This window comes from Brassica napus, chromosome A9 (assembly GCF_020379485.1).
Source record: "Brassica napus cultivar Da-Ae chromosome A9, Da-Ae, whole genome shotgun sequence".
Lineage (NCBI taxonomy): Eukaryota > Viridiplantae > Streptophyta > Magnoliopsida > Brassicales > Brassicaceae > Brassica > Brassica napus.
The window spans coordinates 39,086,312-39,225,669 of NC_063442.1; the positions used below are offsets into that span (position 1 = coordinate 39,086,312).

General features: G+C 33.6%; 23 protein-coding genes and 1 long non-coding RNA gene across 29 annotated transcripts; 11 read left to right on the forward strand and 13 right to left on the reverse strand.

Moving 5' to 3' along the window:
* Positions 1-3,029: 3,029 nt before the first annotated feature.
* On the forward strand, positions 3,030-5,116 carry LOC106363696 (methylesterase 2-like). The gene is made up of 3 exons (XM_048741490.1): positions 3,030-3,567; positions 4,500-4,634; positions 4,709-5,116. Exons 1-3 carry the CDS (start codon positions 3,193-3,195, stop codon positions 4,988-4,990), a joined length of 792 nt encoding a protein of 263 aa, XP_048597447.1. The 5' UTR covers positions 3,030-3,192; the 3' UTR covers positions 4,991-5,116.
* Positions 5,117-5,871: 755 nt separating this feature from the next.
* On the reverse strand, positions 5,872-7,733 carry LOC106365164 (GDSL esterase/lipase At2g23540). Its single transcript, XM_013804613.3, has 5 exons — positions 7,312-7,733; positions 7,027-7,157; positions 6,687-6,935; positions 6,348-6,603; positions 5,872-6,275 (listed from the first exon to the last, which is right to left on the reverse strand). The coding sequence occupies exons 1-5, from the start codon at positions 7,613-7,615 to the stop codon at positions 6,052-6,054; spliced, it is 1,164 nt and encodes a 387-aa protein (XP_013660067.1). The 5' UTR covers positions 7,616-7,733; the 3' UTR covers positions 5,872-6,051.
* A 7,212-nt stretch (positions 7,734-14,945) lies between these two features.
* Positions 14,946-15,410, forward strand: LOC106363697 (spermidine sinapoyl-CoA acyltransferase-like). The gene has a single exon (XM_013803398.1). It carries the CDS (start codon positions 14,946-14,948, stop codon positions 15,408-15,410), a length of 465 nt encoding a protein of 154 aa, XP_013658852.1.
* Positions 15,411-17,834: 2,424 nt separating this feature from the next.
* On the forward strand, positions 17,835-22,104 carry LOC106368642 (spermidine sinapoyl-CoA acyltransferase). The gene is made up of 3 exons (XM_022691334.2): positions 17,835-18,361; positions 18,702-18,947; positions 21,348-22,104. Exons 1-3 carry the CDS (start codon positions 17,906-17,908, stop codon positions 21,990-21,992), a joined length of 1,347 nt encoding a protein of 448 aa, XP_022547055.2. The 5' UTR covers positions 17,835-17,905; the 3' UTR covers positions 21,993-22,104.
* A 2,254-nt stretch (positions 22,105-24,358) lies between these two features.
* On the forward strand, positions 24,359-27,500 carry LOC106368643 (wall-associated receptor kinase-like 14). The gene is made up of 4 exons (XM_013808649.3): positions 24,359-24,827; positions 25,029-25,817; positions 25,926-25,997; positions 26,074-27,500. The coding sequence occupies exons 2-4, from the start codon at positions 25,058-25,060 to the stop codon at positions 27,339-27,341; spliced, it is 2,100 nt and encodes a 699-aa protein (XP_013664103.2). The 5' UTR covers positions 24,359-24,827; positions 25,029-25,057; the 3' UTR covers positions 27,342-27,500.
* An 8,069-nt stretch (positions 27,501-35,569) lies between these two features.
* On the reverse strand, positions 35,570-36,074 carry BNAA09G41980D (precursor of CEP3). Its single transcript, XM_013804902.3, has one exon. It carries the CDS (start codon positions 36,072-36,074, stop codon positions 35,823-35,825), a length of 252 nt encoding a protein of 83 aa, XP_013660356.2. The 3' UTR covers positions 35,570-35,822.
* Positions 36,075-43,657: 7,583 nt separating this feature from the next.
* Positions 43,658-45,050, forward strand: LOC106368644 (cyclin-dependent kinase inhibitor 1-like). Of its 2 annotated transcripts, none has more exons than XM_013808650.3 (4): positions 43,658-43,911; positions 44,108-44,148; positions 44,255-44,500; positions 44,657-45,050. In XM_013808650.3, the coding sequence occupies exons 1-4, from the start codon at positions 43,756-43,758 to the stop codon at positions 44,724-44,726; spliced, it is 513 nt and encodes a 170-aa protein (XP_013664104.2). In that variant the 5' UTR covers positions 43,658-43,755; the 3' UTR covers positions 44,727-45,050. The 2 variants fall into 2 exon arrangements, with proteins under 2 accessions (XP_013664104.2, XP_048597448.1); XM_048741491.1 differs by having other exon boundaries at positions 43,669-43,911; positions 44,099-44,148.
* Positions 45,051-48,010: 2,960 nt separating this feature from the next.
* On the reverse strand, positions 48,011-51,361 carry LOC106368645 (nicotinate phosphoribosyltransferase 2). The gene is made up of 15 exons (XM_013808651.3): positions 51,095-51,361; positions 50,870-51,014; positions 50,672-50,791; positions 50,435-50,569; positions 50,308-50,369; positions 50,130-50,205; positions 49,816-49,917; positions 49,613-49,729; positions 49,484-49,542; positions 49,234-49,408; positions 49,020-49,154; positions 48,836-48,934; positions 48,647-48,755; positions 48,453-48,565; positions 48,011-48,364 (listed from the first exon to the last, which is right to left on the reverse strand). The coding sequence occupies exons 1-15, from the start codon at positions 51,238-51,240 to the stop codon at positions 48,287-48,289; spliced, it is 1,671 nt and encodes a 556-aa protein (XP_013664105.1). The 5' UTR covers positions 51,241-51,361; the 3' UTR covers positions 48,011-48,286.
* A 4,798-nt stretch (positions 51,362-56,159) lies between these two features.
* LOC106368647 (protein IN CHLOROPLAST ATPASE BIOGENESIS, chloroplastic-like) lies at positions 56,160-58,381 on the forward strand. Its single transcript, XM_013808654.2, has 11 exons — positions 56,160-56,319; positions 56,509-56,592; positions 56,684-56,758; positions 56,835-56,877; positions 56,946-57,003; positions 57,093-57,260; positions 57,343-57,405; positions 57,486-57,580; positions 57,672-57,753; positions 57,839-57,949; positions 58,032-58,381. Exons 1-11 carry the CDS (start codon positions 56,208-56,210, stop codon positions 58,170-58,172), a joined length of 1,032 nt encoding a protein of 343 aa, XP_013664108.2. The 5' UTR covers positions 56,160-56,207; the 3' UTR covers positions 58,173-58,381.
* Positions 58,382-62,128, reverse strand: LOC106368646 (filament-like plant protein 7). Of its 2 annotated transcripts, none has more exons than XM_013808652.3 (6): positions 61,883-62,128; positions 61,405-61,503; positions 60,955-61,078; positions 59,240-60,866; positions 59,114-59,162; positions 58,382-59,031 (listed from the first exon to the last, which is right to left on the reverse strand). In XM_013808652.3, the coding sequence occupies exons 2-6, from the start codon at positions 61,474-61,476 to the stop codon at positions 58,519-58,521; spliced, it is 2,385 nt and encodes a 794-aa protein (XP_013664106.2). In that variant the 5' UTR covers positions 61,477-61,503; positions 61,883-62,128; the 3' UTR covers positions 58,382-58,518. The 2 variants fall into 2 exon arrangements, with proteins under 2 accessions (XP_013664106.2, XP_013664107.2); XM_013808653.3 differs by having other exon boundaries at positions 61,405-61,517.
* Positions 62,129-63,754: 1,626 nt separating this feature from the next.
* LOC106368650 (polyadenylate-binding protein 4-like) lies at positions 63,755-67,303 on the reverse strand. Of its 2 annotated transcripts, none has more exons than XM_048741493.1 (8): positions 66,880-67,303; positions 65,270-66,051; positions 65,111-65,188; positions 64,944-65,033; positions 64,730-64,867; positions 64,507-64,647; positions 64,251-64,442; positions 63,755-64,164 (listed from the first exon to the last, which is right to left on the reverse strand). In XM_048741493.1, exons 1-8 carry the CDS (start codon positions 67,127-67,129, stop codon positions 63,946-63,948), a joined length of 1,890 nt encoding a protein of 629 aa, XP_048597450.1. In that variant the 5' UTR covers positions 67,130-67,303; the 3' UTR covers positions 63,755-63,945. The 2 variants fall into 2 exon arrangements, with proteins under 2 accessions (XP_048597450.1, XP_048597451.1); XM_048741494.1 differs by having other exon boundaries at positions 64,507-64,623; positions 66,880-67,268.
* Positions 67,304-68,595: 1,292 nt separating this feature from the next.
* On the reverse strand, positions 68,596-73,095 carry LOC106368649 (probable cadmium/zinc-transporting ATPase HMA1, chloroplastic). Of its 2 annotated transcripts, XM_013808655.3 has the most exons (13): positions 72,408-73,092; positions 72,166-72,316; positions 71,550-71,734; positions 71,306-71,452; positions 71,040-71,235; positions 70,836-70,948; positions 70,430-70,668; positions 70,166-70,271; positions 69,921-70,088; positions 69,640-69,856; positions 69,058-69,245; positions 68,893-68,979; positions 68,596-68,816 (listed from the first exon to the last, which is right to left on the reverse strand). In XM_013808655.3, the coding sequence occupies exons 1-13, from the start codon at positions 72,867-72,869 to the stop codon at positions 68,745-68,747; spliced, it is 2,331 nt and encodes a 776-aa protein (XP_013664109.2). In that variant the 5' UTR covers positions 72,870-73,092; the 3' UTR covers positions 68,596-68,744. The 2 variants fall into 2 exon arrangements, with proteins under 2 accessions (XP_013664109.2, XP_048597449.1); XM_048741492.1 differs by lacking the exons at positions 68,596-68,816; positions 68,893-68,979 and having other exon boundaries at positions 69,070-69,265; positions 72,408-73,095.
* Positions 73,096-74,449: 1,354 nt separating this feature from the next.
* On the reverse strand, positions 74,450-75,848 carry LOC106365168 (PAMP-induced secreted peptide 2-like). The gene has a single exon (XM_013804614.3). The coding sequence runs from the start codon at positions 74,997-74,999 to the stop codon at positions 74,742-74,744; it is 258 nt and encodes an 85-aa protein (XP_013660068.1). The 5' UTR covers positions 75,000-75,848; the 3' UTR covers positions 74,450-74,741.
* Positions 75,849-79,183: 3,335 nt separating this feature from the next.
* LOC125578540 lies at positions 79,184-80,468 on the reverse strand. Its single transcript, XR_007316647.1, has 2 exons — positions 79,541-80,468; positions 79,184-79,445 (listed from the first exon to the last, which is right to left on the reverse strand). It is a non-coding gene; the product is annotated as an uncharacterized LOC125578540 (long non-coding RNA).
* Positions 80,469-82,846: 2,378 nt separating this feature from the next.
* On the forward strand, positions 82,847-84,628 carry LOC106365169 (UDP-glycosyltransferase 84B1-like). Its single transcript, XM_013804615.3, has one exon. The coding sequence runs from the start codon at positions 83,134-83,136 to the stop codon at positions 84,517-84,519; it is 1,386 nt and encodes a 461-aa protein (XP_013660069.2). The 5' UTR covers positions 82,847-83,133; the 3' UTR covers positions 84,520-84,628.
* A 1,230-nt stretch (positions 84,629-85,858) lies between these two features.
* On the forward strand, positions 85,859-87,555 carry LOC106365170 (UDP-glycosyltransferase 84B2-like). The gene has a single exon (XM_013804616.3). It carries the CDS (start codon positions 85,953-85,955, stop codon positions 87,306-87,308), a length of 1,356 nt encoding a protein of 451 aa, XP_013660070.2. The 5' UTR covers positions 85,859-85,952; the 3' UTR covers positions 87,309-87,555.
* A 185-nt stretch (positions 87,556-87,740) lies between these two features.
* On the reverse strand, positions 87,741-90,695 carry LOC106368651 (probable receptor-like protein kinase At2g23200). Its single transcript, XM_013808658.3, has one exon. The coding sequence runs from the start codon at positions 90,461-90,463 to the stop codon at positions 87,962-87,964; it is 2,502 nt and encodes an 833-aa protein (XP_013664112.2). The 5' UTR covers positions 90,464-90,695; the 3' UTR covers positions 87,741-87,961.
* Positions 90,696-90,983: 288 nt separating this feature from the next.
* LOC106365171 (cytochrome P450 81D11-like) lies at positions 90,984-93,542 on the reverse strand. Its single transcript, XM_013804618.3, has 3 exons — positions 92,932-93,542; positions 91,828-92,211; positions 90,984-91,663 (listed from the first exon to the last, which is right to left on the reverse strand). Exons 1-3 carry the CDS (start codon positions 93,430-93,432, stop codon positions 91,055-91,057), a joined length of 1,494 nt encoding a protein of 497 aa, XP_013660072.2. The 5' UTR covers positions 93,433-93,542; the 3' UTR covers positions 90,984-91,054.
* A 228-nt stretch (positions 93,543-93,770) lies between these two features.
* LOC106373964 (cytochrome P450 81D11) lies at positions 93,771-96,279 on the reverse strand. The gene is made up of 2 exons (XM_013814074.3): positions 94,908-96,279; positions 93,771-94,817 (listed from the first exon to the last, which is right to left on the reverse strand). The coding sequence occupies exons 1-2, from the start codon at positions 95,376-95,378 to the stop codon at positions 94,245-94,247; spliced, it is 1,044 nt and encodes a 347-aa protein (XP_013669528.2). The 5' UTR covers positions 95,379-96,279; the 3' UTR covers positions 93,771-94,244.
* Positions 96,280-96,287: 8 nt separating this feature from the next.
* LOC106365172 (alkane hydroxylase MAH1-like) lies at positions 96,288-98,248 on the reverse strand. Its single transcript, XM_013804619.3, has one exon. The coding sequence runs from the start codon at positions 98,008-98,010 to the stop codon at positions 96,406-96,408; it is 1,605 nt and encodes a 534-aa protein (XP_013660073.2). The 5' UTR covers positions 98,011-98,248; the 3' UTR covers positions 96,288-96,405.
* Positions 98,249-117,160: 18,912 nt separating this feature from the next.
* On the forward strand, positions 117,161-119,625 carry LOC106377184 (indole-3-acetic acid-amido synthetase GH3.3). Its single transcript, XM_048741496.1, has 3 exons — positions 117,161-117,550; positions 117,667-117,768; positions 118,120-119,625. Exons 1-3 carry the CDS (start codon positions 117,228-117,230, stop codon positions 119,483-119,485), a joined length of 1,791 nt encoding a protein of 596 aa, XP_048597453.1. The 5' UTR covers positions 117,161-117,227; the 3' UTR covers positions 119,486-119,625.
* Positions 119,626-125,291: 5,666 nt separating this feature from the next.
* On the forward strand, positions 125,292-127,546 carry LOC106377183 (metal transporter Nramp3-like). Its single transcript, XM_013817363.3, has 3 exons — positions 125,292-125,954; positions 126,304-126,440; positions 126,517-127,546. Exons 1-3 carry the CDS (start codon positions 125,398-125,400, stop codon positions 127,368-127,370), a joined length of 1,548 nt encoding a protein of 515 aa, XP_013672817.2. The 5' UTR covers positions 125,292-125,397; the 3' UTR covers positions 127,371-127,546.
* A 540-nt stretch (positions 127,547-128,086) lies between these two features.
* On the forward strand, positions 128,087-131,579 carry LOC106368654 (U-box domain-containing protein 4). 2 transcript variants are annotated; one of them, XM_013808662.3, is made up of 5 exons: positions 128,087-128,278; positions 128,479-128,759; positions 129,005-129,121; positions 129,202-131,172; positions 131,250-131,579. In XM_013808662.3, the coding sequence occupies exons 2-5, from the start codon at positions 128,490-128,492 to the stop codon at positions 131,307-131,309; spliced, it is 2,418 nt and encodes an 805-aa protein (XP_013664116.2). In that variant the 5' UTR covers positions 128,087-128,278; positions 128,479-128,489; the 3' UTR covers positions 131,310-131,579. The 2 variants fall into 2 exon arrangements, with proteins under 2 accessions (XP_013664116.2, XP_048597454.1); XM_048741497.1 differs by having other exon boundaries at positions 128,117-128,393.
* Positions 131,580-132,072: 493 nt separating this feature from the next.
* Positions 132,073-133,617, reverse strand: LOC106374964 (lysine-rich arabinogalactan protein 18-like). The gene is made up of 2 exons (XM_013814875.3): positions 132,474-133,617; positions 132,073-132,308 (listed from the first exon to the last, which is right to left on the reverse strand). Exons 1-2 carry the CDS (start codon positions 133,425-133,427, stop codon positions 132,219-132,221), a joined length of 1,044 nt encoding a protein of 347 aa, XP_013670329.2. The 5' UTR covers positions 133,428-133,617; the 3' UTR covers positions 132,073-132,218.
* Positions 133,618-139,358: the final 5,741 nt, after the last annotated feature.

Here is a 139,358-nt window from a genome sequence, read left to right on the forward strand (position 1 = left end):
AAATACCCGAAAATCCGAAATACCCGATCCGAACCCGAACGGGTACCCGAACGCCCACCCCTAGATAATAGATACAAAAGGCAACTCTTGCTACAAGATGGAAAAGGGCACAACGATAAAAATAATGTAGATACCCTACCACATACATTGATGTTTTCTACTTGTTTAGTATTGATGATATCACTGCCACAACCCGAGTTTAAGCAAGTTAATGCGTGTATATGAGCTGTTACAGAAAAGAAATAAGAGCAGCCAGACACCAAACTATTATATTGAAAAATTGGATTAATTATAGAACAAAATAAATTGAAATTATGTCTAACGAAACCAGTTAGATTTAAAATATGATTTTTAATCAACACTTACTATTCGTCGTGCATGATACAACACACCTATATTTATATCTATATCAAATCTAGTATAAATGGTTCTAAAATCTTCTGGAATGTGAGGTCACAAATATGGTCAAGAAGATATTTAGGACAAGAACTCCATGTTCGTATTCGGAACAACTTGAGATCTCTCTACACTGAGGCCAAGCTTAGCCACCTCTTAACGCTCTGTTTTGCGGAAAGGCCAAAGGTCCCGTTAGACTCATTTATCGCTAATTTTATTATTAATTAGACCACGAGCGTGTCGTTTATAGCATAAAGCCACTTCCGTGATTTTCAGGGATGCGTTTCAAATCACAATGGTAACGACTTGCAACCCAATCAATAAGAGTATAATCTTTTTTATCACGAGTTAGTGCAGCCAGTCATGAAAATAGCCGTTTTGTCTATATATTTAGGAGACAAAATCAGTGACGGTTTCGCAGGGCTGCGCTGAAAAATACTGACCCACAAGCAAAAAATATTTTTGGCTATTTTGTTTATAGAAAACAATGAAAATATTAAAATATACAGTCGGAGTGATTTAAAACCGAGTCCAATTTCACACTCAGAACAATGTTACCAGTAAAACCACAAGCTCTTTATTTTTATTATTAACTCTAAAACATATATATTTTTTGTCGGGCTTCAAACACATAGCACATGCTTGATAAGTTTCTATTCAGGTCCGGCCATGCGGTTTCGTTAGCAAAACTTAGCTGTACGTGGGTTCCATTACACAAAATATGTTATGATCTCATACTTTTTGTGTTATTATTATATGAGTTACGTTGGATATAGTGTGACTTAGTGATAATCCAATCCATTAGAAAATCATTATCGTCGTTGGTTTTCAAAAACAATTTTCTTTATTATCGTTTGATATCTAACATTTCAGTATCAAAATAATAAAAATAAAAAAATAGAGGAGAAAGAAAATTTTATTTTGATAAACTTTACATGTGCAAAATACTTTCAATAATATTTGAGGGATTCTCTATGTGCGCCATTTTAATTAATTTAATAATTTAATTAATTTAAAATTTTAATAATACATTTTTAAATAATAATATTTTATTGGCAAAAAAATGTTTTACTAGTAATGTTGTTCTTAGGACTGCGAAAACTAACCCCACAGAACTTCCAAAACTGAACCACAATATTTAGTTTTCAGTTAAACTTTAATTAATAATTCAATTCACACATTTTAAAAAAAATTGGTTATCGATTCAGATCAGTGATCAGTTATTTTGATTTTATTTTTAATTTTCTTAGAATTTTATTAATTAAATAATTTGAACTTATACCATACTAAACCAAAATCATATCCAAATATTGAACCAATTTAATCGAAATATCTGAACTAACCAAAGTACCAAACCTGATAAAAATGACCCAAAATTTTAACTAAAACCTAAAATCTGACCAAAATAAAAAAACTTCAGTTTAGTTTGGTAGAAAAATTGAAAACAAAACTAAATAATTACCAAATTGAATTAATCTTTTATTCAGTTTGGCAAGATTTTGTAAGGACCGAACTAACCAAAAAACGAATTATCCAAACTGAACTAACTATACAAACCAAATTTGCAAGCTCAGAGCATATCTTGATCAGCATATTTGATTGTGACAATTTTAATGCAGATTGGACGATCAACTTGGGGATTTATCGGTGTTAGAGTTTATAAGGTTTTGATATTATTTCCAACTTAAGTAAAAAAATATAAACAAAAATAAAAATTCAATCGTCATGTAAAAAGTTCATATTTTTGTACTTATTCTTTCGTATTTTGATATATTCACCATAAGTTGAATATTTGTTATTTAGTCTATAGTTTGGTTTTCATATGTAATCATATCTATCAAACATTTAAATTCACTAAATTTATAATCTATTAGGTGTTTTTCTACATCACGTGCAGTAATAAAAATTATAAATTTAAATTACATTTAAAATATTTTATTATTATTTTAGATTTTATTATTTTGGTAATATTTTAATATAAATTTGATTGAATTGAACATAAAATTAAGATGAAATAAAAAAATTGTTTATTATAAATCATATTTAAGAATAGATATGTATATATTTAAGATTATAATCTTAGACAGATATTTTATCTATTTTTTGGATAAAATATATTAAATCAACTTGTATAAAATTAATTATGATATAAAAGTTATATAATTATCAAAAAATACAACTAAAAAGTATTTCTAAAATTTGTGGATATATAAAAAAGCTAATGATATTACGATCAAAATTTATGCTTTTAAAATAATAATAAAAATTTTGCAAAAATTTTAGTAATAAAATTATATAATTATTAAAAAAATATTTTAAAATTTGAAAATATTATTATATGATTTAATATCATATTTGAATAGATTTAATTTAATTTTGATGCATACTTTACTACCATAATCTAAAATGTTTAACAAAAATACAAATAAACATTAAATGTAATTGTTCTTGTTACATTTAACCATGAACCATGTCATCATTTTAGCATGTCATATCAGATTTATTTAGTGGAATTGATGGTAGAGAGTACATGTGTTAGAATCAATTTGTAAATAATGTCTAGAGGATTCTCATATGTAGTTACAAAATCACAAACTATTTATATTTAGAAAAAGCTGCTTTAAAATTGTGCTGATGTGGATTGTGATTTTGGAAAATAAACTGAAGTGAACTAGTAACAGAAGGCTGACGTATCGGCATTTAGAGAGAGAGAAAATCTCTTTATATATGTTGTGTGGTGTCGGTCTGTGACGAGTAGAAAATAATATACAAAATCAAAGGTTTAGAAGAAAAAAAATGGGTGAGGAAAAGAAGCAGCAGCACTTCGTGCTAGTACATGGTGCATGCCACGGCGCGTGGTGCTGGTACAAGGTTAAGCCGCTTCTCGAGGCCTCCGGCCACCGCGTAACCGCCTTAGACCTAGCTGCTTCGGGTATAGACACAACCAGGTCTATCACTGAGATCTCCACATGCGAACAATACTCTGAGCCATTGATACAGCTCATCGCCTCATTACCAAGTGATGAGAAGGTTGTGCTCGTTGGTCATAGCTTTGGAGGGTTCAGCTTAACCATGGCCATGGATAAGTTTCCAGACAAAATCTCTGTCTCAGTCTTCGTGACTGCTTTCATGCCCGATACCAAACACTCACCATCGTTCGTCGTGGATAAGGTTCGATCTTGTTTTTAACGACAACTACTTTTTTCCTGTTTAGAGCCAAATCTCTAAGATTTGAAAATTTAAACAGAAGTAATTACGAGCTTAAATAAAAGTAATTATAACGTAGGAGCTTAAACTATCTAGACATTAATTATTTTCATCCGCAATACTTACTTCTATATAATTATTAGTTCTATATGTTATCTTGTGCTTATCTAAGAAATATCACTACAAGATGGGCCAGTATGACGTGGGAAATCGTCCATATGATCCATAGCTCTGATCCTAATTTTTGAACTATGAATTTTCATCCTAAAACAAAAGTAGCTTTAAATGAATTTGTCATTCTTATATATATGATGTTAGATATATCTTTAGTTTGATGTGATACATGTTGGCACTTACAATTTACAATTTTATTACCTTTGCTCTTCTAAAACAATCAATTTACCACTATGATTTTTCTTTTTGCTAAGATTAGGAAAAATATATATTAGTTTATTTACAAAATGACAAACACGTTGCAAACCCAAAATTCAACATCGTAAATTGTACGGACATTATTCAATACCTATAATAGTCCTAACCAATCACCCAAGATAAAACTGATAAGGATGTGATACATATAGATTTTCCCTTTCTGGAGTCTTCATAACTCGTGGGGTAGATCTCCATTTTTGGAGTCTTTATGATATGTGGTGTGTATATGCAGTAACCATTTATATTTAAAATATATAACGTATATGTCACATATCTCACATATTCTATTTCGCCCCCATTGAACGTGTATGTGGGTACAATGAGTTTAATTTCACCTATATTACTAAAAGTCCAAGTAGTGTACTTTCATAGTGGTTAAAATTTTACCGTAATATCATTCTATAATTTAGTTGTCTTTAACCAGAAAGATAAATCTAAATTTTAACTCTATGATCACGTACAAGTTTAAACGGGAGACGCCACCAGAAGCATGGTTGGGCTCGGAGTTAAAACCATATGGCTCAGACAATTCCGGTGTGTCAATGTCTTTCAGCACTGAGTTCATGAAGCACGCTCTCTATCAACTTTCTCCTGTTGAGGTAATTTGATGTATCATCATCAACATATCATGATAAAATGATAAATACTCATGTATATGGTAATCTTGATTTAGGATATTGAGCTTGGATTGCTTTTAAAGAGGCCCGGATCATTGTTCATCAACGATTTATCCAAGGTGGAGAACTTTTCGGACAAAGGGTATGGATCTGTTCCTCGAGCTTACATTGTGTGCAAAGAGGACAAAACACTTACAAAAGAAATTCAATGGTGGATGATCGATAATTTTCCGACGAAACTAGTGAAGGAGATGGAGGACACAGATCATATGCCAATGTTCTGCAAGCCTCAGTTACTAAGTGACTATCTCTCGGAAATCGCGGAAAAATTAGCTTAAATTATCTTGTTATGAAAATGTATTTGGATACAAATAAGTGTTGTCCTGCAAATGGGTCTTTCTAAAGATCAAGACTTTTATCGCGTTTAAATGTTTGACATAATTTAAAATAAACTTAACAGTCAATGTAGTGTTGGTTTGGCATTCTCTAGATCTAAGAGAACGACCAAAAACTAACAATCAGTACTATACAGAAAGTATATGTGAGAAAGTCGTCTATATAAGTGTTGAGCCAAGATGCAGAAGTATCACATAAAATAATAGGTAAGGAGTACAAGAAGCGGTTTGTCTTCGCCCATGGGCTCTGCCACGGCACATGGACTTCTTCTTCGGTCAGAAATGAAGTACCTGGGGTAAAAAGTGATACATTATCACTGGTAGTTACTTCATCAATAATAATTCGTAAGTAATTAAAGAGATAGACAAATAAGTAATTAAAAGCATAAATGTCCTTACAGAAATATGTCACTCTGCCCGAGCATATTGTGGGACATTCAGTTGCTCAAAATAATCATTTTAATGCTCTGTATTCTTTTAAGCATATTCTTAGAAAACTAATGCTCCGTCACTCTGTCTGAGGCTCTGAGCATATCCTAAAAAATAAGGAACACTGTAGATTAGATGCGATAAAGTGTGTGTTCAATAATGGAAATTTCTAAAATTCAAGACGTTTATTGCTTTCTATGCTTTAAGAGAGAAAAAAAAAACTAACAGTTAATGTAGTGTTGGTTTGGCATTCTCTGGATCTCAGAGAACTAATAGTCAATGTACAAAGAGTATACGTGGGAAACTAACCGTCTAAGATTAAACCAAGATGCAGAAAGTAAAGAAGGCAATGTAGAAGGAGAACCAGAAATTTGTTCACATTTTTGACAAATACATTTTCGAATTTTCTATCATATATCTTGACAAAAAAAAAAGAATTCTCACTAAAAGTAAACACAACACAAACACATACAATGATACAAAGATGGATCTTAGCTTTGCGTATAACAAACGTAAATGCAAGAAAAATATTTATAGAATCTCCAAGGAGACGCTTTGTTCAGCAGACAATCAAATCACATATCTCTAAGTTTGCTGAGATTAACCGGAGATATAACTTTAGTATCACCATACAACAATTGCTTCGCGATGATAACATTTGCTGCTTCACTCGGATGATAGGGATCCCAAAACACATACTTATCCCTTTCTTCGCACAAACTCGAAGTCGGTCCGCACGGTACTATACCCGCATACTGTCCTCCATTACCGCAACAAGCCTTTGTGGCAGTTTTGAACCCTTCAAGGTATAAAACGTGCGTATGTTAGTAATGTGTGTGTGAGTTATAGAAGAATAAACCCAGAATATTACCGTATTTTTTGTAGTTAGTAATGAGTTCCATGACCAGATCGTAGACATTTGCATGCACGAACATTGCTCCGGGAAGCTTCTTGTTTAGGTCCTCCAATAAACTCTTTAGTCGAACGTTGTATTGATTTGCTAGCTTATTAGCCAAGTCCACACACTCGTCTTCGTTTAATTGATTAATGGTTTTCTGGTACGGTATGCATCCGATCGGTCCAACGTTCCCGATCACAAACTTTCTCGCATCCAATTGATACAACCTCTGCATTGTAACCATAAAGATCCATTAACTGTAAGCTTGTAACGATACAAAAGGTAACACAACTATGTGTTGGTTTTGCTTACGGTTAGTTGGTCGCGTAGATGATCAAGCATGTCGTCAATAAAGATATCAGGAGTTTCCGTGAGCCGTGTTCCGACGGAGAGAAGTGGGAATAGATAGTTGTTGAGGAAGTCGTTGGCTCCAATAGTGATTGAGAATATTGATTTCTTGCTTATATACTCTTTTGCTTTGTCCTTTCCAAGTAGGTCATCGAATTGTTTACGTGTGGTGTTGAAGAAATCGACTTGTACATCCATACCTAACCTATTCACCTACCAAATATTTACATTTTTACACAAAAATTAGAAGTCTAATTAAAATACATTTTTAACATATTATCAAATCCAGATGACTAAAACTTACAAAGATTCTTCCGGTTGCATTCATGATTCCTCCTCCTCCAGACGCGTAATTAACACCGGCTAATAAAGCTTTTCCGGTAGCGTTTGGTGCTAAGAATGGGATCGCATAGTTCGCTGACCCTAGCTCTTCCCCTGAAATATCATAAATCAAACCGTTCATATATAGTAAAAGTAACATGTGTAGACCAAATAAACATCAACATCATATATACTTATGATTTATGCAACATATCATTTACTATATATATATGCGTTACAAAATATAGATACTTGTAGTTGTACGTACCAACGATGTCACCAATGGTCCGGCCATTAGTAAACCGACCGGTAGGGTTTCCTCCGGAGGCTTTGAAATCGATACCATTAGGCTTCATATTGGCCCTAGACAAGGTCGGTAGATAATTATTGTTTCCGGCATCGACTAGAGAATCTCCAAATATAAACGAAGCTCCTAATCCGCCATTTTTGTTATTATTATTGGAAACTCCACGACCAGCAGCTTCCACTAGAGCAGTGAGAGTTAAGAGGAAGGAGAACAAGAAGATAGTCACGTCCATATCTCTTCTTGAACGAGAAGCTTGTGTGGCCATTCCTCACGATTTTGAGAAGTTTAGGTGCTTCTGTTTGAAATTTATATTATAAAAGATGGGGTTGGGATCGAAAGGAAACTTGTGAAATTGTGCTTCAAGATTTTTCAAGTGGTGGTTCATCAACGTGGACTAATTTTTCCTTTTGCTTGTGAGCCTTTTGATTCGTTGGACGCTTGAGATCTCCGGATATATAGTCACATCTAATCCAAGTAGTTCACATTTGTTGGACAAATAAATATCAATTTCCAAGAAGAAAAGTAACTACAGATGCACATCATTCCAAAAAATTATTTATTACCACTTTTTAATTTTTACAGCCAAAATTATACTACAAAGTAGTATTTTTTTGTCAGCAGTAGATTATTTTATTACTACTTTTTAATTCATATATATATATGTAAACCGTAACAAAATTGAGGTAGAGGTGGAGGAAAAGTTACAAACAAAATTGTAGAGAAAGAGACCGTGTGTCAAAGTATATAATTTTAAACAGAGTTATGTTTTAGTTTTTATCGTATACTATTTCTATATTTTGCAGTAAATGAGAGAATGTTCCTCTAAAAGAGATTAGGTGTTAATTTGGTCAAGAAGGTGAGACTCATTTTTGGGAAATTTTCTCAAAAAGTTGAAACTTTATCACTCATTTGTAATTTGCAGAAAGTAGTTATAGTAAGTTTGTTTTACAAGGTTCCATATTCCAGCTGATATTGCAGTTAGAAAGAAAAAATGTGTTAACTTCTACTTAAGAGACTCGAGTGGGAAAGCTATTTTCCATAGCAGGAGATCCTTCAGTGGCATTGCATCCTCATTACAGGATGACCTTTTGGCTTTGTTGTGGTCAGCAAAAGCCCTGGTTGATTTGAAAATTAAAAACGTGATGTCTGAATTCTCTTCTGAAAGAGCTGCTAGCGCCATCAGTAACTATCTCCAGCAATTCTCTTCTGGAAGCAGCCTGCAATTTGTGCCGGGCACATGTAACAAGGCGGCCTCTGAAATAGCCATTAGTGTGACAAGGGATCACCGCCATCAATCGTATGTGGCAAGGTCCGGTCATGCCTGGCTATGTTCGCTCCTTGCTAGAGAAGCAACAAATTAGCGACCTCCATCACTTTCCTGGTGCATCATGAGTATTTTTTTTTATCAAAAGCAATTATAAATTACTAAAACTGTTAAAAATTACACATTAGAAATTTTGTGATACAATATTTTAATTTTTTTTGTCATAGCAAAGATACAAATATCATAGTACTATATGAATACTAAGTCTCATTTAATAAATATTCATATTAAAAATGCAATATATGTTTATGTTGATATCATTAATTTAAATTTAATCATATTAACATATAAAATTAATAAAATTATTGTTTTAATTTATTTATCATAAAATAATTGTAAGAGAACAAGAATTATTATTTTGATTTATGACTTGCTCCAATTAAACTATATACGCAATGATTTAATATATATATATATATATATTTATGATTTTATTATTTCATAATATGTAAATGGACACAAAATAAATAATAGTATATAAAAGTGATTTTTACACACAATGATCATTCCAACAAATATACATTTATACAATTATAAATATATTGATAACCATTTACAAACAATTATTTATAAATTTTAAAAGTTTTTGTGGTTCACCTTGTTTACAACTCTTTGATTATATGACCTGATAATACAATCCGTCATTCAAAAAGATTTTTTTAATCTTATTAAGGTACGCCAATCTAAAAGTTGAAATAGTTGATTTTAGAATTACCTTTTATTTTAAATTGATAAAAATAAATAAAATCTAAATTCTCATCAAAATTATAACAATATTTAACGATTTTACTATAAGCATAGTAACCGAAATTCACTTAAATGACTTATGTTTTTATATATATAACATAACAAAATCTAGTTTGCGAAATCAATATTTGGTGTATTAAAAATGTTATTATATTATTTATTATTATATTAAATATGAAATAATGTAAGATATTACTTAAATTATTTATTTTATTATTTCAATCTTTTCCGCTATAAATTTTTAATAAAAATTTGTAATTTATATGATTGATTGTGTGATAAATAATTTTTTTGACAAATTACCAATTATAAAATATAAATGCTTAGTTTAATATGAAAGTTTATATAGGTTTAAACAAATATTTTATGAAAATATAAATTAAATATTCAATTAATTTAATTGATTTTATATTAAATGAAATTATTTTTAGTATCTAACCTTAAAAATACATCTACTAATCAAATAATATAAAAACCTTAATATTAAAAAAGTGGATATAGTGTTTTAAATTAGCTGGACACAAGTTTAATTATTGTTATTTTGCTTGAAAGCATAGATAGTAGTATAATGTTGTTTCCATAATTACTTTAATTTAATTATATTGTTTTCATTAATCATTAGTGATACACCAAAGGTTTAGTCCAACATAAGCTCTAATTGGTGACCAAGTTGAAGGAAATTTTTTTATGGTAAATATTTTGTTCCTCAAAATTTATATCAGTTTAAATTTTTGGTGAAATTATTGATAAGTGGGTTCCACTATTTTCTTCTAAATTTTTCATGGATGAATGGATTTATAAAGAAATGTTTTCATCTGCAATTATTATGAGGAACAAAATAAACAAAAGTTCATATTATTCTAGTTTTTCAGTTCTTTAAATGAAAATTTATTTTTCAATTTGTTCATTTTTTTCCGTTGTGGCCGCCAATCAAAGCCATAATGTTTCTGTTTTAATAAGATAGAAAATAGATTAAAAAGTTTGAAATAATTTTATATGGTATATAAATCATAATAAATATAAGTAATAGATTTAGAAGCATTTATAAACGAGTTTATAAATTTTATGTTTGAATTTATAAACATTTATAAGTGATTTAATAAAAGTCATAAATTATTTATAACTCTAGTTATCTTTATTGTGTTAGAGTCTTATGTTTATAGTAATACCAAGATAATAAAATCTTAAAACTCTAATATTTATTATTTATAGGATAAAATCTTTATTGTGTTTGGGTTTTATAGTTTTATTATATATAGTCTTTTAAACTATAATTTTATTTATTTTATGATTGATTAATAAAAAGGAAACTGGTTTTCGAAAGAGTTTTTAATTAAGAACTGAAAAGAATATTTTCAAGCTCTAGTTGCTTTTTCCTAGAATCTTTTGCTACATCACTAACTTACTAAGCATAGAGGCTGAGAGGTCAAGGCCAATCCATTGGTGCCCATTCTCAGAGATTGTTTCCCTGCTCTCCGCTTTTGCAGGAAGGTTAAAGAGATAACCTTTCACAGTGTCAAAACCAGATACTAAATCTTAAAACAATAGACGAACGGTCCTAAAAAAGGAAGTCTTGTGATAAGAACATCCATTGAACATCTAGAAGCCAGCTAATCGAATAAAGATACAAACTGTCAACAAAAACATGTGAATGCAACATTTCTCATCGTCAGTAGATAAAAAGATAAACCTTACCAATGTCAAGCAAGAAGCGAGGAGCCGAGGAACATCATCTTCAGGCAAAGCAAGCAGCTCCAGAACTCTCTCTCTGACAAGTGACGACCTCGCCTATAGTCGTCTTGGTCAGCCTTACGATTGGGTAGAAGGCAACATCGTCACTGACCTTGTTTGTGTCCGCAATCACCACTCGTTTTCAGATAAATGAGAGAAGAAAAGAAAGAATTAATGACGAGGCGCCGTTGTACATGAGAAGAAATAATAATTTTAGGTTTTCAATTTTAAGCTAATAAAAATTATTTGTTATATTTCTAAATTAATGGTTACCGGAAAACCACAAATTTTACTAAAATTTGACTGGGTAATAGTAGACTTCACTGTAAGGTCTTCTACAGAAATCTTAAGTGATAAAAGGGAAATCTTCCAAACCCTAATAAACATCATATATAAATTATTAGTTAAGTACAGTTATATTAAATCTTAAAGTAAAAATTAAGACTTGATTAAATATTTTCGGTTTCGGAAGTTTTTTTGGAAAATATTCTAAAATAAAATGCACTAGAAGACATTTAAAAAGTGTAGAACTATTGCGGAACTTTTCTAGTGCACTATATGTAAGAGCATCTCCAAAAGACACTATATAATTTCAAATATGAAGTTTTTTGCTTCTCAAAAAGAAATTTCAAAAACTTCAAATTTGATATTTTGAGGAGTGAAACTCTATATTTGAGTTTCACTACTCAAAACTTCAAATTTAAAGTTTCATATTTTTTATTTGCATTTTGCTCTTTACAATCACACATCACATTTATATTCCATAAATATTTTCTTGTTTATTATTTTAATCCTTACAAAAATTATATCTCATAAATATTTTAAATTATGTTTACAAAATTTTATTTTACACATAAAATTAAATAAAACTTCAAAATAAGATTTAAAATATTTTAACTAGGAAAACAATAATATACAAAAGAAACTTAACAAAAAAATATTTTTAAAAATTACATGATGACATAACTATTACACAAATTTAAATATTACAACAACACTAGTAGTAGGTAAGTTTGATCCGGAACCTCAAAATTTTCAAATATTGTCCAATGTTTTTTGTTAACTGAAGATGGTTGTTGTTGTTGTTGTTTTTTTTTTGTCTTTTTCGTACAATTCTTTCTTATTCATATCCAATATATTCATGAGTATTAATATCATTGAAAATAAATTAGTCTTTTAGCAATATTTTATGTTTCTCTTTTACTTTCTTGTTTTGATCTGATATATTTACAAGTATCAATATCACCCGATTTCAACAAAGTAAAAATGAGGAGAGCCATTTTTACTTCAAAATGCACTAATAGATCACATATGCATTACGAAAATCATTTATGGAATAATATGGTATTTTGCGAAGTTTAATATTAATTAAGTTATTTTTATCTAAAATTTTAAATTATAATAGAATATTTCTTTAATTAATATTGTTGTGATATGTTTATATATGTGCTAGTTACTTACAAAAGTTTTATGAATTCAAATTAGTTATGACAAATATAATGACCATATTATAAAATACAAATAATTTTGAAGTTGAGTCTGAAGTTTTGCCTTTGGAGAAGAACATTTTAAACTTCAAATATAGAGTTTTGGAAACTTCAAAATGGAGTTTCTCTTTGGAGATGCTCTAAGAATACCTTAAACCATAAAATCAAATAACTAATTAAACAACAACAAACCTTTCATTAAACATAAATCGTGCTAGCTACGACTTTGGAATTTGACGCTTTTATGTTCTAAACGTTTTTCTGAAAAGGTTTATCTGTTCAAAACGTTTTTTGCAAAGCACTCTGTCTGTTGCTTACTCACAACGGTTCTTGTAGATTAGGAGGTAGGAGCTAAGAAGAATGCAGTAGCTTGGGTTCAAGATGCTGTAGTGACCGGTTTTTCCCAGTTCAAGAAACCAAGCTTACATGGGTGTCAAACAGCCTTCAACAAAACATAGTTCTGTTTCTGAAATAAGTAATTCTGAAGGTAAGAAGAACAGGTTAAAAGAGTCACTGAGTTCAGCGGAGGAGTTACTTCGAGTTTCAAGCCAATGGTTCTTTAAATATTTGGAGAACTCACTGAAGAAAGGGTCCTTCTTTGTGAAGAAGGAAAAAGCAAATGGAAAAGAGTCTATTCTTGTCAGCCTTAAAGCAGTAAACTGTTGGCTCGATGATCTGATAAAAAACAGATGTGAAGCCAGTGAAAAAGTCGAAGAATTAAGAAAGAAGCTACATCAGTTTCTACTTAAACATATCGAATCTGCCATTGGAGAAACAATGTAACATAATAATCACATTATATGGAATTTTTATTTCAGTGACTAATCTGACAACGGTTTTGATGTGAAAGATTTGAATGAAGTATGGTATAAAATAAAAAATCTTGTCATTTCCGCATCCACATTTGATATTGTTCTTCTTCATTGTTCCATGAGCGGTCTTGACTCCCCTTTAAGAGATCAGTACACAGAGGTAGGGCGCATGTAACCATGCTCAGCACAACAACTCTTAATCATAACTCATTGCTGCTAGTAAGGTACAACTTTCAAGCTACAATTTACACTCTGAACCGCGCCTCATGGTCTGGTGGTAAAGGAACCTCGGCTGAGGTGCCCGTCATCACGAGTTCGAACTCCGGCCACAGCGGATTTAACATGGTTTCCGTATGGCCTCCAGGACCTTCCTCGCTAGTTCCGGTTGGACGCGGTGAAATAGTCGGACTAAGTGAGAGGTCCGGATTCCTGTAAAAAAAATACACTCTGTGGAAAGAAACGAACAATTGGAGGCATGGGAAAATATTTCCCCACAAGAAACTCGGAAAGATTATGACATATTTATCTCAACACACATAGTTATCTTAAACATAAATTATTTTAATGATATTATTTTTATTAGTTTTGAATTTATATATCTTGGGTAAAAACGTCAATTCATATCAAGGAAGTGTATATTTCAAAAAGTAAAATAAAAATTGCAATTATCAAATTTCAAATCCTAAATAGGGTATTTTGCAAATTATCCCATGGTTTAAATTTATTTTCCATCAAAATATTTTTTTATAAATTTTATAAATTCACTTTAAAATTAAATACATGAGAATATTTCATTATACAGAGAATATTTTACAAGAATATATTTGTAAAATGTTTACAAGTATTTTTTGGTCATAAGGGATAAACTGTAATTTTATTAATCTCTTAAGTTATTTTTGCATTTGATGAATTTGCAGTATAAATTTGCACTGAAATTTAAATTTGAAGTCATTTTTAGCAAATCTCCCCCCCCCCCCCCCCCCCCCCCCCCAAAAAAAATATATATTCATCGAAAGACATAATATATATATGCAATCAATTCTTTCAAAATTAACATTAAATAAAATATTTGGTAAACACAAAATCTTTCTGTAAACCGCGGACCAAACTAATATTTTTTGTTAATGGGAAATACAATATATTGCGGACCAAACTATAATATATATAAAAAAAATATATCCATACGTACAACGTTGGGCAATACGTTAACAAACATAATAGATGACAGTTGTTAAAATGTTAGGTTAACGTGGCCAGTACTTTAACAATAAAATAACGTGGCCAAGAGATTCTTATAATCTCCGACGTTAACTTGCCAACCATTTTATCGTAAGGAAACAAAATACTAATTAACATCTGAATAAATGATTTCAAATTGACTAAATTTATCTGGCTAATCCAGTATATATATATAGTATACATATGCCTTTCTCTTTAAAAGAAGAAAGCGTCTTCGAGTTTTATTCGTCAAACAACTAGAAATAAATAAAAAACATGTCGATTCAAAAAAGCTCATCGATCCCTTTAGTGGTCGAGAAAAAACTCATCGAAATGGTGAAACCCCCAAAACACATACCTTCACATACTCTTTCCCTTTCAACACTTGACAATGATCCATACAACGAAGTTATCTACAAGGCCTGTTACGTTTTCAAAGCCAGGAACGTCGTTGATGATGATAACCAGCCGGGATATTTGGTTAGGGAGGCTTTGTCTCTTCTTCTTGGCTACTACTACCCACTTTCGGGGACTTTGAAGCGGCGCGAGACTGATCGGAAGATTCAGCTGAGCTGTGGCAGCGACGGAGGCGGTGTGGCGTTCACGGTTGCCACTGCAAACGTGAAGCTTTCTTCTTTGAAGTATCTAGAGAACATTGACTCAAATACAGCCCTGAAGTTCTTGCCAGAGCTTCGAGTGGATAAGGATGGTTATCCACCTTTTGCCTTGCAGGATACATAAACCATTTATGTTTCATATGATAAGGACGAACATTTCATAGTCATTTGGGATTAAATTGACACTTTTATAGTACTTTAATTTGATAAGGACTATTGCTAATTCTATGTCAAAGTAGTATAAAAGTGTTAATCCAATAATAAATGACTAGGTGATAATCCGCGCCCTGCGGGGAGCGAGAAGATTTTTTTATAACTTTTAATATGTAGACATAATAAAAGTTAAAGTCATAGTAAAAAATATATATGTAAGAAAGTACGGATTATAACTAAGAATTTTAGTATGTCAATAAAAATTTATATGCGATGAACTTTAAAATTAAATTGTATATTTGTTTGCATGTAGGTAAATTATAAATATAATATTAAATGAAACATAAGCAATAGTCTAATAAAATATAAAGGTCAATTTATAAATAAAAGAAAATGAAAAATAGAGACAAAATAACTGCTGTCAATAATGCCTTCAGAAGTCTTCGTTTGCAATCATATTATGAGCAATAGCAAAGAGATCATCTAGAGAAATTAAAAACATTATTTAACAAAATAAGTGAATGCATGTATTACCTCAATCGTAAAGCATCAATTTCTGGAACACCAATGGGGTCGAAGACAATTTTGGAAAACCCATCAATGTTAGTAACCCTCTAAGTCGGCCTTATTATGAAATATTAAAAATATTAGCATAATATACATATAATATCAGCTCCTATTAATCTATTGTATATACAATAAATACAATAGATTACCTTGGCCTCAATTAATTTGCCAACACTGTAAAACACATAATACTATGTCTGCATCTATAGATCCATCAAGAATCACAAGAACAGAACTGGAAAAATTCAAGAACAGTTCAAGAACAGAGGAGAGAGACTGGTGTGAATGATAAGAGATTTTAAAGAGAAAAAGAGAAATAAAACCAGAGTAATTTACGGAAGAGATTTAGGTTTCAAGAGATTGTTGCTCTGATACCATGAAAATTTATGAGAATTAGTGAAAGTTTATGAGAATTATTTGAGAGATTTTGGTGAAGAACTAAGAGAGGTATGTGAGAAAATCCAAGAGAGAAACAAGAATATTTGAGGAACATTTTTTCTTAGATTGATTTAGTGTCTACAATAGTTACATAAATAGATCTAGCAAGGAGAATAAGACAATGAGAATGAATAAACAAATGGAGATGAATAAACTAATGAAGACCAGATTTGGGAAAGTCACTTTCGGAAAGTGACAACTCTCTTCTCTCTTCCTTCCTTAGCATATCATGTGACTTTGGCTTGTTTCCACACTCCAACAGCTCTATCCAGTTGCCTCCACTTGTTTAAATTCGTCTAAGACTTCAGGCAAGATATTTAAATCAGTCTCACACATTTCCTTGCTTCAGTTTTCCTGTCCATGATTTCATGTCCATGATTTTCTGTCCATGATTTTCTGTCCATGATCTCCTGTCCATGATCTCCTGTTTATAATCTCCTGTCCATGATCAATCATGTTCTTCATGTCTTTACTCTTGTTCTTTATTCTCTTCATGTCAAAAAGACTCGTCTTGCAGTCGATGTTCAGGAGAAACTGAACATAGGTAACTCAATGAATACTCGAGAAACTGAAGTAAGAGGAAACCGACTCAAGAATCTAATCTAGATAGCATTGGTGCAAGACTAATGCAGCGTAGAAGGACCAAAATGGCCTTCAAAAGAAGTTTGGGACGAAAAACCTAAACTATCTCTCAGTCTTTCTCTCCCTCACTCTGCCATTTCCCTCTGTTATGTTTCTTTTGTTGTTTGTTCAAGCTCCTTGATAAATCTAACCTCTTTTGTTTCCCTCTCTTTTATGTATATGTAACATTACTCTCTCTATTGTCGACCAAATCAAAGACCAAAATATCGCCATCATGGACAACGCTAGCAACAGCAAAATTGTTACTGAGATGCAAATGTTGCAACAAATACTATAAACGCAGCAGACAATGCAATATCGACAATATGAGCAGCGTGAGCAACAATAGGAGCAGCATGTGATTAGGCAAATAAATTTCCTGTAGAACTTTTCATAGACACTCAGCTATTGCTCCACCAGCCTATTAGATGCAAGACACTGAAATCAAATCTGATAGTCTTATATGCAAAGATTAACAGTTGTTGAAATGTTAAAAACTTAAAAGTTGACGTGGCCAAGACTAACGTGCGCTATTATAATGTCCACCGTCAACGTTGCGGACCATTTTAACGTTGCGGGCCATTTTATGATAAGAAAACAAAAGTGAATTATAATCCTGATAAGTGGCCAGATTTGGTGCGTGTCAGGGAGATGCTATACTTACCAGATCTGGACAACCTATAGTCTTCTGATGTCCTTTTCCGGTAACCTAACTTTGCTCCACCACTCAATTCACTAAGAAAACAAACGTGAATTAACATCTTGACAGATGCCCTTCTCTCTATAAAAGACGAAAGAGTTCTTAAGAGTTTTATTCATCAAACAAGTAGAAAAAATAACATGTCGATTCAAAAAAGCTCATCGATCCCTTTAATGGTCGAGAAAAAACTCACCGAAATGGTGAAACCACTAAAGCGCATACCTTCACATACTCTTTCTCTTTCAACACTTGACAATGCTCCTTACAACGAAGTTATTTACAAGCTATGTTACGTTTTCAAAGCCAGGAACGTCGTTGGTGATGATAACCAGCCGGGATATTTGGTTAGGGAGGCTTTGTCTCTACTTCTTGGCTACTACTACCCACTTTCGGGGACTATGAAGCGGCGGGAGACTGATCGGAAGATTCAGTTGAGCTGCGGCGGCGAGGGAGGCGGTGTGCCGTTCACGGTGGCTACTGCAAACGTGGAGCTTTCTTCTTTGAGGTATCTAGAGAACATTGACTCAGATACAGCCTTGAAGTTCTTGCCAGAGCTTCGAGTGGATAAGGATGGTTATCCACCTTTTGCCTTGCAGGTACATAAACCATTTATGTTTCATATGATAAGGACGAACATTTCATGCATGCAAATAGCTAGACCTATTACTTATCTTGCATATATTTGATCACGTTTAATTAAGAAATATAAATTAGGTTATTTTTTCGTAAGAAGAGTGGATTTGTAATTTGAAACCTTTAGATTTTACCATATTAATGAATAATGAGTACCGACAGTGTGAGGAAAAATAAAATAAAATAAAATAAAATCGGTCTGGTCTTCCCAAATCCCCTAAAACTTGTCTTCTTGTCCATTTTCTCCGAAAAAAAAAACAAAACAAAAAAACACCTTCAGTGAAATACCAATCATGATGACAGGTGACCAACTTTGAATGTGGAGGCTTCATCTTAGGGATTGCTCTGTCCCATTCAATGTGCGATGGATATGGAGAGGGACATATCATGTGTGCCTTAACGGAGTTGGCCCGGGGGAAAAAGAAGCCACTGGCGACGCCGGTTTGGGAAAGAGAGAGGCTCGTGGGAAAGACTAAAGAAAACGATAAACATTCTTTTATTCCCGGGGGCGACACGGCTGCTTCACCCTACTTACCTACTGATGATTGGGTATGTGTACAATCAAGATCACATAGTTTTGAAATTTTCATTAGATTTGGTAAAGGCAGAGGAAATAGAAACTACAGATAAATGAGGTAACTAACAAAATTTGAAATTCCCTAGAGAAAAACTAACAAAAAACTGAAATTCCCAACATAAATCTTTTAGTAAAAGAAAAAAACAAAAGATTGAAATTCCCTAAAGAAACTAAGATAGGCTTATTGGAAATAGAATTTCTGTGGACTCAGAAAATTAAATAAGTTAAAAGAATTTTATAAGCCAAGTAGATTTAACAAATAATGAATTTATTTTGTAATTATATATATTAATTTTTCGCCCACCAAAGTTTTCAAATTACCGGTGCCAGTTGGTCTGGGCGCCGGTGCCAGTGGGTCAGGACGCCGGCGACTTGATGATTTCCACACATCGAAGAAAAGAAAGTGATGTCACTGATTATTTCGGTTATCATGGATTTCATATTTTTTTCTCAAAACTTATTTTGTAGAATAATGTGTATACATGTTTTCTAAGAACTTATGAACTTTTCACATAAAATGATTGTTTTCTAATTATTTAATATTAAAATATTTTTTGTTGCATTTTAATAATAATTGTTTTGACATTTTGTATTGTCTTGTTGTGATTTTGTTTCAAGTTTTGTGTGATCTTTGTTCATATTCTTATTCAAGATCAACCTATAATTTTTTCATGATTCTAGATAATATTTTCTCAAATTGTTCTTACATCACTTTTTGATGATTTTGTTATCTATAATTCTCTTTTTTCATAATTTTTCACTTAGAATAAAAAGTAATAAAAAAGTGTGTTTGTGTATCTGTTTTTTGTTAAATAATTTTAAAGAATCTTAAGAATATATATAATATTTCTAAAACTGAGTCTTATGAGTAAAATTTGAAAGAATTTATGTCTTGATAACCAGAGAATTGAATATATATAATTACAAAATTAATGAAATCTTTTGAATAAACGAGGATTTTATTGAAATTTATAAGTTTCTAAGCCAATAACAAATAATTCTACTAAGATTTTGAAACCCTAAACCACAATGGAATCTCTAAACTTTTTAATTCCTTTAAAATTAATCTATCAATAACCCCTTCTAAAAATATTAAAAGACTATTTTCTCTACGAAGGTTTTAGGAAACTTTCCTGCAAATGATTTCGGACCCTTTCACACGAGTTTATGAACCCTTATGATAAAACCAAGAAAATAATATGTGATATTATCCAGTTTTAACATATTTGGAGTTGCGAAATATTTCAAAATTAGCTAAGGATTGGTTTAGTGGTTCCCACTTGAATAATTTTCCTACAAGTATAGGCTAGGAACGGTTCTCCTTACATGAAGAATTATCCAGGAGCATTATCCATGCGATTCTTATTTTTTTCAAAAAAAAATATTGCTATTTTATTATAAATTATTAATACAGTTTTTTGAAAAAAAAACTAATTGACAATTCATAAAAAGACAAATATTTTATAGATATCTCAAAAGTTTTTAGATAAAACTTTTTCAAATCTCTTTCTTACCTTTTTGGGTTGCACTATTCAACGAAAGATATCTTCAACTGAAATTCCCTAACCATTTTTATTTGGCAAATCAAAATGGTGTCACGCTATAAATCTATTAGAAAACTCAGTGAATAGGCTACTCGACAACTACAATCACTTAAAGACGTTAGTCTAGTGTTAAAAGCTAGCAAAATTGAATTGTTTGAAATGATTCAGTAATTAATGCAATATACAAAAATAGTTCTTGCGTGCTGACAAACTTTGGCTAAAAATGAAACAAAACTTGTTTCAAAAAATCAGATGTCAAATTACTGATGTTTTTCTTTGAATTATAAAATTACTAATGGTATTAAGATGTGTATGTTATAACAATGTGTATAAATGATACATATATCTATATTTTGTTGGAAAATATCTAAGATATATATATATATATATAATTAGTAGTGAAATTTTGGATTTCTGATTCTCTGTATATTCCGGGTTACTTCACGATTATATCTATAAATCAAATATGCGATTCTTGTTTTGGAGGAAAAAATGTAATTCTCTAATTTGAAACCATAATTCAACATTTTCCATGAATCATTTGGTATATTCATTAAAAAAGAACAACAAACTTTTAAATGGGATGTTATTTTTCTGGTCAACACTTTGGACTGCAAGTATAATAGAATTAAGATGTTTAGGTTAAAGAAATCTCAAAATATTTTTGTTCCTCTCGAAAAACTATTATGATTATTACTCTTTTTACAGAAACATTTATCAAAACTCATTTTATAACAACTAAAAGAAATAGATGGGCTAAATTATTTATTCTTATTTTATAATCTAAAAAATATTTCTAACTCTACCATTTTTGATATATGTAATCAGGTAACTGAGAAAATAAATATTAGAGCTGAGAGCATAAGAAAACTGAAAGAAGCTACATCAAAAGAGTGTGACTTCTCTAATGAGACACTCACTACTTTCGAAGTCGTAGGGGCTTATTTGTGGAAGTCAAGAGTTAAAGCTCTGAGTTTGGATGGAGATGGAGTCACATCTTTGGGTGTAGCTGTAGGAATCCGAAATGCAGTGAATCCACCTTTGCCCGATGAATACTACGGTAATGCATACATAGACGTGTACTTGCCATTAACTGTTAAGGAAGTGGAAGAACATACCATCTCAGACATCGTGAAGCTCATAAAACAAGCAAAGAGAAAGGCATACGATAAAGATTATCTCCAAGAAGAGCTTGCGAACATTGAAAGTATCATCAATATGAACTTAACGATCAAAGGTAGATTTTGTTTGACGGACTGGAGGAACATAGGGATTTTTGGATCGATGGATTTTGGGTGGGGTGAGCCGGTGAATATTGTCCCGGTGGTTCCAGCAGAGATAGCTAGAATTGTTAGTATGTTCATGCCAGCGTCGAGGTTAGAACCTTCAATGGTCGGAGGGGTTCAAGTCATGATTACGTTGCCAAGAGCTGCAATGGTTAAGTTTAAAGAAGAGATGAATGCTCTAAACTGAAACTTTTTTCTTTGATGTGGGAATCTTAATAAATAAACATCAATAAGTGTAATAATTTACACCAAAAAAATAAGTGTAATAATCTATTCACAAAAAGTTATTACCATTTACATTTAGACTGTTTTCACAAAAAGTAAAATTTATGGAACACTATTCAAAATATTTTTTTTACAAATTAATTTGACGATGTTATGAACAAAACTTTTCTTTTTAAGAAACTATAGTATTTCATAAATTAGTTTTACTTTAACTATGAGAAAATAATATTCATCCAATTCTTAATTATTTCTATAAACAGTTTTAAAAAATGATCATATATCTTGTTCTTTACACAACATATTTTACACTAATATATATATATATATATATATATTTGTTTTTAGAAATGGGGGCTATTAAAATGTTTTATTTCAATGTGTAGAGATGCGATTCTAGATAGATGAGAGATATTTATGGAATACCAAACCACCGGATGTAAAATCTCTTCTTTTTTTTTTTATTATACAAGAGTATAATAGTTTCCATCGTATTGGGTCCAGACTAGCCACACGTTAAAAGCTTACGTTTTCGGCCCACAAGTATAAAATCTCAGGAGACAAAGTCCTAAGAAACAGAGAGACAAAGCTTCAACCATGATGAGTCAGTGCTAATAAAAATTAGGAAAAGCTTAAGGACTACCCACACACAAACACCACATTATAAAAAAACCAAGCACAAAAGTAAAAGACAGTGAGAGCCTTGGCCAAGAACCAACTATAAAACAAATACACATGCGCTTAACTTCTTGAATGCTCAATGTTATAAGTGATTATTGTATTGTACAACTTGTATCTCAAAGACTGATAATTTGTTATGTTTTGGTGTTGCAGCTAAAACTTACAGAGAAAATATTATCATAAAAACTTATTATTGATCGCATATATATTTTGTCAAAGGACCCCTATACAAGCGTTTATTATAATGGCGGAATTGCTACCGGATATTACGTCCCCATGTCTTCTGCCATAACAATGATGAGTTGGAGTGTTCATGAGTATATCTCAAGTACCAAGTTGCTGGTGAACTCAGCCATGTTGAAAGACTCACTAATTCTTGTTTTGTTATCAATTGAAAAAGTTTTTCTTGTTAAATCGATTTTTGGTTACCTACCACCGGATCTTGGAAGCTTACTAAAGAAAAGAATCAAAGATTATGAGAAACTAGAATCTTGCGACGACTGAACATTAGAAATAAAAATTTGAAGCTGCTACCTTTATTGGTAAAACTTTATGGCTTACGGGTGGAAACGCCAAGTACGAATCCTAGCAACAGCGGAGAAAGAATTTAGCAACCGGTTCTTATTCATGGCTCAAGAAAATATGAGAATTTTGGCGCGAAACTTCTTGCAATCAATCAAACAAACAAAAAAATAAAGATAAAAACTAATAATTTAAAGTTTTTTCTCCTTTTATTTTAAGGCTTAATTAATCCTCCTAGGTTCAGAGACAAACACTAGTAATTTAACCCTCTCTTTAGGTTATTAAGTATACACGAACCGGAAACCTATAGCTTAAGTGCTTCAAGTCCTTTCAAATGAATCAATTCGTCTAGGGTTTAAAACCAAATCAAACCAAACCATTTGGGTTGATGAAAACGTGAACCAAATAGTTTAGATATATAATTTGGTTTGGTTTGGGTTTGGTTGGATTGATTTGGCTTGATTTGGTATGGGATTTTTACACATTCCTAAAAATATATAGATATTTCAAGTATTTTTGGTGTTTTGAATATTTTTAGTTGTTTTAAATATTTAGTTTTAACTATTTATATATATTTTCAGATATTTTGAACAACTTTAAAACATTTTGTGTATTTGATTTTTTTTTGGATATAAAATCTAAAACAATTAATATATTTAAGTATGTAAATATATTTAGATATATATGAAATATTTCAGTTCGAGTCAGATGCGGTTCCGGTATTCTATCTTTATATACCAAAATTTCGAACCTGCTTTGATTCATGTTCATAACTATTTTTTCGGATTAGTTTCGATTTAGATTTTTTGTCCACTCCTGCTTTCAGTGGTTCAACAGCTACTTAACATGCCGAGATGGTTATGGTCCAGTGACCATGCCTTGTGACAAAGTTCACCTTGGCATCAAGGATTCAATCCCTCCTCTGCTCCAAAGGAAGGAGCCTCCCCTTCATAGAGTTAATGGGCTAATGGGCCGGTCCGTTGTGGTCCGAAGTCGACAAAAAAAAAAAACAGCTACTTAACATCCATGCGTAACGTAACCATTTTGTTTGCTAGTTATGCTGTCTTAAATATATTAAAAGAAAAATAAGAACGAAAGTTACTCCTAGATTCAATCAAAAATCTGTTTTGAAAAGTATTTCTCTTATAATTAAAATAAAAATTTTACTTTGAAAAAATAGTATGCTGTCCACCCACTCACAAACGCATCAATTAAATAAAAATAAAGAAATGTCTCAATGCCAAGTCAAAGATAAACAAGTTGGTAGTTGACCTTGACCAAAAAGGGTATATCCGTCACTTCACAACCGTTCCCAGACTTTTCCTAAGGACTCATCCGTCTTTATAGAAAAAATAGACACCCACTCGTTACGCTTCTCCTCCCTTCCGGTCTCTAATCAAAATTCAATTTTCACTCTCCCGATTAGGAAGCAGATCACCGGAAAACCCCAAAACGGAGATTTCGATTCTCCGATCAGTATCAACCGAAATCTCCACCGAAGAGCAGACGATTTTAAAAGTTTCTCGAAGTGGAACACTCTTAAAAATGGATGCGAAGAAGATGAAGAGAAGAAGCTCGTCGTAGAGGAAGAACAGAGGTACTTTATTTCGATCAATATTTCAGCTCTATGGTATCCGCCATTAATGGAGAGGACTCAGTTTCTCTCTCTTTCTTTCGTCTCTATGTGTGTATTTATTTATTACGGTTGAGGAGCTGAGAGAGCTTTAATAGCTCAACTAAATCTCCTACTAGCTCTTAAGGGTTTTAGCTTCATCACATGATTCTTATATTGTTGCAGGAAGGTGATTTATCATTAACATCGATAAGATGATGATGGCGATTTCTCATAACTTGAATTTATTTTTGATCTTAACGGTCATCATCGGAGGATCCGTCTCTTCTTACTCATCTCCTTGTAACGGAACATGCCGTGGAATTATTATGCCTTACCCTTTCGGATTCTCACACGGTTGCCCGATCAAATTCACCTGCTCCGCGACGGAGGGAGCGCAGATCGGAGGCTTCTCCGTGCGAAACGTGAACGCGACGGAAGGGAACATATTCGTCGGCGTCCCGCACGACTGCAACCGTAGTATCGAAGCCATGACGCCGCTCTTCGGGGAGGTTTACGCGCCGACGTCGGAGAACAGCTTCCTGATGGAGGAATGCACGAACGCGACGGACGGGTGTTCGATCAAGCAGAAGTTCTTGGAGACTAAGCTGAATCTGCAGAGCTGTGATCCCTTAGGGAAGGATAACGTGAGTTGTTTCTCTACTGAGACGAACTCGAGTTCCAATGGTACAGCTAGGTTTTTTAGTATGAGGGATTTGAGGAGGAGCTCGTGCAAGAAGCTGTTCTCGTCGGTTGCGTTCGAGTCTGTAAGTGGGAATGAAGGAATAGCGCTGGAGTTTGAACGGGTTAGGTTGGGTTGGTGGGTGAAGGGGGAGTGTGAGACGAGAGACTCTACTTGCGGGGCTAATGCCATGTGTACGCCAGTTCAAACTCCTGATGGAAGTGCAGGACACCGGTGCTCATGTATGGAGGGATACCGCGGCGACGGGTACATCAAGTCTCCTTGCCGGAAAGGTTAGTCAGTGGGAATGGTTTTCAAAAGTTGGAGTAACTTGTTAAAAGATGATTCAAGTATAGATTATTTATTACTTCTTTTAATGATGTTGTTGACTGCCTTTGCAGCAATACCAAACTGCCATGGTTCAAGGCTGGTCCGGGGACATTGTAGATCTAACCTTGCTATTGTTGTAGGAGGTAACTCTTTGATTCTGTAACTTTTGTTCGTTTTTAATGGATCTTTGGCTTTGTTTACTCATTTGCTACCATATAGGAACTGTTGGTGGAGCATTTTTGCTAGCTGGATTGGCTCTTTTGTGCGTTTGTAAGCGGAGACGGTCTGCTTCTTTGAGAAGCCATTTAAGCGCAAAGCGTCTTTTGACTGAAGCCACAGGGAACACAAGCGTCGCATTCTTCCCTTACAAGGACGTCGAGAAAGCAACGAATTGTTTCTCCGAAAAGCAGAGGCTAGGAACAGGCGCCTACGGTACAGTATATAAAGGAAAGCTCCAAAACGATGAATGGGTTGCTATCAAAAGACTCAAACACAGAGACTCGGAGAGTGTTGAGCAAGTCATGAATGAGATCAAGCTTCTTTCCTCTGTGAGTCACCCGAACCTTGTCCGTCTCTTGGGTTGCTGTATAGACCAAGGTGACCCGGTTCTTGTTTACGAGTTCATGCCACATGGTACTTTGTCAGAACATCTACAGAGAGAGATAGGGGACGGTCTTCCATGGACTGTGCGTCTCACTGTTGCAACTCAAACAGCTAAAGCTATCGCGTATCTCCACTCTGCAATGAACCCACCTATCTATCACCGTGACATCAAGTCCAGCAACATTCTTCTCGATTATGATTTCAACTCCAAAGTTGCGGACTTCGGTCTCTCTAGGCTCGGAATGACTGAAACCTCACACATTTCAACGGCTCCACAAGGCACCCCTGGCTATCTCGACCCGCAGTACCATCAATGCTTCCATCTTTCTGACAAGAGCGACGTCTACAGCTTCGGTGTCGTTCTTGCTGAGATTATTACAGGACTGAAAGTTGTCGATTTCACTCGACCGCATACTGAAATCAACTTGGCAGCTCTTGCTGTCGACAAAATCGGGTCAGGTTGTCTGGACGAGATTATAGACCCGGTTCTTGACCTGAATCTTGACGCATGGACTCTCTCGTCTATCCACAGGGTGGCTGAGCTCGCGTTCCGATGCTTAGCCTTTCACAGTGACATGAGACCTACGATGACTGAAGTAGCGGACGAGCTTGAACAGATACGGCTCAGCGGCTGGATCCCAAACATGAGCTTGGATTCACCAACCGGTTCTCTCAGGTCATCTGATCAGGGAAGCGAAAGATCGGCATCAGTTAAAAAAGCATTAGCAGGAAGCAGAAGACTTGTTGTCCCTCCCAAGCAACCTGATATCCTCGCTTCTGTCGAAGAGATGAATGATAACTCACCAGTCTCGGTTCAAGATCCTTGGTTAAGTGCACAGAGCTCACCGTCTGCAAATACATTACTCGGTAACATGCCCAGGTGATGATAATGATCTCAAAACGCTTTGTACCACTTTATTGTTTGTAAGTTCATCTTTGTGTAGCTTTTGTAACATCATTCAGTTTTCATAATGATAAGTAGAGAGATTAACGATGGAGGCTACAGTTTTATACATGAGTAAATGTAAACAATATTTCAATCATTACCACATAAAGTCTAGTAAGAATGTTCTAATCGTCGTACGTATCAGATTAGAAGTTAAAATATTCAGGCTGGCTTAACATTTATACAGACCCTAACCAGGAAAAATATTTAAAACCCTTAAAAATTTCATATTTTTTTTAAAAAAAAATGAAATTATTTTAAATGCAAAGAAAATATATACATTAAAAATATTTTTGGGTATTTTTAGTATTTACAAAATTTAATAGAAAACACATGATAATATATATAAATTTGTTAAGATTTTTATTTGGTAAGGTACGGAAAACAGACTTCGGTCGCATTGTCCCCATCTAAGAGCCGCCGGAACTGATAATATATATAAATGACTTCTTTAGTTGAGAAAAGAAACAGATCAATTTAATGTCAAATCTTCATGATTAGATTTGAAATAGGATTTGAACGCGTTTTCAGCTATGATTATTGCTAACGAACTCGGAGTTCTTTACTAAATAAATTTATTGTTTTCATAGTTATCATATTTTAATTCAATTATAAACGAATTGGTTGACCAACCAACATTAGTTTACAAGTACATCTGTGGAGCAGGAACAAACTACAATGATCTTATCGTAACTTGTCTTATTCTGTTTCATAACACTATAAAATTAGATGTCAATTAGGCAATAATTTTCAACAATTTCGACCAAAAACTATTTTTTTTAATGAATGTTAAATTTATTCATCCGAAAAACCGTTATTACAATGAATGCATCTAATATTATAATGAAACTAAATACAATGGAAGCTATTAGAAAAAAACTGATTTGAAACAAACGATTGAATGAGGAAAGTGGAAGCTGAGTCAACGAGTTCCAAACCACACGCTCATTGCGTTTTCATGCCATTTCCCCCGAGTTCTTTGAATAGCAGTTATTTTGTTTCTGACTTGCTCGTCTATAGAGCTAAGCAGTCGAGACCAAATCATGGGATGCTCTCCCATTCTTCTGATATTTCTGTCATGCCATACTGCATGGATCATCGTTTGGAAAGCATAGCGAACTAGAAACGTGACGGTTTGATTTCGAACACCATTCGACAACACTTGAAGAATCTGATTCCATTGGTTAGAATAATACCCCTGAAATAGTTTGAACACCAGCCCCTTCCAAACCTTCTCAGTGTATGAGCAGAGGAAGAACCGTACATTATTAAGGAAACCTTTTATCATCAAACGGACTTAGGAATTGGAGTGGCCTCTTGATTAAATTTATGATAATGAAATCTCAGATCTAATTGGTAGTTTGAACACGTTTTTTCCCCTTTACACACTTGCGCATACACATTTTCTGGAATACCTCATTTTCTAATCAACTTAACAAATATTGTTCAAATCAATGAACTTCAACCGAATCTTGTAATATCCTAAACCCAATAAATCTCTTAACTACTTATCATAAATCTCAAATCTCACAAACCATATTTTAACTCTAATATTCCCACTAGGCATGGGCGTTCGGGTACCCGTGGTTCGGATCGGATTTTTCAGATTTTTGGGTTTTTGGGTTTATGCTCCTAGGTCCCATACAAAAATTTTATTAGTACGGGTCGGATTCGGATAATAACACTTCGGGTTCGGTTCAAAATTGTATTGCATCTTAAAACCCATAAAGTAACCATTTATCATTCGGATTTGGGTTATATAGGTTTGGTTCGGATATAACCGAAGTAAAAAAAAAAATTTTTAAAGCAAAACATAAAGAAAAACACCTAAATTAAATAAAAAATAATCTATCACACTTAAAATTAATAAAATAATAAAAAGTTAAATCAAGTGTGAAAACAAACATCATTTGTAAACAATATATATTACCTTATAGAGAATAAACTTGTTATTTCAGTGAGTAGATTATAAAGTACTTATTTATAACTAATTGTGTACTTAAAGCATTTATTAAAAAAATTATATTTATATTTTATATATCATATTACCACAAATATTGAATTTAATAATTGAAATACTTATATATATTTCAAAATATTTATATTGACTATTAATTTCAGATTTTCCTTGACCCATCATCCTTGGGGACACAGTGGATCGTCAGATTTATTTTAATAGTTGGATTCCGATTCGGGCTTGGGAGGGTTAAAGTTTCAAAAATTCGATTTGACCCCAAGGAGTTTTCAGTAGATCTAATTAGACCATGCATGCTTAATTATATACATTTCAAAGAGTTTATGTTGCTGGAGACACATTTTAATACTTCAGATGGTTTTAGATACATTAACCAATAGTTCGTGTAGCTACAAATCCTTTTTCCTTTACATTTCTCTCCTCTTAACCAGTCCTTAATCATGCCACCAAGCTTTTGTTAGTGCAAATTGATTAAGATTTTAAAATTTGTGAACTAAATTGTCTACTTTCTAATAAAAATAAGTATTTAGATAACAAAAACCCGAATTATCTCTTCGGGACAGAGTGGAAGAAGGGAGAGATTCGCGAACAACGAAAGGGACCCAAACCAAACCTGGATTTAAAACGGTTTTAACCAGGTTTGTATTATTATATCCAAGCTGAACTCGAGAAAACTCAAGAAAACTCAAACCTAATCTGAACCAAACTTTAAGAATATCCAGATGAGACTAAATTTTATGCGCTCTAAGAAGCAAAATCGGATTGAATCTAAATAAAACCTCGATTGGACACCCAAACACCCAATATAATTTATTTGTATTTGTTGTTTTTGATTTTAGTTTATCAAACTATATATAGTGTATACTCTAGGTAACATCTCAAAATAACAGATAAATGTAATTTAACATATAATTTTGTTATGGCCCTTCATTGATCTCTTATTTTGTTACCTCACATAGATGACTCATAATTGATATGTGGCATTTTGGCGCATTTAACAGTAATTTTTGTTTTTGAAGTATTTTCAAGTCATTCTCGACTCATTAGGTCCTTGTTGAGTAATTATACGTCCAAGAGAGGTTTTAGGGTTCAAAAAACCTGCTGAATCGTTGAATCAGATTGTTTATAATGATGATCTATCTTCGAGGTCTTCATCTATTGGTGATATTTATGCTAAAACTTGATTAGCTAAGTTTCGGATCTTAGATTGTTTAACACAGCAAGAGTGATTGATTAATTGCTTGAAATAACGTAGATGATTAAACTGTCTTTAGCCAATGACAATTGATTCTATTACGATTTGTGAACATATCTTGCATGTATAACTCCTTGAATCCAAACAATATTTTAGGATCTTAGGTTTTAAAACATAATATGATTAACACTACAACAAGAGGAAACTTTTATATATATATATATATATGTGTGTGTGTGTGTGTGTGTCTGATTTGAGTTGTACAGCGTTTAAAATGATTTCCATGTTTAATTCACTGATTAACGACCTCTAATTTCTTGTGGCTCATCCTAACACCTAACTATTTATCTCTCAAAATTTTACATTATCTAATTAATTATTCTATTTATTTATTTTTGCTTGATTAAAAAAACACTTACAACCGCTTTTTGTTACTTATACTTCAATATGAAAGAACCATAGTGAAAAGCTCTTTGGATTCAATCTTCAAAAATGTTAGATATATATATATATATATATATATTCAATTGTTAGTGTGTATTGCGCTGAGTAAAACTTAATATCAATAGTCTTCCATCAAAAAGTTTAGGGTTTAGTGATTATTGTTTACGGTTTAGTATTTACGAGGAAGTTGGGGTTTATAAACATTTATAAATATTTGATAAACTATTTTAAAATCATTATGATTTAAAAGAGTTAATTTAATTTTTATCACAAATTTAAAATAGTTATGAAAATATTAAAGATGAATGTTCTAGGATTTTCACACTTATTAAAGATGAATGTTCTAGGGTTTTCACACTTATTAAGAAACCATATTAAAACTTAGTTATTAATGCATAGTTTTTTGTAACTTTATATTTCTTATATTTTTAAACCAATAGGATTAAAAGAAATGTAATTAATATTTTTGAAACACACAATTTTTCATTATTTGTTAACAAAATATGCTTTGAAAACATAAAAAATCCATCTTTTAGAAACAAAATATTTTCCTAGAATATCCATCTTTAAAAAACAGAGGGAGTATTATTTAAGGATAAATTTGAAAATTGATATCACACATGTGATTAAATTGAAATTCTCATTAATTACAATTAACATCATTAATAATTAAAAGGTGGGGTAAGAAGCTTTCATAGTTTCATCTAATTTTTTTCAACCGTGCACCTTCCTTAATTACACCCCTTATGTCTTGTGGAGCACCAATGGAATCTAAACTTTTACTAGTACTTTTTAGAACTTTGACTTTATTCTTCTTGGCTCCTGCCTTTTCGGAAGCCCCTTGAATAGACCCCGCTTAACGTTTAGTTCAATAGACAATAGATTAAAGTATTTCTCTCTATATGTATATATGGCAAATCCTAGTGATCATAAGAAAAGAAGAATAAAGAGTGGAAATAATTTGAGTTGGCTACTGGAAGTTAAGAGGAGCCATATAGGATGTGTGGCTTTAAACAAGCTCATGCGCCACGAAACAAATTCATATTTATATATTAAATTGATTTGCAATGCTGTCGTGCATCTATCACCGCTGATTTCTTAATCAAAAGCAATTTTAGTTCTAATTTAGAATTTCATAAATTAGTACTAGAGTGTGTATGTGGAATGTATTTGACCTTTTTAATAAATTAATGTGTACAACTTACACCACGACAATGATATTGTATTGTGAAAAACAAATTATCAGTAATCATAAAAATGTGGTACATGTTGTATGGATGATGTTGAAGATGACTTGGTTTAAATCGTTTAGGCTCAAATCGATCGTTGATAACATTTAAATTTTCAATACTGTTGCAACTAAAAAAACAACGTTCTTCAGTGTTTTTTTTGCTAGTAATATCCAAAATATAAAGTCACTATATATCAATCGTGTGATCTTTGTTTTCAGCAATGAAGATATATAGTCACTATATAGTTGTGACTTGGGACTATGTAGTCAGTTAAACAAGATATCAGTGAAGAAGTACTAAACACATGTGTTATTGACATGATTATGTCTCTTTTTTTTACCCGCCGACATAATTATGTCTAATATTTTAGTTAAGACTACTACTGCTATTGCCAAATATTGAACACAAAAGAAGTACTACGATCTACTAAATTAATAATCCCACTGGTTGTTGCAGCCTACGAAATATTTTAGCGGCTCACAGGACACCTTTTAAACATTATTCGAATCTCACTCACGATCTTAGTCACTTTTTTTGTCTATCTTATGTTTATTTATCATTGAACTTACATTTTTGGTCCAATGTAACGTGAGGCCAACTTAATAAATCCTAGGATTGAAAAAAAGAAATCCTAGGAAACTTGGTTTCTTTTTGTACGATTTGCTTTTTTCCAAACATATACTCCATAAGATATCATATATATATCTTACCAAACATTTTAAACTCAAGTTGAGCATTTCTATAATCAATAAAAGAAGACAAGAACTGAAATTTCACGTATGTTAATTTAAAAAAAAAAAAACAGTTAACCTTGTAATCAACACAAACAGTACTTTTCGAAAAACTGTCAACTGTGCGTTTAGTCACCACATAATCACATCAACTATTGATTTAGTTATTTTGATTAAAAGTCAACTATATTGCTTTTTACAGCTAAAATTTTAGAATATCTGGCATTACTATATTTTCGGTACATATAAGTAAATAATATTAACTAATGTTAGTTGTTTAGTTTAATCTCATAACAAATCACCAATCACCTTTTATTGTGAAATGTAAAACTAGTTTTGTGAATTTTGCAGGGTTGAAAAAAAAAAGTATCTACGTGTTTGCGAAATTGTGTTATTTTATAAAAGCATGACATCTGCTAAAATAGTAACAGATTATTTATGAATAGCGCGATCATGAGTCATAAATAAATGTGCACGATGTTGCCTTTTCTGCTAAAGTAGTGTACTATTAGACAAAATAACATGTCGATCGCTTTTTTCAAACCAAACATATACTAATTAAAGGGTCAAATGGTAATCAATTCGAATTGTTGTTTACTTGATAAAAAATCCCAACGATATTTACTTATGTATGAAAAATGTATGATTTATGTAGTGTAGATTCCTAAGAGATTGCTAAAAATAGTATCCTTTTGTCTGTTTCACTGAAAATGGATCTAATATTTGGAACAAAAATAGAAAGCTCAAAAAAGAAGAAAAATGTACATTTGTTCTTCGGTTAAAAATGTTGGCTATTTCTTTTGCCACTAATAACTATACTAGTTACACTGAATCAAAAAAATCAAACCAATGAAACATAGTCAACCTAAACTATAGCTGAAAAAAAATTTAACACCGTAAACTCATCTGTTATCGTATTAGTTTTGGAATACTCCGGATTATAAAATTAGGGAAATTTTCTTACATCACTGAAATTCATCCAAATGAAAAGTGTAAGCCATTTATTCTGTAGTGTAAAAATTATCTTTACCAGTTGAGAATACTTTATTACAACATCACCTCTAAAAACTGTAGAAATTTCATGCACTCCATAATTCATATCAAACATTTTGTATGTAAAGGAGATATGCTTCGTCACATATTCATGGCTTAATGTTGTTGGTTGAGCTTGATGTGCTGCAGAACCATCTTTGTGCCATAAAAATATCTTGTTCTCTTCAGATTACATCCACATAATACCATATAACATTTCCCATTTGTTGGTTCGGTTTCTCTTCTGAAATTGTTGCATCGCTAAGTTGTGTCTCAGCCCATAAACCACTCTTAATTTCTGCTATACAGAAGATCTCTTGTCGGTTTCATTTTTATTCTTATAAACCTTATTATTTATGGTTGTTTCGTTGTTTCTAGGAATAGAAAATCAAACTAGAAAATTATAAGAAAACCAAATTCTCATCATCATATATACGTTTCACCAGTATTCTTTAACACATTCTTCCGCTTGTTATAATTAAAATATATTTTTAAACAATTTTAACTTAGTCCAGATTTCATTTTAACATGTAAACTGTATGTATATATTGGCTACGGATTTTTCAACAGACTGAAAAGAAAAGCTGTGGAAAAATTAACAGAAACCACAGTTTTGATGTGGCTTTCCTTATTATGTACATTTATGGTTCTTAAAATGGGCAAGTTCGTGCTTGCGGCCCTTTTTAAACTACAGTTAGTTCTTAAACTGTATACAATCTTTTTAGGTTACTGCCAAAACTAAAAAAAACTTTTGCAACGGGCATCAATTCGAAACTTCATATTGTAAATCCGTATAATTTTTTTTCTAACTTACAATCTTCTAAAACTCAGAGCCGATTCTCTATTTGAAAAGTCCGTTGTCTTTTTAAAGCTCATATACATATGTTTTCTATTAAAACATATCTTTGTATAGTAGCTATAATTATCTAATATTGTTAAAAGGTCACGATTTGCCATTTATTATGTTTCTTATAAGTTACAGTTTTCTATCTTATGTATCTTTTTCTTTGAATTACGTAGACACCCATCTTTTACTATATAAATACATAAAATATTTCTTAAATATTTACTTCCGTATAAATCTTCTCCAAAGTTTAAAGTTGACCATGAAAAATATTCGTAGCAAAGTAACTTTGGTGAATTTCAATGAAATTAGCGTTTGACACCCCACAAAAAGACATGCAAGATACAAGTAAATGTCTTGGTTAAATTCAGAAACAAAGAGACGTTTTTCTATAATGTGGGAATTATTTGAAGAATGAAATTATAGCGAGCTATCTTAGATATTTTTTTGTACGTACCGATTTCGAAGATAAACAAGAAATCTAATTTCTGTAAATCGGTTTGCGGATAGAGTTTTTTTTTCTCTCTCTCTCTCTCTCTCTCTCTCTCTCTCTTTTTCCTTATTTGGTTAACATGGTCTACTGGAAGGACCAATACTAAGGTTATCTGATCCATGCACCGGTTAAAGTTATATTTAGTTTCGTATGGTTCAGTTCAGTGAAGAGATATCTCAATTGATAGACATGGTTTAAAGTAGAAAATGTATGAGAAAAAGCTGATAATTTCTTCTAAACAAAAAAAAAAGCTGATAAATTGAAAAACACGGTTTAACTAAACATTATTACAATCACACACTTGCAAGAAACTGAATATGACGAACCAGTACATATATTAAATAAGAATTCACATTCAGAAAAAAAAGCCAACACCAACAACAACATAAGCACAAGCTTATGTTCAATAAGGTACCATATATTAAGAAAACATTGATTTATAATCACATAAACCATGCCATTGTCCATCTCCGTTAGTTGTGTACGGAATGTCCAATACCAGGGCTATGTCCAGGTACCGTGGGCCTAAAGGTATCAACCCCGTGGCTCGGTGGCGGCTGAAGTGGCTCAGCCGGTAGTAATAGCGGCACAGAGCCATCAGCGCTGATTTCCTCAGCCGTCCCCATGGTGGACGTGGTGAGTGTTCGGCCTTCAACGGAACCGAGCTCTTGTTTAATAGTCAAAAGCAACATAAATGCAAAAAGGTAAACATTAATTCTCGCCATTGATTAAAAACCCGAAACGAGAATTAGAAAAATAAATTTGTTGTTTATAATATATAGTCGAGGCGAGTATGTATTATGTGTCGATGCATGTAACCTCTTGGAACATCAATTTATAGAGATGAAATATAGTACATCACATGGGCGCAACACTTGAGATGTTATTTTAAATATTTTAGTTAAAGAGTCCGTGTGCTTTACAACTATTAGTAAGTACTAAATAATTAAGAATATAATTTATTTATTTTCCTTAATTCATAGCTGCCCTTTCATGATATAAGCTTAGTCGTCCTTCTCTATCCATGGATATTCCGAATAGATCCTATTTGTTGAAGTTTATTTTAATATATCCATTAAGTTATAGATTTTGATTACATAATATGTTTTGTAACTAATCGTTCATAATACAAATGACATATCAAGAATTGAGTCACAATATAAACCAAGAATTTGGTGTTGTTATTCCGGTGATCAGTAAAGTATTTTGAATATCAAGCTTTGCTTTTGAGAAAGTATTTTGAATGCCGATCAAAACTCCAAGCTGAAGAAGCTCGAGTGAAGAAATTCGGCTGAAGCAAGTGCAGCAAAAACTCTCAGTTAGTCCTAACACCTCTTATAAACTCTCTAACATCTCTTAAAGGGATAAACAAAAGAAGACATTATGAAGTCCTTTCGACACCATCAATCATTGTCAAACTAGTGGAAATAAGGAACCGCATCACCTCAATACGAACATGGGAATACAAGGCTTTTATGAAAGTGATGTGCATCAGTTTGCCTGACGGACCAACCAGTCAACAACAAAGATGTTTTCGGATTAACTCGCGCAAGTTTATTATGTTTCTCCGGCTGGTAATAGATTGATCAAGCTGTCTCGACGGGATCCTAAACCTCTGATAGTTATAACTGCAAATTGTTTTGCTTTAGTAGTTCTCAAGTTTCCCGTTTCTAGTTGGCCATGGTTGTGTTTGGAATATTACTCCCTTGGGGAGAGTTTCATCCTTTTTTCAGGGAATCAAGTTTACCTTGCTGCTACTAGAGTTCCATGTGCATTTCTTGGTGAAATGAGTAAGCTATGCTTCGTCGCTTTTGAAGCCTCTCTACATAACGGTCCAATCCAGTTATGCTCTTCTACCTCCTCCTTGATTGAGGATGGCTGTGTTCTCAAGGCTTAGAAGCATCTTGTGCGCTTGCTTAGTATCCATGGCATTCTTATTCTCAGCTCCAACATCAACGTCGATTATAGAGGACTGCTTCATGTTCAGTGTTGGGCTTGTGTGAATACTGTTCCTATCTACCGTACTTTCAGTTTCGATATTGCTTTTGTAGCTATCGTTCTTTTGGCTATCTTGGCTATCTTGGCTATCGTTTCATTTTCATTTGTATTGAACTTTTACTCCATTCTTGGAGATTAAGATAGCAATGAAAGCTTAAGTTCACAAAAAAACAATGAAACAATACGAACTAAACATAAAATTAACGTTTTCTTTGAGATATTTTTTTTTTGTCGAAAACTTACTTTTATTCAATATGGCCTGTTAAAGACAATAACAAAAAATTGATAGGATATATCGTTTCAAAAAAGCCTAAAGAAGCTTTTGAAAAACAGATCTAAACCATTAAAAATATGATCAGTCAAATGTGACTTCACCAGAAATCATTTATGAAATCCATACCGAAATTAGGTTGGATTTTCCCAATACATTGATACCAGAAAAACTTGTTCTGCGTTTTTAACAATCGATTAAGGATATGACTGGTTTTCTCGCTACCACCCGCAAACGCAGCTTTTGCGGTTGGTAGCGGTTGTTGGAGTTTTGCAACAATCGTTCAAACCGCTTCAAACCGTTCCAAACCGTTATGAACCTCAAAAATTCAAAAGCTAGTTCCAGCTAGCGTTTACGGTTGCGGGCGGTTGCGGGAGGATAAAAAAAAATTCTTTTTTTTCCAAAACAATATAAATACAAAAATAAAAATATTCAATAAAAAATTAAATTAAAATTATAAAAAGGGAAATTAGGGGACGTGACCATAGCACAAAAAAAAACTAAGTACATAACTATTATAAGGCATATGCTATGATATACCATATATTTTCTACAATATATATAAAATTACCCTCACCTTTTACCAACTAACACACGCGCTTTTCTTTTTATTTTTTTGTTCCTTTTCATCACACAAAAGTGACGACGTTAAATTTCCCGACGAACTTTACAATCAAAATAAACTAATCAAAGTAATCTGGTTAGATTGAAGACCATAAGATCCTGATTTAGCACGCTGTATAATCACCAGACACAACAACTGATTATCATATTATTTTTCTCTATATATTTAATTGGCTTTAGAATTTTGTTAATTTTGATACATGTAGATTAAGAAACAGAGAATGCGCAGAACTATTAGAGAAGATAAACAGTACACACTGCGTTGTACTATTCTATTTGATAAACATAGAATAGAAATGATTTCTTAGTATTTTCTCCTTCTTCTCCTCTCCTTCATTAGTATTAAATGAATGTTCTAAGTTAATGGAGATTCACATACATGTTTGTATTGACAGTTTATATTGCTTTCATGCAATATTTGAATTAAAATTACATTATAGTATACTAATCTATTCAGCAAAATAGTATAGTTTCCTCCGATGTCGCTTTCACTCTTACACTTCCTCCTACTTTTTCTCTGCTCCCCTCCCTTCCCCTGTCTCTCTCTCCATTCCTCTTTCCTTTCCTCTATACTTCTATCTTTCCTCCTTCCTCCTCCTTCCCTCTCCATTTTCCTCTTTTTCCCATTTATCAATATGGTAACTATCATCAATTGCCATACTATTCTAAATAAAATATAGTATATTTTAGACCTTCAAGGTTAGGGTTTAGGTAGTTCCGTTATGGGCGATGGTTTGGTTTTACAATTTGGGTTTAGGGTTTGGGTTAAGGGTTTACGTTTTGGGTTTAGGGTTTAGAGTTTGAGTTTAGGGGGGTTTAGGGTTTGAGTTTAGGGTTTAGACCTTCAAGGTTAGGGTTTAGGTAGCTCCGTTATGGACGATGGTTTGGTTTTACAATTTGGGTTTAAGGTTTGGGTTAAGGGTTTACGGTTTGGGTTTAGGGTTTAGAGTTTAGGGGGGTTAGGGTTTAGGTAGCTCCGTTTGGGTTTATGGTTTAGGTTAAGAATTTGTGTTTAGGGTTTAGGTTTATGGTTTAGAGTTTTGGTTTAGGGTTTAGGTAGCTCTGCTATGGTTTACGGTTTGGGTTAAGATTTTGGATTTAGAGTTTGGGTTTAGGGTATACGGTTTGGGTTTAAGAGTTTACCATTTGGGTTTAGAGTTTAGAGTTTGAGTTTAGGGTTTAGTGTTTAGAGTTATGGTTTAGATAGCAGGTTTAGGGTTTATTTGGTTGTGTTTCATTATGTTAACTAACATCAATTGCCATGTTATTCTAAATGAAATATATTATTGTTAGAGTGAAATTTTTCGTGTAACTATACTAAATAGTATGTAGTATAGTATGATAATTTTATCTTCTGCATTTCAACATCAAGCGCACGCGCCTGGAGGGAGATTTTAGTCATGTTTTGCGTAAATTGTCACATCCATCTTGAGTTACTATATAATGGGTATATTCTTCATTCTTTTGCCTCTTATGAATATTCAGCAAATTCTCCCTTATAAAAATGCTAAAATATATCTATTATATTTTAATTAATATTATAAAACTTTAAAATAAAAATATTTTCTATAATTTTTAAAAAATTTAAAGTATAACTTTCTAAATAGAACTTTAATATTTATTATAACTAGGGTTGGCCCGCCCTACGGGCGGGATATTAGTTAATTTGATATTCACTAAATACTCGAGTTGAAATTTGTTTTAAGATTCAAGAATTTGGTTATCTGTTATGTCTTATTTATTAGTATGCGGTGGTATAGTTGTTTTTCGATTATTCTTGCTTTGGTATTGTATCAAATTAACTAATTGTCCAACTCATAATTATAGATGTACAAATGTGGATTTGTGATAAAGTTTGATAAAAATACTGTTTTATTTTTATTTTTATTCATAGCGGAGTGTGCATGTGTGAGAAAGAGACCTATAACAACTTTTATGTTTTTGTGTATGGATTTTAAATATATATTATTTTGTATAATGCATACTTGCTCTACAACATTTGCTTGTAGACTAAAAAAAATATTTTCTATATTAATATTTAGTCTAGAATATAACATGCACATATGTATTGACTATATATAAAAGTTGGGTGTTATTTTAAAATGACATATGTATAGAGATTTTTCAACCATTACTTCACTGACACAAAACATTTATAACTGTAAATACCTTCTTTTAAAAGCAAAACTAATAAAAGCGTGTACAACAAATGTATTTTGATATATATTATATGCATCAAGTTATAAAGGTTAGAAACATTGCAAAACTGTTTGGAGTAAAGTTTTAAACTTCACGATCTTCATCTTGACGTCAGTTCAGTGTCGGCTCTGGCCACAAGCAGAAGAAGCATGGGCTTCCATCTGACACGATAATAAGTATTTTCGCGGCCACATATTTATAAAAAGTGACTTTAGCCTAGTGGTTCTAAGAGAAATTACCAGTGCTAGAGGTGCTGGGTTCAATTACCCTTAACTGCATTCATTTATTTTGGTCATAAATATAAAATGGGACACGTGTCACTCCCAGAACGCACGATTTGATGACGTGGCTTTACGGGAGAGAGGCGAACATTTCTTTATATATATAGATATTATTATTTTTGATATTTTTATAATTGTATAAAATGTAAATATTGTTAATTTATTATTTAACCGCTGCTGCATTTGGTAGTTAATCAGTCATAAGTATCCCGCAAACTCACCAATTTCTAACCGCAGAACCAGTCGTACAAATCTCTTAAAACCGCTGGAAACCGTAACCACCGCTCCCGCAACCGCAACCGCTGCGATTGAACCAATCATACCCTAAAAATTCTCCAAATAAAAATAGATTTTTTTTTCTTTGGTTAGATATGTTCCAGAAAATGTCTCTTCAAAAAGGTTTGCTCTAAAACCCGTCGAACAACATGTGATAACTATTACAACGAAGATCAAAGCAAACTGAATATATCTTCAATTATAAAAACCAGAGGAAAAAAAATATCCCCAAAAACTTTGAAAAAAAACAATCAAAATAAAATTATAATACTCGAAAGCAAAAAAAAAAACATTATTAGAGGAGAAGAAATTGTTAAAAGAGAAAAAGAAGAAGAAACCTAAATAAAATCATAATACTACTTTTACCAAAAAAAAAAAAAAATCATAATACTAGAAAGAAAAAAAAAATATAATGAGAATAAAATCATAATACTTTTCTATGAGATTGATATACTAAAAAGAAAAGAAAAATATACTTCTTCTGTTTCCTCTGAAAAAAAGAACTTTTTAGAGTATTCATGTATATTAAAAATATAATGAATGCTTACAATTAAATTTCGTGTTTATTTTAAAATATATTTTCTAATAACCACCAACCAATAGTATTTAATTAATTTAAAAATTTCAATTAATGTTATACAACTTATCATTAATTACTAAAGTTATCTTAAATTCTAGAAAATCTGTTTTTGTAAAACAAAAATATATTTAAAAAATATATTTTTTCGAGAACAGAGTGGTTGTTTAATTAGTGTCGTCAGCTCACTTTTAAAGTTTTATCAAACATGCATGTAAATGCCTAAAATGACCCCCAAATATATTAAACATTATTAAGAACTGAAAAATCTCAATTTTCTTAAAACTAAATTCAATTCTTTCCATCACATTTTATATTTTAAAAATCTAGAAAAAAAATTCTTTCGAGAACGGACTCAATTAGTGTCGTCAGCTCACTTTGAAAGTTTTATCAAACATGCATGTAAATGTGTAAAATAACCCCAAATTTAGTAAACATTATTAAGAACAAAAGACCCCAATTTTTAAAAACTAATTACAATTATCTCCATCAAATTTTATATTTTCATTTTGATGGTACATGTAATGGCAAATATGTGATTTAGCGACAGATGGGAGGGTTTTTAAAAGTAGTTACACCACAATTATTACGCTACCTTGTTCCCGTCCCGTTAAGTCACCGTCGAAAACCGACACGTGTCGCTCAATCTACTCAGCAGCATGCGATCCAAATAACGGCGCCTTCAGTTACCCGTCAAAGGCTTTGAATGTAACACAGGACAAATGCAGAATAAATGCAGGACATTTTAAATGCAGATTGGACTGCAACTTTTTTACCATTCAACACATTTTTTGCAGATCAAAAATAAATGATTAAAAAATAAAAAATCTGCATGCAGATCTAAATTACACATAAATGTTTTGATCTGCAACTAAGGCAGAAAAAGAAGCTGTATACTTACAGATCAATAATATAAATTTATTTATATTGGCTATTAATTATTAATAGATAGTCTACTATGCTAATTCATGTTATTCACTTTGAAACTAAATAACTAAATCTTTAAAACAAAATTTAATAATTTCGTTTTATAAATAATTTATTTTATATTCAACATATTTTTATATATTATGTTTGCAATAACTAGATATATATATATTATTTTGTATTATCTATTTTCTTTGCTTTACTAAAATCATTTATAATATTTACATTGATAGAAAACATATATATTATAGTATATTTTATTTTTATTCTTGTTATGAGTACTATATTAAAATAATTAATATTTTTTTATGAATTTTTATTTTCTAATATTTTGTAAAACTTATTCTAATGAATATATCTATGATGTTTGGTAATTTAAATTTCATTATTTATAAATAAGAATTTGTATATTTGGTTTATATATTTAATTTTAATTATTATTTTCTAACATTTAATAAAATATGATAATTTAGTAAGTTTATTTGATAAATAAAGATACAACTGTTTTGAATAGTGTTTGAAAACCAGACTGGACTGCCCGGTCAAACCGTAACTCATCCATCTTCATGTTTCAGGTTGCTCTAAAAATCAGATTTGAATTAAACCTTCAAATCTCATAAAAACCGGTAAAACTTGTAATTTGGACTATAAAAATAATTAAATGGAAAAGGAATACTCTTTGTCATTTTAATGAATTTTATATAATTTTTAAGTTTCAATATATTTATTAGAATTATATTTTTTTGTTTATGATTTTTTTTGTTATAATTGTGTTTAACTTTTATATAATATTTAAACTTTCTTTGCATTTATTAAATTAATAATAAATAATTGATAAGAATTTGTATTTTTGTTTTAGATATTTAATTTACAAAATTATTTTTAATATTTGGTTAAATACACTAATTCGATAAATTAGCTTAACTAGTTAGATCTGTATTTGTTTTGCATGATCTGCATTTGTTCTGCATAATATGTTTGATCTGCATTTGTTCTGCTTGATCTCCGTTTTGGATTTAATCTGCATTTTCTTGATCTGCATGTCATTCGAAGCCAAAGATTCCCCGTCACTGTAACGGGACCACAGAAACAACGCCATCTCTCTATCACGACACAAACTCAAAAACTCAATCCTGACCGTTAAAGCAAAACTCCATCTTCTTCTTGCTTCTGTCTTTCGTCTTCCTCGTCCTCTTCTTCAGCTCTTATCATCTCTCTCTCTCTCTCGAATACTTTAACGTCACGGACACGCAATGGTGAGAAAATGCAGAAAAGCTAAAGGGACGGTGGGAGCTTCGTCTACGTATATGCAGCTTCGCAGCCGGAGAATCGTTTACAGATCGGAAAAAGCTAGCTCGTCGTCGTCGTCTTGTTGCGCGAGTAACAACAATGGAGTTATAGATCTTGAGGTGATTCAATACTAGTACTATTAAATACGGATTCTAGAATCTTGTAACTGTAGAAAATATAATCATTAATGTTTTTTTTATTAAATTTAATATTTTTGAAAATTTATGAGGATTTTCATTTACTGCTCTCTAGCTAGATCTTCGGTTTCATTTTTCTTTTCGAAAATTTGAATTTTTGTTATTGTTGTTGTTACAGGAGGAAAGAGATGGTGAGACTGAAACGTCGTCGTGTCGACGGTGAGTAAATGTTTTTAAAATCATTTGAAATTTGAAGGTTTATGAATTTTCCCGGTTCTTGTTTCATTATAATAATTCACTCTCTCTTCTAATTATTTTCTTTCAGGAGTAGTAAGAGGAAGCTATTTGAAAACCTTAGAGAGAAAGAATCTATGGAGAATTCACAGCAAATCGTAGCTGGTTTTGATTCCGCCGTGAAAGAATCATCGGATTGTTGTTGCAGCCTGAGAGCATCTTTGTCAACGACGGAGGAGAAGGGGAAATCAGCGACGGAGCAACCACCAACGGCAGTGGAGATTGAAGAGTTTTTCGTGGAAGCTGAGAAACAGCTCCATGATAATTTCAAGAAGAAGTAAGTTTGCAATTTTTCAACTTTGTTTTTTTTAATGTCAATTTTATTTATAATTTAGGAGAATGTTAAATGTTTATCAAAAAACAAAGTTGAGTGAGAGTTTCTTGTCTTTAACTACAACTTAAGTGAGTTTGTATTTTTGTTTGGTCATTATAGGTATAACTTTGATTTCGAGGAGGAGAAGCCATTAGAAGGACGCTACGAGTGGGTTAAATTATCAGAGTAATGAAGAAAATGATGATGGTGATGAAGCATACGCTTATTTAACTTTTAGTATCTAATTTTCAGAGAATAATTCCAATTTATTTATTTCTAGAATAGAAGCTTTTGTGAGGAAAGATTTGTGGCAGAATGTTTGAAAGTACGAATCTGCACAGAAATAAAGGCTTTTTGGGGTTTCAGAACAGATTTTGTTTTCTGCAAAAGTGAAAAAAAGATAAAACCCAGAAAAGCTGTGTCTTTTTGCTTAACTCTTTCTCCTCTTCTTCTTCTCTCATGTTGTACAGTTTTGTTTTGTTTTGTGGACTATATATTTCTATATTCACACTCATTTTTTTGTCCTCTCATTATAATGATTTTCCGAAAATTACCTAAGCGTTTTGGTCTTTCAGTGCGTTTTAAACATCCCAAACGCTTTTCTGAAATTCTAAATATTCTTATCAATGGAATCTACATCAAAGCTCAACTAGTTAAGTACTAATAAGTAATAACTAATCAGGTTCTAAATTTTTAATGAAAACAAAATATGATTCTATCTTTGTTTAGCCACAACTTAATTTTTGATAACAAAAAATCAAAACCAACAAGTTTACTTCTAACCCTAAACTAACGTTTACAGCTTGCTTAGTTTTGACTTTTTTTTGCTTTAGAGTGAATTACTATTTACTGATGCCAAGATAATATATTGAAATTGATTGACACTTAAAATAATTCTAGTCCGCTAGTCGACATTTTAATTACCCTTTTATGCACCAACCCGTACCAACCATACCAACTGTTCTACCAATCAGAATATCAAATAGTATGACGATAGACTGATTGTCTTAAACAATTACTCTAACATCTATAGATTAATAGCAAACCATCAGCATTCCGTCACAAGGCACTTTCGTTGAAAGAAAAATGCATTGCAAGTATAACAAATCTACTACGCATACGTCATCCTCATCCGTCTCGATAGTCGATATAAGTGTTCCTTTACCAGGTTTCATGCAAATTATAAAAATAAAAAAAATTGTTTATACTCATACAAATACATGCGACTCCTTGAACTTTTGTTAAATTTCACTTTTTATGACTCTAAAAGTACAGAAACTTAGATATGTCCATATAAAATTTGACTTTAAATCCTTAAGAAGATATTTTATGTAACAAAAAATCAGTATATATCAACATTTATTTTGAAACCAGAAGAATTATTAGGATATAGTGGGTCCAGTAATTTTTATTTTCCAAAATACATATATTGTTGTTTAAATCACATTATTACAAATGATGCAAAAAATGATTTTGGACTAGTTTCCGGTGACTTAAAAACAAAGCTTTTCTCATGGACCATTTGTTTGTTTTTTCTAAACTCGACGTTGTAGTTTTCTTCTTAAAAAAATAAGCCCCACATTTTTTAAACTCTTTGTTTCTTATCTTGACAAATTTACTTTTAACCCAATAAAAACTCTTTCCAGGATGGAGCTACCCATAACTAGTCAGGGGAAGAGCTACAACGGTTCAGAGACGCACACATAAGATACGTATAATATAAATCTATAAACGAAAAATAGATGATAGAAAATGTTCATAGGTTACATAAATATGTAGTGTAGCCACAGGTTGGTGGGGTTCACTGATAGGCAGGCCAGTTGCCCTGCCCTCTAATCCACTCCACTACTATCTGTACAAAACGAAATATGAGTTCGTTCATGTTGGCTAGGTTTGGCCATTCCAGTTTTCTTAGTAATTAATGTAAGTTTAAAAAAGCAACAAAATAAAATAGCGCTGAAGATTTATTAAGGGATAATGAATATAAGCAAACATATCTTATCATATTAGCAAGCAAACACTTTTTGCGATATTAGAACTTATATTAAACAAATTTTTTGCAATACTTGTTCAATCATGGTTACACTAACACCATAGCAATCGCTACTGAACGATGTTAAGTTATATAAATTTATGGTTTTATGTCGTCTGATACGTCAACGTCTAACTACTCAAGATGAACCCAAGAACACTTATCAAGAGATTCTCATTTTTCTTTAATAAAATCATTTTTCAGTGTCTTATCGATTCTTTGTCGATTTCTTGGCCATTTTATAATGTTTTCGTATTCTCGAAATCTTAATCCAAAGATCTTTAAGAAATTTATGAATATAGACAACTTTCATATTAATAAGTATATGTTTATTTTTTGAAATTGCAGTTATTCATTTTTTTAAGGCATAAGTTTGTTTTCCAATTTTACCTTATCTTTTTCTTTCTAAGACATAAATTTACTGCTTAAGTTTATCTTATTCTAACTCAGCATTTTGCATCCACATGGTTTGTTTGCTCTGCATGCCTTATGTATTAACAACAAATGACTTCATCAAGACATATATATAAAATTTTCGACTTGCATCTTCGATTAAAGCTTATAATTTTGATATATATATATATATATATATATATTTGATTTGATTTGTAAGGTTCGGTATATATAATTTGCATGTGAGCTGTTACAGAAAAAAATTAACTACAATATAGTAGTTAACTTAACTATGATTCTATTGCATAATAAAAGGTCTTTTTGGTGTTGTTCATTTTAACGCTTTGTGACTTGTATTGCCCTTAAACGAATAGATTCTTCCAAAGCAGTGTTTCCCAAAGTAAACAGAGAAGAAAAGAAAGAAGAAAAAGATAACAAATTGGAAGTTAAGAGATCCCATCAAACAAAAACCATATTTGTACGGTGCAAGCTAAGGTTAATCACACCAAATGCAATTTCATCAGATGTCAAATAGATTAACTTTCTATCAGAGTTTGAGTTTGCTCTATTGATATTCTATTTTAGAGTAGAAAATAGAGTGATGAACAAAAAAAATAAATTATTCTATATTTGGAATAAACTTATTTTTCACTGTATTATAAAGTGAGAAATAGAATACCATTTTAAAGCATTTTGTTCTAAACTTTATTTTAGACTGAAAAATAGAATGGAATTGGAGACGTCATACCTATAAGTGTCTATAATGACCACACAGAGAATTATCAAACAAGCTACTAGCTAAAACAATAAAAGAAAATTGTTTATTAAATTCAAAAAACAGAAAAAAAAACAAACAAGCCAGAAACAATTATCCTTTTTTTTTGTGTTAACCAAAGGATAAAGCGGTAGATATTGGAAATTTTCAGAGATCTGTTTTAACTTTTTAGTATTATTATACCGGCTTATCGTTGGTATGTTTCAGTTTATTTGATTTTGTTAATATATATTCCACCGATTAAACATGATATTTTAATCACCAACCACTGAAATATGTTGAAATTCGTTTCAACTATCAATATGAATCAAATCCAAAATAAAGGTCAAATGAGCGCAAAAAGTTTCTTTCCTCTTCAAGAAGATGAAACTTATTACGACAAAAATACATGAAATCAATCAAATGTTTGTAAAACAAAACAAAAAACTAAGTGAAAAAAACTCTTATTGCACGTTCTAATGATGTGGTATATGATATATACATTACTCCAACCAAAACAATGATTATCTTCTTCTCTTTTGGTTCACTGCAATTCTCTTCTTCTTGGTCGTCACTGTAATTCACCAACAGGTGCCTCGTTGAGCCATAGGAAGTGAATGAAATCGTACAGCTTCGCGCTGACACTAACCTGCAACCATGGGAAAAAATATACAAATTTTTTCTTCATAAAACCAGAACATGAGTTTTTAAACCTTTTTTTAAGAGAGATTATAAACCTTGTAAGGAGTAGGGTTTAATCTTCTCATATGATCAGGTCGCATGTTTTCAAGCTGTTTGATGCAACGGTCTCGTATCTCTTTCAGTGGTGGTAATTCTTCTCTTGCTTCATCTTCACCATACAGACAAAGAGAGATTAAAAGCTGAATTAGTTACAACATCATGGCTTTACAGTAAAGTAAAATGTTTTTACCAGCACTTCCACGCCAGTAACATTTGAGGAGCTCTTCAACACGTTGTGGCACTACATATGCTCTTTTGGATTCATTAAAAGGATGACGACACAGTAAACGCTCACCAACCTTTATAATCCATTAAAAAAAGAATAATAATCATGTAAAAATTAAATAAGGTAAAAATGTTAATATCTATTTTTTTTTACCTTTGGAGGTGGCTCATTCTCTCCAGTCATTATATCCACTAGTGGGTAACCTTCTTTTCCGTACAATCTGTAACTTCGCTTTTTACATGGTATTGATACCTAAGCAGATCATAATGATAATTATATTAAGTGCAATGTTACATTAAATGATAGAAGCACAAGAGAGAGAGAGAGAGTTTATAACCTTTGTAACATCTTCAGAAAGTTTGATCCGAGGCTGATTGTTTATCTCGACAAGTTTGAAAACGCAGCCTAAGGCTGCTTGTGCATAGCAAGTGACTAAGTAAGTCCCAATACCAAAAGCATCCACCTCATGTCCCTACCGAGATCAAAAGAAACACATTTGGTTACATCAATCTGATGGGTCAATTGAGAATGAGGTTAGTTTAGGGAATCACCTGTTTGTTTAAAGCGTCGATCGTCTCTTCATTTAGATCATTACTAGCGGTGACGATCATCTTCCCAAAACCAGGCACTTTAAGTTCTCTCTCTACTGCGCAGAAGAAATTTCTGGCCTCTGTAGATAGATATGCCAAGTCACCTGAGTCCAGTCTAATACCTAATGCTTTGTATCTGCACATCAACAACACCATCTCAGATTCTCGTATGCAACTGAATAAGAAGAAAGATAAAGAGATTCTTACACACCCTAAGTCATTCAGAGCTAAAGCAACTGCGCAGAAGTTAGGGATCCCACTCTTCATCACCTGTAAGAACGTTGGCAACAGTTATTACTTTGTAGCTTTTGCAACGTTAGCACCAACAGCTATTACTCACATCGTATGTGTCTACAAGGGCAAGAAAGGCTTTGGGGAATGCCAGTGCATAGGAGATGAAAGCTGCTAGCTCGCTTTGATTTGTCTCAGAGAAAAAGCCACTTAGAGAAGGTGAATACTATCATCATCCACAAGTAACCAAAAAATGAGATTAAATTTTTTATAAATATGTAGCAGGAGTAGAACAATGATCCTGTGACAAACCTGAATCTTTGTTAACCATGTCTGAACTAGACTAATAAAGTCATCACATGTGGTTTCCCCATCAGCACTTTGAAGCACTTTGTCAACAATCTCATCAGTGCTCTGTAAACCAAAGTTCGAGTAACTATATTAAAACTGCTAGTGATATTGACAGAACATAAGATAAAAAATGTATATCAGATTCAAAACCTTTCCTTGTAATTTAACAGATTAACAAGAACCACTTATTTTCAAGAAACTTCATGTTATTTCTTCTCTATTGCTAAATTTGTATAAAATATATTTATTAATTTTTTTGCTGGAAGTGGACTGACCATGAATGAGCTAACAAAAGCATGGGAATGTGTGCCACGGAGAGGTATCCCAAAAAGTTTTCCAGCTGCTACGTTGCTGCCATTGGCATATACACACAATAACACAAAAGCATATCATATCTACTTTCCCTTTATTTATAAGAACAAACAAGAAAGATCAAAAACACCAATAGCTTACCTTGTAGCATCAAAACCTCCAAGGTAGCAATATTTAGATGCGCTAATTGCACCATCAGGTCCCTAAGATACCAAAAACTAAGAACATGGAAAGATCTCAAAATATATACACAAACAAAGATAGAAACCTGAGCTCTCCGAGCACCAAACTCAAGCAGACTCTTAGACTTGCCGGCAACAAACCGGTGTCTTGCTGCGTTGGTAGCTACCAAAGATGCAAAATTGACAAGATTGAGGAACGGAGTTTCCAACAATTGAACAACCTATGATTTTGATTTTACAAACAACCAAACCATCGTTTATAATCTTATTTAAAAAGAAAGAAAAAAAACGAGACAGAGTTACAGAACATGAGAGAGACTCACACCAACGGGTCCTTCAACTCTCATGAGAGGCACCTTAGGGAAAACAACAGACCCTTCAGGAATCGCATAGACTTCAACGTCAGAGCAATCAAGCCCTTTAAGATAATCACAGAAAGCTTCCTAATTTCAATCAAAACCCACATCGAATCAAATCAGAACTAAATAACAAGAAGAAATCAAATTCGAAAATCAGGATACCTCAGATCCAGGCAAGGAGTCACGAACGTAATCGATCTCTTGGTGGGTCAATTTGAAATTGGCGAGGAACTTGACACACTCTTCTAGCCCAGCGAAGACAGTGTACTCGCCGCCAAACGGGTTCTTACGAAAGTACAGATCGAAGCTGTAAAGGGAACATAAAGATCAGAACTTTAATCACATACCAAGGAAGAGAGGGAGGAGGAGGAGGGTTTGTTTAGATACACGGATCGTTCGTTCTGTTTGCCAGCTTTCCAATAAGCGTAAGCCATGGTGAATTGGTAGAGATCGTTGAGGAGAGGTGTGACCATGGGGTTGGTGGGTCCTTCTATGACCCGACCCGGTTGGTTTCCATTCTCTTTCGGCTCCATTGTTTGTGTCTCCAATTTGTTGTGGTAAGGAAAATAAATGGCTTCGTGTGTTGTTTGGTTACAGTGAGAGTGGTTTGGTGGTGGTCAGAGGAGAAGAAAATTAAAAATGGAGAATTTAAAAAGAGACGAGGACAACCACATAAACAAAACCCACTGTTTCAACTTTGACCTAGTCTTACCCCTTTAATTGTGTTGTGCTTTTGATTTTATTAATTTTTCTTTTTGATAATTAACAAAAAAAAAGAAATCTGTGGAAAATTTGATTTTAACTTGTTTGACCGTCGACCAAAAAAAAAAACTTGTTTGACCAGGTGGGTGGAATAATTGTGTTTTATACAAGTTTGTAATACCGAACGCTAAATTATCATTTAACCAAAGTTTATCACTTTCTAAAATAAATTTTGGAGTAATTTTAATTATTTTTGGATGATTTTGGTATTCCAATGCCTAATCACCGTCCATCAAAACTGAATCAGGGAGCATGCCGAAAGTATTTAGGTAACCGTATTTTTTACTCATTTTTAATCGATGGTGATCGATACTCGAATATAAATAGCAAAATTTATAACCATGAACTTTATACTACTAAGTCATAAATGCCTCGTTAAATAATTTTAATTTTACGACATGTTTGATATTATTTTTAAATTTATTTTAAAAAATAAAATAAAAATTACGAAATTTTAACTTTGTGAGAAAAGGTTAAATTAAATTTTCTAAATAATTTATAAATGTTTTAAAATAATTTATAAAATATTTGTTCAAGTTTATAAATCAATTTTACCTAGTAAATACTAGTCTTAAACAATAACTAGATATTGACACGCGCTTTGAAAGCGCGGGATAACATTTTAGTTAAATTTTCGATTTAAAAATTACTAATTTTTCTGATCTAAATTTTAATATTTGAGTTTAAGATATTTAACTGAGAATACTTTATTTTAACATCTCATAGTGATGGACATTCAAAATTTAGGTTCATGTCAGTTAGGTTAATTCAATTTTCAAGTTATTGGGGTTGGGATGTTAAGACCCATTTATGAATCATAACTTTTCGAATCAGATCGATTCGGGTGATGTTGAGTTCGAGTCGGGTTTTTTATTTTTTCATAAAACCCGAAGCGAACTGAATTAAAAATAGTTTGGGTTTATTTGGGTGTGTTTATTTGGGTCTAAAGCCAAAAATTCCAAAATCACCAAAAAAACCTGAGTTAAACCTAAAAAACAAAAAACCAGATAATTCATGTAATTGGGGTTTTGGATATTTTTTAAATTTATATTATATATAAATTAATACTATTATGTTGATTTTCAGTTTGGTTTTTGCTCTTTGGGTTTAGAAAAGTAGAAACCATTCAGATTATTGTATATTTTTATCCAGTTTTAGTTCTAGTTTTTTTGGTTCGGTTTTAGTTTGTTTTTCAGATATTGGATAATATATCCACGACTACAGTCTCATTAGTTTTCTTATCTACATAATATATATCTTACTAAAACATGATTGAATTTCCTAAGAATACCTTATAATATTACTTTTGTACAATTTAATTTCATCTAAAGGGATATTTGGTCTTTCACTAAATTTTTCTTATTATTTGTAAACTTATTCAATAAAATCATTTATGGCTTAAATATCATATTTAAATTGCTATATTCAAGGGATGTACGTAACAAATTAACGTCATATACTGTGAAAAACATTTTGCAGTATATACACTTTTTCAATAATAATTATTAAACATAATATTTCTTTCTAGTCCAAAATGGTAACATACCCGATATTACATAGTATAGATATCTATATAATCAAACTTAATTTCATTTAAAGCCATTATGGTTTTGTGGCTATAGGTACTTTGGACATCCATTTTTCTTTTTAAAGCAATTTTTTCAAAGAAATTATGTTTTACTTTAAAAAAGTAAAGCTACAGAAAAAAAGTTAGAAACTAAAATATGTTAGCTTTCAAAATTAAATTTTCTACAGCTTTTATTAAGTGTTTTGAAAATAAATCGACAACAAAAAAAATTAAAGCCAAAGGAAAAAAACTCACACAGCCAATTTTTTAAAACAAAAAAAAAAATATTAAGCTACATTAACAACCAATCAACCCCATAAGAGCCGGGTAATTTTATTTATAGGAAATAAAACTTGTAAAATAAGTTTATAATATTCACAAAATCGTAAGAAAAAAATCAACAATTATAGCATCAATACAATTACAACAACAACTCTTTTTACACCCCCTTGATTTTGCTAAGTATTTACAAGAGTACCACTCCTTTTTAATTTTAGATCAAATAATTAGGGAAATTTGTTGTAACTACCAAACAATCTTCCCCTATTTTCCAACTGTGAAATTTTATTTTATTAAACAAAACACTTGTAAATTATAATATTATGTATTTTGAAATAATTGGTATATGATTACATGTATATGTGTGTCAAATATTGTTTTTCAACATGTGTGTCAAATATCTATGTTTGTAAATTATACCATATAGATTTTAGTCTCGTGGTCTAAGAGTGTATTTTTATTTTGGACAATTTAATTCAGAATAATTTAAATACTTGATGGTTTATTATATAAAATCATATTTTTTATTATCGCTGGTTAAGTATGCTATTGCAATATTTTTAATTGTGTATACACTATTACATTTACAAAAAAGTATTATATGAGAATCTATCATCAGAAAAACTTTTAATGTTTATAGAGATAAAAAAAACAAAACTTAGAGACAATAATATAGAAGGAATTGGCGTCAGTGATTTTGAAAACCAATCATTAGTCATCAACAAAGTTGGATTTGCAATAAATATTAGAATTACTCAAATAAGTTACTGACCTTATTGGTCCAGATTATTTACCTCATCAACTCTAAAATTATGGGTCAAACAATGGGTTTTGAAAATTTCTTCGATCATACACTGGTCGGTCAACAACCTTGATTCATAAAAAAAAAGTGAGCTCTTTGAAAGAAAATAAAATGGTGGATAACAACGACAACTTGCAAATCAAGATTCTCATAAGCATGGGTAGTGAAACTTTATATTATGAGAAAGTTGGTTTAGTTTTCTACCTTTCCATGACCTGATCCGGTTGTTTATTGTACAGAGTCAAACTTGCATAAGTCGAAGTGGATCATCCGAAAGATGTTTAAGAGAACCAAAAAACCATCATTCAAGTCATCGATATGATTCCAATTGAACATCTGGATTTACAGAAGACCATCGGTTATAGCAGGAAAATATGTTCAAAGATCTTTCAGTCTTATTATAATCTAACAAATATTATGATCTTTTATTTATATTCAGTTTACCTCATTGATAGACTAACGTTTTGCAAGTCATTACCGATGATTTACATTTTCAGTCCGAAGCTTCTACATGCTTCGGCTAACTTCTGTCTGACATGCTTCAGTATCGACCTTTCAGAGATAAAAATATTTATTATCCTCTCTTTAAAGTACAGTTTCGAGATTTATCTTTGACTGACACCTTTCTATATATTCTGAACATAATCATCATTTAATCCACTGACAAATAAAGGCTAGAAAAGAGATCTCTAATATCATTTGAATCTGTCAAACCTGTTCAAAAAGGTTGCCAGAAAGATCAGTATATTTTGATAGACAACATATAAAGAAGATGGAAAAAAAGATCTCTACTATCAAATCAAATTATAGTATTGATTTGGTAGAAATGGGTGGTGTAGATGGTAGTATTTATACCAAAAGGGCGTGTAGATTAGGCATGGTGTCTCTATAAATTTGGAATATATAATCTTTTTGAAATAATTGGTAAGTCTTAAGCTTAACTATTTATCCATAATATTTGTCTATGACATTGTTAATATGGAATCAAATCTTTTTTAAAAAATTATTTGTTTAGATTGTATGAACAGTAAGGTAAGATTTTGGGTGAAACTAATGTTGATTTGGTAATCTATATATACTTCTAAGATTAGAAGTATTTTTTGTTAAATAGTTCCTATAAATATGTTTAATGAAGAATTATAAAAAGTGAATATATTGATTTGGGATTATTATATCTCGAAATTTTTTGAAATCCAAACTCATACCAAGAACCACATAGCTGAACAGACTTTAGTATTATATTGAATGTGGATGCATAGTTATGATTATAGAAAAGATAATTGTATAACAAATGATTAGACTTCTGAATTATTATATATAGACGAATGATTTTTTTTCGTTTTTGGATTATTAAACTCTTTATTAAATGATAGTGATCACATAGTTTTATACCTATGAAAATATGAAAGGAGTTAAATGGCACACTCATTAAAATCGTTGGAGGTGACATATTAGTATGTAAGATTTGATAAAACATTCCAAAAGGCATATTTCTTGTTTTCATCGAAGCATTCCATAAAACTATATATTAATTCATATAGCCGATAGAAAAGATTTCATATACTATAATTACACATGTTTAATTAACTAAATAATTAACAAAAAAAAACACAGAATTAGGAGATGGTTTGTTGCGATTTCAAAACAAAAAATAAAAGAATTTAATTGAAATCATAGTTTAAAAATAATTTAGTGGCATAGAATGGTAAATACTTTAAAACTCCAAGGATATATCAAAAAAGGCCCTTCAGTTTTAATAGTATTGATGATTATAAATTTATTGTAATGTTATGGTGTTTTTGATTGAATGTATTTTGAAAAAAAATGGTAGATAACTTAAGATTTTTGGTTGTACCGATTTTGTATGATCGTATCTGCCGTGTAATCTCCATTTGGGAAAATTAGTGGAAACTTTACTTAAAAAAAAAAAAACATAACCTCTTTCAACATTGCTGGGCCTACAATTTTATTGGGCCTTTAAACCCTAGAACATGGGCTTTATTTGGGGTTTTTCTTTAAACGATGCGTCTTCTCTGTATCCATCATCACATCGGAAGAGAAACAACACGACGATCGGAAAAACTCGAAAGATGCATTGCGGCGCGGTGGCTAACGGACGGAATCGACGACTGATTCTTCGCGTAGGCAGGAGCTTTACCGCCAGATCATTTTCCTCTTCTTCTTCTTCGTCTCCATTATCCGGTGATTGATAGTATTTCTTCCCCTTCTTATGATTCGCATTTCCGCTATTTCGTTTCAACGTCTAGAACTGTTGCTTGAGATCGTTCGGCGAATGTTAGATTTGATTCTTATTGTGGAGCTCAAGCTGAACTGAAACCACCTATGAATTGAAGTTAACAGGTGGTGATAGTGATTATTCGTTTTTTGCAGAACATGAATGTTTCATCAAGGAGGTAGCCAAAGCTCAGCCTCCTCAGCATTTGACTCAGCTGCTTAGCATTTTCACAGCTAGAGGTAGATCAAATCTTTACACTGACTTGGTTTGTAGATTTGTGTGTTTGCATTGACTTGGTTGGTGACTTGTTTTTGTTTTTTTATGTATCAGGAAAATCCATAGTTTCTCCTGGTGCCAAGCAAGGCTTGTTGCCTCTTACTATTCCGCTGGTGAGAATGAGCCCAGGTATAAGTTTTAAAACACATTCGTATTGACTACAAGACTTGTATAAATTTGTGTGACTTAATCTTTAATTTTTCAGGTTCTTCAATCGCTCTACTACGTTGGCCAACAGCTCGTCCTAGGTCAGAGGCTCCTTTCTGCTTCTCTTCCTGTTTCATGATATCTTATCATTTGTTTCCTGTGTTTGCAGTATGGAGATGCCTGTGGTGGAAGTTCAGAAACATGGGGTTTGGTTTTTAGCCAATAATGTAATGAGATATGTTTTAAACAATAGGTTCATTTTCTGTTTTAGCATTGCTGTTTGTTCTCATATCAACTTCATTGGCCAACATTTCAGGTTGATCAGTTCATTCACAGAATATTGGTGGAAGAAGATATCTCTAAACCCGAGGAATCCAGCCAAGTGATCTTCGATGCTGCAGGTGAAGCTGGGAAGAAACTTTACAGTAAGGGTGATTTTGCCAGATCAGAGCTGATGGATTTAGATCTCTATCTTTTAAGAAAGGTACATATGTTGAACGTGTTGATATCAGACTCTTTCTCGGCAGATGGATGTTGTTGGGATGATTATTAGCTTTATTGTTCAGGTTGGACTGTTTCCAGATTCTCTAGAACGCAAAGTTATTCGACATATTGAGAATGGAGACCATGTAAGGCTAGTCATAAGGTCTTTTCTGTTGTGGTTGACCTTTTTCTTTTCTTAATTAACTTCATGTGCTACTAATACAAGGTTTCAGCTTTGGTGGCTGCCGAGTTTTATACGAAGAGAGGAAACTTTCCCGGATTTGCTCGGCCTTTTGCTTTTAACGCAAAGGTTTTGCTAAAGTTCGTATAATCCTCCCTCACCAGCCCTCTTTCTTTAATGTTAATGCTTACGTCTTTTTTAGAAAACGCTAAGACCTCTATGGTTTTGTAGACTTGGGCGTAGCTTAGAAGCGAAAGATGCGGCTAGGGGTGCTCTGAAATCTTCGTGGTGGACCTTAGGATGCAGATACGAGGTACAGTTCCTTGAATGTCGTTCAATCATTTCGGTAATTGAAAAGAGAAGAGAAAAAAGTGTTGAATATATGAAATGGTTCACAGGAAATTGCTCGAATAGCAGAGTGGGGAGAAGAGCAGATTGTGCAGTACAAAGAAAAAGTTACAGGAGAAGGACGACAACGGGATATTTCTAGGGGAAAGCCAAGGGCCCAGGTTCTCTCTTTACCTTGTATTCATATTCAGATATGTTTTTTTTCTGGATACAAAGGATTGAAACAGAACTTGTAATTGTCAGGCATCTTACGACGAGGCTGGGTTGTTATTGGATCTAGCGTCACTTGAAGGGACCTGGGACGAGTCACGTGAACGGGTTGCTCAGTGCTACAAAGATGCTGGACTAAACGACATGGCCAACTTTGTTCTGTACAGAGACTGAGATGTCTCTTTTCAAGGTCACATGATCAGTGGTACTGATGTTTTTTTCCGAGACTTGACATGACGTGGAAGGCGAATGGTATTTGCATATTGTGTCCACATTTGAAATTTACATAAACCCTGCTTAAAGATAGATTCATTGGGTCAAAAAGATTACTGATTGTATCTTTTCTGAGACTAGAAGTGAAATGAAACAGAATGATCATCTCATTGGGTAAAGCCAGATACGTGGAGATTTATATATATACTGCCAAAACGTTCTATGAAAAATTACAGTTTTAGTTTGCGTAGTACGGGTAAACATGATCAAGGTATTAGATGATATAGTCCAGATAACGTTGTCTTCTCTAGGTAGCAAATAGATTAGGGAGCTTCTTGCTCTTGATGTTATTCTTCCTCCCCAACAGCTTTCTCCAGAGGCTCTTAGCTCCGCCGGTCTTTTTCTGAGGAACAATGGCGCAGCAATTTGTTTCAGAGCCTTTGCTTTTTCTTTCTGAAAGAAGAATCTGCTCCAATGCGTCGATGGTTTCATTGTAGACAGAACCGCCTCCTTTTCCGTTTTTATCAGCTGCTTGAGGTTTCTTCTGATCCTTGGAATCTCCAGTGTCATGATCTTCTGCCTTCATCTGATCCAAAAGAGATGATCTCTGAGTGGTCAATCTCTTCTCTGGTTTTGTCTCTTGCGAAGGTAGTAGTGCAGTAGCTAGGTTGTTCGGTTGGTCATTAAGCTCAGGTGTGAGTTTGTCTGAAAGTAAAGCTGCCTCTTTTGAGTTAGTCAACGCGTTGAGCTGCTTTCCGAGGTTTAGAATAGTCTCCTGACACTCGGCTAACTTTTCAGAAGCAGCAGTGATCTCCAGTTCCTGAATCATCAGACACAGAAAAAAAAAATCTCAACCTTCGTTTGTCAAAATGTAAGAATTTGATCTTATCCTGGTTACTTACAGTTCGCATGTTTTGTTGTTCCTCCAGCTTGAGCTCGTTCGCTGTAACACTGCAACAAGCAAACCATTGGATGCCTGAGAGATAACTCTATGATTGATCAAAGTGTTCAAGCATGCACATATATACCTTGCCGTCTTGTCCTTTGCCATTTTGCTTGGCAGCTCGTGATCCTTGCAAGCTAAAGAGGAAACATCGCTCTCACTCAATGACTCATCCCATTCGAACTGCTTCTTGATCTCTTCTCTCATGCTTGAAACATTTTGAAGAGAGAAACAATGGTTCACCATCCATTCCAACACAGTGCTTAACTCTTCCGCAAACTTCTTCATGTCTGCTTTTCTCTCTATTAGATCGTAGCAAGTCTGAAGAAACCGCTGCAACACACTACTTAGCTCTGTTGTTTTCCATTGCAAGACACGAGCAGTGTAACCCGAAAGCCTTTCTGGTTCTCCTTTTAAGCCGACTCCTTCGACAATTTCAACGATTCTGTGAATCCACTTGCTGATATCACACTCTGTGTCTGCTGCACCCTCCACAGTGAGAGTCTCGGTCTGGTTTACACCTGACAGAGCTTTACTGATATCTTCAACTACTTCACCGACGTTCATCTGAGTTTTCGCTGCCTCTGATGAATCTTCGTTAGATTCGTTCTCTAAGGGACCAGTAGCTGAGATGGAATCAGAAGAGAAGATAGGAGAGCTTCCAGGTTCTGTACTTGCAAGCTTCTCCATTTCAGCAAAGTCATCCATCAGTTTCATCTCTGAAGCTTTAGGTGTCGAGACCATTTGCTTCTTGTTCTTGAAATTCTCCAGCTCTGAAAGCAAAGCAGAAGCCCAAGAATCAGAATCATTGTCAAACTCCGGAAACGATGCAAGAGAGACTTCATGGGACACATTGCTGCTCCGGCTTGGCTCAATGTTTGTTGTGCCTTTAGAAGATTCCTCTAGTTCTACTAGTCTAGACGCTGTTCTCGAATACATGTTTCTTGAGAACTGAAGCTCATTAACTTTCTTGTTCAATGCATCCCTCAGAGTCTTGTTCTCTTCTTCCAGTAAGCATAGCTGCTCGGTGAGGTTATTGATCTTTTCTGAATCGATCGTCGTGCTGTTAGAGCTTCTTCTCCTTCCCAACATCTCTACTTCGTGTCTCATTTTGGACAGATCAGCAGGTCCCGGCAACCGTTTCCTGACAAGTACACGTAACCTTTGACACTCTTGTTCCAGCTTTGCAACTTTCTTCACATTCTCCAAGTGAAGTTTATGAGACGCTTCAGCTGTTCGACGACTAAACTCTCTCTCTTCATTCCGAAGCTCGAGCTCTTTCTCCACCACTCTGACTTCGTACCTCAGCGTAACGTTTTCCTTTTCCTTCGACTCTAAGCTACTCACCAGAGCATTGAAATCGGACACGATGCGGCTCCTGTCTCTGTTTAACTCTTCAACAGTTTTGTTCTTTGCTAACAAAGCCTTTGAGAGATGAGTGTTCTCGCCTTCTGCCTCTGTAAGCTTCTTACACGTGTCCGCAATCTCTGTCTTTACAACTTTCAATCTTCTTTCGTATTCGTGTGATGCTTTTGTCAAAGCGTCATGCATCCTTTGCTCCTGCTCGTCCCGGAGAAAACGAAGCTGCTGCATACATTCTTTCAGACCAGCTTCTGCGTGACTCGACCTCTCGTCGCTCTTGTGTTTCTCAGTCAAAGCTTCTTCTAGCTTCTTCTCGAGAGATGCTGATTCAGCTTTTGTCTTCTCCCATCCTGTTTAACAGAAAATGCATATGAAACAGGAAGAGGACAAAAGGAAAAATAAGATCCATCAGAAGAGCTTAAGATTCAGTGAAGTTACCAATAATTGCTTCTTGTGTCTCAGACTTATGCTTATTGCTCTCAGCTTCGACAGAGGTAAGCTTATCATTTAGGCTTGTAAGGCGATTCTCCAGCTGTATCTTGTCAGCAACAAGCTTCTCAATCTAATTTTAAGAACACAATCAAGCTCATGATCAGCAAAGGTTCATAGCGGCAACGAAACCGAAGAAGGTTTCTCAATCAATGGGTGCTTCAGATTTTATAACATCTTAGCAAAAAAAAAGCATCAAGGGCTTTGCTTTTGTCTCACCAAGAAAGACAATCAAAACCTAGTTAATCGAAAGAGTTAAAACTCAAACAGATCACCACTCTGTGTATTCAAGTAGTAAACCATAGAAACATGTCTCAAGAAAGTACATAATAAGATCCAAATGTCCAACCTAACAACAAGAAAGACACAAATGTTATCATTAATGTCCACCTTACTTACCTCTTCATTGGAGGATATGCCATTGCTTTTCTCCGTTGATTTCTTCTTCCAAGGCCATGCTTTATGGTCCATCTATTAACCCCACAACTACTCTTGAATCTTTGAGACAATATCTTATAACACAGAGTAAAAAAACAAAAGATTTTTAGTAACTCATTTGCATAAACTAAAGTTCAGATTTTTTTTGGATCCCACATTTGTCAAATGGACCCACATTTACAGGTGAATGCGACTCAGAATAAAGACTTGAGAATGAAGAACAAAACCAAAAAAAGAACTGAATAAAAAGTTCCCAAATTAAAAAAAAAAAAACAAATCTCCCAAGCTCAATCAATGGCTTCTACATGCACTAAACTAAACTAAAAAAGGTTGAAGACTTTAATAGAAACACGTGACGAATCAATAAAGTTAGATTTCTTTTTAACCACATTAAGAAGATTTGGAGAAAGCCATGAAAGAAAACAAAAACTTTACTCACTTTAAATCGAAATAAACTCGCACCAAACTCCTCCGATCGTCTGAAGGAAACACCAATGGAGATTAACAACAGAGAAGACAAAGGACGAAGAGATTGAAACAAAGACAAAGAAAATATAGATAATGAAAGTGTAAGGAAAGGGACTGTTTAAGATGACTCGAAAACAACTCTAGAGAGAGAGAGAGAGAGACTGTAGAGTGGGAGAGTGAGAGAGGATGTGTCGGGTAGGGTCTGATCGAAATGGTCCACGTACGCTTCATGAACGTTGGATCCTACGATATTATTTAATTAAATCTCTTATTTAAAGACTAAAATAAAATTAATTTATATTTAAATGTAAACATGTTTATGAATTTCACGGACCTCGGAATTCTAATATTTAGCAAATTAATTATTTAGCACTAGTACTTTCCTTTTATCCAAAGCTACGTTGCACGGAAGCTTTATCAGACGTACGCTTCCCGCTTCGGAACCGGAATCGGAATCGGAACCTTGTGGAAGCTTACGGAATCTCGCTTCCAAAACGCTTCTAAAATATTCTCTTTAAAAACACGTTGGAAGTTTACGATTCCATTTTGGAATCATGCTTCCATTCTTTAAAAAAAAAACACAATGTCTTATATCAATAAAAATATAAAATTTTAATTTTAATTTATATAAAATCCAAATTTTAATAGTATTGAATAGATTGAATAGAAATATAAAACAATTAAAATTAATACTATAAATTATCTTTATGCATTGAGATATTTATTAAAGATAAATCATATATTCAAATATATTATATCAATTAATTATAAAGTAATAAAAATAATTAATATAATAATTTAATTTATGTGTATTTTACAGTTTTAATACGAAATCATATAATTATTATAAATATAAATGATTTATTTTAAATTTAAATCATATAATTTTTAGTTCTAGATTTTTAAAAAAGATTCTTATATATGTATATATATATATACATACGTTTCCAATACGTACCCGCTTCCTAATATTTTTAAAAATCTCGCTTCTGCGCTTCCATACGCTTCCGCTTCCACGTACCCGCTCCCGTTTCCATGTAACATAGATCCAAAGACTCAAAGAGTGATTAGTAGGAAATTAAGAATCCTTTAATCCTTAAGAAGGACTTAGGCGTTCTAATATTTTAAAACGTTAAGCTTATACTTTATTAATTCTCTTTTTTATGCTTTATGCTTTACTGTAATAATTAATTGAGTTAAGCGTACAATTCTGATCAACTTTTGAGAAGAGCTTTTTGTTTTGTAGTTTAGCTTTACGATCTCAATCTTAGACTTAACTATTGGTATCTTTTAAATGGAAATTAACTCTAAACTAATAACAAGCTTCTCGAATCAAAATGCATATTAAAGGAAATTACTTCTATTTTTAGGAGGAAGATCACCTTATTTGTCTTTTCTTTTTACATTTTAGCCTTGAGTGTGTTTTTATGTTTATGTAGCAGACTCTTCTTGTTATGAAAGATGCCTTAACTTAAACTAGCTATTAGCTAATCACTTTCACTAAACAAGCATACGCCTTTTTTCTGTAACGCACATACGCCTTCTTTATTTAGAAATGACTTTATAATGGGTCTAAATAAAAATTTAATTAGCAAACTAGGTGATCTGTCTTTGTATATGAACAACACTACTCAAAAACTTCTAAGATGCTCACTCATCAGTCGCAAATCATTGTCACTTTAATTTGAAACAAATTGATGTTTACTTTTTAGTGCCATTAAACACACAAAAACTTGCGTTCAGTCTCTCAGATTCACTCATCAGTAGCAAACTTTTAGATGATGATGCTTTTTTAGTGTAATAATTTAAATGAATCATCATAAAAGATTTTTCACCAGTCGAAAATTCGCAATAGTAAAAGATAATCCAACCAGAAAAAAAACATCATTCCAAGTCTAGAGTCAAAACAGAAACAATCATAACATCCAGCAAAAGTCTAGAACGCAAACCAGTTCCCACAAAAATTGTCATTGTCAATCAGAGATAGAGAGATAGAGAGAGAGTTAAGAGTAGAACTCAGACAAAAGCCACTCATCAGTGATCATGAATGGTAAGTGCAGCCAAGAGATCACTTGGCTGATTCACGTTTCTCAACACATCCAATGCCTCTGAAACTTTAGCATTTAGAGCCTCAGGTGACTCGAGCAGATGCAAAACTTCGGTCTGATCCATCTCCAAAAGCATACCCGTCACTTTGGCAGCGTTCACGTGCTCTATCAGGTTCACTAATGGGTACAGACTCTCACCCAGAAGCTACACAAACATACCATGTAAGTAAAACATACTCTTCTCCAAGCCCCCAGGACTATATATTGAGAGAGAGAGAGAGAGATGCTTACAGTTCTCTGCTGAGCAGGGGAAGCTTGAGCAAGGGAAGAAGCAAGGGAAGAAGACAATGCATCGGCGTCCAAATGCTGACCAAGAGGCACTCCATTAGAGTCAAAAGGCAATGGAACCCTTCCTCCTGGCATTAGATCTTCTGGCATGTTTCTACCAGGAGGGTAACGGTATCCACGTCCTCTTGGCATCATCTATACAAGAAGAGAACAAAGTTAAAGCAAGGGCTTCAACGATCAATCTAAATCACTAACTAACCTGTGGCTGCATAAAAGGCATTGGTTGCTGAGGCTGATGGCGCATGGGCCCATCACCTGGTCGTGGGCCTTGCTGCATCATCGGCCCAAAAAAGCCTGGCCTCATTCCAGGAACCATCTGAGGCGGATATCCGAATCCACCCTATCACAGATTATTTTATTTTAGTAAATGAGCACATCAAAATGAATCAAACCTCAGCTTTAGAGAAAAAAAAGTTGGTTACCTGGTGAGGGATGATTAGTGGAGGCCCTTGACCGTAGAACATGGGTTGTCCAATACCTGGAGCACCACCACCTGGGAATATTGGCATACTAGGACTCATCCCAGGGACAAAGGCAGGTCTCATCTGAGAAAACTGTGCCTGCAACAACACCCATAATGATGATGGATCAAACCAAAGTAACTTGATGATAAAGTTGGTCAGTTAAGTAAATTACCTGCAGGGTAGCCCTTCTTTCTTCCTTCCTTTGTGCAAGAGACACATACAACGGTTTGCCACTAACCATTTTACCATTCATCTCGTTCAGCTGCCAAAAAAAACCCAATAAATATACATAAAAGAGCATAAAACGAGACTCAAAAACAGTTTAGTAAATGTCTTTACCACTCTAGAAGGTTCACTGGCAGCAGATAAGGCAACAAATCCTGATCCTTTGCTAATTCCACTAGGGTCTCTCATAACCTGATTGTTCAGATTCAATTCAATTCAAGAGACAAACAAAAAGTAAAAAGAAGTAAAGCTCAAAAGCAAAACAATACTGACCTTGCAGGAAGTGACTGTACCAAACTCAGCAAACAGCTCACGCAACTTCTCATCCGTGACGGTCTCGTCAAGGTTCTTAACATACAAATTCAAACCATCGAACCCGTTCCCCGCCGTCTCCCTCACGCCTTGCTCATACCTTCTGCTCAGCTCAACTTCCCTCTCAGACTTCTTCTGAGCTTTACCAACATACCACTCCTTGTCATCATCAAACTTCTTCCCGTTAAGCCCCTCAACAGCGCGAGCCGCGTCTCCAGCATCCTCGAAGTTGACAAACCCGAAACACCTTGACTTCCCATCTCCGTCCCTCATAACCACAGCGCTCGAGATGCCACCGTACTGTCCAAAAGCAGACTTCAGCTCATCGTCAGTAGTCGTCTCCGAGAGATTCTTCACGTAGACATTGGTGAACTTGGTCTTATCGGAAGCAGACTCACGCTCCTCCTTCCGGAGAAACGGTCCGACGAAGATCTCTTTGTCGTTGAGGATTCTACCGTTGAGCTTCTCGGTAGCGGTTTTAGCTGAGTCCTCGCTCTCGAACTGCACGAAACCGTATCCTCTGGACTGGCCCATGTGGTCAGTAGCGACCTTGCAGGACACGATGTTTCCGCACTCTGAGAAGGTATCGTGAAGCGTCTTGTTGTCAACTGACTTGTCCAGATTCTTGACGAACAAGTTGCCAACCCCACTTCTACGAGCAGCATTGTCACGAGTAGAGTGAGTAACACGGATCATCTTGCCATTGAGATGAGTGAAGTTAAGCTTCTTGATTGCCTTTTCCGCTGTCATTACAAAACACAAGACTCAGTCAAAAGTAACAAAGACTTTAAATTAAACATACGTTTGACACAAACATTGCATTAAAAGTTCAATCTAAGCAATACCCATCACTCAGATTCTCCTAAATCATAATCATAATGTGGAATGATAAATGTCATAAAGGTGGAAACTTTAGGGCACAAAGAACACAACCACACATGCATTAAAATTTCAATCTAAGCAATACCCATCACTCAGATTATCCTAAAACAGATCATAAGCACAATGCGGAATGATAAATATCAAAAAAGGTGGAAACTTTAGGACACAAAAAAAACACACCCAAAGACTTCAAATTAGACTTAAAGAAACATACTTCCTGACACAAACATGCATTAAAATTTCAATCTAAGCAATACCCATCACTCGGATTATCCTTAAACAGATCATAAGCACAATGCGGAATGATAAATATCAAAAAAGGTGAAAACTTTAGGACACAAAAAAAACACAACCAAAGACTTCAGTGAGACGCAAAGAAACATACTTTCTGACACAAACATGCATTAAAATTTCAATCTAAGCAATACCCATCACTCAGATTATCCTAAAACAGATCATAAGCACAATGCGGAATGATAAATATCAAAAAAGGTGAAAACTTTAGGACACAAAAAAACACAGCCAAAGACTTCAGTGAGACGCAAAGAAACACACTTTCTGACACAAACATTGCATTAACAGCTCAATCTAAGCAAAACCCATCACTCAGATTATCCTAAAAACAGATCATAATCAATAATGTGGAAATGTCAAATATAAAAAAAGGTGGAAGCTTTAGGGCACAAAACCATCATCGATGTTGCAGTAGTTGACGTAGCCGTATCCAAGAGAAGCATTGGTTGCTGAGTCGCGGCACACGCGAACGGATACGACCTGACAGACCTTGGTGAAATAGTCGTAGAGCTGAGAATCAGTGACGCTGAAATCCAGATCTCCGATGTAGAGCGAGCACATAGAACCGAGATTGAGTCCATCAGAAGCCACCGTTGTCCCGTTTGTAGCAGGAGGAGAAGACGAAGGAGGAGGAGCCTGAGCCATTTTTTTAGTTTTTTTAATATTTTAGATAGGGATAAATTAAGGACGACGAAAGACGAAGTCAGGGGGGTTGTGGTCAGCACGGAGAGACCGCAGCGGGGAGAGAGATGGAGAAAAGGTTTGAGTTTATATACTTGCTCAAGTCTCTCAACGATGATGCCTTTGCTCGAAAACCCTATTTTTTCTTTTCTTTTTCACGGTTCAGATTAATAACAAGAATAACCTGCTTCCGTCTTAGCCGTACGATCTTTTTTCTTTTTTATTTTAACTCGGCTGAAGATAAAACATAAGAAATGGTCTGTGCTTTGTTCTCAGCCGTCCGATTCTTTTGGAGGGTCTTTCCATATCTCACGTGATCATCTCGTGACTATAAGACTCTATTCTTTTTTTTTTGTCTACATTCTTCTTTACTACTTGACTAGATGGCACTTGAAAAAAGAGAATTTCTTTTTATTTATTTATTGATTCGAAATTGATTTTAATTGCTACTATTATTTTTTGTTTCAAATCTTAACAATTGAATTTTTATGTATTTATCATTTTTTCTAAAAATTAAATAAATAAAAAAGAGAAGAAAGTATTAGCTAAAGTAAAAAGAAAATGTCAAAATCCGGAACTAACGAGACAAAATTTCTTTAACATAAGGCATCTCCAATGCCCTTCTATAATATTTTCTAAAATGGAATAAGAAAATTTTTGTCCAATAATATTATTATTCTATATTATAGTGAAATATAGAGTAATATTACTCACTTGAAAAAAGCGAATTTATTTTTATTTATTGATTCGAAATTGATTTTAAATTTTTAAATGCTATTATTATTTTTTGTTTCAAATCTTAACAATTGAATTTTATGTATTTATCATTTTATTTCTAAAATGTGATGTTTGTTCAAAAAAAGATTTTTAAAAAAAAGAAAAGGAAGTATCAGATAAAGTAAAAGGAAAAATGGCAAAGTACGGAGGTAGTGAGACAAAATTCTTTAAACTTAGAGCATATCCAATGCGCCTCTATAATATTTTCTAAAAGAGAGGAAATATCAAATAAAGTAAAATAAAAAATGTCAAATCCAGTAAAAGTAGCGAAACAAAATTCCTTTAATTTAGGACCAAAAGTTACTTATTCCAATCCTCTTCTGTAATATTTTGTAAAATGGAATAAGTAACTTTTGGTCCAATAATATTATTATTCTATTTTATAGTGAAATATAAAATAATATTACTATCAGAGTAATTTTGTTGTAGTAAAAATTACTGGATAATTGAGTTATTGTATTTTTAGAAAATTATATAGAAAATTATAGAGACCATTGGAGATGGTCTTAGAACTTGGTTTGGGTTCAGCCAACGCAGCCGTTGCCTTGTCTGATGTCACACCAGATGATGATGCTTTGATAATTGCGATTTACAGCTAGGAAATGGCGGAGGAGGAAGTTCGTGTATGGTGCAAGGAGCTAATGATCGTAGTGTAGGGTTTAGAGATTTTATTAGATTTTGAGATTCAATTCAAATTTTCTAAAACTTGATTATATGAAATTGAGGAGTTCGATCATTACACAAGTGTCTTAGTTGAAGTTGCTGATCATTTGAGTTATGTCTTGTTTCCATGATCATGGATTCATGATGGGTCATTTAAACCGCGTATCGAGTTAAGGCAAACAAGAAGCGTTCCACCTTCATGCAACAGCACCTGTGAGAAAGAGTACCAATATGAGTCAATATGAACAGTTTTAAAAAGTTTTGGAGAAGCAGAACATGATTGTTACCGTTAACCATAAAGGAAGATATCCGAGAACTGATGGGAGAGCGGCCAAGAGTATCGAGGTCAACGCAATAGCCACGTTTTGCTTAACCTGCAAAATGATGTTATAAAATATAAATCTGACAAGTTAACATCTGGTTTCCGTGTTGTTTAAGTCTGTTGTTAGTACCAGTGTTGTTGTTTGACGAGATTTTGCAATACAGAAGGGAACACCAGTGATGTTGTCTCGAAGCAGTAAGACATCAGCAACCGCTATAGCCGTGCCACTTGCACGTTGAGCAAGGACGAACCCTACAGTTGCAGCTGCTAAAGCTGGACCATCGTTAATGCCTTCTCCCACCATGATTAATCCTCCACCTTAACAAAAACTCAATCACCTGAATTTAATATTAAGCCTCTTAAAGGCATGCGAGTTTGGTACAAAATCTTACTGAACTACAACGAACAAAACTTGTTTGGTTTTTTTAAATTCTACCAAAGTGAACTAAAGTTTTTAATTTTCAGTTAGATTCTAGATCTACTTCAGTTTGGTTAAAATTTTGGTTAAATTGCCTATTTTAGTTATTTTGGTTCAAAATTTGGATAGGATTTTGATTTAGTTTAGTATAAATCTATATTGTAAATTTTCATTAAAAAAAATTAAAACGAAACTAACCTATTGAACGAACTTAACTCTTAATCAAACCTGAGCCAAAACCTAAAAGAAATGGTTCCTAGTTCTAGCATTTATCCATTTCAAGAAGATCATAACCTGAATCTCTTGAGATGTTTTTGACATGATTAAGTTTGTCTTCTGGTTTTAGGTTACAATAGACTTCATCAATACCCACGGCATTTGCAACTCGCCAAGCACTAGACTCATGGTCTCCGGTTAACATCATTATTCTGAGCCTACCCCAGCTTTTTAGTTCTGCTATAACTTTTGGTACCTCTGGACGAGGCTGGTCCTCGAGGTGAATCAATGTTACCTAGTCAAAAGAGTTGGATCTCAGGTTTAACACCTTTAGACTTTCAATCAAGAAAGAGTGATACCTTTTGATCAAGCGAAAGAAGGGCATGAACAAAGTCATTTCCGTACGAAGATGAGTTTACAGCATCCTTGATCTTCCTAGACTCGTCTTGCGATTTGAAGAGTGAAGTGATGAATTCCACTGAACCAAGTGACGCTTTCTGCAGTTTACTCATGTCTTCAGTTACCGACTACATAACAAAGCAATAAAAGAGTTATAAAGATATTAAATGGAGGTAACATAATCTAGTAAATAAATTGCTTGCACCTCAACGCAGTTAACTGTAGCAGTAAGGCCTCTACCAGGAAAATACTCAAAGCTTTCAACAGATACAGAAGGCAGGTCCTTGCCAATACTGTGGTCTACCATGGCTCTGCAAAAATAATGGTTTGCTTCTGTTACTGACAGCGAGTTATATAAATAAGTTAGCTAATTCTAGCAAACATTCTTAGAGTTTGAATGTTGAAATGGAAAGATACTAGTATAATAATGATATAATTTGAGACAATAGGAAGGTTTAACAAGTAGTACCTTCCAATTGGATGCGTTGTACCTTTTTCCATTGCAGCTACAACGGCTAATGCTTCTTTTTCACAATTTGGCATACAACAGGGTGTTACACTTGCATTATTTCCTTCTTCATGCCCATAAATGGGTTCAATTGCTTTGCATGTAAGGCCACCGGTTGTTAAGGTCCCGGTTTTGTCAAAGCCAATAGTATGGCAAGAAGCTAAAGCATCCAGTACCTGTCCACCTTTCAGCAATATTCCCTATAAAAAGATCACAACTTACACATGAAGATCACACCAATGCAGCTTTAGCACAGTATTGCTAACAATAAGATGTGTAAAAACCAATGTCAGAACTGAAAGAGCTAGCAAAGAACTTGTCAACTTCAGTTTACTCAGCTTGACTACATAGAATACTAGTAAGATACCTTTCTGGCACATGAGCTAATAGCAGTAGCGTATGCTAAGGGAGCAACTGCCAAGGCACACGGTGATGCCGCCATCATAAATCCTAATGCTCTGTAAACAGATCCTCTACATGCTGTACATCATTAAATGTCAACCATTTTTAGGGACTTTAAAGTAAGTCAATACTCCATTTAAAAATAGAAGGAAAGGACTTGTATACATACCTATGGTGCTGAGAAAGGGCCATTTGAAAAAAACTGGACCAAGGAAGGCAATAGATACCGATAAAACAACCACCACCTTGCTGTAAATCTCACCAAACTCATCCAGCCATCTCTGAATTTTGGGTTTATTAGAGTTTGCTTCCTCAGTCAACTGCAGAATCCTATTTAGTGTCGACTCATTCCATGCCTTCATAACCTGATTATGTAGTTTATTGAAGAAAAATAAGCTAGAGAACATACGCATATAGTCAAATTATATGTTATACTTTCACAATTATTCTCCCATCCAAATTCCTCGCACCACCAGGCACTCTATCTCCAGCTTTTGCTTCCAATGGCTTCACCTCACCAGTCAAGTGCTCAACCGTTATGGTTGCATTACCTTGATAGACTTGGCAATCCACAGGCACAATCTGAACACAAATAGAAAACAGCTTCAGTTAAATTAAGCTGGTAAAAGTTTTAAGAATTTTGAAGAAATCGAAAGCAAAAGAGACAGGTTTCACAAACCTCACCAGTTCCTACTAATATATAGGATCCAACTTCTACATTGTGCAAATGGACGCTTTTGTATGACAAATCAAAGAAGTTTGGTACATTGTCATTATCCACATCAATCACCAGTGCAGTCTCTGGATTACTCTCCTTTAACTCTTTAACATCGACCATGGAACGCCTAGTAAAGAATTCCTCAGCTACAGAAAAACAATGTCAAGATGCATACTCAAATCTCAACCCGACCAGTGCAGGTTTGTGCGGTTTGCACAAAATCTTACCGAATCGAATCAACTCAAAAACTCAGCTCGGTTCGATATTCGGTAAAAGTTTGTTTTATGAAAATTCTGCCAAATTTACAAAGTTTTTTTTTTGTTTGTTTTTGTTAGAATTCAATTTATTTTTGTTAAAAGTTCAGGCAGTTATGGTTATTTTGGATAGTTTATTTTAAAACTTTTTGTTAGTTCGGTTTGAAATTTTAGTTAAAATCAAAATAATTTTTTTAGAATGTTTTTTTTAAGGCCGAACCTAATGACCAAGATTTTTAAAAACTACCAAATTTAATCAAACTCATAAGTGAGTTCAGTTGGGGTTAAAAACTACCAAATTAGAACTACAAGTTAGTTCTCACCAATATGAGCAAGATTGAACATGGAAAGAAGCAATCCTCCTTCCAACGCGTTTCCCATAAACACAGATGCAAAAGCTGCTAATGCCATTAGAACATGGATGTTCACTTTTCCTCCAGCTACATCCATAATTGCGTCAAGTGATGCTGAGATCTAACACCAGAGAGAAACCGTTTCTTTCTTTAGCAAATAGCAACTAAGCTTGTTAATTCTACGAAATAAAGAAGAAGGGAGGATTCTTTACTCCAACAAGAGGGAACGCAACAATCATGAAGGAGTTCTGAAGAGGTTTGATGTAAGGCTTAGGAATCAAGTAAGGGCAAGCCGCGGCGGCGATGAAGAGCACGGCTGAGGTGCAGCACAAGTGGAGATGTTCTCTGAGGAAGTTGGCTAATCGAATCCATCCAATAGCCTTAGCGAACTCGATCAGCACTTTCTGAGGATAGTTCGATGCCGTTTGTCCCACGGAACAACAATGTCGGTGATGATGGTGGTGGTGATGATGGTGATGATCGTGCTCGTGGTGGTGATGGTGACTGTAGTTTTCGCAGGCTGATTTGGTGAGTAGATGAACTGATCGGCGGGGAGAGGTGTGAATGGGAAGAGTGGTAGGTTGAAGAAGTAAGGAGTTGAGACGGAGAGTGGCTTTGAAAGGGAAAGGGAATCTAGTGAGAGAAGAGGAATGTGTAAAAGCAGTTGGTTCCATAGTCGAGGATTTGAGCTCACCGCTGTTTCACTTCTGATCTGGTGGGAGGGGAAAGAAGAAAAGAAGAAGAAGAAGAAAGAGAAGGGAGCCATTTGGAATTATACGAAAATGTTGTAAAATGGCCTCATAATGATCCCATTTTACAAGGAAAAAATGCATTTTTGATAATTTTACATGATAAATCATTTTTAAAAATTTCCAGTACCATATTTATGTTCCATTTCCTTATCACTTGTAAATGTATTTAAAAATATTGCCTTTTGTTTTTGTCTTGTTTTTCAATTATGTTCGGGTATAGTCACGAAAATTTAGTGGCAAATGTTAAAAAAGCCATGAAACTGTTACCAAAAAAATCATAAACAAATATGACTATTCATGTGTAGATTATGGCAAGAATTTACGAAATTTCTATAAAATATAACGTGGCTAAAATGGCAAGATTTTACCATGAATGTTTTGTGACAAAATTTTCACAGAATAAAACATGGCTAAAATCTTGGCCAGTCTACCAAAATATTCCTTTGTCGGGTTTAGTCACAAAATTTTTCATGGCTAATTTACAAAATATCTTTTTTGTGAAGATTTTGTCACAAACTTTTGTAGCTAACAAATAATAGCCACAAAATGCCACGATTTTGCCACGGTTTTTATTGTATTAATGTGAAACCCTAAATCCTAAAATGCTTTTAAAACTTAACTCCTAAGAAAAACCTTAAAACTCTATTTTTAATATTCAACTTTAAACCTTAAATCTAAAGTCAAAATTTAATTATTTTCAAAATTTAAGTTCAAATTGTAAATCTAAACCATAAATATTATACTCCAATCGCAAACACTAAACATAATCCCTATCTCCCAAGTCATAAATATAAACATCAAATTTTATATTTTATATTTTAAATTCCAAATTTAATAATTTAATAATTTAAAATTAAAATCCAATATCATAAAATTAAACTCTAAACTTCACATTGCTCCAAAGCCTAAATGTTTTCTTTTGTCATCATCCAAACCCTGAATTATAAATTCTAAATTGATTAAACTATAAATTAAAATATAAACCATAAAGTATAAATAGAAAAAAATATTGTATCAAACATACAATTTAATTAGAAAATTATAATTTTAATCCCCAAACACTAAACCTATAACATATAAAACTTATTTAATTTTTAAGTCTTCAACTCTAAACATTAAATCATAAACATTAAACATTAATGTTTACACTTTTGATTTTACTAAACATATCAATTAACCAAAATTATGTTTATTTAATTTTAATTTAATTATGATTTTTATTAATATATTAAATATTTTGGGGTTTTAATATTATAGAAAAATAAATAAATTAAATATTCTTTATAAAAATATTTTAATTTTGTCAACTGAAGTTGGCGGTAAGGAATTTTCCATGGGCGCTGGTGGCCAAGAATCCATGATGGAAGTAGACTGTTGGGAATTGCTGACCAGAGTTTGGCGTTGGGATTTAAATATTTTTTTAATCTGTGTATTAAACCTAAAACGACAATTAAATGAAACGGAGAGACCATTACATGTATTGATCTTTTTTACCCTTAACATAAATTTAAATGAATTTATTATATCAGTGAAAATAATCAATGAACTTTATTACATTGTAAACTGTTTAAAATAATTTCCATAATCCAAAAAAGCCAACAGAGAATAAATTGAGGTTCTACTAATTCTTGATTTCCTAGAATGTTGTCCTCCATCATTGTATGGTAGGTAAAGAAAAATTCTTACCTACAAGTCTACAACTTATCTGAAAATATAACAAATAAAAGAAACGAAAGAAGTAATCTGGCCACTTTAACCAGTCCGATAGGAACTCTGGAACCACGGGTTCCTTAGTTAGTGACCCGGTCCGCTCGGGCTGGGACCGGATTTCTTAACATATACAAGCGGCTCACTCCGATCCAAAACCTTATGTCCCTCACCACCGGAGCTAGGACCCGATTCCTTGATCGCTCCAAGTGATAAACCATCGAAGAACTTAGCCACTAGCTTCTCTTCGGTCTTCGTTAAACCCAAGGGACGAGCCTCCACTACAAGAACCGAACCCACCAACATGAAAAACAGAATCGAACTCAGAACAACTTTGTTCATCATGATTTATAATTTTCTGTTAGACGCTTCTGAGTAATTATAGCAGAAAGTCTTTTTCCTTTTTTGTATATATATTTTTTCACTAGTCAAATCGAAATGATGAAATTTGTTGTGAAGAGTTTGTGAACTTGGAGTTGGAATATATAATGGTGTGGAGAACCTTGAAGGAGAAGAAAAGTATGCATTTTTTAAAGTTTTGACTTCATAAGTTTAGAATTCAACAGAGCGCTACTTCCTGGGAAGACACCGAGGTTGCTTCTTGTTCTCGGACGCCTTATTTTTTTTCAAATAATATAATTTTGAAGAATACAAAAGCCATCAAGGAGGAATGGAGATTAGTTTTTTTTTCCTGGCTGAAGAAATAGATTTTATCTCTGATTGTTTGGAGCAGACTTTTAGTTGTAGATCATATAAAAGATGTTGGGAAGTCATATATAGTGTATATTATATTATTTTTGATCAAAGTGTATATTATATTATTTGATGTATATCCTGGCCTATAATTTTTTTTTTTTAAAATTCTATATTATATAAAGCGACAAAACGTCCTTAAAACTCATACCTTTAGCCTATGACTTCCTGAAAACAGATTTGGGAACAAGGAAATGGTCAAGTGGTCCAATTGGATTATGGAAACACTCATCTACAAAGACTTGTAAGTTCCTCCATAAAACCAAACTAGTGGTTGAATGGCATCGGATGATATATCTATACCACGCCATTTTTCATATTTTGGCTGGAAATTTCCATTAAACTTGCTATGGATGACTGTAGTACAGACAATGGGAACTGTATCAGCCGCATGCATCTCTTATGTGGAAAACTCAATGTGTTAAGGAATCAAGATATATTTTTACTCTTGTTCAGTTTTATTATTTCTAGTATTATAAATATTTTATTTGTTATTTTATTTTATTATTTCAGTTTTTATAAAATTAAATAATTTAGAATCAAGGAAAATGAAAATGATGATTACTTTAAATCAATTTATAATGCATATACTAATTTCAATTAACAATATATATACCAAAATCTAATTAATTATAATTTTTATGTAACGCATTATATTTTGTATCATAAACGTGAGTACTCATTAGTTTGAATAATATATTTATATGAAAAAAATATTTATATGAAAATCACAGATATAAATTAATATCATAGAAAAAGTCAATATTCAATTAACAGTCAAAATAGTTTTCAGTTGAAAATTAGTATCGTTTGGATATGTCTGAGTCAACTATATCAAACTTGATCGATGTTTCAAAAGTTCAAACACCAATCTGCCTACTTTTTTGTTTGTTTCTCACGTTGTTGTTTTATTTCCATTCAAAGTAGCATCCTTTGAAAAATCATGAGCGAAGTGGATTTTGATTACTCAACCTTTGAAAGTGTTTTTCAAAACAATTGTTATAAAAAAAATTGGCCTGTACTCGAGTGAAAAAGCAAAAATCTTAGGTAAATAATAGAGTTAATTGGCTAGATATACATAAATGTGCACTAAATTAAGGAACTATCCAAAACCATAAAAAAAACCACGCCCACTGTACACAATTGCATCCTCATTTCCGTTTTGCCCCTAGACCAAAGACACGTAAGATGAAAAAGTGATAGGAGTTTGATTTGGCGTGATCTTATGAAGTACAATCCTAGGTTACTATTTAGAAGTAGGTCTGCAGCTATTATATTTTCTTTCCACTAGTTTTATTAGGTAACTGTGGAAGGTACACTGAACATATGAAAGAAATTCGGAGAAAGTCTATGTGTAGACGATCAAGTATGGCATTGACCATACATATGTGGCATGTGTGATCTTACCACGTATTAGTTTATATTGAATGTTAATGTTTGATCTTATCTGATAACTGTAAACTTATGTGTTATTTTAATAGTTGACCTGCAACCAAAGTCAGCATCTATACTTGATTAGATCAAGCTGTAGATTACATGACACATGCACCAGAGTTTTACACACTTGGATCTCTAAAACATAGCACCTCCAAATACAAAGTGTTATCCTGGTAGGCCAAAGAAGATAAGAATTTTGTCAAATTGGGAAGAAGTGTTAGCATAGGTGATTGTATACAGAACAGTTAGAGTAGTAAATATAAATGTTAGTTGTTAAGTATTCATATTACATGTTAACATCTTCGGATAATAATAACTTCTATTATAGAACTTAAGAAACTTGTGAGATATCATTACAAAATTGGATAACTTAAGCACGTAAGGATCACTGCAAAATCATATATATATATATATATATATATATATATATATATATATTATTTAAAGTTAGAGACTACTGAAAAGGTTAACGTCTAGGTTTTAATGATAACATTAATAAAGTACGCTAAAATTTGAAAACCGGCTGGCTCTCTCTTTCATTCTTCTCTTTGGCCTCTTTTTCTTTTTGCTTCTTTTCTGCTCTCATACGGGCTAGAACAGCTGCACTGAGGCCTCGAACAAGGTTGACAATAGTCTCGTCTTCGATTTTGTCATCCCAAATCAGGTCATCCGGGAAGTGTGTTGTATCCTCAATCATGGATATCACCTCAGTCTGTGAACACAAACAATCAAATCAACTACACTTTTTAAAGTAGTGGCCACAAGCAGGATAGTGCAGCAGAATTCATTACATTTGTCGACTACTACACATGATAATTATTAGCCGTAATTACTTTTCGTATCAGTTACCATTCATAATAGCTTTCATTTGTTAGCCTTTAACACGCAACATGGAGCAAATTAAATAACTAGCGACAATAACGGTTAATTATCTCTGCTACAGCTATTTTCTGTTACGTTCATCCATTAGCGTATCTCTGCTACAGCTATTTTCTGTTACTTCACCTAACAAAATATTTAGTGGTAACTATATACGATAGGCGCTACATCATTTAGTAACTATGACATTCTAAGGGTATCGGCTAATCTAACATAAAGACCAACATCAGAAGTAGTTAACCAATTTTGAACATTGATGCTGGTAAGATCTTTATTTACATTTACAAAAAAATATTAGTCGTTATTATACAGTTACTAACCTTAACTTATTCATCCAGGGCTTTAACGTGTGTTGGGTTTATGCAATATCAAACTATTGCTAGAGGTGGGGTTGGTTTAGAAACATCTGGCTCGTCTTCTTCGTCAACTTGAAAATCGTTGCAATCAGACTCTGACTCGGAGTCTTGACTTAATCAACACAACCGGTTCAACCTGTGGAACAACCTCTTTAATCTGAGGAACTGCCACCATAAACACAAGCTGAGTCGCATCCACAAATCCAGGCAACGCAACGCTAGTTTGAGAAAGTAGAATCTCGTCTTTCTTCTTGATCCCGATAACTAGCATTTCGAACGAGATCCTACCCCATGGACATGCCAGAAATTCTTCCAAATCTCGAATTATTTCAACATGCTCTTAGATGATGCAGGGTAAAGAGGCATGAAAGGTTTTGATTCTCTAGCTTCTCTGTATCAGAGAGAAAAATGAGAAAAAAAAAATAGAGATTGTTGAGTTTATGAAGAAAGAAACATGAAAGGTCGTGACTTTTAACACAATTGGTAAACTACCAATAAATGTAATTGTTGCCTATTTATGTACCCTCGGCGTCATTATGACTAATAGTGAAATCCAGTGCATGGCGTGTAGTATAGGGTCTTAGGTTCTAGTCTCTGACAGAAAATCAAAAGTACAAGATATAGGTGATGAAGTTGTGTAGGGGTGTTTTGGTATTAAAAAAAGTTTAATAGTGTCGGGGGCATTCTCCTAATTTCCACAATTTCTGTGTGTATAGAGCCTAAATACTCTAAATAATAACGGGTTGCCAACTAACTAATTTTGGAATTAAAATTAAGAAAATAGCTTTGATTCGATGTTACTAATCTAACAACATTTCAGCACATTTTGTCCAAATATACGCTTATTGTTTCTAAGTACCGGTGATAGAGAACGCAAGAGATGACATCGACGAGTGCAAATGTGGCCAGCAGAAATTGAGGTTGAAGATGGTCTAATGTATAAATAACTATGATGTCCAGTTAATCGTTAACATTTACCTTCGATAAAGCTCAATTTTTAACCTCATATTTATACAACTATCGGATTGAATGTGTAACTTTCCAAAAGATAAGGACATGTTGATGGAAACAACGTAACAAATCATCCGCAAATTATCAAAAAGATCATCACATGTAAAATAGTATTGAACTACTAATTAATACATAAACAAATGGTATAGATAATAAATATTTTGAAATATTGTATACAAATGAAAATATAAATATAAATAGACTGAACATGATAAATAGTATAGTACACATAACTAAAATTATCAAATGGTCTAGAAATAATATATTAAATGCCTCAAATTATAAAATAGTAATACCTAAATAAATTTACAGGGATAACAATTTCCTCTCTTTCTGCCTCAACCCACCGTCATCTCTGAGTCACGGAGAGCATATGTACAAAAAAAAGATGATCAAGGAAAAATTAATAGCAACAAAAATGCTTAGATCAGCGACATCGAAGGAGCTTACAGTTGGTGATATGAGGAAGACCAATTTTTTTTCTTTACTCATTTTTGCCGCCTTTGAATCAAGATTCTCTGCTTTTAGATTCGCCGGCTTCATCTTCACCGACGTCGTCATCTGTGTGTCGCCTCTGCTTCATTACCTTCCTTTTATTTGTGCCTATCGTTGTTCCATCTAATTGTATCGCCGTCGTTAGTCTTTGAGATTCACAAAGAAACTGGTTTACATTATTCTTAAACAGTGTAAATATGTGAAGTATATTAATCCATGATTTAATTTTCATAAATTACTGAATAATTATTTAATATCTAATTAATAGTTAGTTATGGTCATGTCGTTGAAATAAAAGGATATGATGGTAATTTTATATATTATATCATGGTGTACCAAATAAAATAGTTAGATATTATATTTTTTTGTTGGTCATCCAATGCAATTTTTTAATAATGGATCAATTTATGAAGTTACCAATTTTCATTACATATTAAGAATATATCATTGATTTTGATTTTTAATTATAATATTTTTGAACGTTATTGAGTGCAATTTCCCTTAAAATAGACATTATTCTAAAATTTTTAAAAATTCAACCTGTAAAGCTTAGTTTGAAATATACTTTTTTACTCCTCATCATATCCATGTGAATTAAGATATTTTGTTCTAATATATAGTAAATTTCATTTTGCCACCTTGACAGATTTTGCAGATATACATAATCAAATAGCATCTTTTATATTAAAAGAGAAGTACAAAAAAAAATCAAATGTACAAAAATCATGTTTGACTATTTCATTAATTATTTAATATGAAATATTTGATTATTTACATTAACTAACTAAAAATATATAATTTCAAAAATATCTTAATAATTAATAAAGATATTAATAATATCAATTTAAATATAACAAAATCTGTTGAGAAAAAAATCTAACAAGATCTTACCAAAAAGTTTAAATATTTTTTATAAAATAAATATTTCTTAATTTCATGATTAAATATAATTATAAATTTTAATTCAAATAAAATTATACGCTATATTTATAAATTATATTAAATTATTAAATTAACCTATTTTATTTTTAAAAACAGCATTCATTTAAATAAATATCACTCACTATTAAAATGAGTTAAATTTGTAAATCATGTAACATTTTACACCCTTATAAAAATTGTTACATCCATTTTTTACACATTTCTGAAGGCATCGAACATGAATCAAATTATATTTTTTTATTATATTTTTATGTCAAATTTTTTATATATTTTTATAAAATAAGTATTTATTAGTTTGTATTTAAATAGAATTACAAATTAATTTGAATTAAAATAATATTATGCGCTATATTTTATAAATTTTAAAATAATGTATATTAAATTAAATTAAAGTTATATACGCAATAGATGTAACAAAATTAAATTAAATTAGTAAAGTAACCTACTATATTTTCAAACTGCTTTCATTTAAATAAATATCACTCACTGTTAAAATGGGTTAAAATTTGTAAATCATGTAATATTTTTATTAAAAAAAACAATTGTTAACTTATATTTTTGTAACTCACAACAAAATATTATATATTATTATTTTATTTATTTTGAAACTCCCAACAATATATCATCTAAAGGTAATTATCTACAAAATATAAAGTATATAACTAACATTTAATTTATGTATTATTTAAAAATTATGCTATTATAAAACTTTAAAATTTGAATATTTATTAAAAAAATATTAATAATCAATCAATTATAACAATAAATTTATTGTTTATTTACCCTTATAACAAAAAAAAAATTGAAAATATGAAAATTACTGAAATTTCCAATATTGTTTAAATAAAACAATGCATTAATTTAGTAAAAAGAAGATTCAAAAGTCTTCCAAACTCAAAAATGATTGTCTAATTTTCCAAATTCCTATTGACTAGATATATAATTTTAAAATAAATCTTCCATACTCATTATGATAAATTAAAAAAAAAATACTAAAGATAAAATAATAGGTTCTCAAATATAATGTTTTTGAAATGCAACACGAAAATAAAATATTGTGTAAAAATTATAATAGTATAATGCTTTGAAATCTTAATTCTATTAAAAATCAGAAAACTTAATAATAACTTAATACTATAACATCAAAAAACATCATATACGATAAAATTACTAAAATAGTATTATATAGATGCTGTTATGCATAAAATTTATTAAAATAATAGGACTGGACTACTTAAATAGAATAATGTATTTACTTCATAAAATTATACAATATACTAAAATGATAGATGCTAAAGTCTATTTTTAAAATAAAATATAAAACATAAATTATTCAAAACAAATATTAATTTATAGTATAACTAAATAAAATTTTAAAATGTATTGTATGCAAACTGTTGAAATTAGAAAAAATATATTTTGTACGTAATTATCTATTTAATTATTTCAAATTATAAATTTATTGTACCGAATTTAGTATGTAATAATAATTAATAACAAAGTTTAATGCATACAACAAATAATTATATATGAATTATGTTGAATAAGAAACTTAAAAATAAGATAAGAGAGTCATACAATATATAACACTAAGATATAAATCATATATTTAAAATGTTTAGTTATATTTATAAAAGAAAAAATATACCCGGACCAATTTATGAATGTTATCTTTGTATATTTTTCTTTTAAGAATCTTTGTTTCCATATTTTCTTGATAAAGAAAATTTTACTGTATTCTTACTTACTATTAAGGACTTTGCTATAAAGGAAATAATATTAACACGTATTATAATAATCACACATTTTTAACATACGTCATAACGTGATGAACTACAAATCTGTTTTGTGTCATGTTGATATAAATATATCCAACTTTAGTTAATTAGCTAAGATTTTATATAAATTGACACCTGTAAAATCCATAAATTGCAATTATGTTGTGTGTTAACATATCCAATTTCTTCTGTCAATCATATAAGTAAATAATTTTCTGAACCGATAACCAAACATGAGAAATATCAACACTCCTAATTCTGACACTGCAACAAAATTTATAATGATTTTTAGCAAAAAAAAAACACAAAGTATAATATTATTTTTCATATAGTTTTTGTATTTTTGACTTTTGTAGTATTTTCTTTTAGTATTAATTAATTTTTATATTTAATAAATTAAGATACTATATTTTTTGATGAAATTAAGATACTACTATATTAAGTAAGAAAACATACGTACTAAACAAACGTTATAAATCTCACAAAGTTTTTTGACACAAATAAAAATATGATAATTATAGTTCTGTCACGTGTCACACTACACTAAAGAAGTTTTAGTTTAAGATAAGATTTGTAACTGACAAATCGTGATGTGTAAAGTTCACCCAAAAAAAAAGATTTGTAACTGACGTAGTTTAACATTTTTTTGGATTAGCAATTACTATGGATGGATTTTCTTACCACAATTTCATATAATGTCTTTATGAAGCAAATTCTATCACTAACAAATCATCAAATATATATACTACTTTTAATTTCAACTGACAATCAAACCATAACTCTAAAATCTCTAATACCTCAAAAGAAAAACAATAATTATACGTCATCATGGGAAGTTCCGAGTGTCACGAAACTCATGTTCTAATGGTAACACTACCAATGCAAGGTCACATCAATCCAATGCTCAAATTCGCCAAACATAGCTCACGATCGAACCTTCACTTCACCTTGGCCACCACTGATCAAGCCCGTGACCTCTTCTCTTCCGCCGCCGCCACCACCACCGGAAACAACCCATGTAGCCCGGTGGATCTCGCTTACTTCTCGGACGGTCTGCCTAAAGACGACCCAAGAGCCGAACCAACTCTCCTAGAGTCATTGAGAAATGTCGGAGGAAATAACTTGTCTAAGATCATTGGTGAAAACAGATTCTCTTGCATCATCTCTTCTCCTTTTACCCCATGGGTTCCAGCCGTCGCAGCAGCTCACAATATCCATTGTGCGATCCTTTGGATCCAAGCTTGTGGAGCTTACTCGGTGTACTACCGTTACTACATGAAGACAAACGTTTTTCCCGACAATCTCGAAGATATGAATCAAACAGTGAAACTACCGTCTTTACCATTGTTGGAAGTGAGAGATCTCCCTTCGTTTATTTTGCCTTGTGAAGGAAGTCACTTCTATAAGCTCATGGCAGAGTTCGCAGATTGTTTGAAATATGTGAAATGGGTTTTGGTGAACTCGTTCTACGAACTCGAATCAGAGATCATCGAGTCGATGTCGAATCTCAAACCTATAATCCCAATAGGTCCTCTAGTTTCTCCTTCTCTGTTGGGAGCTAATCAGGACCAAACCATAGATGGGGAAAATTTGGATATGTGGAAAGCTGATGATCATTGTATGAAGTGGCTTGACAAGCAAGCTAGGTCTTCCGTTGTTTACATATCTTTCGGAAGCTTGCTCAAATCTTCGGTGGATCAAGTCGAGAGCATAGCGACGGCTCTGAGAAACAGAGGAGTTTCATTTCTCTGGGTGATTAGACCTAAGGAGAACGCCCAAAACGTCGCCGTTTTGCAAGAGATGGTACAAGAAGGACAAGGGGTCGTTATTGAGTGGGGTCCTCAAGAAAGGATATTGAGCCACGTGGCGATCTCTTGTTTTGTTACACATTGTGGCTGGAACTCCACGATAGAGACGGTGGCGGCTGGTGTTCCGGTGGTGGCATTCCCGAGCTGGACGGATCAGCCGATTGACGCAAGACTGCTGGTGGATGTGTTCGGGATAGGTGTGAGGATGAGAAACGACGCCGTAGACGGCGAGCTTAAAGTCACAGAGGTAGAGAGATGCATTGAGGCTGTGACAAAGGGAACTGCGGCGGCGGGTATGAGGAAGAGAGCAACGGAGCTTAAGCAGGCTGCAAGATTGGCGATGGCGCCTGGTGGATCTTCGGCTCAAAATTTGGACTCGTTCGTCAGAGATATCACAACCATTTGACTCGTTACAAGTCCGTTGTCATCAGTTGTACTTTATTTAATCCGTTTCTCTTTGTATTTAATCTGTCCGATCTGTTTTATAAATGATGTAATCTACATTAAATTAATATTATAATCAATAAGATTAAATAAAAAATTAGCACCAAAGCCAACCCATCAATAAGAATAATCTACTTTTAAATTTTTTTTTTGCCTTTAACCAAATTACAACTGTATATGTCTTGCATATATTTTTTGTATTTGAATACTTTGTGCCTGTTCGTTTAAGTATTAAAAGTTTTGTCTCCATCATCGCCTTTTTACTCTTTCGCAATCGCAGTTGCAGTGCATCTGTATTTCAACTCCAATTATTTTAAACATTTTTTTAGTTTATATATTAAGGACTGTTACATAAATAAACAATGCTAAACACATGTTAAAATTGGACTAAAATGTTCTAAGAGGAACAACTGATTTGCAATTCGGTCTCTTCTGTTTCATACTTGCTATTCAACCTAATTAATGAGTGAATGTAGTTGGGTCTAAAGTTTAAAAGGTACTAGGGCTGAGCTAACAAATTGATTAAAAGTTGCAATCAAACCCTTTTTCTACTATAGATATATTTGAAATGCATCACTCCATTAGCTCATATAATAAATTACTTATAATAAAGTTCTACGTATTCCAATCTATAAATAGTTCTTATTAAAATTATCTTTTTTGTTTTACTATAAATGGGTACAATGAAGAGATTCACTATTCCACTAATATTATTTCATTTTCTACTTCATTTTTTATTCATTTCTAAAATAATAATTCATTTTCTTTTCATCACATTCTCTTGAAATTAACTAGTTACAGTCAAAGATGCAACAATATTGTCTATATGATGGGATGGTATCATGGTAACTTTAACTATAGAGGTAATTAACACATTAATGCATGTGATGGTTAGTTGTTCATGAATGGCATGTAACACGTAATATACTTAACTATAATTGGACCCAAATGACCATTGACCAATGGCCATATATATTAACAAAATGGGTAAGAATGCTTTTTTGTCAATAATTTTACAAAACACAGAAAAAATAAGTTTGAATATTGACCAGTATTTATTTCGTCAGTATGGCCCATTCCTAACCAAATTAAATTATTGTTAAACTTATGCCGCATTAATTTAAAGACTTATGACTGTAGAACTTGCTCTTTTTCCAGCATGTTTACAAGTTTGAATTGAGGTAAGATGGTAAATTTTATTTTTTTTCCAGTTCAAAAACAAAAAGTAGATTTCCTTACCAAAATCTCACTTAATAGTTAATATCCTCATTGACCAAAATCTATCAATAGATAACCATTGTTATATATACTACTCCAATTACAGCTCACAAGTTCATACAAAACTCAAAGTCTAATACCTCTTAAGTTATTAGTTATTACTAAAAAGAAGTAATAATGGGAAGTATTGAGAGTCAAGAAACACATGTTCTATTGGTAGCCCTACCGTACCAAGGTCACCTCAAACCAATGCTCAAATTCGCCAAACTTCTCTCACGACCGAACCTACACTTCACTCTCGCCACCACCGAGCAAGCCCGTGACCTCCTCTCGACCGCCGCAGAAGATGAACAACCTTGCCCGGTGGACCTCGCTTTCTTTCCCGACGGTCTACCTAAAGACGACCCAAGAGATGCAGATTCTCTCATCGTCTCGTTGAGAAATGTCGGAGCCAAGAACTTGTCTGAAATCGTCGAATCAAAGAGATTCTCTTGCATGGTCACCGTGCCATTTGCTCCATGGGTTCCAAGTGTTGCAGCTGCACACAACATCCCTTGTGCACTCCTCTGGATCGAAGCTTGTGGAGCTTTCTCGGTTTATTACCGTTACTACATGAAGACAAACACTTTCCCCGACAATCTCGAAGATCTGACACAAACCGTTGAGTTACCAGGTTTGCCAATGTTGGAAGTTGGAGATCTCCCTTCATTTCTCTTGCCTTCTGCAGGAAGTCACCTAAATAACCTAATGGTGGATTTCGTCGAGTGCTTGAAAAATGTGAAATGGGTTTTGGTTAATACATTTCACGAACTCGAGTCAGAGATAATCGATTCGATGTCCGAGTTGAAACCGGTAATGCCTATCGGTCCTTTGGTTTCTCCATTTCTAATGGGAGCTGATGAAGAGAAAACCGTAGATAATGGTGATTGCATGGAGTGGCTTGACAAGCAAGCTAGGTCTTCGGTTGTTTACATATCTTTCGGAAGCTTGCTCAAATCTTCGGTTAATCAAGTCGAGAGCATAGCGACGGCTCTGAGAAACAGAGGAGTTTCATTCCTCTGGGTGATTAGACCTAAGGAGAACGCTCAAAACGTCAGCGTTTTGCAAGAGATGGTTCAAGGAGGACAAGGGGTCGTTATCGAGTGGGGTCCTCAAGAAAGGATATTGAGCCACGTGGCGATCTCTTGTTTTGTTACACATTGTGGGTGGAACTCGACGATAGAGACGGTGGCGACAGGTGTTCCGGTGGTGGCGTACCCGAGTTGGATCGATCAGCCGCTTGACGCGAGATTGCTTGTGGATGTGTTCGGAATGGGAGTGAGGATGAGGGATGACGCTGTGGACGGCGAGCTTAAGGTCGCGGAGGTTGAGAGGTGCATTGAGGCTGTCACGGAAGGACCCGCCGCGGAGGATATGAGGAGGAAAGCGATGGAGCTGAAGAATGCAGCGACATCGGCGTTGGAGCCTGGTGGTTCGTCGGCTCGGAATGTGGACTTGTTCATCGCCGAAATCAACAACCAGTCAACCACCTGACGACTATGCTTCTGCTTTGAATTAAACCGGCGATAACCGGATTTTTGTTTCAGTATTTGAACCAAATGTTCATTAAAATGAGTAATTGGAATTTTTAATAAAAGTATTATATTTTAAGTTTTTTCCAATTAGTTTGTCTGAAACAAACTTCAGCTCATGATTTTACAAAAGTTGAACCAAACGGTTACTAAAATAAGTAACTTGAATTTTAAAAATATATTATGAAGTATTTCCAATAGTAATAAAAGAAGTTGGAGAAGGTGAGTTTACTAAATGGTCTAATGTTCGATTCGATTCTACAAAAACATGTTTTCTACATTATAAGATTGACTATAGATCGAGCTTTATCGATCTAATTGGTGAAAAAAATAGTGACAATAGCTAATTCTGTTAAACAATTCATATTATTTTTGTTAAATAGAGTTCATGAAATATAATAACTAAAATCATTACATTTGTGAAAGAAGAAAAAAACTCCAATCATTACACAAAAAAAATTTTGAAAAATATTTCATCACTTTTTAAATCTATAATATTTTTTTATCAACTTTTAAATCTATAAATTCCAAACGGACAAATTGGATAAGATTTCCATACCGGTTAACCGGTATGGACACGGTAAGTTTGGGAAACCCGGTTAACGCAAAGCCTTTTTATCTTGCTTCAGAGATCTTCAACTGGGAGAAAACCTGAGTCTCGGATGAATCTCCATCGCTGCTCTTCTTCTGAACAAACGAGTTTTCGCTAAACGAATCACTCACCATCAACCTCGGAACCACCAACGAGTTTCCACCTCCCACGCCCGAGATCGTCATGGTGCTATCCTCGTGAGGCTCTCTCTGAACCGGCGTCATGTGAAGCTGCAGAACATACTCAAGATCCCAGATCACGTCCCCCATGCTCGGCCTCTCTTCGCCGCAGTCCCTTAAACACTTCTCCACGATCTCCATGAACTTCCTCAAAGAACTCGCCTCTATTTGACCAATCAGTTTCGTATCTAAAACCTCGTCGACTATCCCTTTCGATAGGCAGAACAACGCCCATTCCGCGAGGTTCACTTCCTCGTGCGGAAGGTCGTGCGCGAGAGCAGGTCTCGCGCACAGAACCTCCAGGAGTACGACTCCGAACGCGTACACGTCCGATTTCTCCGTGAAGATGTGAGTCTGCAGGTACTCCGGGTCGAGGTAACCGAACGTCCCTTTGATGTTCATGCTGATATTGACCGGATCTTGTTCGCGGACCGCGAGCTTCGAGAGCCCGAAATCCGCAACTTTGGCGACGTTGTTCTCGTCTAGTAGTATGTTTGTTGATTTGACGTCTCTGTGGATGATTCCCTCCGAGCCGCTGTGGAGATAATGCAATCCTCTTGCTGCTCCGATGCATATCTCTAGCCTCTGTTTCCACGTCAACGAAGGCATATCAGAGCCGTAGAGATGCTCTTTAAGCGTACCTTTCTCCATGTACTCGTAGACAAGGATCATCTCCGAGTTTTCGTCGCAGTAGCCTTTTAGAGAAACGAGGTGTTTGTGCCGGATTCTTGACAAGACTTGGATCTCGGTTTGAAACTCTTGTATCCCTTGTCCTGAACCGGTCTTCGCTCTCTTGATGGCTGCCCTGCTTCCATCCGGAAGAATGGCTTTGTAAACGTCTCCGAAACCGCCTTTCCCGATCAACCACTGGGGGTCGAAGTTGTTTGTAGCTCTCCGAATGTCCTCGAATGCAATCTTCAAGCCTAAGTTTAGGTTGCGTAGTGGCGAATTATGGACCGGATCGAAAGGTCTATTGGTGCGTAATGGCGAATTATACACCGGATCGAATAGTCTATTGTCGGAACTCCCACCTCTGTACAGATCCACAGGAGACCATACAGTGGCCTCCTCCTCTGGCTTCTTCTTCTTCTTCGATCTCCTCCGTTTCAAGAAAACCATAAGCAACAAACTCAATACCAGGATAGAACCAGCAGCAACACAACCAATAATGATGTAAACCAGGGAACTACTTTTATCCGAAGAATCGGATTTGTTCAGAAACTCCATCACCTCCAGACCGTTAAGAAAACCAGCATCCTTACGGGGCTCCTTAGTACCTATGCTAACATTCAAGAGTCCAGACCCATCAGAGACGTCCACGACATCGATATAAAAAGGAGTGACCAGCCTAATCTGCTCTGAAGGATTTACATTCTTCCTCACTCGCCCGTTCACATACAGATAAAAATCGGAGTCGGGGCTCTGTGAACCGCTCAAGATATCACAGAAGTGAGCTCTGATGAAATGCTTTGTTTTATTTTTCACCTTAAACGACCAAGTAACGTTCATCAGCATATCCGTTTGGTCGCTCGAGCTGCGGTTGATTGCTTTAGCTGTCTGGTAGACAAAAGCAGGCGCTGTGTACTCCGTGGCCGAACCTGAACCGTAGTTAGGCTGTTGCGCTGTTCGATTGTTTCTCGCAGCTTCTTTTTGGTAGAGGAAGTCGTCGTCTAGCGACCAGGTACGTCCCAAGGTGTCGTTTTCCGGAGTAACTTTCTGCCCTCCTACGTTTAATCTGTAAACCGTATGGAGATTCTTGTCGGACTCCGGAGTAATCTCGAGGTCGTTATTAGCGGAGAACACTTCGATGGCGTTGACAAGAGCTACATAGGTAGGTTCAGGAACAAACCGGATTTCGAGTTTCCGAGAGTTGATCATCAGGAGAAACTCCTCGACTCGTGGAGTCTCGGTGAAGTTCTGAACCGAGAAACTTTTGAAGTGGTGAGTGGAGCCAGAAGTGGCGGAGACGGTGAAGCGAGAAGTTAAAAGCTCTGTCCGAGATGAGACATGGAGACGCACAAAGTGTAGACCGACAGAATCGAGTTGGAGGTTGTAAGAAGAAGGGCGTCTGAATATCCTCACCGTCCCGTAGATTCCGGGGCCTGATTGGTTGATGGCTTCAGTTCCTTTGCTGCTGAAGGAGAGGGAGTTACCACCGGAGATCATATCTCCGACGAAGGTCCGACCACCATAGGTGATGTTAGAATCCGAGCCACAGTTGACGTAGAACTTCTGGGGACGAGAGTATGGAGAAGTAGCGGAAAGAGTGTGACGTGGAAGAAGAAGAACAATAGCTACAATTGTCATGAAGAGAGAAACAGAGTATCTAAAACAGAGTTTCTCCATAGTTGTGAATTTGTGATAGAAAAAATTAGAGAGAGAGAAATGAAGAGAGTCAATAGATGAAGAAACATGTGGTTGGTGTGGAAGAGGATTGAGGAAGAAGATGAGATTGAAAGATACTGTAACAAAGAATTGAGATTATTGGAAGAAGACTCGAGTGGACTTTTCAAGTCTTCGTCTCTCTCTCTAACTAATCTTTACCTTACGATGCTCTCCAAAATTGACTTAGTCATTCATCCCTACTGTTATCTATTATGTTTGTTTGGTTTCTTCTGGCAAGATAAATTTTTCTTTATTCGAATTTGGTTTTATTTGATTTTTTCACTTTTGATGTAGTAACTTGATTTATGTTATCGAATTTTATTTCTTTATGATCAAAATATATTTTGAGATCGTTTGTTTATAGTATTTGTATGATGTTTGAGTATTTTGTGTCTCGTAAATGTGTTATATGTTTACCCAATTAGCCAATAAAAAAACAAACGTATCAACTCATAAACAGAAAAAAATATATAACACCGAGAACCAGAAACATGATCTTATATTATTTTCGAACATAAAAGACAAATTAACATTCAAGCAAAGTTACAACATTCAAGCAAAACCATCGAAAGTCTTATGGACAATGGGACGAGCTTTACACATGGCTAGCAAGGGAGTCGCTGGACGCATCATGGGTGCTTCTCTAGTTTCAATATACTCTTCTCCAGTTCTCTCCCATTCAAAACACTGAACCATCGATCCGAGAGCCAAGGTCACTAGCCGATGAGTTAGCGCGACCCCGGGACAGGCTCGTCGTCCGATCCCAAAAGACAACACCTTTTGCTTTTCCTTTTCATTTTCGAACCTCTCTGGCTTGAACATTTCTGGATCTTCCCATACAGATGGGTCTCTATGCATAGCCCAAACGTTTACCAATAGCATTGACCCACGTGGAACATCGTACCCTGCCAACATGCAATCGTCTGATGTCATGTGGGGCACAAGTGTCGGAGCTGCCGGGTGAAGACGTAAGGTCTCCAACACAATCCCTTGGAGATAAGGGAGACTTTTAGTATCCGGTTCATCTATTAACCGGTCAAAACCGATCTTGGTATCGATTTCGGTTCTTGCTTTCCTTAATACCTCTGGATGATTCAACAAATTCAACATGGCCCATTCTAACGTCCCTGTTAATGTTTCAGTTCCAGCAAGAATCATAACCTGTATAATTAAAATCAAGAATCAATCAATGGCTATAACTTATAAAGTTTAGTTAGTGTTCTTACATATTAAAAATGGATTTCTCAAGACCAAGACATAGCATATAGTGTTTTGTGCTAGTGTTGTTGTTGTGTCACACAACCCGTATAATTCTCAATACTTACTATTATGATTCCTTTCAGAGTGACATCCGTGTAATAATCTGGCTGCATTTGTTGGAGAGAGAGCAAGTGATCCATCATAGTGTTGCCCTTTTCTTTATTAGCACGTTTCTCATCCACCAGACTCTGTAAGAACTCATCGACTCGGCCAGCTAACTCCTTGACCTGTTTTTCAAAATTTGTGAACCAACGCAAGATTGGGATATAATCGTTAGCATTGCCTGCGCCTGCCTTGGCCACCACCTCGTCAATCAGATGTCTCACTCGCCGCGCGTTGTCGTCTTGCTCTGTTCCGTCACCATAGAATCGTTTCCCAGCCATCATTCTAAGGATGTTATTTATAGTCAAGTCCATAAACAATGATCTCATCTCCACCCTCGCAAACCCCTGATTCATAAGTGGATCACACAAACATATGATCAGTTCTCAAATTGTTCAGAATATATAAACATTTTGAGATCATACGAAAATCCTATTAGAGTTCCTTTTTGGGCAAACCTTTCATTAGATTAAAATAAACAAAGTCATTACCATGAAGGTAAGCTTGAAATGAAACATTTTGTTCCTATATATTAGAGTTCCTTTGCATGGTGTTATATATAGTACCGAAGCAACATCTGAAACTGTAACCAGAGCTGGGCGTGTACACTGAAACATCTTAATGGCCCTTCATTTTATGGGGCTTTCATTTCCAAAAAGATAAATAAATACATATATATATATATATGATAATGAAATATATTGTGTAACTAGAGAATAAAAACAGTTGATAAAATAAAGAAATCTGCTTAGATAGAATCAGTAAACATTTTGGATGAATTTTACTTCATTAGAATTTTAGTCTAAAAATTGTACATCATAAAAACTGTGGTTTTAAAACTAAATTTTTTTTTGTTGGTACAGTTTATGAAAAGCATCACTTAATCTGTAATTTTTTTTTTTTAAAATAGAGCATTGGAAGTCTCAAGTCAGGGTCTGATTGTAGCACTTGAACATGGTCCTGGTTTAGGAAGACCATTAATTTTGAATTATGTATATTAATTGAGCTCTATAATTAAATCTATGTACATGCTCCTGTAAAATACTGATGCGTAAAAGCTCACATACATGTTGAGAGTTCTTGGAGAGACGCAGTAGCAAGTGTCGGATCTCGTCCGTACGAACAGATAACAAGCCATTGAGCTTGTGTGACGAGAAGATCTCGAGAGTGCTGATACGGCGCAAGTTTCTCCAGTGGTCACCATAAGGCGCACTGGTCATAGTGGTGAAGTTGTACTCAATGTGTTTTCCGACAATGAACTCTGGCCGGTTAGCCAAAACAATGTCGTTTTTGGTAAAGCACTCTTCAGCGACGGAGTAGGAGGAGACGACAACCGCGAGACGGTTTCCGAGGCGGAGTGAGAATATTGGAGCACCGTCGAGGGACTTAGAGAAGGTTAGGAATGTACGGTGGAGCGGCTGCTTGAGTAGGTGAAGGTGTCCAATGAACGGCAGTGGTCTAGCCGGACTTGGTGGTAGGTTAAACTTGATATGCCGTTTACCAAACAAAAGTTTTAGAGAAATGAGAAAGAAGAAAGCGAGAGATAAAACTAGGAAATGGGTTTCCATTAGATCTAATCTTTTTGTTGTTGTTGGAGATGAGACTTAAGCGTTATACCTTATTTTATAATGAAAGCGAGAGTCGTCTCGCTAAGAAGCATGCATGATGATTGAAAAAATCTGTTCAATTTTTTTTTTGTATTTGCATGGGTGTTGTACCACCCGTCACTAAAGTTTTTCGTAACGTCTAATGCAGTTAATGACTACTAAATTTATGTAGTAATTGTACAAAAATAATAACTGTCTATTTATTTTGTTTTTATTAGGGTCTAATGGATGGACAATTCTTAAAACTTTTCTTTCTAGCTTACAAATTATTTGAATTTTGAACGTTTGGCTTCCCAAAAAAAAATTGAAATAAAAACAAAATAAAATTTCAGATTTTCTGATAAATGAAAAATCAAATAAAGTACTAGTTAACCGTTGATAATTTTATAACCAGAAGATTATGAACCAAAAAGACACTTGAGTTTGTGGAGCCTTGGTTTCTAGTTATTTTAGATGTCCACAGCCCCAGTATATATGTCCTACCACTGAACCACATAGTCTTCTTATTATCCGGAAACCCCCACTTTCCGTATGTTGTTCACAAACACTTACTACGTGAACACTCATCAGTCTTACCATTTCAATAAATTTTTCATTTTTTTAAGCAAAAAAAAAAAAAATTCATTAGAATAGCCCATATTTCAAAATATTAACCAAATAATAAAAAAGCTAACTTGACGCGTTCGTGCCATGTATTAAGTAATATAGCATAAATGTCATTTACTATCCAGTTATTTTTATTAAATGGATATAAAAAGACAAAGAAAAGAGTGTTAAGCATTTAGAATCTTATGAACAATAGGGCGAGCTCTACACATGGCTAGCAAAGGTGTCGCTGGAAGCATTGTGGTTGCTTCGGTAGTGTCAACATATTCTTCTCCAACTCTCTCCCATTCAAAACACTGAATCATCGACCCAAGAGCCAAACGCAGTACCCGCTGAGCTAGCCCAGACCCCGGACAAGCCCTTCGTCCCATCCCAAACGTTATCAACTTTTTATCTTCTCCTTTCTTCTCGAACCGCTCTGGCTTAAATTTTTCTGGCTCTTCCCATATATCAGGGTCTCGGTGAATGGCCCATACATTTGCGATTACCGTCGTGCCACGCTGGAAGTTGTAGCCTCCAACTATGCAATCATCTGTCGCCCTACGTGGAGGTAACGGAGCTGCCGGGTAAAGTCGAAAAATCTCTGATACGATACATTGGAGGTAAGGAAGATTCAAAGCATCTGGTTCATCCATTAACCGGTCTAAACCAATTTTGGTATCGATTTCAATCTTTGCTTTCTTTAATACTTCTGGATGGTTCAACAAGTTCAACATCGCCCATTCCAAGGTTCTTGTTACCTATACAAACAAAAGTCAAGCTTTATTAATTATATAGATCTTGACTAGTGTTGTGTTAATGATGTATTAAACAGATTCCTGAATACTTACAACTATTAGTCCTTTGACGGTGACATCCGTATAATTATCAGGTTGAGTTTCTTGGAGAGAAAGCAAGTGATCAATCATAGTGTTACCCTTTTCTTTTTGTGAACGTTTCTCATCTACAAGTCCTTGAAGAAACTCGTCCACCCGAACCGCCAACTTCTTGACCCTTTTCTCATAACTAGTAACCGAACGGAGGAGAGGAAGATAGTCAGAGGCGTGTCCTACACCAGCACTGGATACTGCTTCGTCAACCAACTGCCTCACGCGTTTTGAATCGTCGTCTTGCTCTGCTCCGTCTCCATAGAATCGTTTTCTGGCTATCATCCTGAGGATATTATTGATTTGGAAGTTCCCAAACAGTGACCTCAACTCCACCTTTGCAAACTTCTGAATTATTATCACAGAAACAAAGGTAGGAATAAAAAAAATGTTAAGATTACCACATGGATAAGTATAAGATGGTACTGGAGCCATGGAAAAAGGTGAGCGCCTTTAAAAACCAAGTAGCAGTGTAGAACTATCCTACACATTAACAACTGCTTCTATTTGGAAATCTATGGAACTTGAAACAGTATTGGAACTCAGGTTGGCATGTGCATCAGAGTCGGTCAGAGATTTCAGGAGTTACAGTTTTTTTTTGGTCAAATATATTTTCAACAGTTTATGGAGGCTATCTTCATATATATTAAACCTTAATAGAGTTGGATGTTACTCTAACGGTATTCTATTTTAGAATAAAAGATAGAGTGATGAACAAACAAAAAACAAATTATATCTATATATAGAGTAAACCTATTTTTTACTCTATTATAAAGTGAAAAATAGAGTACTATTGAAGCATTTTTATTCTAAACTTTATTTTAGAGTGAAAAATAGAGTGAGATTGGAGATTTCTTAAGGATAATTGTTAATTCAAGAGTCCAATGCACAAGATTTTGATTGGATGTTCAAATTAATGAAAATACACAAGCGAGTAAAAATCCTCTAAATATAAAGCAATAATCTCTAAATACACAAACATTTTTAATCAAAACTGGAAAAGATCTTACCAAAAACACATTTCCTTTAATAATTAGTTATTAATAATTTATGTTCACCATTTTATAAGTTATAAAACTGACAGATGCGCTGGTATCAAAAGCAAAATGACAAATGCTGGTTTTTGTTACATGACAGTTTTGTAACTTTACTAACTTACAAAATGTTGGAACGTTGCAAAAGTAATGTTTTTAATTTAATTCATTATATTTTGATAGTCAGAGACACGTCAAGAAATTAGCCGTAGTAAATTTTGTCCATATATTTAAAAGAAAAACGTTTGATAAGAAGATATACTTGAAAGCTTTTATAAAATACGTCAATAAAAGTTATTGTATGTAATTTATCTAACTAAAAATAGAATATATCTCAAAATAATTCATTTTTAATAACGAGTCACAACATTATATAGAACTTAAATAATTGTTGCCATACTATATACTACAAAAGTATTGCATAACGTTCAGACCAAATTACATCTCTTAGTGACCATGACTCTAAGGCCTTGTTTCATGTGAAGAATAATAGAAGGAACTGGCTCAATCTTGTGTCCTTCAACGATCTTTACCTCATAGTTTTGAATGATTTTCACAGCCACTGTCTTCATCTGCGTCATAGCCACTTCTTTCCCCAAACAAGTCCTTGGACCAGCATTAAACGACAAGAACTTAAAAGATGGCACATGTATCAACCTTCCAGTTTCCGAAATCCATCTCTCTGGTTTAAACTCTGATGCATCTTCTCCCCATACCGATTTCATTCTCCCTAGTGAGTACAGACAAAACACAATCTTCGTACTTGGATCGACTCTGTGTCCGCTCGGAAGAACGTCGGGTTTTGTAGGAGACTTGTGCTGAAACGGAACCGGTGGGTATAGCCTGAGGGCTTCACACAAGGCGCCATGTAGATACACCAACTTGTTTAGTTCTTGGGGATTGAACGAAGAGAAATGAACAGGATCATTATCGGTTCTTGGAGATAGTTTTGTGTTGATTTCTTGACGAATCTTGGTCGTTACTTCTGGATTCTTGGAGAGAAGCCAGAAGAACCAAGTGAGAGCAGAGCCTGTGGTGTCTCTCCCCGCTAACATGAAGCTTAAAATCATGTCTCTGAGGAACTTGTCGTCACCCGGATTCAACAACTTGTACTTGGTGGTGTCTACGTCCATGTAAGACATCAACAAATCTTTAGAAGAAGAGTCTATGCTAGTAACTCCGCGTGTTATTTCATCTCTCTTTGAAGCTATGCACTTGGAGCAAACTCGATCAAAAGTCGAGTGAGCTATACTCATCTTCAACTCATCTCCAAACCCAAGCAACCTTTGCATCTTCCAAACAATCTCCGGCTTGAAATGCCTGAAAAATATAGCTTCCTCTGCTTCATCTAAAGCCTTAGCAAACTCGATTTCAGGCATTTCGATCGAGAGACAACCTGGATCGATCCCGGTCGCTAAAACAAACGTAGTGTCGAAGGTGAATCTTTGGAACACATCCTGTAAATCAAAGACTAGTTTCTTCTCAGCAAAGTGATCAAGAATGGGGACAAGACCTTTCTCTAGCTTACTCATGTTTGTTCTTAGTGTAAACCTTTGAAACTCCGGACGACTCATCATGCTTTGAGCTGACTTCCTCAGATCCTTCCATAAATCTGAATCCGCGTTGAAAATCCCATCTCCTAAGACATCGAAGAGCTTCTTGAACTCGGATCCTTTAGGGTAGTTTGCGAAGTTTGAGCTCATGATATGATGAATATTAGCCGGATCTACGGTGAACAGCATGTCGAGGCCTCCGAAACGTGGGCCTTTGAAAGGAAAAGTTAAGTTGGAGGCCTCGAGAAACTCGGTTACATAGTCGTACACACGAGGGATCTCTACGAGTAGGCCCGGGAGCATACCGAGGAATGGCCAGTTCGTGGGAAACGAACGGTGAGGTTTCTTCATAATCAAGAAATATCCAAAGAAGTAGGAGAAACAAAGGAAAGAAACTGAGATTTCAAGTAAGCTTATCATAGCCATTAGAGAGAAAACTGAAGAGCTCAAGGCGAAACTGAGATTTTCAAGAAAATACATACGGAGATGAAATGTCAGTGCGCTGTTGAAAGTGTTTAAAACCCTACTTTTGTCGTTTTCTATTATTGGTCCTCACCAGTTTTGGACGTTATCTAGCTCTGTTGCACCTAATTTTGAGACCATTAAATACCATTAGTAAGTATTAACTAGTTACTTTGATATATATAACATTATTCGAGACGGACAAATTCCTAGGCTAGCCATCTTTTCTATGATCCCGCACATGTTGATCACTTTTCTTAATTAATTCACTCACCCATAAAACCCTACAACCCTTGTATTTTCCTGAACAAAAAAAAAAAGCATGACCTAAACTTACGTTATATATTGACAAAATATTTTCTTATTAAACAACATATTCTTTTCAAAGTTTTGGCATCACCAAATTAATTAGAAAATTTGTGATTATAGATCTCTTATCATATCTGATAAAGGAACCAATAAAAACTTTTCACGTCACACTTGTCTTGACAGATCCTTCTTTATTCCACAAAAGTATCACACACAACATTCTTAATGTGTAACACAACACAAACCAAACTCCATAGAAATATGTTAAATCATTGTCCATGTAAAATAACAACAACATGTCAAGCTCCAATCACTTAAGGTTACACGAACCAAATTCCAAAGGAGAAAATCTTTCCACATCCTTTAGTGTAAATATTGCAACGACAGATCAAAACTCCAATTTCTTGAGTTTAAAGGAGCGACCTAATCAACTCTTATCTGACCTCTCTCAATGATTGTGGTATCAAGGGGTACAACTATTTTCTTTGCTTTTCGGAAACCTTTACTGTTTAACGGATTTCTTATGGAAACTTGCTCTCTGTAACCCAATCATGTTATTGGGCTGAGGCCGTATGCCTAACATCTTCAGTGAATTGATTGAACAAAATTGTTTTTGGCAAAATATGTTACAGATTGTAGTCGAACATGTCATTATTTTTGTTACATGCTCAAATATATTATATAAACGTGGATTTTAATTAGTTAAGTTGAGAGTAGTGCACTACAAGAAAACATCGGCATACTGACGGAAAAAATCGTCGGTATGTCGTCGGAATAACGCTATTCCGAGGACATACCGACGAAAAAATCCTCGGAAATATCTCCTCGGAAATTCATATTTTCTCGGAAATCCCTCGGAAATTTCCGACGGAATTCCGAGGAAACTAAATTCCGAAGAAACTCCGAGGACACTAAGTTCGTCGGAAGATTCCTCGGAATATACCGAGGGACGCCTTCCTCGGAATATTTCGATGGAATTCCGATGGTTCAATCCTCGGAAGTTTCGACGAAACATTCCTCGGAATGTTCATCGGGAATTTCCGAGGAACCTGGCCCTCGGAAAATTCCGAGGAAAATCTTTTCCTCGGAAAATTCCGAGGAACTTCTTTCCCTCGGAATTTCGGAAAAAAATAATTTTTTTAAAAAAAATATTTTTAAAAAAAATTAAAATTTTTGAAATTTAAATTCGAAAATATAAAATTAAATTTAAAATTGAAAACATATTAGATAATATTCAAAGTTAAATAAAACATTCCGAGTTTTTGAAAAAAAAAAAAAATTACGGGTCTTGAATGTTCGGAAACACCTCGTTCGGGTACATCCTCTTCATCATCTCCATCATTTGCTCGTTCAGCCTCTTATGTGTTTCATAGCCCGCCTGTTGAGCTGCCATCTGAGTCTCCAACGCAGATATGCGATCATCCTTGTCCTTCAGCTGAGCCGTAAGTACTTCTGGATCAACATAGGGCGGTGGTGCAGAAGAAGGAGCAGCCGACCGGGAGCGACGACCCAAACCGACCAAACGTCCCTTCTTCTTTGGAACCGACTGAAATATTAAATAACCAAATTTAAATAATATAAAAAGATGATAAAATAAAAATCAAAAAATAAATGAATTGAACTTTAAAAAAAAAGAACTTACCGATTCAACGATTTCGTTGATTCGAACCCTGGACAAGTTGGTCGAAGCCGTCGAATCGTCATCATCGGTTTGAAGCTGAGACACTTCGTCATACACCTGAGTTTGGACCAGGTCGACCACGTCCCTCACAAGACCATCATCAATCTGACCGGTCTTCTTGTTGGTATACGCCCTTTTCATTAGGGCGATATCATCAACCGGCTCGCCCTCATTTTCTTCCGCCTTGAAAAAAACATAAATTAAACAAACATTAGAAATTTGAAGAAATGCACAAAAAATAAAATTCTGAAACTTAAATAATTGAAGAAAAAGCGGTTGAACTTACCATGCGATCTCCCAGAGTGGCAATAGATTGAGCACCCAAGTTATGCTTGTAGATGCCCTTCCCTTTACGATCGCTCCTGCGGTTGTTGGAGTTGGTGGAAGAAGTTTCTTTCGTCTCTTCCTTATCTCAATGCGCACACAACTCCTTCCAGACCATGTCGTTCATCGACTTTGGGACATTTTAATTAAAAAAAAAATAGTTAAATAAATAAAAAATTGTTTAATAAATTTAAAAATTGTTTAATAAATTAAAAACTACCTTGTTTATTTCCCACTTCTTCTTCTGTTTTTGATATGAACTTCTGCTGGAAAGTAGTACTCGGCAAAGTTTGAAGTTTCTTCATTGATCATCTGTGCGACTATAGAACCTTCCACCCTACTTAAATTTTTCACCATCTTCTTCAAATGTAACATATACCGCTCATACAGATACATCCATCTATACTGCACAGGACCACCAAGTTCCAATTCTCTTACCAGGTGAATAACAAGATGCTCCATAACATCAAAAAATGAGGGAGGAAATATCTTCTCAAGGTTGCACTGAATCACGGCTATGTTAGTCTTTAAATTTTCAATACCTTCAAGAGTCACTGATCTCGTGCATAAATCGCGGAAGAAACCACTTATCCCTGCAATTGCTTCATGAACATTTCGTGGTAATAGTTCCTTGAAGGCAAACGGAAGGAGGCGCTGCATCATTACATGGCAATCGTGGCTTTTCAAGCCAGTAAACTTTCCTTCCTTTCTGTCGATACAGTTACGCAAATTAGAGGCGTAACCGTCTGGAAATTCCACATCGTTTGAAATCCAATCAAAGAACGCATCTTTTCCCGTTGCATCAAGTCGGTATATGGGAAAAGGAGCCCTACCATTCTCATCAACATGAAGTTCTGAACGAGCACATATATCGACTAAATCCAGTCTTGACTTCAAATTATCCTTTGTTTTACCTTGAACATTAAGGATCGTGTTCATGAGATTGTCAAAAAAATTCTTCTCAATATGCATGACATCTAAATTATGCCTTAGTAGATGATCCTCCCAGTATGGCAGATCCAAGAAAATACTTTTTTTGTGCCAGTTATGTAGGTCTCCAACACCATCTACCGGAAAACGCTCATGTCCACCGACGTCTGGCATCCTTTCTGCACCAAAATCTCTCAGTTGTGTCTTCAAATCTTTCCCACAAATTTCCGGAGGTGGACTGTCAAACACCCTCTTGTTCTTCGTAAACAAATTCCTACTTCTACGATATGGATGATCTGGTGGTAGAAATCTCATGTGACAGTCAAACCAACACGTTTTCCTTCCGTATTTTAGTTGGAAAGCATCAGTGTTATCTTGACAATATGGACATGATAGCCTTCCATGCGTTGTCCATCCAGATAACATACCATATGCTGGAAAATCACTTATTGTCCACATTAGTACTGCCCGCATTTGAAAGTTTTCTTTATACGAAACATCGTATGTTTCAGCACCTTGAGCCCATAGTTGTTGCAACTCATATATTAGTGGCTGAAGAAACACATCAAGTGATCTCTTAGGATACTCTGGTCCGGGAACGAGAATCGAGAGAAACAAAAACTCTCGCCGCAAGCACAAGTTTGGGGGTAGGTTGTATGGTGTAAGAATGACTGGCCATAGAGAATACTGTCTTCCACTCTTGCCAAACGGGCCGAAACCATCAGTACATAATCCAAGGTAGACATTTCTTCTCTCATACGTAAAGTCGGGATACTTTGATTGGAAATGCTTCCACGCTTTTGCATCTGAAGGATGTCTGATCTCACCATCTGTTGAGTGCTCTGCATGCCATCTCATTGGTTGCGCCGTGCGTTCAGACAGATACAACATCTGCAACCTCTCCGTCAAAGGCAAATACCACATCCTTTTATATGGCACTAGAACTCTTCCTTTTATATGGCACTGGAACTCATCCCGCTGTTCATCTGCCTTCCAATAAATCATGCAATTGTCTCTGCATACATCTATTACCTGATATGATAAACCAAGACCAGCTACGAGTTTCTGAACCTCGTAGTATGAGCCAGGAGCTACATTATCTTCGGGTAGAATACCTTTAACATAATCAGCAATCGCATCCACACAGTCTTCAACTAAATTATAATCCGTTTTAATGCCCATCAATCTTGTAGCAGATGATAAAGTTGAATGACCATCTCTGCAACCTTCATACAATGGTTGCTTTCCAGCATCCAACATATCATAAAATCTCTTAGCTTCTGCATTGGGTAAATCTTCCCCTCTAAAATGATCATTTACCATCTGCTCAGTACCTATACCATAATCTACATCCGTTCTAATTGGTTCTTCTAATCTAACCGCTGGTTGAGGTTCGCTAGTACTACCATGTTCATAATCAGTTTTCCCATGATGATACCAAATTTTGTAACTTCGTGTAAACCCACTCAAATATAGATGAGTCCAAACATCCCACTCTTTAATAACCTTTTTATTTTTACAATTAGAGCAAGGACATATTAACATACATGTTTTTACTTCCGGTTGTCGGTGAACTAACCCCATGAATTCGGTTATACCTCGTTGGTATTCTTCCGTAAGCAATCTCGTGTTCGGATCCAAATGAGGTCGATCGATCCAAGAACGAAAATAATTTGAAGAAGACATGTTTTTTATGAATCAAATTCGTGTGTAAAGAGAGTGAGAGGGAGGATGAAGATATGGAGTGAATGAAGATGAAGAGGGGTGCTTGTATTTATAGTTGAAATCCTGCCGACAGACCGAGGAAATTCCGACTGAATTCCGATGCCAACGGCTAGTTCGTCGGAATTTCCTCGGAATTTTTAAAATCCCCCAACGGCTCTCCAACGGCTCTCTAACGTCTATAATATTTCCTCTGAATTCATCGGTTTTTTCCGAGGAATACAATTTTTCTCGGTATTCCATAAGAATATTCCGACGGAATGATATTTCCTTGGAATTCCGTCGGTATATTCCGAGGAAATTCCGAGGAAACCAAATTTTGTGTTTCCTCGGAATATCCTCGGAAATGCCTCGGAATTTTCCGAGGATTTCATTTTCCATCGGAACGTCCGTCAGAATACCGCTGTTTTCTTGTAGTGGTGGATCCCTACAATATATAAATAGAAGAAGAGGTTTTGATTAGTTCGGAAAAAAAGAGAGGTTATGATATATAAGGTTTCGTATTACTTTAATAGAATAATGCAGTTAATATTGTAAAAGTTAGTTCAATTGGACTAAACATATAACAACTGGTCATATTGCTAATTTAATAGAATCCTAGATTTTGACCCGCCCTTAAAAGGGCGGGTATATTTTTTGTTTTACACTTTTGTTGAAGTTTAATTTTTATATTTGTGTTTTTAGTTATATATATGTTTTTCTTTACATAATATTTATCTTAAATGATTAATAAGATATTTTAATAATTATATTAAAATAGTTGGATCACATCTATATCAATAAGTCATGTTCCTGTTTTAATAATATTGATACTTGGTAAGTATTTTAAATATACATACCTATATAATCTGATTAGAAATGTATTGAAATTGACATTAGGAATCTAAATGTTTTGCTTTTATATTTTCTGAACGAAAAAATATTTAGTGAAACATGTTAAAGTGATTGCACTTTTTTAAAACTCATTTATGAAATCCTCACACAAACCATATTATCTTATTCAAAAAGGGATGTATTGATACAATTAACATTATACTGTGAGTAATATGAGGTGCACTGTAAAATATTGCATTAGTACTATTATAAAATAAAGGATATAAATAGTATATGATAAATGATGAAATTATGTTTGACCATAACAACAAAATCATGTGTGGTTGGTTAAAAAAACAAAATCGTGTGGGTCCCGCAAAATTTGTATAGTGGGTTATTAACATGTAATGGAAAGTGATTAATAAGTTACTAAGATGATGATTGTTTCCATTAGTTTTTGGTTTTAGATTTTGGTTTTTAACTTTTAGATTTTGGTTTTTGATTTTCAGCTTTTGGTTTTTGGTTTTTAGATTTTGATTTTGCTGTATTCTTAGTTTTTTTTATAAAATAAGCAATACATTATTTTAAAATAATAAATTTTTAAAAAATTACCATTAAAATTTATCAAAATATAGTGGCTGTTATTTAAAATAAAAACATTATCATGTTTTAAATTATTTTATTTTTAAGTGTTATACTTAAATATAATTAATAAAATATCTATAAATTATTAAAATTAAAATATTTTGAAATTTTGAAACTATTGATAAATTTTATTACATAAAATATTTTTCGTTTTTTAGAACTTGAATGGCTATTTTTTCAAATTAATATAATATATTGTATTAATAAAATATTTTAAATTTATAATTTTTAGTTGTTGTTTAGTATGTATAATAAAATTATTCAATAATTTATTTATAGATATTAATAAGTAATTGCTTACAACTAATACTAATATTATCTATATTTATTTACATATATGAAACACATAAATTATTTTACATTAATGTTAAATGATAAAAAAATTGTATGGGAATTTTATCTTTATGAAAACATTATTTACTTAATTATTAATTAACTAAAATATAGTATTTTATACAAAATAAACAAAATTCGTTTTTGTATTGAAAACCCACAAAAGTTGGTTTTTGGCTTTTCTTCACAAATTGGTTGAAATTTAAAAAAACTAGTTTCCCTAAATTTTAGGGAATCTATTTATTGAAAAACTTGATTGGCAAGTGAAATGGTTTTTACAAAAATAAAAACTAAAAACTAAAAACTAAAAACTTGATTGGATAAAAAATAGTTTTTACAAAAACAAAAACCAAAAACTAAAACAAAAACTACAAATAATCAACCTCTAAATGAACCCAACTTTTATCAGTTGGTCATGATTGTGTTTTAATAGTATTGATAATCACAAGTTAAATGAATTGATCATTATGTTTTGATATAATGAAAATTTAAATAATTTCAGAATATAATAATGATTTTCCTAAAAAAAGCCTTAGATGATTAAAAAGAGATAATTTATTCATCTTATATAATTATAATGTAAAACAAACATTTCTAATATATATATAGATATAGTTTTTACTTTAAAATAATCAAAATCATGAGCAAATTCATGCTTATTAAAACAGATCCATATAACTCGCAACCTAAATGAAGTTATATCAATAAAATCATTTTAAAAATTAACTAAGAAAATATAGTTAGTTCTCATAAAAAAAAACAAGATGAACTGAGTCAGTTCGTGATTTCATGGCTCATTTGACATCTTTGGTTAATAAATGATAGGATAACTATTATTATTAAACAAGAACAATTATATGTGAACCCAGAGCCATGCGAGCGTTCATCACTAACATAAGCGGTTGAAAATATAATGTCTCAAATTTTACAAAAAATTCATATATTGTATGTAGATATCCTCTTATTAGGACTAAAATAATATAATTAATAAAAAAATGTAAAAACAATAACTGTCAGATGATGCGCTATTATTTATTTTAGAAAATACTACCCTAAGAGCATCTCCAACAATGACACCAAACTTGGTGTTGACAGTACACCAAATTTATTTTTTTGGTGTCATAATATTTTTGACATCTCCAACAATGACACCAAATTTTACACCGAAAATAAAATTATATATTATTTGATTTTTTTTATTTTTTATTTTTTATTTTTGCAATTGATAAATAATTATTTTATCGCACTTAGATTATTATTTATAATTTATTACTTGAAAGTGATAAATAGTAATAGTCATTGAGTGATTTTGTTTTTTAAATTAGGTCTTTAATTATGTGAAAATAAATTAAAAATACAAATAATACAATAAATTAATGTGTAATTACAAATTTGATAGTAATTAAACTATATTTTTAAATGAAACATAATAAAATATGCATTTTAAATATTTGGTGTGATGAATAGTTTAACACTATTCACATTACACCAAATTTGGTGGAATGATATCAACTTTAGTGTTTTGTTGGAGATGAAATTACATCAAATTTGGTGTTTTGGTATATTGTTGGAGATGTATAAGCGACTGTTTCATTTTCTATAAGGGAGGCACATGTGTAAACCTTATTTTCCTACTAAACTTATTTTATACTTAACTTGGATACCTTATTTTCTCATTTATCAAATTAAGAGATATCATCTCTGAATGAAATCATTTACTGTAAAGAAAATCAGTTTAAGAGCATTTCTAATGGTGATTCATTTTTTACTTTTTGCTTCATTTTTTACTCCATTGGTACTTCATTTTTTATTCATTTCTTCAAATTTGAAGAAATATTGTTCAATTCTTCATTTTTTGAAGATGAACTCTTTTATTTAAAATTAATCTTTAACTTTTATTTATTGTTATATTTTACTTAAACAGATTAAAAGTGTTAATGTCATCCAATTAATTTCAAATTTCAAATTTTACATTTTACTTTTATCTAATTGAATGTTAATAACCAAGAATACAAAATTATTGATTTCTAAGAATTTTATGTTCGATTTATAAGAATTTAGAATAAAATAAGATCATTTTTTGTTTTAAAATACATTTTTAATCACTTAAGAGATATATGTATTTAGTTCTTTTTATAAAAAAAATTGTTTATTTATTTATGTTATGTGTAATAATTATATTATATAATAATTATTAAGTTATAATAAATAGTAATTGGGCCGAATTAATGTTAAAACAAAACATGTGGGTAAATTTAGTAGATTTGAAAAAGTATAAGGTGTTATTAATAATTAATTATAAAGTGGTGGTAGAATATAGTTAGAATATTCCATTTTGATGAAAAATATGAAGCAAACTATTGGAGAACATGTTGTTTCATTTTTTGAAAAACTTCAAATTTTGATGAAAAAATGAAATTAACCATTGGAGATGCTCTAACAGAATATCAGTAAGTGTATTATTTATTTAATTACGGTAACAGGTGGAAACCTAATTAAGAGTCTAGAAAGATTTGTTTAAGATTTTTTTGTTAGAGGTGGAAACCTAATTACGGTAATAGGTGGAAAACTAATTAATTACGGTAATAGGTGGAAACCTAATTAAGTGTCAGAGATTTTTTTTACAAAAAAAGAAAATATAAATAAATCATGAAATTTATTATAAAAAGCAAAGCTTTCACGTTTAAAGGAAAAAAAGGAACATGTTACAAAGAAAAACAGACAAAACCTAGAAAAGAAAAGAAAGGAGAAGTGGAAGAAAAAGTGACAGAAAGATGTAAGAAGAAGGAACATATTAATTGCGTTTTGAATCGAAAGCTAAAGCTACGAGTCTGTGTGTCCCCACGTGACATTTCGTTCAACCAAACTTTGAAATTACTTTCTTTAGTGTTTTCAAAGTGCATGTATCTAACGAAAATGTATGTTAAACTCTTCAAAAAGGATAGTGTTCAACACTAAATGTTTGAATAATGTAGCTTGTCCACTTTGTTATAAGCAAACTTTTCGATATACTCGTTAGAACTCAGGTAAATGCAACAGTTTCTTTAATTTAATTTGCAATAGATTCTGACCGCCTTTTTAAAGTACGGATATATTTTTTATTTTAATTTTCTTTCGAAAAATATAATTTTATATTTCTGTTTTTTTGTAATCATAGTTGTGTTTAATATTAATTTAATTCAGTATAATTTTTGGTAACTATATTAAATATGTCAAGTTGCATAACTATACATTTGTATCATATGCATTTCTGAAATTATTTTAAAATTATATTCATAAAATTCAATATAATTTTTGGTAACTATATTAAATATGTCAAAATACTTTGTAAGAGGATAATATATATTAGACTATATTAAAAAAATACTCGATTCTAAACCGGATGGATAGAAAGTTATAAGGGTGATCGATTACATTCGCCGGTATGGCATGCAATAAAAAAATTCTGACATCAACGTGATTTTCAATTCAAAACAAACAAACAAGCAATAGCGCTTTCAAAAAAAAAAAAAAACAAGCAATAGTTATACGAACTCTCATTGCGAGACAAAAAGCCACATGAACAAGTACATTAAACACACGTGTGTAAAATCTAAACACACGTGCACAATAAGTGATGGGAAAATAATTGAACTTTGATAATGGACGACTCTGAAAAACAATACTCGACACATCATTGTTTTGGGTCATTTCCTCCCGACAAAGAAAACGACTGAACAGAAATGTTGTAACAATGCTCCTGCCAAATTCAGTCGTTATATTCGCCGAACTTAGTCTAATTTTATTATTGCACTAATAGTAACGTGTACGCGTAACTTATACCGTATATTAATATTTAGCTTAGAATATTGTACATATACACATATATACATTTTCTATTTCTTACTTTTATTTTCGTTAGATAATCCGAATAATATGAATTGTCCTTATGCGTCCATGGCTAATGAGCATCAAAAATCCATTCATTTAGCTCATGGGTTTCACTCCGTGTGACAGTCAATATGTTAATTTTTTTCAAAAGTTCAGACTTGTTTACTAATACCACAATCACAAAATAATCATTTTAATGTTTAACCTCATTCGCATGTTATCACGAATCATTTTCCGATGGATCACATAGCATTATATAATATTTTAGTTTTGGAACGTTTAACTTTGGAACTCTATCACGATAAATGACCACAAATATAAATGCATTTTAGTAACATAGATAATCAAATCAATTTTGTTAAGCATCTCCACATGCACAAAGTATTTCACAATTTAAAGCCTCTCGATAAATCACGATTTAATCTGGCACAATGTTTTTTTTTTTTTTGAGAAAACTGTTTAAGCACATCAAAGAAAAGCCAAGCACAATGTTACATTACACTTACAATGAACAGCGGCCCTAAATAGACGAAAATGTCTCACATATGATTTAACTAATGGTGAAAATCATGGCGCAGCCATCTTTTAAACTCTGCTCAAAAGGTATAATTGCAATGAATGTGCCTTTAACTTTCTCTATTGCATTAGTTGAATGCATCGCTTAAATCAAGACCCGAAGTCCATTTCGAGTTTTTTGGAGAACTTATGTTGGAGGCAAGTTTCGTCCCTCTTTAAATCCATTTCGAGTTCTTTTGCATATTTTGGTTCCAAAATTGAAAGATATATGGACATCAGTCCAAAGTCTTGTCAGAGTATAATTTGTTAGATTAATCAGATTTTGAACTTTGATATTTTAATATCAATACATAAATTTTAGCCTTTCTAATCAGTTGTTGAAGTTAGCTGCAAGAAAAAGTGTAACAAGCACAAAGTAAGTCATAATTGAAGTAATTGTGTTCAATTTATTTTTCGCTAGCCTTTTTCTGCCTCTTACTCTATAACCTGACCTTTGGTCGATCGAACTCTGTTAGATTTGGGTTTATTATGGGCTTCCAACTTAAAACCAATTGGCAATTAGTGGATTTGCCCTAACCCTTTATATAGTAGTAGATTAATTCTTATATTTCCGATGTGGGATGTTTCTCATCAATAAACTCTTAAAACATTCTTTAACTAAAATTTTACAAAGTAGGTTGAAAAAAAAGTTCTAAAAACATTGTTTTATCTTAAGCATTTCGATCTATTCTCACTGGTTAGTAGAAAAACTCATCACATGCTAATCTACGCGACATGTTTTCTTTTATTTTACAGATAGACAACTTGGCTAGTTGCTGATAGAGAATGTGGCTAAGCCCAAAAAAAAGTAAACAGACACAATGTTGTATACAGACTTTTCTTACACATGATCATTGTTCTTGCAAAAACAAACACATAAAAGTTACTTTTGTTTGAAACTGACACATATTAAAGTTTCCTTTTTGTTAATACAAATACACATTGTATTTTGTTCTGTTAATACAACCACAACTTAAGTATATCTGCATATGTTATTAGAAACAACATTAGTGTCCCCCCCCCCCCCCCCCCCCCCCCCCACACACACACACACACACAATTTCCGTTATGTTAACACATTATTAAGAGGAATATATCGTTTCTCAACTGACTTTGATGATTCGTTTGCGATTCTGCCAAGATTTCGGTTATCTATGTAAATTATATGCACATAATTGATAATCTTTTTAAGTTAACACAATCACACATCAAAGTTCACATTCAACGAAAAAGTTGAACCGCAATAGATAGACAATAGTAAAGAAAGAACAACGACAGTGTTTGCCTATAAACCCATCATACTTTCTCTTTTCTATTAAAATGTTTAGTCTTTTTTCTGCATACTTATGCAAAGTTAAATAAGATTACAACTTTTATAAGGGTCCCAAAATCGAAATTATGATAACCAAAATTCTCCTAAATTTGGAAATTCTTAGTGGCAAATCAATGCAAAGTATTTGCATACTTGTGTGTGCGTGTCTGTGTGTTTGTAGGACCATAAGGATGCGGGATATTATCCGCTGTACGTGGTGTACTAACAAGCATCAGGTTAATAATACATGATAAATATTTTACACAAATTCTTGACAAATAAAATTATTGAAAACACTATTACAAAACATGGAGACCAAGATATGCATCTTGGGGTTATGGGTTTCTGTGGATATATGTTAAGGCTAATAACTATATATGTTATAATCACATATCAAACAACTCAATACAAATCAGAAATATTATTTTCTATAAGGTTTGTCACACATATATATACGCGGAATGATATATTTTTAAAGTAAAATTTAAAACAATGAGTTAGAAGTTCAAACATAAGTTTGATTTCAAAATATAAAAAGGTTCACTATAATATTTGGAGGACTTGATTATCAAATCAAATTACTAACACGAAATACATTTCGAAAATATTTTTTTCACGATATTTTATACGGATTCTTCATTTCTTCTACAAAAATTCATGAGAAGTATTCTGTTCGTTACTCCTCGAATTTAGAAAACATAATCAAGAACAACAATAGAACATGCAAGGGGTTCAGGATCCGAAGTTTATTCCGCGACTTCTTCAAATGCACGACTTTGCTCTTTACTCCATGCGGCTGACCTCATCAATTCATAAAGTGCATAGATTCATGAATAATACTATCTTCTTACAAGTTATAAATTCAAAGTTGATGAATAACATCAAAGAATGTGTAAGAAGAAAACCTTAACAATTGAAATATTTCAATTTAAATAATTTGTTCAATGATTTTTTTAAGTATTCAATGAATACGTCAAGGTTAAGAAAAATTACATAGATTTTTTTAAAAAAAAAGTTAAATTGGTTTTAAAAAAAACTTAAATTAAATTAGAATGAATTAAAGAACATTATAATCTTCAAAAAATATTAACGTGTGCAATATAGGAGGGGTTCATTTTGACATCATTTATTTATTTAAATTTGACATAATTTAATATACTGACTAGTATATATTGTCTTGCGCACGGAGATATTAACAATGGTTTAAGGCTATTATGTGTTACAAAAAAAAAGGGGTTTAAGGTCTATTATTGCCAACAAGTCAACAAACATTAAACGTCCACCTGCTTACTAACTACTACTAACAATTATGATACTAATCTCAACAAGTAATGACAATGATATTGATAACAATGAAATAGTAAAAAAGCTTGTAGTGTTGCCGTGATCTTTTATAGGTAAGGTATAAGTTCACGAGGTTCTCAAAGAAATTGTCGTTCGTTCTTTTTTTCTATATGTTCATGGATTCTACATTTCTATTTTCTAAGTTCTGTTTTCACCTGAAAGAAAATAGTCGAAGCTTTACAGTGACGAATAATAATCAACCAATCTTCGAAGTGTGCCAAGTGGGAAGTGGCGGCACAAAACCATAAACTATACCATAATATTGTGTGTCTTCAATATACTTGGAAAGCTTAAGATTCTAAAGAAATATAAGTCGATTAGTGACCATTCGTCCAAAGATAGCTAGCATAGTCTTCGAACTCAAATATAATTGTTTTTTTGTAAATTTGTTTTCTTAAAATTTAACATAGTTTTATATAAATTGCTGCATAAGATCAAGTTATTATCTAGTAGTGACTTTAATTTTGTTTTTGAATTTTTTTTAAAAAAAATTAAAACATAAATGTAATCGCCTAAATGACTTTGTAAATCGTAGAATTTCAAGATCTATAGGTTCCTGTCAGAAAGCAATGACCGTAATTTTTTGCAAATGTTTTTGAAAGTTTGTAGATCGTAGGATTCAGATGTTAGCCTAGACACTACAGAGAAATTCCATTCGGCAAATGTGATGCCAGTGGAACACCATTTGTGATTTTAAGCACTGTATTGCTCAAACGTGAGTTCAATTTCATGTGTGCTATTTTAGACACATGGGACCAATTATTTAGTAATGAATTTCATACCTACTCAAGAAAAGAACAGGAAAAAATGGGAAGAAGTAAACTATGCATAGTCTTAGAGGAAGCACGTTAACGTATGCAATACTAAGGAATAGTGATTTGGACATTATAAAAATGTTTGAAACGGTCCATTTCTATGAGCAGTTGTTGTTCCCCTTATATGTCTAATCAAAGATAAGGCATGACTCGTGCCATCAGTTGGTCTAGATATTTTTGTTTTCCTTTCGCTATATCACTAGATTAAGATCCGCGGAATGAACGTTATATATTTAAATTATTTTATATATTATATGTTTCTAACCTATTATCAAATAATAAAGATATATTGAATAATTAAAAAGTCAGTAACTATTACCTATATAATTAAGTTGGTGCGAACATGTAAATAAATTTTATTAATCCAAAAGAATATTTTTTTCTATTTGATATAGTATATAATTAAATTTAAATGATAGTAACATATATATATATAGCATATTTTAATATTAATAATTTTTTTGTGGACAACATTACAGACTCATTTAATATTAATATTTATTAAATGATGCTTTTTGCTCATGTTTTTTTTATCATTTATATTTGTTATAGCAAAAAATTTAAATTACTGATAACAAAATTTTCATTGTGAGATTAATAGTTTAAGTAATTTATTATATTTTTAAAAATTAATTTGTCAATATTTTTCAAATTTTTATCAAAATAAAATTGTTCAAAGTAAATTTCAAAATTAAGATATTTATTTATTTTCTTATATGACATATAATTTAATTTAAAAGGATATATATATATATATATATATTTTTAAAATTTTTAATACTTATTAAATGAGACTTTCAACTTATATAATTTTTTAATTATTTGTATCATGTCATAACAGAAATTTTAAACCATAGATCATAAAATTTAAATGTGAAACTTTTAATGTTTTAGTAATTTATACTCGTTTTTAAAAATTCAAAATATAACATATACAAAAAATTTTAAATGTTTATTAAATGGCTACTATGGTTGTTTAATTTATTTTAATAGTTTAAAATTAAACAAATATAATATAAGATACACTTATTTTTATCAAATCTTTATTATTCAAAGTCATTAATTTTCATATATACTTTAGCCATATTAGATAATTCCGTAATTTTATTTACGGAAATAATGAAGCACATTAATAATAGATTATGGCTAGTTTAATAAAAAAATTATTATATATTTAGATGGACCAACATATTTCTCTAAAGATTCTAAGAATCATTCTATTGATGACACGTGGCTACAAAAAAATGTTGTAATGCTTCTCAAATAATATATAGGGGATATTCATTTATCCTTTTTTTTGTAATTTACACCTCTAACTATTTTTAAGTACTATCTATAAACATTTTCTTTAGTGCATCCACATTAAAAATTTCTCACCATAAATCTCTCACCCAAAATATTACAATATTTAATAAGAATTTGTTTTAGAAATGTTAATAGTCGTATGTCAAAATCTCTCAAATAAAAAAAAAATTGGTATGAGTTTCACGGGTCTTTGAAATTTTTAAAAAATTCGAATTAAATATTCATACTTTCATGAAAAACTCTAGTTGAAAGACTTTCAATCCAGATGGCCTTATGATATCTCATCAATTGTATAATTTATAAAAGTGACAAAGACAAAATGAAATAAGTTTTCAAAATAAATGCTCAAAAAATTAAGAGACACGTGCAATACTTGGCCTTATTTTAGTGTTATATAAATTTTCTATAACTCAAATTTAATTAAAATTTAAATTATATTAAAAATTATTAAAATAATATTATTTTTATTGAATAAAAACTGACAAATATACGCTGATAAGAAATTGGGATCTCCTAATTAATAGATCCAGTAGATTTAGATTGAGTCCTGGATGATTTCTCCCTGCACTGACTACAATTAGAAGAACCGAAAACTATAGCTCTGATTACAAAGCGGTTTTGTTAGAAAACATCTAGAGACATCATCCATATAGTCAATGATCTTTAAAAATCTTCTGAGTATTTTATTATTAAAATCGTTTCTGATGTAAGTAATACTATTACATTAGAAACGAATCACGGAACAGTTAAAAAAAATGGAATTGTGGAATTTTTTTTTTTGTTGTCAACAATTGTGGAGTAGTTTAAAGAAGTAAAAGTTCAGTTCTTCTTTCTTATTTGTATGATCATTATTTCACATCTTGCTCTCTCGATAAACTAATAAATTAAGTAAAAACAAAAAAAAAAATCCTAGAATTAAGTGGATGTGCAAGTTGGAGTGGGTACTGGGTACAGCACGAACAAAACGAAAAGAATTGTCCCATGCATGACTTTAATTGCTTTGGAGTTAGTTCTTCCAAATCAAGAATTAGTTTTAATTGTCAATGAATAGTACCAACCAACTAGTAGTTGTACCACGACTTTAAGTTCATATGACAATATTGTCTTAATCAGTTCTTTCTTGTACATTCATGCATTATTATGCGAGTATAGACCAACTAGGGCTAGGTATAACTACTTATTACTCGGTTTGTAATAGCTATTTGTCTACTACTCGGCTTGAGAAAAACAAATATTTGGTGTTGTTAAAGGTATCTTCATCTCTATTCTATAATTTACTCCAAAAATGGAATGGTACATAGAGTATTAACAAACAATAAAAAATTACTCCAGTTATATAATAGTTTTTATTTTTTGTTCATACTTCATTTTTGAAGTAAATTATAGAGTAGAGATGAAGATGCTAACCAGTATCTAAATTTTGTAACTCGCAAATACAAGTGAAATATTAAATATTATATTTTTTGTTAATACTTGTCGTGTTTACTTGTTACTCGTTTATTTGAAATAATAATTATATTTAATAGGTATTGTTAGCACATGTATCTTTTAAACAAAATCCATAAATATTTGTGTTTTAAAAATCGAAGTTTTCACTACAATACTAAAGCCAAATCCCCTAAACATTATCTGTGAATTGCATATGTGTCATCATCATATTAATTCTCAAAAAAAATGATATGGCTTTTAAAAAATGTGAAAAAAATGACATGGCTTTTAAAAAATGTGACATAACATTAATTTAATTGTGATATGTACAATTTTCTTTTAAAATTTTATTGTTTTTGGCAATGTTTTTTAAATATGGTAATAACTAATAACTCTTATATCATCATTAAAATAAAATTTCTACAAAATTATTTATTTTTGGTAAGACTTTAAAATATATATATGCTTAAGAAAAAGGATCCAGTGGTGAAGTTCTAGTGATAAAAACCTCATTTTGCAAGTCAAGTTACATCAAAAGTTAAACCATGCTGTAGAAAAACTATATTTTGGATTTTCTTGGTTATTGTGAATGTTTTAAGAAACAAATTTGTGGAAATTTATTCTCAAACAGAATGGAATTTGTTTTTTTGGGAAACAGATGCAAAAGAAACAAATTTGTCTTGAAACCTTTTAAGCCACCATGTATTTATTTTTTATTTTGTTAATCAATTAAAATTTCTATTACTCATTTCATTTCAAAAAAAAATTGTTAAACTTTTTTGTTTTTTTTTGTTATAAAATAAATATCATATACAGTTTCAACGTAATTTTTATTGATTTATCTTTTTATTTCTAATTAAATTAATAACCATTAATATCATAAAACGTATAGTCAGATAAATGTAAACTAAACATTTAACTCTTTTTAACTTGATTTGAAAAAGAAAAAATCACACATAGAAGTTGATTGGAAAGGGATATAGGTGCTTTGGACAACCATTTTTCTTTTCTAAATAATTTTTATAAAGCAATCATGCTTTAAATTTTAAAACTAAATCTACTGAAAAAAAAATAGAAAATAAAATATATTGGTTCTCAAAATCAATTTTCTACAATTTTTATTTAGTGCTTTGAAAATAAATCCACAGCAAAAAAATAAATAAAAATAAAGCCAAAATAAGAAAATTCACATCCTATTTTTTAAAGTTAAAAAACTAAAGCTACAACAACAAGTAACCAAGCTCATAATCTAAATAGGAAAGAGTATTTATTACATCGAAGGAACCAAAGTCAATGCATGGAATAAATTAATAAAACATTTAGTTAGCCTCCGGACACAATAGCATGATCCCCTCCATGATTATAGTATCAATTAATCCTAATTAATCAGTTGACAATGTCATTAGCATTGATAAAAGAGAATAATATAAGAAAACTCTATAGTATAAAATTGAAAAGCTCTTTAGCATTGAGTCTATCGACAGTCGCTATCCGCGACAGGCAGAGTCACAAGCCCAAAACGAAAGGGAACCGCGTGGTACGTACGGGCTGACGCCTCGCTGCTACGGTCATGACATAAATTGCCTAATCGTAGGAAAATGCCAACGTGGCTCAGACATTAGGGCCCCACTTGTCTGCCCATATTAGCAATAGGTTACGTATCAACTGTCCCTCTTGTCCCCCGTCGAGCCCTACAAGTCCTGGCCCCATATTTTGTACACGTGGTTAATCCTGACGTGGCATTTTCCTTCTTACCACTATAAATACGACTCCATTAACGCCGAGTTTTCATATCTCCTCATCAAACGACAAAAACAAAGTGTATAATCTTACAAAAAACAACTCAATCATGATCGTTGATTTAGCTTTGAAGTCTCCGATGATCCATACACCACAGTCCGACAAGGACTTGAAAGCTCTCAGGTTCATTGAGGAGATGACACGTAATGTCGATTTCGTTCAGAAGAAAGTCATCAAGGAGATACTTAGTCGTAACTCAGAGACTGAGTATCTGAAACGGTTCGGTCTTAAGGGATCCACCGACCGGAAAACATTTAAGAACAAAGTTCCGGTTATTACTTATGATGATATTAAACCGGAGATTCAACGTATAGCAAATGGTGACCGGTCCATGATTTTGTCTTCTCACCCCATCACCGAGTTCCTGACCAGGTAAAAATCAACCCTAAATAACATTTTAAATTAATGTTTTTGCATGCATATTTTCTTAGTCTTAAACATATTTAATCATTTGATTATAATTGTGGGTTGCACTCTATTTTGTGCAGCTCTGGCACTTCTGCTGGTGAAAGGAAGTTAATGCCGACTATTGAAGAAGACATGGACCGACGTCAGCTTTTATACAGTCTTCAGATGCCTGTGATGAACCTGTTAGTTACTTTTATTCCATTTTATTTTATTCAGATACTATTATTTCGTGCTAAATAGTCCAGTATTTGATATTAAATCTAAAGCATATGATGATTTTTTTAAAAGAATTAACATATATATAATCTCCAAATTCTTAACTTATAATCCCTAAACCATATAATATAGCATAATACCTAATTCTTGATTTTTTTTTAATCTATGATCCAAACTATTTCTCTAGTTTTAAGAGATTCATTCATTAAAATGTTAATTTGTTTCACTAATCGGAATAATGAACTAACTTAGTTGGAGATATATAATTTTCTGAGAACTAATCATTATTTTTCACAACTTTCAATGTTTTGTTACAGCTACGTGCCGGGACTAGGCAAAGGCAAAGCTCTACATTTCTTGTTCGTGAAGTCGGAATCAAAGACACCTGGTGGACTACCGGCTCGTCCGGTGCTCACAAGCTATTACAAAAGCGAACATTTCAAGAAACGTCCATACGACCCGTACAACGTGTACACGAGCCCCAACGAAGCCATCCTTTGTCCAGACTCGTCGCAAAGCATGTACACTCAAATGCTTTGCGGTCTCCTCATGCGCCACGAAGTCCTTCGTCTCGGTGCTGTCTTCGCTTCCGGTCTCCTCCGTGCCATACGGTTCCTCCAAACCAACTGGCAAGAGCTCGTCAACGATATATCAACCGGAACCCTAAGCTCGAGAATCTCTGACCCGGGGATCAGAGAAAGCATGTCCAAGATCTTGACCAAACCGGACCAAGAATTGGCTGACTACATAGCTTCGGTTTGTTGTCACGACAGTAACTGGGAAGGTGTTATAACTAAGATTTGGCCCAACACTAAGTACCTTGACGTCATCGTCACGGGAGCCATGGCTCAGTATATTCCGATGCTTGAGTACTATAGCGGCGGGTTACCGATGGCTTGTACGATGTACGCATCGTCAGAGAGTTACTTTGGGATTAACCTAAAACCGATGTGTAAACCTTCTGAGGTTTCTTACACCATTATGCCAAACATGGCTTACTTCGAGTTTCTCCCTCATGAAGACGCAACTGAAAGAACAACCGAGCTCGTGGAGCTGGCTGATGTCGAGGTGGGGAAAGAGTACGAGCTCGTGATCACTACCTACGCGGGGCTTTACCGCTACAGAGTTGGCGATATTCTTCAGGTGACTGGCTTCTACAACTCCGCTCCGCAGTTCAAGTTCGTGAGGAGGAAGAACGTTTTGCTTAGCATCGAGTCTGATAAAACCGACGAAGCTGAGCTCCAAAAGGCGGTAGAGAACGCGTCGGTGTTACTTGAGGAGCAAGGAACACGCGTGATCGAGTACACGAGCTACGCGGATACCAAGACCATACCTGGCCATTACGTCATCTACTGGGAGCTTCTTGTGAAGGATCAAGCCAACGCTCCGAGCGACGAGGTCATGGCTAAGTGCTGTCTTGAAATGGAGGAGTCGTTGAACTCTGTTTATAGACAAAGCCGGGTTGCTGATAAGTCCATTGGACCGCTCGAGATACGTGTGGTGAAGAACGGGACGTTTGAGGAGCTCATGGACTATGCCATCTCGCGAGGCGCGTCGATTAACCAGTACAAGGTGCCGAGATGTGTGAGCTTCACGCCAATCATGGAGCTGCTTGACTCAAGGGTTGCTTCTACACATTTCAGCCCGGCGTTGCCACAGTGGTCACCTGAACGACGTCGTTGAGAAGAGTTTGTGTTATTTTCTACTGTTTTAGGATTTGTGTCGTACAATAAGTTCGATCGGTGTACGGATGTTTTCCCCGATCAATGTGTTCTCTAGCACCTCTTTCTCTCCTTTGTCTGAATTCAAGTAATAATGACTAACGTAATGTCCCAAGAAATAGAAGTCTATGCATCAATAAAAATTAGGATACAATATCTGAAAAATATGAAACAGATAGAACCTAACGGGTCCAATATAATTTTGTGGGATCATTAGTTAGTAGATTTTAATCGATTTAAAACTCTAAATAGAATTATTTGTTATTAAATTATAGATTCATTTTTTCAGAGATATTATTATTCTTTCTAAGTACTATTTAAAATCCAGATTTACTGGTTTAATGATTAATATCTGGTTTTTAAAAATATTAACTTTTAATGGATATGAAACAAATTAAATTACAAATAGAAAGAATAATAATTTGGATAAATCTTTAGTTTGGTTGATAGTGATCATGGAGATATGCATGTCTGGTTGGTAATTTAAATTACATATAGAAAATAATACTAACTAAATAAAGATTTTAGTGTGATTGGTAATAATCATGGAGATCTGCATGTCATCGGTATGTCGATGAAAATGGTCTTTTGGATAATTTGTTATGCTTTAGCGGCTATCGAATTGATGTCTTCTTTAGGTGGATGAATTGGATTCTTTTCTTTAGAGTTAGGAACCTCATATTTATAGTAGAAGTTGTGGCTCTTTAGATAATAGTATGAGTATGAAATATTTATTGTCTTTAGATAATAGAATATTTTTATTTTCTTTTGAAAATAATCATAGATATTAGAATATTTCCATATTCAAGAAGATTTAGGAAAATTCGTTGTTATCTAAAATGATTACCTTTATCTTAAGAAATATTTTCATTTATCTTTACGCAAGAAAAATCGTTTCACTCGAAAACCAGAAGCTAGAGACAGTATTTATTCATGTGTCTGCTCATAACCAGTGGACAGTTCAAAGATTATTTTATTCTCAACATTAGTTACCAGTCACTATAAAATGAATGACAAAAATTATCGTTGATCGCTATCGCCAGCGACCGCCAAACGAATATGATATAAAACGAACATATAGTCCAACAAAAATATCAAGCTACGATTACCAAAAAAAAAAAAAAATATCAAGCTACATATAAAGCTTAAGTCATATATGAGATAGGCAGATACGACTCTGGCGTCTACTTAGTAACGTGCAAGTGTTTTATGACATACAATGTTTTACTGGTAATCTATTAGATATAATATAACACATGACAAAATATAGATAAAAATACTAGAAGTATCACATAATATATATTTGAAAGTTTTAAGTTTAATACTTTAGAAGTAACATATGTTTTCAATATTTTTGTGTGTAAACGTATGTTTCTATCTAAAGATGAAATCTCCACTAATGTTTTTCTATCTATGTTCAACAAAATAATATATTATTGAAAAATATGATAATAGCTAAAAGTGAAACTAATTCCCACATACAACATTTTATGTTGCTCAAAATTAGGTAAGGACGTTCAGATACATGTTTCGATTTGGATCGGGTATTTTGGATTTTTGGATATTTGGAGTCTAGAACCCGTTCAGATAACTTTAGTCTAGGTTCGGTTATTTGGGTTGGGTTTGTATAGTTAGATTTTGAAAAAAAAATCAAATTCTTAATTGCTCAAATTTCTTATATTTTAAGATATAATTTTAACTCTATAAAATTTATAATAAGTTGAACGATTAATATGTTTGGAGATACAACTTTAAAAATAGAAAAACACAAATATGGTTGTTGTTTTAAAATTTTGGATGCAACTTTTGTTAATGTATGAAATAAGAAACTTGACATGCATTTTAAGTGAGTAGCACACTTTGTCCCTATATGTATATTTTGATATTTTCTGATCTTGAGCCATATACATCATCAATATAAATATTTTGAATAAAATGAGAGAAGTATGAATATATGGTTAAGTATACAATGTTCGATTATCTTCGAATATTCATTCGGTTCGAATATTCATTGTTTGGGTTCATATATCCGATTTCTCCTAACTCAATATTTGTTTGGATATTTTCTACTTTAGTTCGAATCTCAGTTCAAATTTTTTGGATCGAATTTAGGTATGTGTTCCGGTATCGGGTAAAATGTCCCAGCCTACCCAAAATCATCAAACCCCAAATAACTTTAAAATCACAAGCTAGTTATGCTTATGAAAGGTATTATAAATTTATAGAAAAAGCAGTTAACAATATTTATAATTCATTCTTAAACGTTTAAAACTTTCTTATACACCTAAAGTTTGTAGGATGTTTGGAAATCTCAAACTGTAACTATTTTTTTTTTTTTTTCCGTCAAGATTATATTTTTAGAAATTAGGATCCAAGTCCAGCTAATACAAAGGCAAAAGCCCAAAAGATATAACACTTAAGGCCCAAACAACACATGGCCAACTACTCCCAACTACATGGGCCTACGCCCCAAACAGATAGAGGCCCGGACGACTTAAGCAGACCCGCATCAAGGAGGCCCAAACACGTGACGAGATCTTCCTCCTCGGGGACGACACGCATCCCATCCGCCTCAACCTGAACGAGTGCTCTCTGAGGCGCCGCCGGCACCATCCATCGCACCCTAGTAACGCCGGAGCTCGATTCACTCGCGAGCCTCCACCGAACCACCTCTTCGTGTCCCCGCTTTATCTTCACCATGGATCGCCTTCTCGATCTATTCAAGAGCTCCTCCAAAAGATCAAAGCCATGAACTACATAACCTCAGAACCAAACCCGACCCAAAATCGAGCCACAAACCCTAGTCTACAACGGACAGAAAAAACCTAGAACCGACGACGCCGAGCTATAGAAGCCTTGGCACCCCGGAAACGAAGCCGGCGAAAGAGGAGCTGAGGAAGCCTCCTCCTCCCGGAAGCATGAGCCGGCGGCGACAGAGCTTATTGAGCCTCTGTCTCCCGGAAACAAACCTGAACCTACCGGACAACTTCACCACACCTTCCTCTCCACACGACCGCGCCTTAACACCAGAAACAGAGCCACCGTTGAGATCGTTAACCTCCCGGAGATGAACGACGATATATGGCCTGGACCAGGGCTCAGACAAGACGATCTGAGAGAGGAGACGACGGAGAAGCAAAAGGGACAACTTAAACGGAAGGACTACGGTCTCCGGCGACGGCACGCGCGCTGACGCGCCGGCCGACCGCCGGAGCCAAAAGCGGATCTACTTTCTCTCTCTTTCTCTCTCTCCTCAAACTGTAACTATATTTTCTTCTTTTTTTGGATATATTAACAAAATATTGAAGCAACTAATCGTATATATTTATATATTACCCAAAACTGCCTCTGACATTGTTCCTTGAAGTAATCGATAGATATGTTGCTCCAAAGTTCCAAAACACACCGTGTTCTTGTTTTTTAGTAAATGGAGTTGTACGATGATCTAGAGATTCTTGCAAGCGACACTTGAAAATGCGGATTGCTCTTTGAAAGTTGTGCCATCCCACCAGTCTGAATAAAGCCCATAACATATGTTTTGAATTACCAAACCCAAGGGAAATCAGACCAGGAGAACGTATAATAAAGTCGTCATAAAAGTTGAAATATGATAATTAGAGAGGACCATAAACTTGTCTGCCGCACCTAAATTGTCAAGTGTCAAGACCCATGCCTTTTTATACACAAAAAGAAAAGATTCTGTGATAATATACAACTCATTTCTATTACATTTTAATACACCAACTTCATAACAATATTTTCTAAAAGTTCGTTGACTTTTGAACGTCTATATCTATTTTACAACACAATTAGATATAAAACTAATATGTAACCGTACAATCGCTCGTTCAGAAGTTGTTTCGCAAAACGTTGATTCTCATATTGTTTTACAAAAGTCATTTCAGACAAAACTACTTCATGAAAGTTGTTTGTAAAACACGATAAAAACAGTATTGCCAACATTAATTTTGGGTAACTTTCTAGTTAAAGTGCGACATGCGTGGATTTAGTTGCTCAACATTTTCGGCTCGTAAACTTTTACAAATTGTTTTATTATTTACTTACAGTTTTGGCGGTTGATGCGGACTTTGATCCCAACAATTTTTTGAGAAATTCTTTAAGGTGGTATTAGATTTTTTATATCATAAATGTATGGAATGAATCCTAAATATATCACGTCAAAATAAACAAAATTTTACATTTATACATCTAGGTTTAACTAATCTTAGACTTATAGTTTAGATTTGAATAAATTAATAATACTTCAAATTTAACAGTAGTTTCATAAATAATTTTTGGATTTGAAAATAAAATTTTTGAAGAATTATTTTTTGAAAACTAAAATATTTTTTTTAAAAAAAAATTGAATTCAAAAACATTTTATTTAAAAATAATAATTGTTATTTACTTAATTATTTATATTTATATATCTATAAAATAACGATAAAATGATCTTTTATCTTCTTAATGAACATCTTTTGATTATTCGTTCTTGTGTGTTCTTTTAGTAAAAAAATCTAGTTTACTATCTTCGGAGAGAATTGCCTTTTTTGTGTGATTTTTTGGTTATTTACCCTATTAAAAGATTAATATTTTAGCTTTTGAAGTTGGTGATTTTTGGCTATTTACCCTATTAAAATAAATCAATATGTAAATATTCATGTTATCGAAATTTCTAGATAAATGTATTTTTTTCAATATAAAATACGACACTTTTTGAATTATTTTGTTACAGGGTGAAAACAATTTTCTTAGAACTATTCTCTCACCACACATCAGTTATCTTTTTTTTTACTTCTGCTTTAATATGCACTAGAGCTTGACCCGCGCACCCGCGCAGGTGTTAGTTTTTTTTATAAATAAATATTTATTTGTATAAGTGATAATATATATTTTAAAAGTTACCCGTTTAATTTATTTTTAATATGACATTTCTAAACACAATAATTCTATAGTTTATATTGAGTAGTTTTATTTTATCATGTAAACCCTTAGTTATATCATCTATTTATTTAGAATATGACCTGTAAAGTCACACAAATGTATTTTTATTTTTTATGGATCAAAATTTTATGATTATATATAATAAAATTGTTGTATAAACTATTTTTATGGATCACAATTTTATGATTATGTATAATAAAATTTTTGTATACTATTTACTATGTATATGTGGAATTAGTAAAATAATTACCGTATAATGTATGTAATTATGAAATGTATATATGGCATTAATTATTTTCAAACACACATATGTATAATAAAAAAAAAAGACAATTAATATTAAAATTTAGGTTTATTAATTATTGTTACCATGATTTTTTAGTTAGAATTTGATTTTGGAAATACATTAATTGAAGAGAAAAGACAAAAATCCTAAAAAATAGGTTAATTAATAACTTCAGTGGCATGCTATTGTAAATATAGTGGAAAACTAAGGGATAATCTAATTTTGTACTCCTCTTTTAATAGATTAGAGGTGTTTATCTGATACCACAACCAATTAAACGATTATAAATATGATTTTTTAAATACGTTGTTTCGTTGATGTTTATGTGATAAATATGAAGAGAATATTATGGATTACTTATTATAAAAAAAATCATTGATTATTGTGTGACAAATATGAAGAGAATATTATGGAATACTCATTCTAAAAATTCACTTGTGTGACAAATATGAAGAGAATGTTATGGATTTACTTATTCTAAAAATTCATGGATTACTGTGTGACAAATATGAAGAGAATGTTATGAAACGTGTGCATATTATATATATGTGTGCTGAGTAAATGAGAGTAAGAAAGACGTGACAAGCCACCCAATAAAACAAAAGAAAGAAAGAAAGCGAAACAGAAACAGTCACCGGAAAAAGATGTCACGGCTCGAGAATGATCGTCCGCTTCTAACCGAGAGAATCTACGAGGAGCTCCACGAAGAAGAAGAAGAAGAAGAGACGGCGTACGACGAGGCGGAGAAAGTCCACATCGCGAGTGACGACGAGAGAGACCTCGAGCACGGCCTCGGATGCGGCGGCGCACCGCCCTTCTCCTGGAGGAAGCTATGGCTGTTCACCGGACCCGGGTTCTTGATGAGCATTGCGTTTCTCGATCCGGGAAACCTCGAAGGAGATCTCCAAGCCGGGGCCATCGCGGGGTACTCGCTTCTCTGGCTGCTTATGTGGGCGACGGCGATGGGTCTTTTGGTTCAGCTTTTATCGGCGAGGCTCGGCGTCGCGACGGGTCGCCACTTGGCGGAGCTTTGCCGGGAAGAGTATCCGACTTGGGCGGGTATGGTTTTGTGGGTTATGGCTGAGTTGGCTTTGATCGGATCTGATATTCAGGAAGTCATTGGAAGTGCCATAGCTATCCAGATTCTGACCAATGGGATCTTCCCTCTCTGGGCTGGTGTCGTTATTACAGCTCTCGACTGGTAATTAACATTTAAAGTTTTAACCTTTTCTCATTTAACTGTTCATTGACTATTAGCTTTGTTAATTTCTTACAAAACTTTATCGTCAAAATTGAGATTATGTACTTTTGTGTCTCCTTGTGTCCTTTTTGACCATTCTCTGTATATAATAACGTCTCATTTAACTGTTCATTAAATGACTTATTATAACTGTTGACCATTAGCTTTTAGTTCAAACTTGAAACTTTTTGTCGTTATGTGTAGCTGATTCAATCTATGGATACTTTGGAGCATCAAAGGTTCTGCTTAAGCTACTAATTAACCATTCACCTTGTGCGATTGATTCATAAGTGTGTGTTTTTGGTTACAGTTTCGTCTTCTTGTTCCTTGAGAACTACGGAATCAGGAAACTCGAGGCGGTGTTTGCGGTTCTAATCGGAACAATGGCGGTGGCATTCGCTTGGATGTTCGGTCAAGCCAAGCCAAGTGGCTCCGAGCTTCTCGTTGGTTAGGCTTTCTTCACTCTCGTTATCCATTTTCTCACTTGTAAGTTCTAAAAAAGTTTACTTTCCTCTTCTTGCAGGCATATTGGTACCGAAGCTAAGCTCAAGAACAATACAAAAAGCAGTCGGAGTCGTGGGCTGCATTATAATGCCACACAACGTGTTCCTCCACTCGGCTCTCGTCCAATCCCGAGAAGTCGACAAGCGGCAGAAGCACAGAGTCCAAGAAGCTATAAACTACTACACGATCGAATCCACGATCGCTCTCGCCGTCTCCTTCATGATCAACCTCTTCGTCACGACGGTATTCGCCAAAGGCTTCTACAACACCGACCAGGCCGACAGCATCGGCCTGGTCAACGCGGGACAGTACCTCCAGGACAAGTACGGAGGCGGGGTGTTCCCGATACTGTACATCTGGGGGATAGGGCTGCTAGCCGCTGGGCAGAGCAGCACCATCACGGGCACCTACGCGGGGCAGTTCATCATGGGAGGGTTTCTCAATTTCAAGATGAAGAAGTGGCTGAGGGCTTTGATCACGCGTAGCTGCGCGATCATTCCGACCATCATCGTTGCTCTGGTGTTTGATTCGTCTGAAGCTACTTTGGATGTTTTGAACGAGTGGCTTAACGTGCTTCAGTCCATGCAGATCCCGTTCGCGCTCATTCCGTTGCTGTGTTTGGTCTCCAAGGAACAGATCATGGGTAGTTTCAAAATCGGTCCTTTGTATCAGACAGTCGCTTGGCTTGTTGCCGCGCTTGTGATAATGATAAACGGTTATCTGTTGCTTGAGTTCTTCTCCTCCGAGGTTAGTGGCGTCGTCTATACCGGTTTCGTGACTGTGTTCACGGCTTCGTATGGTGCATTCATAGTCTACCTTATTGCTCGTGGCATTAATTTCACTCCGTGGCGGGCTAAATCAGAGTCTAGTTGATGAGAATGGGGGGACCAAACCAAACAATGTAACTCTATTTTGTTTTTCGAGCAGTAGGATAATTGCGTTTGCTTGGCTTATTATGTTTTTGTATTATATGTATCATATAATAAGAAGTTCTTGGTTTTGTGAAAGAAAGCTCTTCAATGAGAGAATTAGTAAAGATCATTTCACCATCTGTTGTTGTTGTTGGTATTTATAATAATAAAGCTTACTCACATCTAAAGGTTTGTTCAACTTGAGGATTACCACCACACTTATTCTCATTGAAACTTGACATCCACGTGGAGTAAGAAATTGTTTTTAAAAATGGACTCTGATATCAGATTATTAATAGATCTAATTCAAAGTGATTTAATAGTACTAGACTACTAGTTAACAGATTTTGAGAATTTTTTTGTTGTTGTTGTTGTTGAATAGAGATAGGTTAATGAAGATTGAGAAAGGAAAGTATGTTGTCCCATTTAAGGCAAATATTAAATGCATTCTCTCATATGAGAGAACTGAATTAGGGAATGGAGATGGAATCATACTTGATCCTATTATGTTGTGGATAAAATCGAATAGGCCTACTAGATTGGTAATAGTATAGCATAGGTGACCAGTACAATAATTGAACACAATGAAACCGTATGAAAAGAATTAAAATTAATTTTTTTCTAAAAAAAAGATAAGTAAATATTGCAAATGTACAGAAACGTTCAAACTTGTATCAAATCCAGACCAGAACCAAAGTGACAAACTGTCTTGTATTTTTTTTTTTTTAAAGTGAAGGGGCGAGCTGACACCAATAATAAGATATAGCTTAACAAAAAAAAAAACAATTACAGAGAGGAGAAGAAGAAGATTTGCGCTAGAGAGGGAAGAAGATCGATCGAGACATAGATCTTCATCTTCGTCACGTGCACGTACGTCCTTCTTCTCTCTCTCTCTCTTTAGTTTCGATCTCTCTACTTTTAGGGTTTCTAATTTTCCCCTTTTCCCCCTCTCTCTCTCGCTCTCCGTCAAAGCTCTTTCCTTTCGGTAGACCCATTCATCAAATTCGTGTTGCCCTTTTAATCGAATCTAAAGTTATTGTTTTTGTTTGATTTGTTTTTTTTTTGTTCAGGGTGGGAGGAAATGGGAACCTCAGCTCTCGTCGACAGTATCTCCTCTTTTCTCAACCTCTCGTCTTCGAGACACATCGATTTAGACCCATTCGAAAAGTACTACAAGCGAGTCGAAGAGCTGCTCATAGTCCTGAAACCCGTAGCGGATGCTGCATCTATCAACTCCCATCTCGTTTCCGAGGAAAGAATCGGCAAATCGTTTGATGACCTGACTCAGGACGTTGATCACTCCATTGATCTCTTCAGAAGCTGGCACGCTTTCTCCAGCAAAGTCTACTTCGTAAGTTCTAATGTGGAGTTTGAACAATGCATTGATTAACAACTTGTATAACCTTTATAGTATAGTTGCTTTAAGACCATGATTAACCCCAGTCTCTTAACTGGGGATCTTAGCTTCAGCTGGTTCTTAGATTTTATTAGATTTTAACTAAAAAAAGTTAAGAACCGTCTCTTAAATAAAAGATATAAGAGCCGTGGTTAATCATGCTCGCTTTGGTTGATGAAGTTATCTTTTTACAATTATAGGTTCTTCAAATCGAATCTTTAATACCAAAGATGCGAGAAACTATTGTGGATACTTTCCATTTCCTCATGTCTTTTGAGAGCAACCTACCTGATGAGCTCAGTCCACCTTCCCTCGAGGTACCTTCTCTTTAGGAGTCTTGCATTTACATTAGCAATTGACCAATGGGGGTTAATTTACAATTTTTTGATAATTGCAGAAATGTCTAGAGAAGGTTAAGCAGCTTAGTTACGAAGAAATATCTTCTGTCATTGACGGTGCTCTAAGGGATCAGAGAGATGGGGCTGGACCCACCCCCGAGGTCCTGGTGAGAATTGGAGAGAACACTGGCCTGAGATCAAACCAGGAGATTCTGATCGAAGCTGTTGCTCTCGAGAGGCAGAAAGAGATCGCTGAGCAGTCTGAGAACAATTCAGAAGTCGAGTTCCTTGACCAGTTGATTGTCATCGTTAACCGGATGCACGAGCGTCTTCTTCTGATCAAACAGACGCAGACGTCTAGCGTCGCCATCCTTGCCGACTTCTTTTGCCCTCTGTCCCTTGAGGTAATGACTGATCCGGTGATTGTGTCGTCAGGACAGACGTACGAGAAGGCCTTCATCAAGAGATGGATTGATTTGGGTTTGAAAGTTTGTCCCAAGACTCGGCAGACTCTGACTCACACGACTCTGATACCTAACTACACTGTGAAAGCCTTGATCGCTAACTGGTGTGAGACAAATGATGTCAAGCTGCCTGATCCCAACAAGTCAACGAGTTTAAACGAGCTGTCTCCTCTTTTATCATGTACAGACTCTGTTCCCAGTGTTAGCAACAAGTCAAATGATTGGGATGCTTCTACAGGTGAGGCCGGGAAGCCCTCATCCTCCAACCTTCATCCTTCTCCCTCTCCTTCACGTTCTGCTTCTGCATTGGACACTTCTTCACTACATGATTATGAAGTCAGGTCTAACGACTCTCGAGAAATGAAGACAGATGCACCGGGAAGGTCATCTGTGTCTTCAACAACACGAGGCTCAGTGGAAAACGGACAAACATCTGAGAATCACCACCATCTCAGGTCCCCTTCCGCCGCAAGCTCAGTTTCTAACGAGGACTCTCCAAGAGCAGAAGCGAACGAGAACTCAGAAGAGTCACCTCACGCCACACCTTACAGCAGCGATGCTTCAGGAGAAATCAGATCAGGTCCCCTCGCTGCAGCAACCACTTCAGCAGCAGCACCTCCTCAGCGAGACCTCTCCGATTTCTCCCCGAAGTTTATGGATAGACGCAGCCGTGGCCAGTTTTGGCGTCGTCCTTCGGAGAGGCTCGGCTCGAGGATTGTTTCAGCGCCTTCGAATGAGACGAGGCGTGAACTCATCGAGGTCGAAAACCAAGTTAAGAAGCTTGTGGAGGAGTTGAAAAGCAGTTCGTTGGATGTTCAGAGACAAGCAACAGCTGAGATAAGGCTGCTAGCTAAGCACAACATGGATAACAGGATAGTGATAGGGAACTCTGGAGCAATCGTCTTGTTAGTTGAGCTACTTCACTCAACAGACTCAGCTACACAGGAGAACGCTGTGACGGCTCTTCTAAACTTGTCCATCAACGACAACAACAAGAGTCTAATCGCTCAAGCTGGTGCTATCGAGCCGCTCATCCACGTGCTCCAGAACGGTAGCTCTGAAGCAAAGGAGAACGCAGCAGCTACACTCTTCAGCCTCTCTGTTATAGAAGAGCTCAAGATTAAGATAGGTCAGTCTGGGGCAATAGGGCCTCTTGTGGATCTTCTAGGTAACGGTACCCCTCGGGGTAAGAAAGACGCTGCTACTGCGTTGTTTAACCTGTCGATACATCAGGAGAACAAGGGGACGATTGTGCAGTCTGGGGCTGTGAGGTATCTTATTGATCTGATGGATCCGGCGGCTGGGATGGTGGATAAAGCGGTTGCTGTTTTGGCTAACCTTGCTACGATCCCTGAAGGGAGAAACGCTATTGGACAAGAAGGTGGGATTGGTCTTCTTGTGGAGGTGGTTGAGTTGGGTTCAGCTAGAGGGAAGGAGAACGCAGCGGCGGCTCTGCTTCAGCTTTCGACCAACAGTGGGAGGTTCTGCAACATGGTTCTTCAAGAAGGAGCTGTTCCTCCCCTCGTTGCTCTCTCACAGTCTGGTACTCCAAGGGCCAGAGAAAAGGTACATTCATTATAAAAGATTTCATGTTCCTCGTTGATGTTGTTCTAATGTTTTTGGAGGATGTTGTAACTTGTCAGGCACAGGCATTGCTCAGTTACTTCAGGAACCAACGGCATGGAAATGCAGGGCGTGGCTGATGATGATGATGATGGGTAGATATTGGTTCCTCGGTGCCTGTTTTGTGTTTGTCATTCTTACTGAAGTAGTGATTTTGTACAAAAGAGGTTTCGTCTGCAAATAATTATATACCCAAGTTTTTTCTTGATTATCTGCATTCTTTGATTTTCGATTGATACTCCCCAGGAATAAAACTTTGATTTGGAATTAGAAGTTTTTTCTTATTTGTAAGTTTCTGAAGTAAACAATGTAGCTGTTAATGTGAATTGAGTGAGTATTTTAACCATTAATAGACTTTGTTTTGTGGTCCATTTGAAAAGTATGCATCTTTGTTTCTTATGTCAAATCTAGTTATTACTTTTTACATAAGAGAAAAGCAGAAGTGTTTGTTGACAATGAGATAACAACAGATTTGTCGGTCGACCAATGAAGAGATCGGATCCATTGCTAAATCGATCGTTACGGACGAAATTTGGCAGAATATGGGGGTTCCGTGACACGACTACTCTAGTAAAAACCTAAACACAAAACACCATAAATGACTACACCATACCAAAACTAAGAATGGGCAAAATATCAGTTTAATTTGTTTTATTTCCATTCGTTTTGATTTGATCCTAAAAACTGAAAATCTATAATTATGTGGAGGAAAACAAATATCAAAACTCAGTACCCCCAGCAAATCATAAGAGCTACCTGCAGTGATGCATTTTTACATGAGTTTCAATTAAAGATATAGATTTTATCCGGATATCTAAATTGTTAAAGATTGATACACACGAAAAAGGAAAATGGATTTATTTGTACACGTAAAAACCCAAATTGTATATCAAATGCTGATAAATTATGTGAGCAGCTAGGTAAAACATATTTAGAAAAAAAATCAAGAGAGCTGTTGAAACATAAAAGCATAATAAACCAAAAATTTATTAGTAGGCCAGCGCGAGAAGAGCCCATGCCGTTGTTGCCACAGCTCCCACAACCACATTTGGCATCACAGTTGTTCTTTCTACACCACTCTGCATTCATCAAAAACAATCCGTTTCAATTTTTTTTAAAAAATACAACCTAACCAGAAAACACATTTTCATTTTATAAGCATTTGTAGTAAATATAATTTCCACAAGATCGTTACGGATTAATTTTAAAGAAGTATTTAAAATCATACATCACACTAATGTTACCTGATCGTCGGCGGTGTCGGGAGCGAAAGCATCACTTGGTCCAGGAGCTTCCGCGGACGGTTCAGGCGGGCTTAGAAGCTCAGGAGCTGGAGCTGGAGCCGGCGCGTTCTTGTGCTTCTTTGTCTTTTTAGTCTTCTTATGTTTGCTCGGAGCTGGAGCCGGGGCATGGGCTGACGGCGCAGCCACTGGAGCCGAAGGAGAATCAGTTTCCGGTGAAGGGGTTGGAGTAGAATCAGCCTCCGGTGAAAGAGCCGGTGGAGAGACCTTAGGTGTAGGAGAGGGCTCAGGTGTTTGAGAAGGAGGAGACGTCATTGGCACGGAAGAGGAAGGAGCCTCAATGGAGGAAGGGGAAGCTGCTGGAGTCTTCGCGGGAGCCAAAGCAGAGGATTTAGGAGCCTTGATGGAAGGGCTTGCTGCTGGAGCCCTCGCCGGAGCTGCTGTGGGAGTGGATATCGGCGACGGAGAAGCAGGAGAAATGGCGGGAGCTGTGGATATCGGCGACGGAGAGGCAGTAGAAATGGCGGGAGCTGTGGATATCGGCGACGGAGAAGCAGGAGAAATGGCGGGAGCTGTTGATATGGGCGACGGAGAGGCAGTAGAAATGGCGGGAGCTGTGGATATGGGCGACGGAGAAGCAGGAGAAATGGCGGGAGCTGTGGATATGGGCGACGGAGAAGCAGGAGAAATGGCGGGAGCTGTGGATATGGGCGACGGAGAAGCAGGAGAAATGGCGGGAGCTGTGGATATGGGCGACGGAGAGGCAGGAGAAATGGCGGGAGCTGTTGATATCGGCGACAGAGAAGCAGGAGAAATGGCGGGAGCTGTGGATATAGGCTTTTGAGGAGGAGATATAGAAGGAGAACTGGTCGGAGAAACTGCCGGAGATTGGCCATCAACGTCACCGGCGAAGAAAGTGACGATTAGTGTAACCGTTAAGAGAAATTTGAGATCCATAATTAAGAAATTAGTTGAGAGAAAGAAGGGTTTAGACAAGACTAAGTGAGTAAGTGAAGATAAAAGCTAACTTCTGTGCATCTGTATTTATAGATTAAGAGATCTGGACCGCTGATGTAATAGAAGGGACCCACGGTTATTATTAGCCGTTGGAGCAGAGTGTTAAATGTTCTTTATTGTGAATTTGAAAGGCCATGTCTGGGGGCCCAGGATATGCTGTTATTTCTCAGTTTTGTAAAAAGGGTTCTTGTATAGTTACACACTTACACGAACCGAATGTGGAAGTTGGAAGCTAGGAGGATGGACAGTTGCAATGATCGACTACGGCTAATGGGCATCAACCATATATATACAAAGAAAAAACAGAATTTACAATCATCTCTACTCACAGAACACCATGTCCTTGCACGACAGTTTTGATACCAGTTGTAACACTCCCCAACCACCTACGGTCGTTAGGCTCCCGTATTTATTCTCTTGGTCCGTCAGTCTCACTCCGTGCAATGTTTTTCGGAAAATACGAAAACTTATTTATCGACTATAAAATCACTACATGCGTTTAAAAAGGTGATCACATTTTGTGCCAAGGCGCAAGACACACTGTGGTGATGGCTCCACCGCCATGGAACCCCGAGACAAGCCTAGTTCCCCCAAACATAAGGCAGTGGCTTCAAAGACGATGCAAAGACAGCACCATGGAGACGGTATGTTAAACAACACTAAACTAAGTAGCAACAAAAACCAAACATCAAAATACTCACAAAACATAGATCTAACGGTGTTTTGCTTAAATTTAGAGTACTATCTATTCTTCTCTAGTCTCATAGGTTCTTCTTCTTATTATAACTTCTTTACATAACACCAATACTCATGCTTGTTACATAACAAGACAATAATACATAGTTAACACTAACTTTCAAGTGATCACCTTGGCGTAAGGCACAAGGCACACACTTCATCGCCATGGAGTGCTATGCGCCATTTTAAACACAGATCACCACAATTATTCACAAAATATCATAAATCACTTTTCGAGAAGTCAAATATCCTTTGACGATTTCAGCTTAACTACAACTAATTCTAAAAATATTTATGCACAAATAACCGAAAAATAAATGCATCTTCAAGATATAGATAACTAATTCTCATAAGTTGATGTACATACACCACAATATGCCATGTTGATGGCCCCAATTATCCGGATCGTAAGGATCCAACTAATTTTGGAAGCCAGAAACAAAAATAGATTGCTTAATCCTCTCATAATACACAGATTAAACCTAGGGAACCGAACTTCTACATAACAACTGGACCAACACCACGTTGGTAATACGCCATGTTACACCTACTTACTACCTATCGTCATTTTTAGCCTATTTTTGAGTTATGGTTCTTGTCCTTTCTGCATGTTGTTTATTGCTTTCTTCCTTTTTACCAATTGATTAGCATATTTATGTCTAATCGTCGACCACACATGTTCTTAGTTTTCAATTTTCTCTAAAATGCAACTTTGCCATCAGCAGGGGTGCCGCTCTTGTCTTCTGCTCTCTTTTCATTTGTCAACGTCTTATGCTCTAATCCTCGAAGGCTCGAACACATTCAAATCATGAAGTCCAATTAAATTTTCATAAATCTTAATATATAGCAGAAAGTATTGATCTTCATTGTGTGAATATGTATGACATGTCCAGATTTCATGAGTAATGTTTTCTGAAATTTTCAGGGTAAAAATTCAATGGTAGCTACCCAACAATTATTATACTATATGTTTAGTTGAAAGATCTATGTAAACAAAAATCCTACTATGTGTAAAATATATGCAAATTCCGTCAACCATTTTAAGATTTGAATTAAGAAGGGTCCCCAATGTTTGCTAAAATGCATAAACGAATGGATCCCCCCACCTACATGCTTTTGCAAGTGTCATACTTGCACTAATCTCCATTTCAGCACTAACGATCTAAGATGAGATGGAATGTGCATTCAAGCTTCGTCCTCCTGCAGCCACTTTCCCCTGCCATCCTTGGAAAATTTTGGATTTTGAATGCTTAATGAAAATGTAACTATAAAATTATGAAAATATGCAACTAAGTACATGAACGATAAGGACCATCTATAATGTATTCTACTAGGATATTACAATTATAAAAAATATTATATAGATAGTCTGACAACCGACAATACTACCTTTTTTATGAAGATCTACGTCTATATGCATCACCAGAACCATTCTATGAAGATTCACGTCTGGCCGAGTTTACTTGCATCATGTTGAAGATCTCTTATAAGTCTTTCCTCCATATTCTGCATAATTGTTTAATAAATCATTTTTTTCGAAAATTGAAACATAGATCTCCTGGTGTAGAAGCATTAATGAACTCTTACCCAAACCACTGGACTAACAGGGCTTCCACTACAATATATTCCTCTATTTCTTTAAAAGAGATATTATTAAGTAATTCGTTTTTTCAATGTGTTTCTCTAAAAAAAAATTTCTCAAAATATCACATTTTTATTTTATAATAAATATCTTTTATATTTGAAAGTTAAAAATTAACTCTATTTACTTTTAACTTTTGAAAAATTTTCATAAGAATGTTACTTTGTTTAAACTATTTTTTTTAAATACTGTTATGTAAATAAAAAGTGTAATTTTATTTTATGAAACTATACTTTCCTTAAAAAATATTTATTTTAGCTTTAACTATAAAAGTAAAATTTAAGAGACTATTTTAAAAATAAAAATATAACAATAATTGAAGAATGATATTTTTACATTTATATTTAGGATAAAAATAACAATTTGTATTTTAAAGGAAGTAGAAATATGTTGGAACATGTTTTCTTCTATCATAACATTTAAAGGTGGAAATAACAGTGGACTGGGAATGCTTTACGATAGTATTTCATATCAAAGCAATTAAAAGTAACAACCCATGAGCATTCTTACATGCAGCGTGGATCTTAGGCTAAGATAGATAATGATGGTCATAAAAGCAGCTCCAATAGTTGGTCGTTAGAGGAGCTTTAAAATTAAAAAATAAAAGATAAATGGAGTGATTAGTTGGGCTGTAACTATAGAAAATTTACTTTAGAATTTAGTCTGTAGAATTTTTTGCTTTAACTTTAAAGGATGTAGTTTTAAAATTTCCTACAGCTAAAAAGATGGAGTTTTAGAAAATAAGATTTTTACAACCATCTTTATACGTTTTTGTTGTAACTTTAGTTTTTTTTTTGTTATAGTTTTAAAAACTAAGATAAAGCATGATTGGTAGTATTTAAGGTTGTTGATGAAAATTAAAGATAAAGTCACTTCCTACAGCCCAACCAATCACCCTCAAAATGATAAAAACACAAAATAGAAAGTGTAAAAGTTCTTAAATCCAGACTTTAAGAACCGATTGTAAAACAAAAAGAACATGTCACGGCCTGCGTTCGATAGGGGAACATAGATTTTGAGAAAAATTCAAAAAATTTAAGAATATTGTTTTAATACATATTTGAATAATGTAATAAAATATGATGAAGTTCAAAGAGGTTTGGAACCTTTGTTGTCTCCGTTTCTCTAGGAAATAGCAATTTTATAGTGGTTAGTCTAATGATTTAGGGAGTACTTGCAGTTTTGCTAAATTAATGGATAAAAAATTAGAACGATGTCTATGTACCATGAAAAGGAGTTTATCATAAATTAATACAAATGTGTAATGTGGTTATAAATTTTAAAACGAATAAAAAGATTATAGGCTTCATATATAGAGCATTTATAGAAAACACACTATTTTCGTAGGGAGGGGTACACATAGATTTTGAGAAAAATTCAAAAAAATTTGAGAATACTGTTTTAATACATATTTGAATCATGTAATAAAATAAGATGAAGTTCAAAGAGGTTTGAAACCTTTGTTGTCTCCGTTTCTCTAAGGAATAGCAATTTTATAGTGGTTAGTCCAATGATTTAGGGAGTATTTACAGTTTTGCTAAATTAATTGATAAAAAATTAGAACGATGTCCATGTACCATGAAAAATGAGTTTATCATAAATTAATACAAATGTATAATGTGGTTATAAAATTTAAAATGAATTAAAATATTATAGGCTTCATATATAGAGCATTTACCGAAAATTCACTATTTTCGTAGGGGGTACATATAGATTTTGAGACAAATTCAAAAAATTTGACAATACTGTTTTAATGCATATTTGAATCATTTAATAACATATGATGAAGTTCAAAGAGGTTTGGAACCTTTGTTGTCTTCGTTTCTCTAGGGAATAGCAATTTTATAGTGGTTATTCCAATGATTTAGGGAGTATTTGCAGTTTTGCTAAATTAATGGATAAAAAATTAGAACGAAGTCCATGTACCATGAAAAGCAGTTTATCATAAATTAATTCAAATGTATAATGTGGTTATAAATTTTAAAACGAATTAAAAGATTATATGCTTCATATATAGATCATTTACCGAAAACTCACTATTTTCGTAGGGGGTGTACACAAAGATTTTGAGAAAAATTCAAAAAAATTGAGAAAAATGTTTTAATACATATTTGAATCATGTAATAAAATATGATGAAGTTCAAAGAGGTTTGGAACCTTTGTTGTCTCTGTTTCTCTAAGGAATAGCAATTTTATAGTGGTTAGTCCAATGATTTAGGGAATATTTACTGTTTTGCTAAATTAATTGATAAAAAATTAGAACGATGTCCATGTACCATGAAAAGAAGTTTATCATAAATTAATACTAATGTATAATGTGTATATAAATTTTAAAACGAATTAAAAGATTATAGGCTTCATATATAGAGCATTTACCGAAAACTTACTATTTTCGTAGGGGGTGTTACACATAGATTTTGAGAAAAATTCAAAAAATTTGAGAATAATGTTTTAATACATATTTGAATCATGTAATAAAATATGATGAAGTTCAAAGAGGTTTGGAACCTTTGTTGTCTCCGTTTCTCTAAGGAATAGCAATTTTATAGTGGTTAGTCCAATGATTTAGGGAGTATATATAGTTTTCCTAAATTAATTGATAAAAAATTAGAACGATGTCCATGTACCATGAAAAGAAGTTTAATAAAAATTTTCATATATAAATTTTGAGAAAAATTCAAAAAATTTGACAATACTGTTTAAATGCATATTTGAATCATTTAATAACATATAATGAAGTTCAAAGAGGTTTGGAACCTTTGCTGTCTCCGTTTCTCTAGGGAATAGCAATTTTATAGTGGTTAGTCCAATGATTTAGGGAGTATTTGCAGTTTTGCAAAATTAATGGATAAAAAATTAGAACGATGTCCATGTACCATGAAAAGGAGTTTATCATAGATTAATTCAAATGTAAAATGTGGTTATAAATTTTAAAACGAATTAAAAGATTATACGCTCCATATATAGATCATTTACCAAAAACTCACTATTTTCGTAGGGGGGAGGTACACATAGATTTTGAAAAAAATTCAAAAAATTTGAGAATACTGTTTTAATACATATATGAGTCATGGAATAACATATGATGAAGTTCAAAGAGGTTTGTAACCTTTGTTGTCTCCGTTTCTCTAGGGAATATCAATTTTATAGTTGTTAGTCCAATGATTTAGGGAGTATTTGCAGTTTTGCTAAATTAATGGATAAAAAATTTGAACGATGTCCATGTACCATGAAAACAAGTTTATCATACATTAATACAATGGAATAATGTGGTTTTAAATTTTAAAACAAATTTATTTATTATTGGCTTCATATATAGAGCATTTACCGAAAACTCACTATTTTCGTAGGGGGTACACATAGATTTTGAGAAAAATTCAAAAAATTTGAGAATACTGTTTTAATACATATTTGAATCATTTAATAAAATATGATGAAATTCAAAGAGGTTTGAAACCTTTGTTGTCTCCGTTTCTCTAAGGAATAGCAAT

Coding starts and splice junctions, on each gene's coding strand:
- LOC106365168 (XM_013804614.3), bottom strand. CDS start 74,999: ATGATGAACAAAGTTGTTCTGAGTTCGATTCTGTTTTTCATGTTGGTG.
- LOC106368646 (XM_013808652.3), bottom strand. CDS start 61,476: ATGGACCATAAAGCATGGCCTTGGAAGAAGAAATCAACGGAGAAAAGC. Junction 60,867..60,954: donor GACACAAGAAGCAATTATTG/GTAACTTCACTG, acceptor TCTGTTAAACAG/GATGGGAGAAGACAAAAGCT. Junction 59,163..59,239: donor GCAAAGGACAAGACGGCAAG/GTATATATGTGC, acceptor TGCTTGTTGCAG/TGTTACAGCGAACGAGCTCA.
- LOC106365170 (XM_013804616.3), top strand. CDS start 85,953: ATGGGAAGTATTGAGAGTCAAGAAACACATGTTCTATTGGTAGCCCTA.
- LOC106368649 (XM_013808655.3), bottom strand. CDS start 72,869: ATGGAACCAACTGCTTTTACACATTCCTCTTCTCTCACTAGATTCCCT. Junction 71,453..71,549: donor TATTAGTAGGAACTGGTGAG/GTTTGTGAAACC, acceptor ATTTGTGTTCAG/ATTGTGCCTGTGGATTGCCA. Junction 70,949..71,039: donor GCCCTTTCTCAGCACCATAG/GTATGTATACAA, acceptor AATGATGTACAG/CATGTAGAGGATCTGTTTAC.
- LOC106363696 (XM_048741490.1), top strand. CDS start 3,193: ATGGGTGAGGAAAAGAAGCAGCAGCACTTCGTGCTAGTACATGGTGCA. Junction 3,568..4,499: donor CATCGTTCGTCGTGGATAAG/GTTCGATCTTGT, acceptor ATCACGTACAAG/TTTAAACGGGAGACGCCACC. Junction 4,635..4,708: donor ATCAACTTTCTCCTGTTGAG/GTAATTTGATGT, acceptor ATCTTGATTTAG/GATATTGAGCTTGGATTGCT.
- LOC106374964 (XM_013814875.3), bottom strand. CDS start 133,427: ATGGATCTCAAATTTCTCTTAACGGTTACACTAATCGTCACTTTCTTC. Junction 132,309..132,473: donor CCGACACCGCCGACGATCAG/GTAACATTAGTG, acceptor TGATGAATGCAG/AGTGGTGTAGAAAGAACAAC.
- LOC106365171 (XM_013804618.3), bottom strand. CDS start 93,432: ATGGAAACCCATTTCCTAGTTTTATCTCTCGCTTTCTTCTTTCTCATT. Junction 92,212..92,931: donor TCTCCAAGAACTCTCAACAT/GTATGTGAGCTT, acceptor CTTATGAATCAG/GGGTTTGCGAGGGTGGAGAT. Junction 91,664..91,827: donor CTCTGAAAGGAATCATAATA/GTAAGTATTGAG, acceptor TTAATTATACAG/GTTATGATTCTTGCTGGAAC.
- LOC106365169 (XM_013804615.3), top strand. CDS start 83,134: ATGGGAAGTTCCGAGTGTCACGAAACTCATGTTCTAATGGTAACACTA.
- LOC106368643 (XM_013808649.3), top strand. CDS start 25,058: ATGATGATGGCGATTTCTCATAACTTGAATTTATTTTTGATCTTAACG. Junction 25,818..25,925: donor CAAGTCTCCTTGCCGGAAAG/GTTAGTCAGTGG, acceptor CTGCCTTTGCAG/CAATACCAAACTGCCATGGT. Junction 25,998..26,073: donor CCTTGCTATTGTTGTAGGAG/GTAACTCTTTGA, acceptor GCTACCATATAG/GAACTGTTGGTGGAGCATTT.
- LOC106368650 (XM_048741493.1), bottom strand. CDS start 67,129: ATGGCTCAGGCTCCTCCTCCTTCGTCTTCTCCTCCTGCTACAAACGGG. Junction 66,052..66,879: donor CTACTGCAACATCGATGATG/GTTTTGTGCCCT, acceptor TTGTAATGACAG/CGGAAAAGGCAATCAAGAAG. Junction 64,165..64,250: donor CCCCTGCTCAGCAGAGAACT/GTAAGCATCTCT, acceptor ATGTTTGTGTAG/CTTCTGGGTGAGAGTCTGTA.
- LOC106365172 (XM_013804619.3), bottom strand. CDS start 98,010: ATGTATTTTCTTGAAAATCTCAGTTTCGCCTTGAGCTCTTCAGTTTTC.
- LOC106368644 (XM_048741491.1), top strand. CDS start 43,756: ATGGTGAGAAAATGCAGAAAAGCTAAAGGGACGGTGGGAGCTTCGTCT. Junction 44,149..44,254: donor GAAACGTCGTCGTGTCGACG/GTGAGTAAATGT, acceptor ATTTTCTTTCAG/GAGTAGTAAGAGGAAGCTAT. Junction 44,501..44,656: donor CATGATAATTTCAAGAAGAA/GTAAGTTTGCAA, acceptor TGGTCATTATAG/GTATAACTTTGATTTCGAGG.
- LOC106365164 (XM_013804613.3), bottom strand. CDS start 7,615: ATGGCCACACAAGCTTCTCGTTCAAGAAGAGATATGGACGTGACTATC. Junction 6,604..6,686: donor ATCTACGCGACCAACTAACC/GTAAGCAAAACC, acceptor GTTACAATGCAG/AGGTTGTATCAATTGGATGC. Junction 6,276..6,347: donor TACTAACTACAAAAAATACG/GTAATATTCTGG, acceptor TATACCTTGAAG/GGTTCAAAACTGCCACAAAG.
- LOC106368654 (XM_013808662.3), top strand. CDS start 128,490: ATGGGAACCTCAGCTCTCGTCGACAGTATCTCCTCTTTTCTCAACCTC. Junction 128,760..129,004: donor TCTCCAGCAAAGTCTACTTC/GTAAGTTCTAAT, acceptor TTACAATTATAG/GTTCTTCAAATCGAATCTTT. Junction 129,122..129,201: donor TCAGTCCACCTTCCCTCGAG/GTACCTTCTCTT, acceptor TGATAATTGCAG/AAATGTCTAGAGAAGGTTAA.
- LOC106373964 (XM_013814074.3), bottom strand. CDS start 95,378: ATGGCTCCAGTACCATCTTATACTTATCCATGTGGTAATCTTAACATT. Junction 94,818..94,907: donor CCGTCAAAGGACTAATAGTT/GTAAGTATTCAG, acceptor TTGTTTGTATAG/GTAACAAGAACCTTGGAATG.
- LOC106377184 (XM_048741496.1), top strand. CDS start 117,228: ATGATCGTTGATTTAGCTTTGAAGTCTCCGATGATCCATACACCACAG. Junction 117,551..117,666: donor ATCACCGAGTTCCTGACCAG/GTAAAAATCAAC, acceptor TATTTTGTGCAG/CTCTGGCACTTCTGCTGGTG. Junction 117,769..118,119: donor CAGATGCCTGTGATGAACCT/GTTAGTTACTTT, acceptor GTTTTGTTACAG/CTACGTGCCGGGACTAGGCA.
- LOC106368642 (XM_022691334.2), top strand. CDS start 17,906: ATGTCGATTCAAAAAAGCTCATCGATCCCTTTAATGGTCGAGAAAAAA. Junction 18,362..18,701: donor ATCCACCTTTTGCCTTGCAG/GTACATAAACCA, acceptor TCATGATGACAG/GTGACCAACTTTGAATGTGG. Junction 18,948..21,347: donor ACTTACCTACTGATGATTGG/GTATGTGTACAA, acceptor ATATGTAATCAG/GTAACTGAGAAAATAAATAT.
- LOC106363697 (XM_013803398.1), top strand. CDS start 14,946: ATGTCGATTCAAAAAAGCTCATCGATCCCTTTAGTGGTCGAGAAAAAA.
- LOC106368645 (XM_013808651.3), bottom strand. CDS start 51,240: ATGGAGCCGAAAGAGAATGGAAACCAACCGGGTCGGGTCATAGAAGGA. Junction 51,015..51,094: donor AAACAGAACGAACGATCCGT/GTATCTAAACAA, acceptor TTCCCTTTACAG/CTTCGATCTGTACTTTCGTA. Junction 49,918..50,129: donor CTTTTGTTAGCTCATTCATG/GTCAGTCCACTT, acceptor TTTGGTTTACAG/AGCACTGATGAGATTGTTGA.
- LOC106368647 (XM_013808654.2), top strand. CDS start 56,208: ATGCATTGCGGCGCGGTGGCTAACGGACGGAATCGACGACTGATTCTT. Junction 57,261..57,342: donor ATCTCTATCTTTTAAGAAAG/GTACATATGTTG, acceptor TTTATTGTTCAG/GTTGGACTGTTTCCAGATTC. Junction 57,754..57,838: donor CCTTAGGATGCAGATACGAG/GTACAGTTCCTT, acceptor AATGGTTCACAG/GAAATTGCTCGAATAGCAGA.
- LOC106368651 (XM_013808658.3), bottom strand. CDS start 90,463: ATGGAGAAACTCTGTTTTAGATACTCTGTTTCTCTCTTCATGACAATT.
- LOC106377183 (XM_013817363.3), top strand. CDS start 125,398: ATGTCACGGCTCGAGAATGATCGTCCGCTTCTAACCGAGAGAATCTAC. Junction 125,955..126,303: donor GTTATTACAGCTCTCGACTG/GTAATTAACATT, acceptor TTTTGGTTACAG/TTTCGTCTTCTTGTTCCTTG. Junction 126,441..126,516: donor TGGCTCCGAGCTTCTCGTTG/GTTAGGCTTTCT, acceptor CTCTTCTTGCAG/GCATATTGGTACCGAAGCTA.
- BNAA09G41980D (XM_013804902.3), bottom strand. CDS start 36,074: ATGGCGAGAATTAATGTTTACCTTTTTGCATTTATGTTGCTTTTGACT.